This window comes from Crotalus tigris, unplaced genomic scaffold (assembly GCF_016545835.1).
Source record: "Crotalus tigris isolate CLP2741 ecotype Arizona unplaced genomic scaffold, ASM1654583v1 scf7180000024315.672297, whole genome shotgun sequence".
Taxonomy (NCBI): Eukaryota; Metazoa; Chordata; class Lepidosauria; order Squamata; family Viperidae; genus Crotalus; species Crotalus tigris.
The window spans coordinates 104,555-248,733 of record NW_024100487.1 but is presented as its reverse complement, the minus strand read 5'-3'; the positions used below and the strand labels follow the sequence as shown (position 1 = coordinate 248,733).

The window sequence follows — 144,179 nt, the reverse complement described above, 5'->3', positions numbered from 1 at the left end:
GGAGTTTGAAAGGATCTTGGAGGGTTTTTAGTCTAAACCCCCTACTCAAGTAGGAGATCTTATTCCAGGGGTCTTCAAACTTGGTCCTTTTATGACTTGTGGACTTCAGCTCCCAGAATTCAACTCCCAGAATTCCTCAGCCAGCCATGCCTGGCTGAGGAATTCTGGGAGTTGAAGTCCACAAGTCATAAAAGGGCCAAGTTGGAAGACCCCCTGCCCTATACCGCTCCAGACAAGTAACTGTCCAGTCTCTTCTTAAAAGCCTCCAGTGATGGAGCACCCACAACTTCTGAAGGCAAGCCGTTCCAAGATTACCTCTGAAGGCAAAGGAGAGATCACTTATACAGCTTGAATGCAGGATCCTTAGTGCTCTCCGAGCTTGGTTGCTTTCTTGCAAAAGCTTCATTCCCAACTAGATAACAACAGTCCTGCACTGATGATGTTACCTAGTTGGATGATGAAAAGTCTGCAAGAAAATGGCCACATTCGGAGAGCACCAGGACCCAGAGTTCAACCCTGAGCTATAAATTGTTCTATCCCAGCCTATGGCCGTCCTTGTGAAAGGCACAAGGACCAAACCCCTGTTGATAAAATAGGCTGGAGACTTTAAAACAAAACAAACCCCTTTTAATATGGGTGACAAACCTGCCAAATAGTCCAAAACACAAACAGCAAAACTCAATCCAAATGAAGGAAATAGTCCACAGGATACACGATGCAAACAGAAGGGTGGTCACAAGCAAGATGAACAAACCAGGATCCCAAGAAGTACTTTGCAAACGGTTGCCTTCAGCAACCAGCACCACCCACACCTCCTCTTTTTATACAGCAGTCCCAAGGCGTTGCCTCTCAGTGCCTTCTCCTTTTACCCTGGAGTTGCCGTATTGACTGCTGCTGATTTACTCTCGCTAATTGACGACGTGTGCAAGCATCAATTAGCATGTCCATCAGGTGTGAGTCGGAGTCTGACTCATTCTCCTCACACAGCTGAGCTTCATCAGGAACACGACTGGAGGGCCCAGTCTCTGCATCAAATCGTGAGTCCTGTAATTCATCAGAGTCTCCCTCTGCCCCTAATGGCCCTTCAAATGCCTCCTCCACCTCCTCCTCAGATTCCTCAGACTCAGCTGTTGGGAGCACAGGATGGCACGGAATCACAACATAAATATCTTCTTCCATTGGCAAAGAAATATTGGCGTGGAATTCATATATTAATGCAGAAAATTCTTAAAGCGAACATAAAGAATAAGCCAGAAACTTTCCTTCTGGGTCTAATGGAAAGAGAACTGGGGAAAAAAAAATTGGAACTCTGATTCTATATATGGTGCACAAAAGTGGAAGGATGCCTCGATTCCCACCACAGGTTACATGGTTACAAAAGCTGATGGAATTAGCAGAGATGGCCACATTGACTGTGCTGATCAAAGAAAAGAATATAAGTATGTTTGTTTCTACTCGGAAACCGCTTCTGGACTTTGTGCTTGAGATGAAAAAAAAACCGATATCCTTTATTTGAGGTTTTACCAATCAGGCTGACTTGCCGATACAGAAATGGCTAGTGCCTACTACTATAGACATGTAAAAAGTTGAGATTTGATTTTAATGTCTGGTTTTACTGCAATGGAGAAGAGTTGGAAGTTAATGCCTTTTGTTTCTTCCCCGCCCTTTTTTCACACCTTTTTTGTTTTCCCTTCTTCTACTGCTGTCCCCTACTATTTGCTTCTGTATTTTCACATTTTATGTTCCAAAGTAGTGGCCAGAATTGTGGAAACCTTTTGGGAAAAGTGTACAGTAGAAATGCTACCTTTGGGTAAGTTTTCACCCATTTTTCTTCTCATTTCTTTATAACTGTAGCCTTGTTCACTTAATAATACTATTTTACATCATTTTCTGGGCGACCAGTCAACTCTTTGCACCATGACTTTAATTTTATTACGTTTTATAAGCTCACTAAATGACAGAACAGAAAAAAAAAACCAACCAACCTGATAGCAATCACATAACACATTGACAAATGTCCTCCTCTCAGCTTAAATACATGACCTCAATAACTGAATCCTACTGTGACCTGATTGGCTCATGACCAAAACAAGATGACACCTGATTGGCTTTCTAAACACTCACACTCATTGGCTACAATCAGGTGAAGGAAAGCTACCTGAGATCAACCTAAGCAAGTTGTACTTCCTTTTTCTGGTTATTTGGCTATTTATTTATTTATTTATGAGACTTATATACCGCTTTAAGTGCAAGCACTCTCTATATATATTTACATTGCCCCCAACAATCTGGGTCCTCATTTTACCTACCCCGGAAGGATGGAAGGCTGAGTCAACCTTGAGCCGGTGAGATTTGAACCGCTGACCTGTTGAACACAGTCAGCTAAAGTGCCCTGCAGTACTGCACTCTAACTGCTGCGCCACCTCGGCTATAACTTGTCATAGAATACAGTATAGATAATTGAACAAACTTTGTTGCATTACATTCTTGATTAAATTATCTTTCCATTGATATATAATTTGATGGTACTACTCCCAAACAAAGTGGTGTTATTAGCCATCAAACGTCAAAAATACACTTTTCCCAAAAGGTTTCCACAATTTTGGCCACTACTGTAAATGAATAAAACTAATGAAAAAAAAAATCCTCTTCCACTGACACCCCAAATTATGAGACAACCCGTATAAGTCTCCTGATCACATCCTCTGAAGTTTGCCACCATCTGAGATCCAGTTGTCACCACTTTTTTTGTCACTGGGTTGGCAAAATGCCTTCTGGGTGATGCGTGTCAGACAATGTACTGATGTTTGTATCTTTCATGATTGGGTCTGTTTATTCCACGGGAAATTATGTCAATCGTTCAGGATAACCCTGCATCCCCAAAGCCAGTGGTGATATTCTCCAGAGAGCTTGTCAAAGATGTTCGTCTTACTTGTACAACTTTCTCAGGCCAAAATCTTGTGGTACAAGCCAGGAAAATCCTATGTATTTATTTTCAAAAGAACTTGGAAAAACTCATTATGATGCACATATTTCCTCGCCCTGGGATAGGTGATTATTGCATTGTGTTCCACTTCGGGATGAAAACAAGAAGCAAGATTGGCTTGGGACTTATTGGCACTGCAGCAACAGGAAAACTATTGCTCCTGCCCAAATTAAAAACATCCCACCCAAGAAATTTAAAAGTAAAAGGGGAAAAAAAAAACCCTAGCACATAACTAAGAGGCTGTGGCACCACTTTATTGTTCATTTGACTTGAAATAAGCCGTTGGTTTATTTTATTTTATTTTATTTATGAGACTTATATACCGCTTTACGTGCAAGCACTCTCTAAGCGGTGTACACCAGTAAGCAATGTATATATATATTTACATTGCCCCCAACAATCTGGGTCCTCATTTTACCTGCCTCGGAAGGATGGAAGGCTGAGTCAACCTTGAGCCGGTGAGATTTGAACCGTTGACCTGCTGAACACAGTCAGCTAAAGTGGCCTGCAGTACTGCACTCTAACTGCTGCGCCACCTCGGCTCATGGTTAACTTAGAAATAAGCAAAGCCACACGCCCGCCAAAATTAGGTGAAAATCCTCAGTTCGTTTCTCCCCACTGACCTAAGATCCCAACGTAAACCACATTTAAGCCTTCGATTAGGGCAACGGTATCTAGTGATTCTCTAGGCATAGCGGCCAGAATTCAGGAAATATTGCCTAATGCAAAATTTCGTAGCCTCAGCATCTCTCAGATGTCTGGATATCAACTCCCAGAATTGCTCAGCCGGCATGGGAATGGGAGTCCACACAACTTAAGAGTTGCTGAGTTGAGAAACATCAACCCCTCTGGATTTTGTGCTTGTGGTGAAAAAAAAATATAGATATGAAACTTTGACTTTGGTTTTGCTGATTAGATAGATTTGTCATTATAGACATGGGTAGCTATGTGCTAATGTGTCAAAGTAAAACGTTGGACACTTAGAACAATTAACCAGTTGAACAACTTGCCTTCAGAAGTTGTGAATGCTCCAAACACTGGAAGTTTTAAAGAAGAGATTGGACAGCCATTTGTCTGAAATGGTGTAGGGTTAAATGGTATAGCCTGAGCAGGGAGTTGGACTAGAAGACCTTCAAGGTCCCTTCCAACTCTTCTCTTCTCTTCTCTTCTCTTCTCTTCTCTTCTCTTCTCTTCTCTTCTCTTCTCTTCTCTTCTCTTCTCTTCTCTTCTATAGTCCATAGTCCATAGTCCATAGTCTATATTCCTATTCTATTCTATTCTATTCTATTCTATTCTATTCTATTCTATTCTATTCTATTCTATTCTATTCTATTCTATTCTATTCTATTCTATTCTATTCTATTCTATTCTATTTTATTCTATATTTTCTATTCTATTCTTTTCTTTTCTATTCTATTCTATTCTATTCCATATTTTCTATTCTATTCTGTTCTATTCTATTCCATATTTTCTATTCTATTCTATTCTATTCTATTCTATTCTATTCTATTCTATTCTATTCTATTCTATTCTATTCTATTAATGTTGTTATCTTATATTGTGCTAAAAAGATTCAGAAGTCAACATTTTTTTCTTTCTTCCCTTCTACCTCATATTTTCTTCCTCCCCTTTTTTTCTTCCCTTAATCTCCTATGTTGATTTTTCTTTGTATTTTATACATCGATCAAACAATAAATGGCAAAACATCAACCTAACCAGTGCTTTGAATCCATGCATGGTATTGTATAAAATGCTAAATATTTTTAGGTTTTTAGTTAACTTTTGATCAGGGAAGATAGGTGAGCTCCATCGTACAATTGGATGAATAGTTCTGAAAATTAAAGAGTCTTAAATTGCCCTCTGGACATTTTTTTAAAATTTTATTTCAAACATAGTTATACAGACAATGAAAAGAGAACGTTGAAGGCAAGTTTGAACGCATTGCTACAGAAAATGAAATCTCAATTTCAATAAAGCAATTGAAAAAAAATCTACTTAATAGGAAAGCCAACTTGAAGTGGTGAAGGCACCAGGTTTAAAACTGGAAGATCATGAGTTCTTGTCTCACTCTAGATCCAAAGTCAGTTTGGGAGCTTTGAGCCAGTGACTCTCCCTCAGCCCTAGGAAGCGAGCAAGGGCAAACCACTTTTGAAAAACTTTGCCAGAAACCTGTAGGGAGTAATCCAGTTAGTTTCCCACACTCAACACTAATTCAAACACACAGAGAGACAGACAGGACCATGATTTTCCCAGTTGCAATGTATGGCTGTGAAAGCTGGACCATAAGAAAGGCTGAGCGCCAAAGAATGGAGGCCTTTGAACTATGGTGCTGGAGAAGACTCCTGTGAGTCCCAGGACTGCAAGGCGATCAAACCAGTCAGTCCTGCAGGAGATCAACCCTGACTGCTCTTTAGAAGGCCAGATCCTGAAGTTGAAACTCAAGTCCTTTGGCCACCTAATGAGAAGGAAGGACTCACTGGAGAAGAGCCTAATGCTGGGAAAGATGGAGGGCAAGAGAAGAAGAGGACGACAGAGAATAAGGTGGCTGGATGGAGTCCCTGAAGCAGTAGGCGTGAGCTTCAATGGAGCCCAGAAGATGGTAGAGGACAGGAAGGCCTGGAGGAACATTGTCCATGGGGTCGCGAGGGGTCAGACATGCCTTCGCAACTAACAACAACAACAAATACTCTAAAAAAGAACAAATTAGGTGGGCCTTAAACATCAGCAATATTTGCACAATGTCTCTCCACCTACAGTATTCTTCTATAATTTGATAGGTTCATTTAAGGAAACATTGCTACAGCTGCTGATTGCTGGTAGAAATTAGCCAGAAAAGAAATGAGGAAATAGCAAATATTGGGTCATGATGGGTCAGACATGACTTCGCAACTAACAACAACAACAACAACAACAACATTGGATTTAGCATTAACATTTAGCACTTGTTACACCGAATGCTAAAGAAAGATTAAAACGATTCCCTTTGCACATCAATGAATTTCAAATGGAAATCTACGGAAACCAGGGATAGAACACCTCCACTAGTTCAACTTAATAGAGAACGTGGGAGAATTTATTGTTGTCCTCAAATTAATCAGAACTTGGTTTGTATACTGGTGAGAATAGTTTTCCTTCAGGCTTTGGAGTGGACTGTTAAGTGGGCTTACCAGAACATGCATATTATACCCAAAATCTGGCTGACCCCTTTAATGGCAGGAAAGAAGTACAAAGAGAGGTTTGGGGTTTTTTTATAGATTTTTTGGCAGCCAAGAAAATAGAGTTAGCAATACATTGAGAAAACAGAAGGAAAAAAGTACTTAATAGCTCCTCCCTTCAACTTTGGCCAAGTTGATTTTGTTCTGTTTTTAAAATGCTAGTCACATCCAGGATATTATATCCAGGATATCAACACTCAAGCCGGCTTGTTATCTGAATAATAAAACAATAACAAATCTTTATTATGGCTTTTAGAGCAGAAAACAATACCTAGACATGCTTACCTGGCAGGAGAGATACCTAGATCACCGAATTTGGGGTCAACCAAGGCTGAAACAACTATTTCTTATTTGTCTTATTTTCTTATTTCTAGCTTCTCTGTCAAGCCTTGTCTGAAAACTTCTCGCAGTTTATTTCAATCAGATTTATTGAGAATAAATGGAATACAGTTACAAAAATCTCAGCCACACGGCAATCTTCACTTAAGAACTCAAACCAATCTTTTAACTTGTTGAGATGGAGACTTTGGCTTATCCATCTTCATAAAAGGTCTGTGTGTTGCGAAGCAAAGAAAGAGAACAGAGGGATAGAACCAAGATCACGTGAAGTATTAATACCACTTTACAAGGCCTTGGTAAGGCCACACTTACTGCATCCAGTTTTGGTCACCATGATGTAAAAAAGATGTTGAGGCTCTAGAAAGAGTACAGAGAAGAACAACAAAGATGATCAGGAGACTGGAGGCTAAAACATGTAAGGAATGGTTGTTGGAATTGGGTATCTCTAGTTTAATGACGAGAAGGATGAGGGGGGACATGATAGCAGTGTTCCAATATCTCAGGGGCTGCTACAAAGAAGAGGGGGTCAAGCTATTCTCCAAAGCACTTGAAGGCAGGATAAGAAGGAATGGATGGACACTAATCAAGGAGAGAAGCAACCTAGAACTAAGGAGAAACTTCCTGACAGTTAGAACAATTAACCAGTGGAACAACTTGCCTCCAGAAGCTGTGAATGCTCCAACACTGGAAGTTTTTAAGAAGAGACTGGACAGCCATTTGTCTGAAATGGTATAGGATTTCCTGCCTGAGCAGGGGGTTGGACTAGATGACCTCCAGGGTCCCTTCCAACCTTATTATTATTATTATGGATCATCGCACAGTCAGCCAGATGTTCAGACTGGATTTGGCATTTTTTCTACCTATCGAGTCCTTACCCAGGACCTGGGATAGGCAGATGTGGATGTTTGATGGTATTACAGATATCGTCGCAGGATGGAAGCAGTTCCTAATAAGGCCGCCTTTTGCAATTGACTAATAGCGAATTTGTCAATGCCAATGGTGTTCAAGTGGTGCTCCAGTTGTTTTGGGATTGCACCCAAGGCGCCTATGACTATTGGTACTACCCTTGCTTGCTTTTGCCACAGTCTTTCTATTTCTATTTGTAGGTCTTTGTATTTTGTTATCTTCTCCAGTTCTTTCTCTTCTATTCTGCTGTCTCCAGGCACTGCCACGTCCACTATCCAGACTTTTTTGTCTTTCTTATCGACAATTGTTAAGTCTGGGGTGTTATGTTGCAGGTGCTTGTCTGTTTGAATTCTGAAGTCCCAGAGCAGTTTAATTTTATCATTTTCTATGACTTTCTCTATTTTATGATCCCACCAGTTTTTGCTTACAGGCAAATGATATTTTTTGCAGATCTTCCAATGCACCATTGTTGCTACTTTGTCATCATCGTTGTCATCATCATCATCATCATTATTATTAACCTCAGCTCAGTTGTAAGTGTGAAAAGTTAATTGTTTTAATAAGCAGGATTTGAGGTCATATTTGATTCATTTGTTCACCTATGCTAGCTATTGACCGTAAGGAATATGCAGAGTTTCCAGTAGAATCTTTCAATTCATCTCCCACTTTAAGAGCAGATACTAACAATAGAATCTGGGTCCTTATTTGTGCAAACCATCTATTATTAGCACTGCAAATATACTGTGTTAAAGGGTTCGGGAACAAAGGGATTTTTTTTTTAATCTAACCGTTGCTTTCTTGCTTTTTGTAATCAGCTTTTTCACCAGAGAAATTTCATGCAAGTGTGGGAAACATGTACATGGATGGGATATATTGAAGGAGGGAATAAGGGAGTGTACATGAGTGATTGATGTCTTTCTTATGATGTAATGGCTCTGTTGTCTGATTGTCATTGGCTAACAAAGTTTATAAAGCAATGCTACCAACTTTCTAAGGTCTGGCACTTCTGGATGTAACTCTGCCAGTGTTTCAGATTATTGGCCACCCAGCTGCTTAATTTGATCAAATAAAGTGCAGATTGATGTGGTATCTCAAGTTTAAGTAAGGAACTGGGACCTTACACTGTGTTACTAAGATATCATCCCACTTAGGCCTCCGAGATGCATTTAAACTTTCTCCTGAGACTCAGCTATGAAACGTGTCCAGGAAATAAGAAACTGGGTATTCTAAAAGAGGTCCCGAACATCAAAGTAATGTAGTAAACACATACATCTTGACACAACTGGTCTTTTGTGAGATAACAAGTAGATTTTTTCCAGTCACTGCCTAGTTGCTATGCGTAGACCTCATGCAAGCAACCAACCCAAAATGTTTCCGATAGACCTTATGTTTTTTCTCCAAGCTGCTGTACACTTCTAGGCACGTTTCTAAGAAATATGTCCCATTGAATTCTGCAGGAAATGTTTTTTTTGAACAGGAACAAAAAGCTTCCATTAGACACATACAGACACACACACACACACAGAGAGAGAGAGAGAGAGAGAGAGAGAGAGAGAGAGAGAGAGAGAGAGAGAGAGAGAGAGAGAGAGAGAGGGAGACCAGCTCAGGAACCAGATGTTAAGACTAGGAAGCTTATTTCGTGATTTCCCATCGTTATTTCCATCCTTGTGATGTTTCTATAGAGTTGGCTTCCATTAGTGCTTTTTCTTAATTCAAATTTCCAGCAGCCTCTCATAGGTAAACATTACACTGTAAAGGCCACCTGGGGAAGTAAATAGAGAGAATTTGAGAGCGGGTTCCCAGCATTCCCTGGTGTCTGGATGTTTATATATGTATTTATCCTATTATTATGACTGCCCACCTCACATGATGTGATTCTGGGTGGCGTGCAAAGAAACCATAAAAAAGAAATTAAAAAAACCCCCAACCCATCCTGGAAATACAAGAATTGATGTTATTATGATGAAAGGCTAAGAGAGAGCATCAGATTATAAACAATGACACCACCAGAACTGGAGGAGCTTCTTTGACGAGAAGCAAAATATCTTCAAGAAAAAAAACACAGACGGTCCAGTTGTCTCTTGAACAAGCACCTTTGGGGCACCACCTCATCAGATCACCATTCCCTTGTCATCTTCAGGGTGACACTACCCAGTTTTAAAGGACTTCTGGAAAGTTGGCAAAGATGGAGGCCATCTCACCTTGGCGTGGGGGAAAGATGCTCCACAGGGCAGGTGCCACAGGCAGAAAATATTCATTGTTCTACAAAGATGACACACACACACATTGCCTCCAGATTGTGGAAATAGTAGGAAAGCAATGACTGGAAAAGAGTTAGGGGCTTGGTTGGGGGTACTATTAGGAAGAATGAGGTAGTCCTCTCAAGTGGCATATGCTGGGAGATGATAGCTGGAAGAGAATATAAACTATGATATCCCTGTTAAGTGATCACTGCAGTTGTTAACTTAGTATGTCTAGTTTAATGAGGAGGACGGGGAGTGACATGATAGTATGTTTCAATATCTCAGGGGCTGCCAGAAAGAAGAGGGAGTTAAGCTCTTCTCCAAAGTGCTTGAAGGCATAACAAGAAGCAATGGATGGAAACTAATAAAGGAGAAAAGCAGTGTAGAATTAAGGAGAAATTTCCTGACAGTGAGAACAATTAACCAGTGAAACAACTTGCCTCTAGAAGCGGTGAATGCTCCAACACTGGAGGTTTTTAAGAAGAGATTGGACAGCCATTTGTCTGAAATGGTATAGGGTTTTCTGCCTACGTAGGGGGCTGGACTAGAAGACCTCCAAGGTCCCTTCCAACTCTGTTATTCTGTTCTGCTCTGTTCTGCTCTGCTCTGCTCTGCTCTGCTCTGCTCTATTCTATTCTATTCTATTCTATTCTATTCTATTCTATTCTATTCTATTCTATTCTATTCTATTCTATTCTATTCCATATATTCTATTCTATTCTATTCTATTCTATTCTATTCTATTCTATTCTATTCTATTCTATATTCCAATATCTATTCTATTCTATTCTATTCTATTCTATTCTATTCTATTCTATTCTATTCTATTCTATTCTATTCTATTCTATTCTATTCCATTCCATTCCATTCCATTCCATTCCATTCCATTCTATTCTATTCTATTCTATTCTATTCTATTCATCTTTCTATTCCATTCCATTCCGTTCTGTTCCATTCTGTTCCGTTTTGTTCCGTTCCGTTCCGTACCGCTCCATTCCATTCCATTCCATTCCATATTCTGTTCTAATCTCCTCTCCTCTCCTCTCCTCTCCTCTCCTCTCCTCTCCTCTCCTCTCCTCTCCTCTCCTCTCCTCTCTTCTCTTCTCTTCTCTTCTCTTCTCTTCTCTTCTCTTCTCTTCTCTCTTCCATTCCATTCCATTCCATTCTATTCGTAGCACAGTTGTTAATGAATCCGGCTTCCCCATTGACTTTCCTTGTCAGGAGGTCACATAAGGGGATCACATGACCCCAGGACACTGCGACCATCACAAATAGGGGTCAGTTGCCATATGTCTGAATTTTGATCCTATGACCATCGGATGCTGCAACAGTTGTTAAGTGTGAAAAACCGTCATAAGTCACTTTTTTCTGTGCAGTTCTAACTTTGAAAGGTTACTAAACGAACTGTTGTAAATCAAGGACTAATCTGTATTTCTATAATAAGCAAGATTTGCTCTCCATGCAGGGCAAATTTCACTCCATAAAGAATGATCCTTATCTCCAAGAAAACCACACAACTAGCTGTTTACTGGAGGAATCTTCCTTTTCTGTCTTTTTTTTTTTTAAAAAAAAATCTTGTTGAAAGGAGTTAGATGTAACCTGTAGTAGAAAAGCTTTTACGTCCTGGTTGAGTACTCTTCAAGAGAGGGATGTGTCACTGGTGCCAGAACATGTTCCTGCAATATTCTGAAGTCGGGATGTCCAAGGAAGAAGTAATTACATTAATGGCACTTTGAGACGGAGCTTAATATTTGCAGATGTCCGTAGTCATTTGAAGCAGATGCCCAGAACATGGAAACTGATTACTGGATAATGGTTTTCCTCCACCCCATTGTATGGTTAAGAGATTTCCCCTTTCAAGTGGAAAGCCAGATTGATAGCCCTAATGACTTAGTGGTGAAAGAGCTAGTACAATTTGTGACTTATGAATGAGTTTCTTAAAAACGAATGCTACATATAATATTATATGTGTAGGTGTAGGTCTGTGCATGTTGATGTGCATGTACACCCACACCCACTCACGCCGATATAGCTATAGCTATAGATGATATATAGTAGACAGCTATAGCAATAGATAAATATACTGTAGATAGATAGTTTGATAGATAGATAGATAGATAGATAGATAGATAGATAGATAGATAGATAGATAGATAGATAGATAGATAGATATAGATAGAAGACAGAGAGATTGATGGATAGATGGATGGTGGATGGATAAAGGTATAGATAATATAATATAGGTCTTCCTTTCCTTTCCCTTCCCTTCCCATCCCTTCCTTTCCTTTCCTTTCCTTTCCTTTCCTTTCCTTTCCTTTGTCTATCTCCCTTCCCTTCCTTTCCTTTCCTTTCCTTTCCTTTCCTTTGTCTATCTCCCTTCCCTTCCTTTCCTTTCCTTTCCTTTCCTTTCCTTTGTCTATCTCCCTTCCCTTCCCATCCTTTCCTTTCGTCTATCTCCCTTCCCTTCTTCTATCTTCCTTTCCTTTCCTTTCCTTTCCTTTCCTTTCCTTTCCTTTGTCTATCTCCCTTCCCTTCCCTTCCCATCCCTTCCCTTCCCTTCCCTTCCTTTCCTTTCCTTTCCTTTCCTTTCCTTTCCTTTCCTTTCCTTTCCTTTCCTTTCCTTTCCTTTCCTTTCCTTTCCTTTCCTTTCCTTTGTCTATCTCCCTTCCCTTCCCATCCTTTCCTTTCGTCTATCTCCCTTCCCTTCTTCTATCTTCCTTTCCTTTCCTTTCTTTTCCTTTGTCTATCTCCCTTCCCTTCCCTTCTTCTATCTCCCTTCCCTTCCCTTCCTTTTCCATCCTTTCCTCAGAGAGCACCAAGGACTCCACCAATGTTATTTGCATTTATAGTACTGTTAGTAATATTTATTGAATTCTTTTCATATAATAAGTGCTTCAAGGTCGACGAACAATCTGAAACTTCAGAAAGGGGTCGATAATCTAAAGATAATCTGGAGATCTGGATTAGACCCTAGTCACATCCAACAAAGTTTTTGATCTGAAATAATCTATACTGAAAAATGATCTACACCTAAAACCTTTACAATCCTGAGTTAATACACCTTATAATTTAAAATATATTGGTAGATTTGGGTACCAATAAAGAACCCCCATTTTCAACATTATTATTATCATAGGTGGAAGAGGAGGGTGGTGGCTTGAACTATTGAAGTTTACATTGTCCAACATATTAAGACTTCGTAGCTACTGTCTAGCTTATAAATAGCGAAGAAAAAAAAAAGGATGTTATTAAAAACTAAGGTTGCAAGGCTATGTGACACAGGATATAAGTGTGTCCATTATGAAACAGAAAACAAGCTACAAGTATAACAGGAAAAAATGAGAAATGGGTGTCAGCCATTCTCCATTCCTAATGAACTGCAAAACAATACCCCCAAAATATTATTTAAAAAAAATAATGTTAATCTTGACTGTGTATTAATAAATACATGTACTGATGGAATTAGAAAATTATGAAATAGAAAATCATAAATAATACAGATAGTCCTTGACTTACGACCACAATTGAAGTATTAATATCACTTTACAATGGTAAGGCCACACTTGGAGTACTGCATCCAGTTTTGATCACCACGATGTAAAAAAGAGGTTGAGACTCTAGAAAGAGTGCAGAGAAGAGCAACCAGATGATTAGGGGACTGGAGGCTAAAACATATAAGGAACGGTTGCTGGAATTGTGTATGTCTAATCTAATGAAGAGAAGGATGAGGGGTGACATGATAGCAGTGTTCCAGTATCTCAGGGGCTGCCACAAAGAAGACGGAGTCAAGCTGTTCTCCAAAGCACCTGAAGGCAGGACAAGAAGCAATGGATGGAAACTGACCTAAGAGAGAAGCAACCTAGAACTAAAGAGAAATTTCCTGACAGTTAGAACAATTAACCAGTGGAACAACCTGTCTCCAGAAGTGGTGAATGCTCCAACACTGAAAAGGTATAGGGTGTCCTGCTTGAGCAGGGGGTTGGACTAGAGGACCTCCAAGGTCCATTCCATCTCTGTTATTCTATTCTATTCTATTCTATTCTATTCTATTCTATTCTATTCTATTCTATTCTATTCTATTCTATTCTATTCTATTCAACATTTTCTATTCTATTCTATTCTACATTTTCTATTCTATTCTATTTTATTCTATTCTATTTTATTTTATTCTATTCTATTCTATTTAACATTTTCTATTCTATTCTATTCTATTCTATTCTATTCTATTCAACATTTTCTGTTCTATTCTATTCTATTCTATTCTATTCAACATTTTCTATTCTATTCAACATTTTCTATTCTGTTCTGTTCTATTCTATTCTATTCAACATTTTCTATTCTATTCTATTCAACATTTTCTATTCTGTTCTGTTCTATTCTATTCTATTCTATTCTATTCTATTCTATTCTATTCTATTCTATTCTATTCAACATTTTCTATTCTATTCTATTCTATTCTATTCTATTCTATTCTATTCTATTCTATTCTATTCTATTCCATTCCATTCCATTCCATTCCATTCAACATTTTCTATTCTATTCTATCCTATTCTATTCTATTCTATTCTATTCTATTCTATTCTATTCTATTCTATTCTATTCTATTCTCAGACAAAAATGGTTGTCCAATCTCTTTTTCTATTCAACATTTTCTATTCTATTCAACATTTTCTATTCTATTCTATTCTATTCCATTCAACATTTTCTATTCTATTCTATTCTATTCTATTCTATTCTATTCTATTCTATTCAATTCCATTCCATTCCATTCCATTCCATTCATTCCATTCTATTCTATTCTATTCTATTCTATTCTATTTATTCCATTCCATTCCATTCCATTCCATTCCATTCCAATTCTATTCTATTCTATTCTATTCTATTCTATATTCTATTCTATTCCATTCCATTCCATTTCATTCTATTATTCTATTCTATTCTATTCTATTCTATTCTATTCTATTCTATTCTATTCTATTCTATTCCATTCCATTCAACATTTTCTATTCTATTCTATTCTATTCTATTCTATTCTATTCTATTCTATTCTATTCTATTCTATTCTATTCTATTCTATTCTCAGACAAAAATGGTTGTCCAATCTCTTTTTAAAAACTTCCTGTGATGGAGCCCCCAGAACTTCTGAAGGCAAGGTGATCCACTGATTAATCATTGTGACTGTCAGGAAATTTTTTCCCTTAGTTCTAGGTTGCTTTTCTCCTTGATTAGTTCCCATCCATGGCTTCTTATCCTACTTCATGTTCTTTGGAGAATAGCCTGACCCCCCTCTTCTTCATGGCAGCACCTCAAACATTGAAACACTGCTATCATGTCACCTCTAGTTCTTCTTTTCACTGAACTAGAAAAGCTATGAAAAATAAGCACAGGTCCAAGGAGATTCTTTGTGGTTATCAGGTCTTAAGATGTAACCTGTCCACCTCCCAGGAAAATTGTACGTATTCCTCGGCTTACAACAGTTAGCTTACTGATTGTTCGGAGCACTGAAAAAAAGTGAGTTATGACCATTTTTCACACTTATGCCCCTTGCAGCATCCCCAGAGTCACATGATCAAAATTCAGAGGCTTGGCAACTGACTCATATTTATGACGGTTGCAGTGTCCCCAGGTCACGTGATTCCCCCTTTGGCGCCCTTCTGACAAGCCAAGTCAATGGGGGAAGCCCGATTCACTTAGCAACCGTGGGACTAACTTCACACAACTGCAGCGATTCACTTAACAACCGGAGCAAGAAAGGTTGCAAAATGGAGCCGACCTCATTGAACAACTGTCTCACTCAGCGACAGAAACTTTGGGTTGAGCTGCGTCCGGGAGTTGAAGACTGCGTGCCCTAGTCAATCTTGATCAGGCTCACCTAGGACGAAACTCAAGGACAAATCTTAGACCCTACCTAAAACTCTTGGTGTTTGCCCTTTCAGCCACCAGAACTGCCATTTTCTAAAACTCTCACGACATCGGAGGACTATTTTTTTATATAAATATTTTTAAGATGTCTTTCCCAGAAGGCCTGAACCTTCATACACTTCCATGGGCGAGAAAGCCTTTGTTCTCTGAAACAGAAGGACCACTTCCTTGTCACTTCTGCATTTCCAATACACACAAAAATAGCACGGCCATGAAAGTGGAGCTAATGACTTCCCTGAATACAACCTCGCCCCCCCCTCCCAAGGCAGGCAGCTAATTGACCAAGCAGGAACTCTAAAAATGTGGGTGGTTCCTGAGTAGACAATGTGTTGATGAGACCCTTGTGATGTAGCAATGCATTGACCGTTGTACTACATAACCCAAATCCTTCTTCTTCCTGATGTGAACTTTCTTCTGGTGCAGGGCATTTATTTCTAATGGGTAGTCTAGTGAAAAGAAGGATGATGGGAGATAGAATAGAACAGTATAGTATAGTATAGTATAGTATAGTATGGTATGGTATGGTATGGTATGGTATGGCATGGCATGGCATGGCATGGCATGGCATGGCATGGCATAGAATAGAATAGAATAGAATAGAATAGAATAGAATAGAATAAAAAATGTGGAATGGAATGGAATGGAATGGAATAGGATAGGATAGGAGAGGAGAGGAGAGGAAAGGAATAATAGGAATAGAGTAGAATAGAGTAGAGTAGAGTAGAATAGAATAGAATAGAATAGAATAGAATAGAAAATGTTGAATAGAATAGAATAGAATAGGAAATAATAGGAGTAGAATAGAATAGAATAGAATAGAATAGAATAGAATAGAATAGAATAGAATAGAATAGAAATAGGAATAGGAATAGGAATAGGAAATAATAGGAGTAGAATAGAATAGAATAGAATAGAATAGAATAGAATAGAATAGAATAAAAATGTGGAATGGGATGGAATGGAATAGGATAGGATAGGAGAGGAGAGGAGAGGATAGGAATAATAGGAATAGAGTAGAATAGAGTAGAGTAGAGTAGAATAGAATAGAATAGAATAGAATAGAATAGAATAGAATAGAAAATGTTGAATAGAATAGAATAGAATAGGAAATAATAAGAGTAGAATAGAATAGAATAGAATAGAATAGAATAGAATAGAATAGAATAGAATAGAAAATAATAGGAATAGAACAGAACAGAACGGAATAGAATAGAATAGAATAGAATAGAATAGAATAGAATAGAATAGAATAGAATAGAATAGAATAGAAAATGTTGAATAGAATAGAATATTTTTAAGATGTCTTTCCCAGAAGGCCTGAACCTTAATACACTTCCATGGGTGAGAAAGCCTTTGTTCTCTGAAACAGAAGGACCACTTCCTTGTCACTTCTGCATTTCCAATACACACAAAAATAGCACGGCCATGAAAGTGGAGCTAATGACTTCCCTGAATACAACCTCGCCCCCCCTCCCAAGGCAGGCAGCTAATTGACCAAGCAGGAACTCTAAAAATGTGGGTGGTTCCTGAGTAGACAATGTGTTGATGAGACCCTCATGATGTTGCAACGCATTGACCGTTGTACTACATAACCCAAATCCTTCTTCCTGATGTGAACTTTCTTCTGGTGCAGGGCATTTATTTCTAATGGGTAGTCTAGTGAAAAGAAGGATGATGGGAGATAGAATAGAACAGTATAGTATAGTATAGTATAGTATAGTATAGCATAGTATAGTATAGTATAGAATAGAATAGAATAGAATAGAATAGAATAGAAAATGTGGAATAGAATAGAATAGAATAGAACAGAAAATGTGGAATGGAATGGAATAGAATAGAGTAGAGTAGAGTACAGAAGAGTAGAGTAGAGTAGGGTAGGATAGGGTAGCGTACGATAGGGTAGGGTAGGGTAGGGTAGGGTAGGAATAGAATAGAATAGAATAGAAAATGTTGAATGGAATGGAATGGAATGGAATGGAATAGAATAGAATAGAATAGGAAATAATAGGAATAGAATAGAATAGAATAGAATAGAATAGAATAGAATAGAATAGAATAGAATAGAATAGAATAGAATAGAATAGAAAATGTGGAATGGAATGGAATGGAATAGAATAGAGTAGAGTAGAGTAGAGTAGGGTAGGGTAGGATAGGGTAGTGTACGGTAGGGTAGGGTAGGGTAGGAATAGAATAGAATAGAAAATGTTGAATGGAATGGAATGGAATGGAATAGAATAGAATAGAATTAAGAATGAATAGAATAGAATAGAATAGAATTAAGAATGAATAGAATAGAATAGAATAGAATAGAATAGAATTAAGAATGAATAGAATAGAATAGAATAGAATAGAATAGAATTAAGAATGAATAGAATAGAATAGAATAGAATAGAATAGAATAGAATAGAATAGAATAGAAAATGTGGAATGGAATGGAATAGAATAGAGTAGAGTAGAGTAGAGAAGAGTAGAGTAGAGTAGGGTAGGATAGGGTAGCGTACGGTAGGGTAGGGTAGGGTAGGGTAGGAATAGAATAGAATAGAAAATGTTGAATGGAATGGAATAGAATAGAATAGAATAGGAAATAATAGGAATAGAATAGAATAGAATAGAATAGAATAGAATAGAATAGAATAGAATAGAATAGAATAGAATAGAATAGAAAATGTGGAATGGAATGGAATGGAATGGAATAGAATAGAGTAGAGTAGAGTAGAGTAGGGTAGGATAGGGTAGCGTACGGTAGGGTAGGGTAGGGTAGGAATAGAATAGAATAGAAAATGTTGAATGGAATGGAATGGAATAGAATAGAATAGAATAGAATAGAATAGAATAGAATAGAATAGAATAGAATAGAATAGAATAAACAGAGTTGGAAGGGACCTTGGAGGTCTTCTAGTCCAACCCCCTGCTCAGGAAACTCTCTACCATTTCAGACAAATGGCCACCCAATCTCTTCATTTCCAACAACTGTTCATTTCTTTGTTTTTTTTTAAAGAAAAGTTAAAGATTGTTTTCTTACAAAAATAAAGATATTAAATTAAACAAATAGAAAAAAAAACGGATAGTGAGACAAATGGCATATAAATTTAATAAATAACATTATGGAAGGTGCGGGAAGAGTAAGCAATAGAAGCAAAGAAATTTGAGGAAGGGGTTAAAAGGAAAAGAAAACAAATCGAGTGTGCCCTATTTAACCCACCTTTCTATACTTTTTTTTCCCCTTCCACAACCCATCCTCATTCCCACAACATCCATACCCCGATCCACTCATTTCCCTTTGATCCTGTTCCAGATGTTTGCTTCTGCACAAGAACATCATATGTAGGACAACCACAAAAATGAGAAACCAGCAGGGCTGAGAGAGACGGGGGTGATTTCATGAATGTCCACCCTAATTGACACGTTGATAGGATCTCTCTGTAAGCAGGTGTTCTGAAAATTACTCAGGTGAGCAAGCTTTGCCTGTCATTAAATTGACCACAATGAAGCTACTAGGAGAGTGGGTGTGTTGCAGCTGATGCCACCATTGAGAAAAGCTTTGGTTTTCAACCTAGAGAAAGATGTCAGGAAAATCGTGGGAGGAGATGCACCTTCAGGTAAGCTGATCTTAGCCCCTTTTGGATGCTACAGGTGAGCGACTGAAATAATCTGCAGCCAAATGTCTGTGGAGCTTCTCAGTCACCCAGGTCATGGTTGTCCCAAAGGTGCTTTTCCAAAAGAGATGTTAGGGTCACCAATGCTTTGACATCTCTTTGGCCGCAGAGGTCCCAAAGTTGCTTTTTTTAAAGAGGCAACTGGACTTTGTTTTTTTTTTTCCTTGAAGACATTTGGCTTCCTATCCAGGAAGCTTCTTCAGTTCTGGGTTGACTGAAGTCAACTGAAGAACTGAAGAAGCTTCTTGGATGAGAAGTGAAATGTCCAAGGAAAATCAAAGACAGTACAATTGTCTCTTGACAAGGGTAACCAAAGAGATGTCAAAGGATGGGTGACACTAACATCTTAGCCCTCTGGTTGTGCTACTTTGAACTAATGAGAACTTTCAGGCTGTCCTCAAAAGCAGGGCTTTCCCACCTTTTCACCCATTGTACCACTTTTAGGATATGGCAACATCCAAGGACCACCAGTCGCCTAGCAAGGTGTCAAAAACTTGATGATCAAAAAAAAAAAAAAAGGAAAAAAGTGATAAAGTACAGGTAGTCCTCGACTTACAACAGTTTGCTTAGTGACTGTTCAAAGTTACAATGGCACTGAAAAAAGTGTCCCCCAAGCCACAGCCGAGCAAGACACCTGCCTGCCCACCCAGTGGTGCTCTTCCTCCTGTCCGAGGTTTTCATTGTTGTGAGCATTTCTGTTCAGGATTGGCAGCGAAGGTGGGATGGGGGGGTGTTTGGTTTTTATTCCCCCCCCCGTCTGCTGGGTGGTTGCAGCAGGTTTTGGTCACTTCACATGACCCTGGGACACTGTGACCGTCATAAATATGAATCAGTTGCCAAGCATCTAAATGTAAATCACAAGACCCTGGAGAGGCTGCAACATTCCAGCTGATCGACGCTTCTTCTGGGCTCAGTAGAAGCTCCAGGATCAGTGCCAAGCTCCAGCTGGAGCCTGGCACTGATCCTGGCGCTTTCGCTGAGCCCTGACAGCCCCGAAGCGCCAATCAGCTGGAAAGCGGCACTGATCCTGGCGCTTCCGCTGAGCGCTGACAGCCCTGCAGCTCCAGCCATCTCTCGCTCAGGCTTGTGCGGTGCTGCCACTGGTTCAGCTCATTCCCCTCCCCTGCTACCACTTTTCTAGGATGGTCGCGTACCACCTGCCAGGTGCCAATGTACCACAGGTGGCACCCGTACCACTGGTTGAAAAGCCCTGCTCAAAAGGACAGGGTGAGTAATCCAGCTCAGAAGCTGCCAGATTGTGAAGAACTATGACAAACTATGTTTGAGTTAACTTGTGCCAATAGTAGAGAATATCTGTAGCTCAGGATTGAATTGTGGGGTCCTTGGTGTTCTCTGAGCTTGGTGATTCCCATGCAAACGTTTCATTACCAAATGATGGCTCTGATGCTGCTACCTAGTTTGGTAATGAAACGTCTCCAAGAAAACCACCAAGCTCAGAGAGCACCAATAGTTTAATCCTGATCTACAAATATTCTCTTCCAAAATTGTCTCTGATAGATCAGGAGAAGGCGCTCTGTAGCAAACAGTTCTTCACTTCGGCTTGTGATAGGAATCTTAATAATATCCATCTGGAGAACCAGTTTGGTGTAGGCATTAAGACACCAGGCTGGAAACCAGAAGATTGTGAGATCTAGTCCTGCCTTAGAAACAAAACGTGGTGAGTGAACTTAGGCCAGGCATTCTACCTCAGCTCCAGGAAGAAGGCAATGGCAAGCCACTTCTGAAATCTGGCCAAGAAAATTGCAAGGAGCTATCCAGGCAGTGATCCAGGAGTCAAGACTGACTTGAAGCCTCAACCTCCCACAGTTTTATAGCTTTATTATTAAGTTTGTAATTGAACAGAAGGAGATACTTGAATACTTGAAAATATTATGTAAGTATTAATGCTTTCAGTGCACCAGTTTCTAGGAGTTGCTTCCCAAAACATTGATCCAAAGACAAGATAAACCTTTATTAAATGTGTCTGCTCAGCTTTTTAGGCTTAGATGGAATCTGCCTTTAAACAGTTTTAAAATCCTGGTTGGATTAAAAAGGCAAAGAGGCTACTCCTAGAAACTTATGTGAGATAAAAGAGGAGGGGGGAAACAAATAAGGAAAGACAAAACAGAGGTATCTAGGAATTGGTTTCAGCCAAACAAAAACAGCAAATCTTCTCTGGGGAAAAAAAGATACTGTTTGGCAACAGCCCAATATATATATATATATATATATATATATATATATATATATATATATATATATATAATCAAGAAATTCCAGAGTGGCTTCAAATTCCTGCGATGGGAAGCAGGAAGTGAAGACGATAAGAAAAACTAAAGAAAGAAGATGGGCCTAAAAGCAAACAGCCTGATTTGATTTTGTTTAGCAAGGCCCAGGAGAAACACCCAAAGCTTCTGCTACCTGACCATTTTTGAAATTCCAGAGGAGAATTCCAAGGGTGGTCCTGTCTTTCCTCTCTAGAAGAATGCTGCTGTTCTGGAGGCCAACACTTCTTTGGAAGAACACTGTTTTTCTAAGCCACCCTTCCTTACTTAGCTTCCGTCTTCCATATCCCCCCCAAAAGTAATTATTTTCATTTTTAATTATCCTGGCAGACAGTCCTGGAACCAGCTCAATAGACAACTTGTATCCAAGAATCTACAGGTCATTGTAGAAAAGCCAAGTAGCAATTATGAGGGAGAGGCTGGTCTGTATCTACCACAATTCCTTTTATAGTGAAAATCCATGTTCCAATTCTCCTCTTATTTAAGCCGTGCAATGAATTTGTGGGGGGGGGGCAGTTTCCATCAACCCCTTATCACAGTAATGAGCAAATTTTGAGATCTGACTGTTCTCCTTTCCAAGCAACCATGGAAACCTGGACACAGAACCAGAAGGTGAGTTGTGAAGGATGATACCTGCAGATGACCTCATACAGTTTGTGAATGGACAAATGATAGACTAGAGCAGGCTTTAGGGAGGTTGGTGAGAGCAGAAGACAGCGGTAAAAACAGATGGAAGGGATTAAAGAAGCACTGTATCTGGAATGTTCTCAGTAGAACTATGGATTATCAGCAGAGATTAAAATGGTGAGCATTCACCCATGCAATCAATTCAGAATTCAGAATAGAGCTGGAAGGGATCTTGGAGGTCTTCTAGACCAACCCCCTGCTCAAGCAGGAGACCCTATACCATTTCAGACAAGTGGCTGTCCAGTGTCTTCTTAAAAACTTCCAGTGATGGAGCACCCACAACTTTTGAAGGCAAACTGTTCTACTGGTTAATTGTCCTCCCTGTTAGGAAGTTTCTCCTTAATTCCAGGTTGCTTCTCTCCTTGATTAGTTCCCATCCATTACTTCTTGTCCTGCCTTCAGGGGCTTTGGAAAATAGCTTGACTCCCTCTTCTTTGTGGCAACCTCTCAAATACTGGAATATGCTATCCTGTCACCTCTAGTCCTTCTTTTCTTTAGACTAGCCATACCCAATTCTTGCAACCGTTCTTGAGATGCTTTAGCCTCCAGGCCTTTAATCATCTTAGTTGCTCTTCTCTGCACTTTTTCCAAAAACTCAACATATTTTTTTGTAATGTGGTGACCAAAACTGGATGCAATATTCAAAGAGTCGGTCTTACTAAAGGTTTATAAAATGGTGCTAATACTGCATGTGATTTTGATTCTATACCTCTGTTTATACAACCAAGGATTGTGTTAGCTTTTTGGGCTGCGGCTGCACACAGCTGGCTCATGTTTAAGTGATCATCCACTATGACTCCAAGATCCCTTTCACCATGACTGTTTTTGAGCCAGGTTTTGCCTAATCTGTACTTGTACCTGTGGTTTTTCCTGCCTAAGTGTAAAACTTTGATCACCAGAAATTAAATCTGATCTGATGGCATCTAGCTAACTAGGAATAGATCTATACCACTGCCAGAGAGAGGCAAGGCAGAGAGACAACAAAAGAGTTTATGACACAATAAGGGGCCAATCTGGACCCGAATTTCCTGTGTTCAGATGATACGCATACCCATGATAAACCATGGCTTGTTGAAATGTGCCAATTTCATCTGATCCAAAATCTATGCTAACACAATCTCCAACCAGCCTAATCTGTGATTAACTGTGTCTTGTAAATGGAGCTTTTTGGTAGCCTCATCCATAAGGTGACCAACCGTCCTCCTTTAGGGAGGACAGTCCTCCTTTTGTGACTTCTGTCCTCCCTCGAAAAGTGTCCTCCTACATGTCCTCCTTTTCAATATTTGAAGACTAATCTGCAGGGCTTTTTTTTCTCATAGAAGGCTCAAAATGGCATTCTGGCACCTTTTTGATGGTTTTTTTTTCAACTTTTGCATGAGCTGTGCTACTCCCGCTATTGGCTTTTGAAAGCCAATAGCAATTGCTGCTGAGTGCGCCAAAACACCGGGCCGGCAAAATTTGCACATGTAAGTTGTCTCCAGTAAAGGCGAATTGGCAGGAACTTTGCACCCCTCCCTGCTACCCAACTACACCATCTCCTAGTTAGTCCCGAAGATACCTGGAGGAGACTGGAGCAGTGATGCCACAGTAACTTTCTCTTGATCTTTGGCCCTGCTAGGGGAATAATGGCTGCGGGCACAAGAGGCAGGGGCAGCAGGGCTGCTGCGGGTGGGGGTGTAAGGGGCGGCTGGCTGCCTCCCGTTCTGTGAGAGCTGCGGGGCCTGCTCTACAAGGGGCTGTGCATGGTGGGTGGTGTGCTGGTGGGTTGGCTGCAGGCGGGGTGTGTCGATGGTGGGCTGGCCCCCCAGGGCCGGAGCCGGCGCAGCTAGTGCTTTGGGAGCTGCGGGGCCCGCTCTACATGGTGGGGCAGCAGTGCTGGCGAGGCGGTTGCAGGCGAGGACGTGGCATGTAAGCATAATTACAATATAAAATGTTATTGTTACAAATGTTTTTTATTATGCATTTATCATATTATAGTGCAGTGGTTCTCAACCTGTGGGTTGGGACCCCATTTGGGGTCGAATGACCATTTCATGGGGGTTGCCAAACAACGCAGTCTGCCATTTTTTCCCCCTTTTTCTTAGCTGTGCTACTCCCTTTTATTCTATTGAATAAAACTATTCAAGACTCTCTTGAACAGAGTCTAATTCTATTGGCTTTCAAAAGCCAATAGGAATTGTCCAGGCTGTCTCTGCCCTGCTGAGCCCGCCAAAAGTCCCATTCTGCAAACGGTGCTGCACCAGTTGAGTAGTCCTCGACTTACGACTGGTTGGGGGTCGCAGCATTAAAAAGGTTGAGAACCACTGTTATAGTGTATTCTGTATTGTTGCAATGAATAAAATGTTTCTTTTATTTACGATATTTTTTCCCTTCAATTTATTTGTGTCCTCCTTTTCATTGTAAAAATGTTGGTCACCTTCATGGTATCATATTACGGCTTAGTGTCTCAAACATAGATAATTACTTAGTACAATAATCCAGTGATTCTTACAGCTCAAAACAAAACAGATCTCTGAGTCAATGTAGATCAGGGTTTCCCAATCTTGGCAACTTTAAGACGTATGGATTTCAACAGCCATACATGGCTGGGCTGGGGAATTTTGGAAGTTGAAGTCCATACCTCTTAAAATTGCCAAGACTGATATAATCTGCCATAGATAAAATCTAGTCTCTTGTCAAGTTGCTGTTGCTAAGTTATTTCAGAGTTAGATCTAAGGTGAATTAATACGTTACCAAACTGGAAGAGATTAGGTACATAATACATTGAATCAGAGGATTAGTGTGGTTAAACTGTGTGAAGTGCTCACTTGAGGAAAAGGTAGGTTTATAACAAGCATACTGTAGATATAGATCATAGCCGTGATAACATTTGTTGGGAGATGTAAATATAATTAGAGTCACAATATTTTTGTTAGTGAGTTTTCTTCACAGCTTATGAATGCCTCTCCTTTTTTGGTGTATCAGAATAAAAAAAAATAGTAAAAAAAATAAGTAGTATATTATTTTCTTATTCTTTTCTCTCTTTTTTTCTCTTTTTGGAGTTTTTTTTTGTCTTTCTTTTTACTTTTTAAGAAATATAAAAGTGTTTAAATACTTAAATGTAATTAACCTTGAGAAAATTCTAACCAGTAAGAATGTTTTGAACATTGTAGGGAAAACAAATTTAAATAATAGTAAAAAATTTAGTTTCTTGACAAAACTTGTACTTTCTGTGGCAATTGGTTGGATCTGAACAAGTTCCTAATTTATGGTTTATTTAGCTAAGCTAACTCTCTCGGTTTATCCATAACCACTGCTCTAAAATATATGATGTGTTTGTATAACAAGAGTCTTCATACTTGCCCCTTTTATGACTTGTGGACTTTAACTTCCAGAATTCCTCAGCCAGGCATGCTGGCTGAGGAATTCTGGAAGTTGAAGTCCACAAGTCATAAAAGGGCCAAGTTTGGAGACCCCTGTTGTGTTGTTGTTGTTGTTTGTTAATTGCGAAGTCATGTCTGACCCATCACGACCCCATGGGCAACGTTCCTCCAGGCCTTCCTGTCCTCTACCATCTTCTGGAGTCCATTTAAGCTCACGCCTGCTGCTTCAGTGTTATACAACCCCTGTTGTATAACAATCTAAACATAGCAGCCATGTATTAAGCAAGTTGCATTAAGCAAACTCGGTCATCTGCTAAAGAATTTTAGGATTTTCCAGATTATTTAGAACTAATTGCTGGTAATAACTTTATAGTAGTATTATAAGCATGTTTTTTTTCTATTTTGGGTTTTTTTTTCAAGGGGGGGGAGATGATAGACTTACTCTTAGAAATAGTTTCTAAAAAGGTATCTGGGGGTCTCAATATTCTAGGATGTGTTTGTATGATACACTAAACCACAAAGGGGGCAAAACCAATAACATCTAGCATGTTGCATGAACTCTGTGAATTTTCAAAAGGGAGTTGTTGTTAGTTGTGAAATCGTGTCTGACTCATCGCGACCCCATGGACAACATTCCTCCAGGCCTTCCTGTCCTCTACCATCTTCTGGAGTCCATTTAAGCTCACACCTACTGCTTCCGTGACTCCATCCAGCCACCTCATTCTCTGTCGTCCCCTTCTTCTCTTGCCCTCCATCTTTCCCAGCATCAGGCTCTTCTCCAGTGAGTCCTTCCTTCTCATTAGATGGCCAAAGGACTTGAGTTTCAACTTCAGGATCTGGCCTTCTAAAGAGCAGTCAGGGTTGATCTCCAGGACTGATGGGTTTGATCACCTTGCAGTCCAGGGGAATCACAGGAGTCTTCTCCAGCACCAGAGTTCAAGGCCTCAATTCTTTGGCGCTCAGCCTTTCTTATGGTCCAACTTTCACAGCCATACATTGCAACTGGGAAGACCATGGCCTGGACTATACGCACTTTTGTTGGCAGAGTGATGTCTCTGCTTTTTAGTATGCTGTCTAGATTTGCCATAACTCTATAGGAGTCAGAAATTCATTCCAACAGCATACAACGAAATATGATATCCAATCCTAGGAAGGTATTTGACAAATGTTGAAAAACCTGGGAATTATACTTCTTTTTATTCCGGTTGAAACTTCTCCAACTGCTTTCAGTTCTCATCCTAAGCTGCCATTCCTTTTAGAACGGGGTACAGTGAACTGTATTATAGGATAATGTTTAGTGCAAATATGTTGTGACTTCTTCCATTTGAGGGAAAGTATTTTGTGGAAAAAAAGCTGGCTGTTCTTGTGGAGTGGGGTGTGGATGCGATCTCCTTGTTAGATATGTTTCTTTTTTTATATAGTGTATTGTTTGGTTTTGATGCTGATTTTGTTTACTTATATTGCATTCTGGATTTTTTTTTTTTTAAAAAAAAACGTTACTTTCTTCCTATTGTGAGCCATTCAGATCCATGCATTGTTTAGCAGTTTTTCCAAAGGTAATTGAAATACCTTTGTATTATACATATTCTCATTACAGGCCCAGAACAATAGTAAAGGGAAAGACAGGCTGAGTTTGCCTAACAATAGGGGTTTTTACAATGTGATATTAAAATACTTTTATTTGGGGCTGTTGGTTAATTATTGCCATTTATACGCTCAGTTTGTACCTCAAGTCATGGTTCATGCTACCATATCTTCAAGGCATGAAGACAAGTTAGAGCAGGGGTCTTCAAACTTGGCCCTTTTATGACTTGTGGACTTCAACTCCCAGAATTCCTCAGCCAGGCACGCTGAGGGGAAAGGGAGAGGTTTCCAAGCTGAGCCATGCTGGCTCAGGAATTCTGGGAGTTGAAGTCCACGAGTCATAAAAGGGCCAAGTTTGAAGACCCCTGACCTAAAGCAATGTTTCCAAAACTTGGCCACTTTAAGACTTGTGGACTTCAACACCCAGAATTCCTTTGCCTGGCACGCTGGCTGAGGAATTCTGGGAGTTGAAGTCCATAAGACATAAAAGGGTCAAGTTTGAAGACCCCTGAGTTAGAGGAAAGCTATTGGAAGGGTAATTCCACTGTTGGTTTAATTTCCATGCTCTTATTTGCTCCACCTAAATAAATACAGAGAACCAACTGTTGTTAAAACATGGAAAGTGGGTAATCATGGGTTTGAGTCCTGCCTTCGACACAGAAAGCAGCTCAATAGTTCTGGGTCATGCTCTTGTTTTTCCTTGACATGTTTTTTCTTTTTTTAAATGCTCGGCATTCAATAAAATGTTCTGTTTAGGATGCACCGTAATTGAATGCAACTAACAACAATGAGAAGGGATGGAGATAGTTTTGCCTTCCTAATTGTAGTGCAACATCCATGGAGACCTGGATGCCTTGTTTAAAATAGAGAGCAAACCAAGCATGGTGTCAATTAAGAATGGTTGATAGTTTATTTCAAATCCATCTATTGTGCATCTCTCTGAGTTTTTTTTCCAAAACAGGCTGATCATTTTGCATACGGTAATAAATTCCATTTGCTAAAAAAATTATAATTCTGGGCCAAATGTCTATGGCAGGGGTCTTCAAACTTGGCCCTTTGATGACTTGTGGACAACTTCCAGAATTCCTCAACCAGTGTGACTTCTTCTTCTTCTCCTCCTCCTCTTTCCGCCTTCTCCTTCTCCCTTCTTCTTCTTCTTCTTCTTCTTCTTCTTCTTCTTCTTCTTCTTCTTCTTCTTCTTCTTCTTCTTCTTCTTCTTCTTCTTCTTCTTCTTCTTCTTCTTCTTCTTCTTCTTCTTCTTCTTCTTTTCTTCTTCTTCTTCTTCTTCTTCTTCTTCTTCTTCTTCTTCTTCTTCTTCTTCTTCTTCTTCTTCTTCTTCTTCTTCTTCTTCTTCTTCTTCTTCTTCTTCTTCTTCTTCTTCTTCTTCTTCTTCTTCTTCTTCTCCTCCTCCTCCTCCTCCTCCTCCTCCTCCTCCTCTTCCTTCTTCTTCTTCTTCCTTTTCCTCTTCCTCTTCCTCTTCCCTCCTCCTCCCAAAAAAAAACCACCCCTGAATTTTATTCTCAGATCTTCTTGAATGAAACCAGGTATTTCCTTTGATAAAACACCAAATTTTCTCTCTATTTGAATGAGACCAGATACTTCTTTTAATAAATCAAGAAAGAAGTATCCAAATCTGCAGATAATTCAATTACTTTCTTTTCATAGGCAGATTTTCTCTGACAAAATTCTGTGGCTGTGGCTGGTAGAATTAGCCAGTGCATTTGAAAATGATGATAATTGATCTAGAACAAGGGTAGGCAACCTTGGCTCTTTTATGACTTGTGGACTTCCTCAGCTGACTCAGGAATTCTGGGAGTTGAAGTCCACGAGTCATAAAAGAGCCAAGATTGCCTACCCCTGATCTAGAACTAAAACTACACTCAATTGATGCTTATCTTAACCTTCTGTGGTCAGAGAATTAAGTTTCCCTTGCTAAGGAGTGACTCTGTGTTATGTAAGTTGCAGATTCCACACTGATAGCAAAACATGCTTGGACAGACATTGAGTAGTAACTGAGTTGCAGAAAAAAAATCCCGTACCAATGAAACAAGAGCTTGCATTCAAACCCAAGCTGTCAGTCATGGATACCACCCCTAAGTAGTGATAGGATTCAAATATGCGAACAACCAGTTCTCTGTATGGATGCCACTTCTGGAAGTCCATTCTGGGTCTGGGCAACAAAAAATTAGCTACCGGTTCTGCCGAAGTGGTGCGAACCAGCTGAATCCCACCACTGCCCCTAGGCCAGGGGTAGGCAACTTTGGCTCTTTTATGATTCGTGGACTTCAACTCTCAGAATTCCTCAGCCAGCCATGCTGAGGGGAAAGAGAGAGGTATCCAAGCTGAGCCATGCTGGCTCAGGAATTCTGGGAGTTGAAGTCCACGAGTCATAAAAGAACCAAGGTTGCCTACCTCTGCCCTATATCAGGGGTCTTCAAACGTGGCCCTTTTATGACTGGTGGACTTCAACTCCCAGAATTTCTGAGCCAGCATGGAGGAACTATAGCCCCCTCATGGCTTGTAGACTTCAACTCCCAGAATTCCTGAGCCAGCATGGCTCAGCTTGGAAACCTCTCCCTTTCCCCTCAGCGTGGCTGGCTCAGGAATTCTGGGAATCGAAGTCCATGAGTCATAAAAGAGCCAAGGTTGCCTACCCCTGTCCTAAGTATTCAATTCAAAGAGATCATTGACTCTACCAGGGTAGGAAAGGAAAAGACTTGGATTATATAATATCCCCAAAGCATCTTTGGGCAGTGTACAGCTAATACTTGACTTACGACCATCATTAAGCCCAAAATTACTGTTGTTAAGTGAGACGGTTCTTAAGTGAGCTTTGCTTCAGCTTTCTTGCCATGATTCTTAAGCAGATCACTGCAATTGTTCAGTTAGTACCCCTCTGGGACACTGTGGCTGTCATATATACGAGTCAGTTGCCAAGCTGACTCGTATATATGAGCATCCTGGGGATGCTGCGATGGCCATAAGTGTGAAAAACCATCCTAAGTCACTTTTTTCAGTGCCATTGTGACTTTGAATGGTCACTAAACAAACTATTGTAAGTTGAGGACTCCCTGTATTTAAGCTGGGATCTTGATATGAGAATATGCTGATAGAACTTAACATTTGAAACTCAATGAAACACATTCGGTTCAAGTTTGTCACAGACAAAGAGTAGAGACCGTAACAAATAAAAACACTCAATGAATATCCACTTAAAATTCTAGAGTAAAATAGCAAATAGTATATATATATATATATATATATATATATATATATATATATATATATATATATATATATATATATATATATATATTATGAGGTTTTCACAGGTGTTTGTATGTAGGTCTTTGGTTATTCGGGTTTTCTCCTGCGTCAAAATGGAAGTGTCTTGGCGACGTTTCGACCAAGTCTCATTCGTCATCTTCAGGCTGGTGTTTTCAGCTTCGTGCTTCTAGCAATTTGCTCCTAGAAGCACTAAGCTGAAAACACCAGCCTGAAGATGACGAATGGGACTTCGTCGAAACGTCGCCAAGACACTTCCAATTTTATGCGGGAGAAAACCCGAATAACCAAAGACCTACACACACACACACACATATATATAAGCTAAAAATTTATCGATGAATGTAATAAATATGTTCTTATTTAGCGATAATAAAAAAAATTACTAATTTAAAGTTTAAATATGAGGTAGTAGATATTAAGAGAAGAAGAGAGGAAGTATTAAATGTTGAAATAAGAGAAACTTTGGTTACTAAATTTAAGATATTTGGAAATTACCAGAAAACAAGCATATTATATTGTATTATTAATTGGTTGATGTAAGGGGGTGAGAATTCAAATAGATAAGACGTGTATCCTGAACATTAGATTTTGAGATAAATTGTGATAAAGGGAATTGGGGTTATTTAAAACTTGGAAATTATAAATATTAAACTTTAAATTTAAATATTAATGAGAAACTAAAAATTGGGAAAAATAATCAGGACATTGATTGTCTAAAAAGATTGAATGTTAAAACAACTAGGATATGTGTAAATAAAAATTATTGATAAAAGTTGGAAAGTTATTTTTATTTAATTGATATAATAAGAATTGTATTAATTTAAATATGAGACAATAAATTCCAAGGGGAAAAGAGAGGAATTATTTATGTAATAGTTTGAAATCTGTACTAAAGATATTTGTGTGTTATTGAATAGTTGACTAACTCAGCCGCCACATTGCTTTTCAAGTATTTAAATGTGAATTAGAAAATCAATAATTTTTTTTTGCAAAAAAACTCAAAATAAAATCTATATTAAAATCACCATTTGGCATCCAGTCTGTTGGTTACACGTGGCCTAACTAAACTATAATATCAATCCTTAAACTATGGGGCCCATAGTCATTGAATACTAAAATGCAAAAAAAATAATAATAAATAAAAAAAAATAGTAATGCCAAAGAGTTTGCTTCATTAGTTGTGTAAAATTGCAATGGTGGATATTGACACATATTGTAATTTTGGTAAATTTATGTTATCCCTGTATACAATCTGCCCCTATCTGCATGCATAAACATATGCCTATGAAGTAAGATTTCTTTTCAGCCAAGACAAATTTTCTGATACTATTCCAAGGCTACAGAACTGGTATATTCAACTCCTTTATAATTTGCGGATTTACACAAACAATCTGACAGCCTTGAATTGGCATCTTGGCTATTGCATATGAGGACTTTCTGCCCGGGGGCAAAACTGATCATTTCAATCCATGCTTTGGATAAGGTTACCAAATGTTTGTGCAAGGATTTTCTGCAATTCTGACCTCCTTTGTTTAATCTCCTTTCACACCTAGAGAAAAAACAAAAACAAAAGGTATTTCAATCTTTTACAATTTCTTCCATTTTGTGAGTCTTGCTGGGCTAAGGTGGACGTGGTGCTCTAGTACTAGAAAAAGAAGTAGAAGGCATATTGACCACTCAAAAGAGAATAAAATACATCAGATGATAGTGTTGTAAGGGCAGGAATTGAGAATGAAGGATCCCAGGCAGATGGCATATATAGGACACCCTCTGGCCCATCAAATCAGCACTACTCAAAACCTGGTCTGCTTCTTCTAGATCAGGGCTTTTCAACCAGTGGTACGGGTACCACCTGTGGTACATTGGCACCTTCCAGGTGGTACGTAACCATCCTATAAAAGTAGTAGCGGGGGAGTGGAATGAGCTGGACCGGTGGCAGCACCACACAAGCCTGAGCGAGAGATGGCTGGAACTGCAGGGCTGTCAGGGCTCAGCGGAAGCGCCAGGATCAGTGCCGCTTTCCAGCTGATTGGCGCTTCTTCGGGGCTGTCAGGGTTCATTGCAAGCGCCAGGATCAGCACCAGGCTCCAGCTGGAGCTCAGCGCTGATCCTGGTGCTTCTGCTGAGCCCTGAAGCAGCACCAATCAGCTGGAATGTTGCAGCATCTCCAGGGTCTTGTGATTTACATTCAGATGCTTGGCAACTGATTCATATTTATGACGGTCACAGTGTCCCAGGGTCACATGAAGTGACCAAAACCTGCTGCAACCACCCAGCAGACGGGGGGGGGGGGGAATAAAAACCAAACACCCCCACCCCACCCCTCAGCCAATCCTCAACAGAAATGCTCACAACAATGAAAACCTCGGACAGGAGGAAGAGCGTCGCTGGGTGGGCAGGCAGGTGTCTGGCTTGGTTGTGGCTTGGGGGACACTTTTTTCAGTGCCATTGTAACTTTGAACAGTCATTGAGCAAACTGTTGTAAGTCGAGGACTATCTGTACTTTATCACTTTTTTCCTTTTTTTGGGGGGTCATCAAGTTTTTGACACCTTGCTAGGCGACTGGTGGTCCTCGGATGTTGCCATCTCCTAAAAGTGGTACAGTGGGTGAAAAGGTTGAAAAGCCCTGTTCTAGGTCTAGGGCCATACTACCCTGAACACGCCCAATCTTGTCTAATCTCGGAAGCTAAGCAGGGTCTGGCCTGCTTAGTACTTTGATGGGAGACCGCCTGGGAATGGCAGGTGCTATAGACTGTTTAATGAAAAGAAGGAGTAGGAATGACATGATAGCAGTGTTCCAATATCTCAGGGGCTACCACAAAGAAGAAGGAGTCAAGCTATTCCCAAGGCAGGACAAGAAGCAAGGGATGGAAACTAACCAAGGAGAGAAGCAACCTAGAACTAAGGAGAGATTTTCTGATAGCTAGAACAATTAATCAGTGGAACAACCTGCCTCCAGAAGCTATGAATGCTCCAACCCTGGAAGTTTTTAAGAAGAGACTGGACAGCTATTTGTCTGAAATGGTATAGGGCAGTGGTTCTCAATCTTTTTAATGCCACGACCCCCAACCGGTCATAAGTCGAGGACTACTCAACCGGTCATAAGTCGAGGACTACTCAACTGGTGCAGCACCGTTTGCAGAATGGGACTTTTGGCGGGCTCAGCAGGGCAGAGACAGCCTGGACAATTCCTCTTGGCTTTGGAAAGCCAACAGAATTAGACTCTATTCAAGAGAGTCTATTCTATTGGTTTCAAAAGCCAATAGAATAAAAGGGAGTAGCACAGCTAAGGAAAAGGGGGGGAAAATGGCGGACTGCGTTGTTTGTCGACCCCCATGAAATGGTCATTCGACCCCAAATGGGGTCCCGACCCACAGGTTGAGAACCACTGGTATAGGGTTTTCTGCCTGAGCAGGGGGTTGGACTAGATGACCCCCCGACTCTGTTGTTATTCTGTTGTTCTGTTATTATGAACAAAGGTATGAAGGAAAATGCTTAAGTAAAACCTAGACATGCAAGCTTATTTGCAGTAGTCAATATGTGATGATGAAATTGAAAACAAGGTCTGGGAATTAAGTCTTTGGCAAATAATGCCTTCCATAGAAATTAACTCCCACATTTCTTTATGTAACTAGCCATGGCAGTAATATGTCATATTAGTAAGACACGGTGATTTTTCCTTTACAGAAGTTTCTCCTTAGTTCTAGGATGGTTCTCTCCTTGATTAGTTTCCACCCTTCCACTATTCTCCAGAGCACCAGAGGGCAGGACAAGAAACATGGTTGAAAACTGACCAAAGAGAGAAACAACCTGGAATTAAGGAGAACATTCCTAAAAGAGGGAGCAATCAACCAGTGGAACAGCTTGCCTCCAGACAGTTAGAATAATTGTGGAATGTCTTGTCTTCAGAAGTTGTAGGTGCTCCATCACTGGAAGGTATCAAAAAGAGACTGGACAACAATTTGTCTGAAATGATATAGGGTCATCTGCTCAAGGGGGGGTGGACTAGAAGACCTCCAAGATCCCTTCCAACTCTTTTATTTTATGTTCTTTGTGACATGATAGCAGTATTCCAGTATTTGAGGGGCTGCCACAAAGAAGAGGGCATCAAACTATTCTCCAAAGCACCAGAGGGCAGGACAAGAAACAGTGGTTGGAAAATGACAAAAGAGAGAAGCAATCTGGAATTAATGAGGAATTTCCTAACAGTGAGGACAATTAACCAGTGGAGCAGCTTTGCCTTCAGAAATCTGGAGGCTTTTAAGAAAAGACTGGACAGTCACTTGTCTGAGATGGTATAGGTTCTCCTGCTTGAGCGGGGGGGCTGGACTATAAGACCTCTCAGGTCCCTTCCAGATTTTATTCTGTTCTGTTCCATTCTGTTCCATTCCATGGTGGAACACTGCTATTATGTCACTCCGGTCCTTCTTTTTACTAGCCTTGACAAATCCAATTCCTGCAGGAATTAAAAAGGATTTGATTCAATTCAAGCAATTGAATCAATTGAATCAATTTAGGGAATTTAGGGAAATGAAAAGGAAAGTAGGAACAGATACCAGATGAGGCAGAGAAAACGTGCATTGTGAAAAAAAACAAGAGTCAAGGCATTCTGTTGGCACATTAAAAAAAATAATGATTAAGAAATTTTGTCCAAAGGTCTATGAGGCAACAGGGAAATATTTGCTATTTCCTCTTTTCTTTTCTGGCTAAGTCCTACCAGCAATCAGCAGCTGTAGCAATGTTTCCTTAAATGAACCTATCAAATTATAGAAGAATACTGTAGGAGGAGAAACATTGTGCAAATACTGCTGATGTTTAAGGCCCACCTAATTTGTTCTTTTTTTTAGAATATTTGTTGTTGTTAGTTGTGAAGTCGTGTCTGACCCTTCGTGACCCCATGGACAACGTTCCTCCAGGCCTTCCTGTCCTCTACCATCTTCTGGAGTCCATTGAAGCCCACGCCTACTGCTTTGGGGACTCCATCCAGCCACCTCATTCTCTGTCGTCCCCTTCTTCTCTTGCCCTCCATCTTTCCCAGCATTAGGCTCTTCTCCAGTGAATCCTTCCTTCTCATTAGGTGGCCAAAGTCCTTGAGTTTCAACTTCAGGATCTGGCCTTCTAAAGAGCAGTCGGGGTTGATCTCCTCTAGGACTGACCGGTTTGATCACCTTGCAGTCCAGGGGACTCGCAGGAGTCTTCTCCAGCACCAGAGTTCAAAGGCCTCCTTAGAGATTTTGGCTAAAGCTTGAAATGGACTAAACTACCCTCATATAACAATAAAAAATGAACTCTCAAATGTCTGTAAAAGTTGCCAGAGTTAGCAGAGATGGCTAAACTGCCTGCTTTGATTAAAGAAAAGAACGCAATTAAGTTTGTTTCTAGTTGGACAAGGCTTATGGACCTGTTGGCTGAGGTAGGGGGGGGAAAAATGAAACATTAATTTTGCTGATTAGATAGGTTCGTTGTTATAGAAAGAGCTAGTACTGTATATATTATTTACATACTATGTAAAAGTAAAAGGTTGAGGTTGTGTGTTATTAAATACTTACTCTACTGTGTCAAAAGGAGGCGGAAATCAATGCTTCTCTTTCTGTTTCTCTCTTTCCCCTACATTTTTTCTCTCTTCCCCTTTCCCTCTATCTTCCCATTATTTTCATTTACCCTTGTATTTCTCTATTTTATAGTTTGATAAATTGATAAAAATAGGAGCCCAAAAAATGAACTCCGAAATACCTCTGTGCTAAACATATTCTCTTGGATATAACTGACTGGCTTCTTACAGTGATAATTCAGAAATTGTTGTATCGTATACTATAAACTAATAAAATTTTATACAAAAGAGAGAGAGAGAGAGAGAGAGAGAGAGAGAGAGAAGGAGAGAGAGAGAGAGAGAGAGAGAGAGAGAGAGAGAGAGAGAGAGAAGGAGAGAGAGAGAGAGAGAGAGAGAGAGAGAGACGGCTGATGAGAGTGGCAGGAATTAAGCCGACGCTACCAACTTTAAAACTTTCATCCTGTATCTTTTCACTTCGGTAATCTGGGTAATTTACTTTTAAGGTTCAATTTTAGAGTGATTCCCCTGCAGGAAAGGAACTTAAAAGCAACCAGTTTTAACAACCTGTAAGCTTCTAGTTTAATAAATTAAAATTAATCTACGAGCGGGAGGGAGTCCTTATGACCACAATTGAGCCCAAAATTTCTGTCACTAAGCGAAACAGTTGTTAAGTGACTTTTGCCCCATTTTTTTTGACCTTCCTTGCCACAGTTGTTAAGTTAGTATCAGGGTTGTTAAGTGAATCTGGCTTCCCCATTGATTTTGCTTGTCAGATGCTGCAACAGTCATAAATCCATGCCAGTTGCTAAGCCTCTGAATGTTGATCACGTGACCCTGGGAATGGCTGGGACGGTCTTAAGTGGGAAAAAAACAGACATAAGTCCCCTTTTTCGGTGCTGTTGTAACTTTGAACAGTCAGTAAATGAACTGTTGTAACTGTAAGTTGTATTGTACTGTAGCACGTATGGTAAATGGAACTCTGAATTTAGACCTTACCTGGAGAACCCAAAGGCGTTTTAAAACCCTGAATGATGGTTGCGGAATTCTGGTGAGCAATAAAAGTGAAAGATTGACTGCTTACTTAAAAAAGTTCCTTCGGGTTTGATTTATTAGGTCTGCACACCTCGCCCTTGTTTTCTGCAACACTAAATTCCTTCTTTTATTCCCACAAGAGCAACTTTGTGGGATGGGTTGAGCTGAGATTCCCAAGGATGGCTTCCAGTCTAACAGAACTTGCATTCTCCCTGATATTAACGCACCGTTTGAATCCCTACACTCAATGACTCACTTTGTATTTTGGATGCTTGCTTGTTTTTACGAGCAACAATTTCCATGTCAGTTTTCTTCGGAGCAGCCGGGACTCACATCCGTAAAGTAAAACTTCACATCAGTAAATTTGCTGGCTGCAACAAATCCAGACGGCAAATACACACTTCAAGGAGCAATAGATTAGATATCCAAATAATGATAAAACTCTCAGGAGTCCTGGCGCTTTCCATTTAGGGAATCTCATCGTGGCATTGGGTGCCTTACGAAAGATTCCTTGGCATACCTAGCCAGAAAGAGTTATGAAAGCCAGCAAGATACCTTTTCATACAGGCAGTCTTTGCCTTACAACCACAATTCAGCTGAAAATTTATGTTGTTAAGTGAGACATTGGTTAAGTGGAACGTAACGGAACAGAATAGAATCTGGAAGGGACTTTGGAGATCTTCCGGTCCAGCTCCTGCTCAAGCAGGAGAACCTATACCATCTCAGACAAGTGACTGTCTGGAGGCAAGCTGTTCCACTGGTTAATTGTCCTCACTGTCAGGAAATTTCTCCTTAATTCCAGGTTGCTTCTTTCTTTGATCAGTTTCCAACCATTGCTTCTCATCCTGCCCTCTGGTGCTTTGGAGAATAGTTTGACACCCTCTTCTTTGGGGCAGTCCCTCAAATACTGGAATGTTGCTATCATGTCTCCCCTATTTCTTCTTTTTTTTAAGACTAGCCAAACCCAAGTCCTGCAGCCGTTCTACGTATGTTTTAGTCTCCAGGCCTTGGCTCATCTTAGATGCTCTTCTCTGAATTTTTTTCCAAACTCTCAAACATCTTTTCTGTGATATGGTGACCAAAATTGGCTGCAGTATTCCAAGTGTGGCCTTACTAGGGTTTTATAAAGCGGTACTAATACTTCGCGTGATCTTGATTCTATGCCTCTGTTTATACAACTCAGGATTGTATTAGCCTTTTTGGCTGCTGCTGCACACTGCTGGCTCATAGTCAAGTGATCGTCCACTAGGACTCCAAGGTCCCTCTCACAGTTATTGTTTTTAAGCCAACTCTCGCCCAATCTGTACTTGTACCTTTGTTTTTTTCCTGCCTAAATGTATGAGCTGAGGTGGCGCAGCAGTTAGAGTGCAGTACTGCAGGCCACTTTAGCTGACTGTGCTCAGCAGGTCAGCGGTTCAAATCTCACCGGCTCAAGGTTGACTCAGCCTTCCATCCTTCCGGGGTAGGTAAAATGAGGACCCAGATTGTTGGGGGCAATGTAAATATATATATATATATATATACACTGCTTACTGGTGTACACCGCTTAGAGAGTGCTTGCACTTAAAGCGGTATATAAGTCTCATAAATAAATAAATAAATAAAGCTTTGCTTTTCTCCACATTGAAACTCATTTTGTTGGATAGGGCCCATTGTTCAAGTTTGTCAAGATCTTTTTGTCTTCTGGGGTGTTGAATACTCCTGCCAGTTTAGTGTCATCTGCAAATTTGATGAGTTCCCCTTCAATTCCCTCATCTAAGTCATTTATGAAGACAGTGAAGAGTACTGGGCCTAAGGCAGAACTACTTTTTCAAAAAGTGAGCGTTCAAAGTGAGAAGGATGTCAGCTGGGGACTAAGAAATGTATGACAGCATTCTGGGTCCATAATGATAAGAAGCTGGTGAATATGTGTTTCTTCTGTCAGTACACAGAGCCTAGTTTGCAGAATCAATATATGAGTTGTATGGGAGGAGGTGGTAGAAGATAAGCTGGATGCTTGGGGGCAAAAAATGGGTTCATTGCAGAAAAAAAAATCTCTACCAAATATTATGAACACGTAAACCAGTGGTTCTCAACCTTTTTAATGCCGTAACCCCCAACCGGTCGTACATCGAGGACTACTTAACTGGTCATAAGTCGAGGACTACTCAACTGGTGCAGCACTGTTTGCAGAATGGGACTTTTGGCGGGCTCAGCAGGGCAGAGACAGCCTGGACAATTCCTATTGGCTTTTGAAAGCCAATAGAATGAGACTCTATTCAAGAGAGTCTGTTCTATTGGCTTTCAAAAGCCAATAGAATAAAAGGGAGTAGCACAGCTAAGGAAAAGGGGAAAAAAATGGCGGACTGCGTTGTTTGGCGACCCCCGTGAAATGGTCGTTCGACCCCAAATGGGGTCCCGACCCACAGGTTGAGAACCACTGACGTAGACAATTGTGAGCATTGGCTCAAGGGTTTGAAAAGAACGTTAAAAACTACGATGTGCAGTAAACATAAGGAAAAAAGACAAAAGGGATCAAAATGTCAACAGAACTCCTTCAAAACTGAAGAAGCTTCTTGGATGAGAAGAGAAATGTCTTCAAGGAAAAACAAAAAACAAAAAAAGTCCAGTAGCTTTTTTAAAAAGCACATTTGGTTCCTGGGTTGTACAATAGATGCTGGGTCTCCCCACTTTTAAGCACATAATAATCTTGCAGCAATCATCATCAGTAAACAAAATTCCATTATGTTTTTCAGTAAAACAAAATTCCATTATGTTTTCCAACTTTTTGTCCTTCAGTCCCAAAAGGAGAATCTGACTTTTAGAGGAGGAGGAGGAGGAGGAGGAGGAGGAGGAGGAGGAGGAGGAGAAGGAGAAGAAGAAGAAGAAGAAGAAGAAGAAGAAGAAGAAGAAGAAGAAGAAGAAGAAGAAGAAGAAGAAGAAGAAGAAGAAGAAGAAGAAGACGAAGAAGAAGAAGAAGAAGAAGAAGAAGAAGAAGAAGAAGAAGAAGAAGAAGAAGAAGAAGAAGAAGAAACAATTCCAGTTGCTTAAACTCCAATTGATAATGATTAATTTGAGGGAGTGGATGTTTGTGCAAAAAAAAAACAAGGTGGTTGAACTGTTGCTTGATTTTATTTTATTGTTTTGGTCAGAAGAATGGAATGAAATTCTGGGATTATGGCTAATGATGGATCCCAAAGCATGCATGAGCCTATCCTATAACATGTTCAGATTTGGCCCAGAGTCTTACTTTTTAAAACTTAAATTGCATAAAACTTTCAGCGATGTTGGTGCATTTCCAGTTGCAAAATGGCCTACAGAATGAATTTGCAAACGCGGAACTGGCGAGGATGACTGCGTAACCTCTTTCAGGCCGTACATATTGGGTGCAAAACTACAAAAAACACCTATGCCTGTGGTCACGTGATCAACATTCAGACCCTTGGCCACTGGCTTGGACTTATGACTGTTGCAGTATCCCGGGGGGGGGAGTGTCACACGATCCCCTTTGGCGACCTTCTGATGAGCAAAATCAATGGGAGAGCCAGCTTCACTTAACAACAGGGGGTTGGACTAGAGCAGTGGTTCTCAACCTTTTTAATGCCACGACCCCCAACTGGTCATAAGTCAAGGACTACTCAACCGGTCGTAAGTCGAGGACTACTCAACTGGTGCAGCACCGTTTGCAGAAAGGGACTTTTGGTGGGCTCAGCAGGGCAGAGACAGCCTGGACAATTCCTATTGGCTTTTGAAAGTCAATAGAATTAGACTCTATTCAAGAGAGTCTATTCTATTGGCTTTCAAAAGCCAATAGAATAAAAAGGAGTAGCACAGCTAAGGAAAAGGGGAAAAAAAATGGCGGACTGCGTTGTTTGGCGACCCCCGTGAAATGGTCGTTCGACCCCAAATGGGGTCCCCACCCACAGGTTGAGAACCACTGACGTAGACAATTGTGAGCGTTGGCTCAAGGGTTTGAAAAGAACGTTAAAAACTACGATGTGCAGTAAACATAAGGAAAAAAGACAAAAGGGATCAAAATGTCAACAGAACTCCTTCAAAACTGAAGAAGCTTCTTGGATGAGAAGAGAAATGTCTTCAAGGAAAAACAAAAAACAAAAAAAGTCCAGTAGCTTTTTTAAAAAGCACATTTGGTTCCTGGGTTGTACAACAGATGCTGGGTCTCCCCACTTTTAAGCACATAATAATCTTGCAGCAATCATCATCAGTAGAACAAAATTCCATGATGTTTTCCAACTGTTTGTCCTTCAGTCCCAAAAGGAGAATCTGACATTTAAAGGAGGAGGAGGAGGAGGAGGAGGAGGAGAAGGAGAAGGAGAAGGAGAAGGAGAAGAAGAGAAGGAAGAAGAAGAAGAAGAAGAAGAAGAAGAAGAAGAAGAAGAAGAAGAAGAAGAAGAAGAAGAAGAAGAAGAAGAAGAAGAAGAAGAAGAGAAGAAGAAAGAAGAAGAAGAAGAAGAAGAAGAAGAAGAAGAAGAAGAAGAAGAAGAAGAAGAAGAAGAAGAAGAAGAAGAAGAAGAAGAAGAAGAAACAATTCCAGTTGCTTAAACTCCAATTGATAATGATTAATTTGAGGGAGTGGATGTTTGTGCAAAAAAAAAACAAGGTGGTTGAACTGTTGCTTGATTTTATTTTATTGTTTTGGTCAGAAGAATGGAATGAAATTCTGGGATTATGGCTAATGATGGATCCCAAAGCATGCATGAGCCTATCCTATAACATGTTCAGATTTGGCCCAGAGTCTTACTTTTTAAAACTTAAATTGCATAAAACTTTCAGCGATGTTGGTGCATTTCCAGTTGCAAAATGGCCTACAGAATGAATTTGCAAACGCGGAACTGGCGAGGATGACTGCGTAACCTCTTTCAGGCCGTACATATTGGGTGCAAAACTACAAAAAACACCTATGCCTGTGGTCACGTGATCAACATTCAGACCCTTGGCCACTGGCTTGGACTTATGACTGTTGCAGTATCCCGGGGGGGGGAGTGTCACACGATCCCCTTTGGCGACCTTCTGATGAGCAAAATCAATGGGAGAGCCAGCTTCACTTAACAACAGGGGGTTGGACTAGAGCAGTGGTTCTCAACCTTTTTAATGCCACGACCCCCAACTGGTCATAAGTCAAGGACTACTCAACCGGTCGTAAGTCGAGGACTACTCAACTGGTGCAGCACCGTTTGCAGAAAGGGACTTTTGGTGGGCTCAGCAGGGCAGAGACAGCCTGGACAATTCCTATTGGCTTTTGAAAGTCAATAGAATTAGACTCTATTCAAGAGAGTCTATTCTATTGGCTTTCAAAAGCCAATAGAATAAAAAGGGAGTAGCACAGCTAAGGAAAAGGGGAAAAAAAATGGCGGACTGCGTTGTTTGGCGACCCCCGTGAAATGGTCGTTCGACCCCAAATGGGGTCCCCACCCACAGGTTGAGAACCACTGACGTAGACAATTGTGAGCGTTGGCTCAAGGGTTTGAAAAGAACGTTAAAAACTACGATGTGCAGTAAACATAAGGAAAAAAGACAAAAGGGATCAAAATGTCAACAGAACTCCTTCAAAACTGAAGAAGCTTCTTGGATGAGAAGAGAAATGTCTTCAAGGAAAAACAAAAAACAAAAAAAGTCCAGTAGCTTTTTTAAAAAGCACATTTGGTTCCTGGGTTGTACAACAGATGCTGGGTCTCCCCACTTTTAAGCACATAATAATCTTGCAGCAATCATCATCAGTAGAACAAAATTCCATGATGTTTTCCAACTGTTTGTCCTTCAGTCCCAAAAGGAGAATCTGACATTTAAAGGAGGAGGAGGAGGAGGAGGAGGAGGAGGAGAAGGAGAAGGAGAAGGAGAAGGAGAAGGAGAAGAAGAAGAAGAAGAAGAAGAAGAAGAAGAAGAAGAAGAAGAAGAAGAAGAAGAAGAAGAAGAAGAAGAAGAAGAAGAAGAAGAAGAAGAAGGAAGAAGAAGAAGAAGAAGAAGAAGAAGAAGAAGAAGAAGAAGAAGAAGAAGAAGAAGAAGAAGAAGAAGAAGAAGAAGAAACAATTCCAGTTGCTTAAACTCCAATTGATAATGATTAATTTGAGGGAGTGGATGTTTGTGCAAAAAACCAAGGTGGTTGAACTGTTGCTTGATTTTATTTTATTGTTTTGGTCAGAAGAATGGAATGAAATTCTGGGAATATGGCTAATGATGGATCCCAAAGCATGCATGAGCCTATCCTATAACATGTTCAGATTTGGCCCAGAGTCTTACTTTTTAAAACTTAAACTGCATAAATCTTTCAGCGATGTTGGTGCATTTCCAGTTGCAAAACAGCCTACAGAATGAATTTGCAAACATGGAACTGGCGAGGATGACTGCGTAACCTCTTTCAGGCCGTACATATTGGGTGCAAAACTACAAAAAACACCTATGCCTGTGGTCACGTGATCAACATTCAGACCCTTGGCCACTGGTTTGGACTTATGACTGTTGCAGTATCCCGGGGGGGGGGGTCACACGATCCCCTTTGGCGACCTTCTGATAAGCAAAATCAATGGGAGAGCCAGCTTCACTTAACAACAGGGGGTTGGACTAGATGATCTCCAAGGTCCCTTCCATTATTATTATTATTATTATTATTATTATTATTATTAACCCTGATACTAACTTAACAACTGCAGTGATTGACTTGACAATGGTGGCAAGAAGCGTCATAAAATGGGGCAAAATTCACTTAGCAAGTGTTTCACTTAGTAACAGAATTTTTGGGCTCAATTGTGGTCATAAGTCAAGGACCACAACTGGATGCAGTATTCCAAGTGTGGCCTTACCAGGGCATTGTAAAGTGGTATTAACACTTAACGTGATCTTGATTCTATCTCTCTGTTAATACAGCCCAGCCCGGTGTTGGCTTTTTTGGCAGCTGCAGCACACGGCTGGCTCGTATCTAAGTGATTGTCCACTAGGACTCTGAGGTCCCTCTCACAGTTACTACTATTGAGCAAGGTACCCCCTATACTATACCTGTGCATTTGTTTTTTCTTGAAGAAATAAAGGACATTCATATAGATAGCTGTTGTCATTAGCTCCTTAAAGCAGCTGATTCTTTTCTGAGGATCACGCCATGCAGTTCAACCCCCCAAAATATGCCTTGGATCTAAGAAGTTGTACATAGAAACCTCTGCATTTGCCAAACTATTGTTTTTTTTCCCCTGGGAATCTGGAGTTTTGAAAAGCTGCACGGCATAATTTATCGAATCGGTAAATAATAATCTGTGGTTTTATATAGTTCCAAACTGTTGCTTCTGCTGAATGTTTAAAGGCATCAACGTTCATGAGAATTCACCATCGTCAAGTTTTCTGCCTATAAAACAGGGGAATATATTGAACCTTGATCTGAGGTTCAGTGTGCCCCTTTTGGTATTCTAATGGTGCTTTGGAGAATAGCTTGACTCCCTCTACTTTGGGCAACCCCTGAGATATTGGAATGGTGGTTTACAATTGTGGTAGCTATGCAAGAGGAAAAGAAACAGATTGGAGACATGCCATCAATAAATATTGGGCACTGAATATTTATTTTTACTTAATTATCATAAACTTTTCCAGGTAACAGCTCAGTTGCACAACAGTCTAATTGGATTGAGATCCAATCAGGTCACTTTCTTCAAATATCTGCCAGTTTCATTTTACATCATTGTAAACCCTTGAAAAGAACTCTTTTATAGAGGCATGGTGAAACCTGAATTGTCCAGTGTTTGTTCACAATAATAAATAGGCAATATTAAGTAATACAGGGGCATCAGATGCTTAAGTGTTCATAACGTAAATCTTCAGGCAAACGTCAATCTGAAGTTGCATCTCTTGCAGAGATTTCATCCTGCCGCCATGTTGGTGGAACGCTCTGCCGATTACGGTCAAACCTGGCAAGTGTACAGATATTTTGCCCAAAATTGTGTGGCTTCTTTCCCCGACATTCCTTCAAAACCAGCCGAAGCGGTTGGGGATCTTGTCTGTGACTCCAAATATTCAGATATCGAACCATCAACTAAGGGGAGGTGCGTTGATTATTGGACTTCAGTGATTTTGATTCTCCATGCAATTACAAAAGTCATGATGTACAGATCTAGTCAAGCTTCCTTGAAGTCAGAAAGCTGCCAGACACTTTTTTACGGTTCATTCTGTGGTTAAGGATTAGTAATCATCATCATCATCATCATCATCATCATCATCATCATCATCATCATCATCATCAAAATAGCAACAATGGTGCAATGGAAGATCTGCAAGAAATATCATTTGCCTGTAAGCAAGAACTGGTGGCCCCATCCTTCTAGCCTGCAGAGACTGACCGATGCTGCGGCTTCTTTGCTTCCCTTCCTTGTAATTCCAGAGTTTATTTATGAAGTGTCTGAAATCGCCATAGGATATGTGAATCAGACAGCAACCTTTGCAAAGCAAGCCAGCTGCAGGAATCCGATGGTAGCTACGGGGCTGCCTTTGCAGTCATGCAAATGTGCAGTTAACGTACTTGCCCTCATTTTGCAGGATTGAAATCATGCAAACGAGGCCTTCTTCTTCCCTTTGTGTGGGATGATGTTACTGAGGCCTCACCCCCCCCCTCTACACTCACTAACACAAACGGGGGGGGGGCAGCTAGTTCTTTGAAGCTAAATAAATAAACAAACCAGGGGGTTTCCTAGTTCCTAACTGGGAAATACTGTAGATTAGTGCTTTTTGCAAGAGCTTTAATATCTTGTAATATCTTGTGGGTTGGTTTCTCTTGGCAGGGCTTTGCTTGCTATCCGTAGGAAGAGCAATTAATAGCATGGCACATGGACCTAGTGCTAACAGTTAGGATTAAAAGACAAAGTGGAACGGCACCTTAACGTTATGGTAAATTTAAACTGCTTGTGTCTGATTCTGGGTCTTGAATCCGGTAACTCTGCCCACTGCCAGCAGTTCGATCCTCACTAGCTCATGGTTGACTCAGCTTCCATCCTTCCGAGGTCAGTAAAATGAGGACCCAGATTGTTGGGGTCAATATTTATTTTATTTTATTTATGAGACGTATATACCGCTTTAAGTGCAAGCACTCTCTAAGCGGTATACACCAGTAAGCAATGTATATATATATTTACATTGCCCCCAACAATCTGGGTCCTCATTTTACCTACCCCGGAAGGATGGAAGGCTGAGTCAACCTTGAGCCGGTGAGATTTGAACCGCTGACCTGCTGAACACAGTCAGCTAAAGTGGCCTGCAGTACTGCACTCTGACTGCTGCGCCACCATATACTGACTCCCTAAACTGCTTAGAGAGGGCTGTAAAGCACCATGAAGCGGTATATACATCTAAGTGCTATTGCCTCCGTCCCTTCCTTCCTTCCTTCCTTCCTTCCTTCCTTCCTTCCTTCCTTCCTTCCTTCCTTCCTTCCTTCTTCTCTTATTCCCTTTCTCATTCCCCTTCCTGGTGGGACAGTGGTTAAAAGGAAGCATTGCAGGCTAATTCTGCCCACTGTCAGCAGTTCGATCCTGACCAGCTCACGGTTGACTCAGCTTTCCATCCTTCTGAGGTTGGTAAAACAAGGACCCAGATTGTTGGGGCCCATATGCTGACATTGTAAACTGCCCAGAGAGTCCTATAAAGCAGGGGTCTCCAACCCCCGGGCCACGGATCGGCACTGGTCCACGCAAACAAGCGAAGCTGCATCCACAGGATGTAGGCAGCACATGAAACCATGTTCCCTCCAGTCCATGAAAAAACTCTCTCCACGGAAACCGGTTCCTGGTGCCCAAAAAGTTGGGGACTGTTGTTATAAAGCACTATGGAGTGGTATATACTGTAAGTCTAAGTGCTGTTGCTAGCTTTGAGCAATTTAACAATCTGAAACTGTTAAAAATAAATGTTGGTGGATGGCTTCATTCCAAGGTTAAATGAAGTGAAAAAAAAACCCTGAGAAAGTCAAACGAACATGGCTTATGGTGCATACTGGAATTCTCAAGTGAACGAGCATCTGTACTGCTCATCAAACTGCCTGCTTATTTCTAGTCGTAAAAACTTTGGGGGATAAGCGAGGTCAATGGCAGCCTGTCCACTTACACCGTTTCTTCTCTTCTGGATTGTAAGGCTTAAACTTTTTAGTGGGCTGTAAACTGCACATGGGGGGGAGGGGCAAAGCTTCTGCTGATTGCAAAGTATAACAACTGTTAGTGCAATTGTTGCGGGATTTATGCATCCACCCTGAACAGTTACTAGACAAAATGGCAATTAATGAGCATCCTGTCATACAGTATCACAGTCTGGTTTGGAAGCATCCCTGCTTCAGACAGGAAGGCGGTGCAGAGAGTGGTGAGGACGGCAGAAAAGATCATTGGCAGTTCCCTCCCTCCCATCCAGGATACAGCACAAAAGCATTGCTTGAGCAGGGTCTGTAAGATTGTCTGGGACACTACACATCCTCTTCACAATCTGTTTTCCTTGTTACCCTCTGGGGGGGGGGGCTCCGTGGTATCCGAAGCAGAACATCCAGATTCAGCCATAGTTTCATTCCATACAGCATTAACCTTGTGAACTCTCAAGCTTCCTCCTTCCTTTATATATTCAAGATGGACAGCATTTAATATTTATTTGTTACGTATATGTAGGGGTGTGGGTCTATACATATGTTGTATATAGTATGTTTAGGTGTGTGTCATGTATGTGTTTCACTTTGAGAGCGGGCAACTAAATTTCATTTTTGATGGGTGCCGTTGTGCCCACAGTAAAAATGACAATAAAGGTTATCTTATCTTAATGAAAGAGGAGAAATATAGAAGGACCGATGAGTGTGTGTGTGTGTGTGTGTGTGTGTGTGAAGGTTCATTCTCTGAACTTGTGGGTTGGTTTCTGAACGTTTTGTTTCCAGGGTAGGTAAAATCTTCAGCAGAGTTTAGGGGTGTGTGTGTTAGTGTCAGTGTTCTGTGTGGGTGTATCAAGGGTCTTGTGACGAGTCGTGCGATGGGTCAGGTGTGAGTCATCCATGAGTTCTGTGATGGGTCTTGTGATGGGGAGGTTATACCAGGTCAGGTTCATTGGGAGATGAACTAATGCAGGGGTAGTTCATTGGGAGATGAACTAATGCTTGGCTCTTTTATGACTTGTGGAATTCAACTCCCAGAATTCCTGAGCCAGCATGGCTCAGCTTGGAAACCTCTCCCTTTCCCCTCAGCATGGCTGGCTCAGGAATTCTGGGAGTTGAAGTCCACGAGTCATAAAACAGCCAAGGTTGCCTACCCCTGCTCTAAACTAATAAAGTCTACATTAATTAACATTAATTATGCTTTCATATGTTCCTCTAGGTCAGGGGTAGGCAACCTTGGCTCTTTTATGACTCGTCGACTTCAACTCCCAGAATTCCTGAGCCAGCCTGGCTCAGCTTGAAAACCTCTCCCTTTCCCCTCAGCGTGGCTGGCTCGGGAATTCTGGGAATTGAAGTTCACGAGGCAGAAAAGAGCCAAGGTTGCCTGCCCCTGAACCAGTGGAACTAGTTGGTTGTGGGTCAGTGTTGTGTCTGGTTGGCTGTGCGGTTGATTTGGGTTCTGAGGGGTTCATAGGCTGATTGCAGGTTAATGTGTCTGCTGATGGAACTGCTTGTGCTGTGTCTCAGATGAAAGGAAGAAAAAGTGGGCAAGGGAAAAAACAGCTACATTCCAAGTCCAGGAAATATTCTATAATCTATTTAAACACTGGGACAAACCTTGCATTTTTATTTCTTTGCGTTAAGGTAGTAAGTGGTACTTGACATTTTTCAGTTCAATCCCTCATTGATACCATTTTACTTAATCCTTTGTAATGAGAGAAAACACACACACTGGGCTCACTTGAGGCTACTTTTAACCTGATTTGACCTTCGGAAGCAACCAGCCTAGAGAATACAGAATGCAGAATAACAGAGTTGGAAGGAAACTCAGAGATCTTCTAGTCCAACCCCTGCCCAAACAGGAGACCCCATGCCAGGGGTAGGCAACCTTGGCTCTTTTATGACTCATGGACTTCAACTCCCAGAATTCCTGAGCCAGTATGGCTCAGCTTGAAAACTCTCCCTTTCCCCTCAGCGTGGCTGGCTCAGGAATTCTGGGAGTTGAAGTCCATGAGTCATAAGAGAGCCAAGGTTGCCTACCCCTGCAATACACCATTCCACACAAATGGCTGTCCAGTCTCTTCCTAAAAACATCTAGGGCAAATGCACTGAAGAATGAACCACAAAGCAAAAATCAGTTTAAGCCAAGACAGAACGCGAGGAAGGCTTCTTATTCAAATTATTCTTGGAAAGCTAATTTATATCCTTCTCGTACAAAATGTTCAGAATTTTTTCACCATGCATATCATACCAATACTGATTGAATGCACATATGTGGCTTCTCCAGATGTTTCCAAATATGTCAATGAACTTTGTTGTTTCCTGTGAAGAGAAAGAGAGAGAGGTTGTGACTTTCAAAGTTGTCATTCCACTGAATCTTTTATTGATTCCATCCACATTTCAGAAGGGATATTTAATAATAATAATAATAGTAATAACAATAAAGTTGGAAGGGACCTTGGAGGTCTTCTAGTCCAACCCCCTGCTCAGGCAGGAAACCCTATACCATTTCAGACAAATTGGTTGTCCAGTCTCTTCTTTAAAACGTCCAGTGTTGGAGCATTCACAACTTTTGACCAAAAGGGTCATCTAACTTTAGTTTGTGAATATATTTTATGAGAACTAGTCCACTCTCCACTTCCCCAATCAGGATGTCTACGGAGATTCTCTGTCATCCAGGTTATGATTATCCCAAAGATGCTTTTTCAAAAGGCAATTGGACTTTCTTATTTTTTTTTCTTTTTGAAGACGTTTCGCTTCTCATCCAAGAAGCTTCTTCAGTTCTCTCTGGTGGGGAATGGAAGGATAATATTTGTTTGCAAATCTGGCCATTAGCACTCTCTCTGAGAGCCATTGAGGCTGCTTGGAAGTTTATCTGTGCTTTCTCAGAAAGAGTGCTTATGACTAGATGACTGCAAGGATAATAATAATAATAATAATAATAATAATAATAATAATAATAATAAACAACTGGAGCACCACTTGAACACCATTGGCATTGACAAATTTGCCATTAGTCAATTGCAAAAGGCAGTCTTACTAAGAACTGCTTCCATCCTGCGACGATATCTGTAATACCATCAAACATCCACATCTGCCTATCCCAGGTCCTGGGTAAGGACTTGATAGGTAGACAAAATGCCAAATCCAGTCTGAACATCTGGCTGACTGTGTGATGGTCCATAATAATGATGATAATGATGATGATGATAATAACAATAACAACAACAACAACAATAATAAAGTTGGAAGGGACCTTAGAGGTCATCAAGTCCAACTCCCTGCTCAGGCAGATAACCCTATACCATTTTGGACAAATGGCTGTCCATTCTCTTCTTAAAAACTTCCAGTGTTGGAGCATTCACCGCTTCTGGAGGCAGGTTGTTCCACTGGTTAATTGTTCTAACTGTCAGGAAGTTTCTCCTTAGTTCTAGGTTGCTTCTCTCCTTGATTAGTTTCCATCCATTGCTTCTTGTCCTGCCTTCAGATGCTTTGGAGAATAGCTTGACTCCCTCTTCTTTATGGCAGCCCCTGAGATATTGGAACACTGCTATCATGTCCCCCCTTGTCCTTCTCTTCGTTAAACTATATGTACCCAATTCCAGCAACTGTTCCTTAATATAAATCCTTCCATTCTCCACCATTCCATCAGAACTAAAAGAAGCTTCTCATCTCCAAAGAGAAACAAAAGAAGTCCATTTGCTTCTGAAAAAGCACCTCTGGGAGGGCCAATCAGGATGGAGTACTTCTCTAAGCTTTTGGTGAGATATCTGGAACAGGGTGAAGAGGCTTAATGATGCCAAACTAGAAGTTTGAGGGACTAATTTCCACAACCTGAAGAGCTAAGCATGAGATACACCCCATCCAGAGTATATTGGTCTCCACCTACCTTTCTGGAAATCAGTTGTTGCTTAATTTTGATAATATCAAGGGAAGGGGTACAATTATCTTATATCTGGTTGAGAAATCTCTGTATCAATACTTCCTCCAGTTGCTTCTATTCTCTACACCCCACCCTACCCCATCACCTGGGGCTTTTTGGCATGTGTACAAAATAAAGATATATATATATATATATATATATATATATATATATATATATATATATATATATATATATATATGTATGTATATATATATATATATTAATAGCCACCCCATATATAACTTGGCTTGAAATATAAGATTTCCACAGAGTTAATTGAATGCAACTTGAATCGTGGCCCAAACCCAAATAGCATTCTTGGCGGAGAGTTCAAGACAAGTAACAGTTTGATTTGGGTTGTTTGCGATAACTCTAATGAAGTACTTGCATACTCCGGAGCCATACCCTAAACACACCCAAGAGATGTTTATTGGTGGATAATCATATCCATCAAACTTTCAGCAAGGTGGGGAAAAGTACCCTGCTGTACCTCTTCTTCTTACTTAAATAATGATTGATAACTTTGGCCTGAAACACCATCGTGTGATGGCGGAAGGGCTCCCTGAAAATAGCAAGGAACTCATAAAGTCCTAAAAAAAATAGCAATAGTAATAGCAATAACACTTAGGGGGGGAGAGAGGGGGAGAGAGGGAAAGAGAGGGAAGAGGGAAAGAGGCAGAGGGAGAGGGGGTGAGAGGGAGGGAGGGGGAGAGGGAGGGAGAAGGAAAGAGGGAGAGAGAGGCAGAGGGGATGAGGTGAGAGGGAGGGAGGGGGAGAGAGGGAGAGAAAGGGAAAGAGAGGGAAGAGGGAGAGAGGCAGAGGGAGAGGAGGTGAGAGGGAGAGAGAGAGGGAGAGGGAAAGAGAGGGAGAGGGTGAGGGAGGGAGGAGAGGGAGAGAGAGGCAGAGGGAGGAGGTGAGAGGGAGGGAGAGGGAGAGAGGGAGAGGGAAAGAGAGGGAGAGAGAAGCAGAGGGTGAGAGGGAGGGAGAGGGAGAGGTGGAGAGGGAAAGAGAGGGAGAGAAGAGAGAGGCAGAGGGAAAGAGAGGGAGAGAGGAGATAGAGGCAGAGGGGGAGGAGGTGAGGGAGGGAGGGGGAAGAGGGGGAGAGAGGGAAAGAGGAAGAGAGGCAGAGGGAGAGGAGGTGAGAGGGAGGGAGAGGGAGGGAGAGGGAAAGAGGGAGAGAGGGAGAGAGAGGCAGAGGGGGAGAAGGTGAGAGGGAGGGAGCAGGAGAGTAGGAGGGAGAGGGAAAGAGAGGGAGAGAGAGGGAGAGGGAGAGGAGGTGAGAGGGAGGGAGAAGGCGAGAGGGAGGGAGAGGGAGAGAGAGGCAAGAGGGAGAGAGAGGCAGAGGGAGAGAGAGAGGGAGAGAGGCGGGAGGGAGGGAGAGAGAAGGAGGGAAAGTGTAAGAGAAAGAGCACAGCTAGGGAACGATCTTGGTTTTGAAAGACAATTGTAGTTGGCTTATGCAAGTGCAGAAATTCTGAGAAGCTAACACAGCTGAGAATCAGGCCATGAAGACATCACACTGCTTGAAAAAGCTGGGAGGACTCTCTATTCCTGGAAGTGAATGTTTGCCTTTGTCTGTTTCCTCAGTCCTTCTTGGAAATAAAAGTACCTCCCATCAGTTAGCGTGCTTTTATCTCTCACAAGATAGGAAGCGGGATCTCTTCCCACAGTTTTTGCCAATGTGCGGCAGTGGAAAGTTTAGCAACCTTTAGGGGAACATTTGCCAAGTGTATTGGTTTTCATTTAGTAGAAGCCTGACAGTGGAGTAACGGACTACATATCATTCTAAAGCAGTGGTTCTCAACCTTTTTAATGCCTCGACCCCCAACCAGTCGTAAGTCAAGGACTACTCAACTGGTGCAGCACCATTTGCAGAATGAGACTTTTGGCGGGCTCAGCAGGGCAGAGGCAGCCTGGACAATTCCTATTGGCTTTTGAAAGCCAATAGAATTAGACTCTATTCAAGAGACTCTATTCTATTGGCTTTCAAAAGCCAATAGAATAAAAGGGAGTAGCACAGCTAAGGAAAAGGGGGGGAAAATAGCAGACTGCGTTGTTTGGCGACCCCCGTGAAATGGTCATTTGACCCCAAATGGGGTCCCGACCCACAGGTTGAGAACCACTGTTCTAAAGAGAGGAGATGTGATTCGGACCCCACTGCGGTGGGAAAGGATTGTCTTCCTGGCCCTCTAAAATCAATTTCTACCCTTGAGAGTTGCTGCTTGATAGGATGTCATCTCTGTCGTTCCCATAGAGTAGATAGTCAGGAGAATTGCAATGTAGATGAAGTTATTTTCAATTCATCAAGACCACCAGTTACTACTACATTACTCTCTTTCCCTCTGGGATGCCAACATGGAAAGGTTGGGGCCCTCTGCCCTTTACCAAGGGTAGGCAACCTTGGCTCTTTTATGACTCGTGGACTTCAACTCCCAGAATTCCTGAGCCAGCATGGCTCAGCTTGGAAACCTCTCCCTTTCCCCTCAGTGTGGCTGGCTCAGGAATTCTGGGAGTTGAAGTCCATGAGTCATAAATGAGCCAAGGTTGCCTACCTCTGGCCTAGGCCTAGGCCGCTTTATGACTCTTGGACTTCAACTCCCAGAATTCCTGAGCCAGCATGGGGGAACTGTGGCCCCTTCATGATTTGTGGACTTCAACTCCCAGAATTCCTGAGCCAGCACGGCTCAGCTTGGAAACCTCTCCTTTCCCCTCAGTGTGGCTGGCTCAGGAATTCTGGGAGTTGAAGTCCATGAGTCATAAAAGAGCCAAGGTTGCCTACCCCTGGCCTACACCATTCCAGATGGATGGCTGTCCAATCTCTTTTTAAAGAAACCTCCAATGATGGAGCACCCATAACTTCTGGAGGCAAACTGTTACACTGGTTAATTGTTCTCACTGGCAAGAAATTTCTCCTTAGTTCTAGGTTGCTTCTCTCCTTGATTAGTTTCCCTCTGTCACTTCTTGTCCTGCCTTCAGGTGCTTTGGAGAATAGCTTGATTCCCTCTTCTTTGTGGCAGCCCCTGAGATATTGGAACTGCTATCATGTCCCCCTCAGCTCTTCTTTTTATTAGACTAGTCCAGGGGTAGGCAACCTTGCCTCATAAGTCCATGACTCGTGGACTTCAACTCCCAGAATTCCTGAGCCAGCCACGCTGAGGGGAAAGAGAGAGGTTTCCATGCTCAGCCATGCTGGCTCAGTAATTCTGGGAGTTGAAGTCCACGAGTCATAAAAGAGCCAAGCTTGCCTACCCCTGGACTAGGCATAATCAATTCTTGTAACCATCTATCATACAGTTTAGCCTCTAGCTTCCTGATCATTTTTGTTGCTTTCCTCTGCATTCTTTCCAGAATCTCAACATTTTCTTGTTGTGACCAACAGAATACCTTCTGTTTGTGCATTGCAGTGAACAAATTGAAATTAAAGACCCTCGTTATGTGTACGTCATGATACCCAAGGATTTAGAAATTTAATACCAGAATATTGGTTCCCTGCTCAAACCTCATAATTTAAGGATTACATGAAAGAAAAATAGGTAAAACTCTCATCTGTCCCCCCCACACACAAACACTTGTGTAGGAAATAATATCAGCATCATTAACGTAATATTAAGATCTCAAACACTAATATTTAATTTGTTTTAACTTGCTTGGGGCAACTAAGAATGGGTGGCCAATGTAACACCAGACTGATTTGTTTTCTGCATTAATAGGTCAGGATTCAGATCTGTTATTTTTAAGGCATTTACAAAAGGTTTCTATGCATTTATATTTGCAACTCCCGCTAGAATCCAGTGCTTCTAACCTAACTATTGTTGGGTTCGTATTTCGTATTTCCATAGTGTAAAAGATTTTTCACGCGATTGTCTTATTTTATGGGCAGCAGTCAGAAACGTAAACTTGCCTATTATTCACTGGGAAAACCTAGGGGAAAGATGGATGTAAACCATGGTTTTATTCCAGTTTTGGCAGAGCACATATTTCAGTTGCCACGGAAATCTATGGATTGTCAGTCTGGTGGTTCTTTATCTTACTCCCTTAATTCCAATACAGGTAGATCTTGACTTCATTTAGTAACCATTCACTAAAGTTACAACACTGCTGAAAAAAGTGACTTATTGTGACAGTTTTTCACACTTATTGCATTCTTTGACCTAGTGACAAAATTAGTGGATCAGAGGAATGCTGTGGATATAATTTACTTGGACTTCAGTAAGGCATTTGACAAAGTAGATCACAACCTACTACTTGATAAGATAGAAAAATGTGGGTTAGACAGCATCACCACCAGATGGATCTGTAGCTGGCTGACCAGCCGTACTCAGCATGTGGTCCTCAATGGAACCGCATCTACATGGAGGAAAGAGTATAGTGGGGTACCCCAGGGCTCTGTTCTGGGCCCAATGCTCTTCAACATCTTCATCAACGATCTGGATGAGGGGATAGATGGGGAAATCATCAAATTTGCAGATGACACCAAGCTGGCAGGAATAGCCAAACTCCAGAAGACAGGCTTAGGATACAGGAGGATCTGGACAGACTTGAACACTGGGCATTATCTAACAAAATGAAATTCAATGGTGAAAAAAGGAAGGTTCTACATTTAGGCAAGAAAAAACAAATGCACAGGTATAATGTAGGTGGCACCTCACTCAATAGTAGCAACTGGGAGAGGGATCTCAGAGTCCTAGTGGACAATCACTTAAATAAGAGCCAGCCGTGTGCTGCAGCTGCCAAAAAAGGCAATACAGTGTTAGGCTGCGTTAACAGAGAGATAGATTCAAGATCACGTGAAGTATTAATACCACTTTACAATGCCTTGGTAAGGCCACTATTGGAATACTGCATCCAGTTTTGGTCACCACGATGTAAAAAAGATGTTGAGACTCTAGAAAGAGTGCAGAGAAGAGCAACAAAGAGGATCAGGGGACTGGAGGCTAAAGCATATAAGGAACGGCTGCTTGAATTGGGTATGTCTAGTTTAACGAAGAGACGGACGAGGGGGGACATGATAGCAGTCTTCCAATATCTCAGGGGTTGCCACAAAGAAGAGGGAGTCAAGCTATTCTCCAAAGCCACTGAAGGCAGGATGAGAAGCAACGGATGGAAACTCATCAAGGAGAGAAGCAACCTAGAACTAAGGAGGAATTTCCTGACAGTCAGAACAATTAACCATTGGAACAACCTGCCTCCAGAAGTGGTGAATGCTCCAACACTGGAAGTTTTTAAGAAGAGACTGGACAGCCATTTGTCTGAAATGGGACAGATAGATAGATAGATAGATAGATAGATAGATAGATAGATAGATAGATAGATAGATAGATAGATAGATATTCAGAACCTGAGAGACACAGAAAGTTAGAAAGATGGAGAGATTCAGAAATTAAGAGAATGAGAGATTCAGAGACAGACAGATACAAAGATGGAGTGATGGAGAGATTGAGAGACTGAAAGATGGAGAGATTGTGAAATTCAAAGACTGAGAGACTGAGAGACAGAGAGATAGAAAGATGGAGTCATTGGGAGATTGAGAGAATGAGAGAAAGAGAGACAGAGTGATGGAGAGACTGATTACACAACTAATAAACTTTAATAATGTACCAAAGCTTGAAGGCCTAATTGTTCTCCATGCTGACGTGTCAGATCTCCATTGTTGCAGTAGAGAATCCCCCCCCCTTTCAGAGTCAATATTTATCTCTCTTTTGAGATTTAAAAGTGAATTATAAGAGCTTTTCAATGCTCACCAGAATGTTGACATATGAATTAATTTTTGTTTGCGTAACACTTGATGACACTCATGAGACTGCAGACAAAAATGCTAGAATCACATGAGTTTTATAACTGGGGATCTTTTTTTAAATATAACATGTTTCTTTACTTTTAATTTAACACTGATTTGGGCAATTTGCTCTACGGATTGGCTTTATGCTTGCCGATTGCAGAATTGGAATGGATCTCCTGATCGGTGCAGAATCCAACTGGCAGTGTCCATTCCAGCTGAGCATGTCTAATAGAATCCAGAGGTTTTCCGGGTAACTGGTTTCGGTACTGAGTAAAACCCAAAGATGCTTCCCCCCCTCATCTTTGGGACAACTTTGGGACAACTATGACCTGGATGACTGAGAATCTCCATAGACATATTGGGTGAAACCTGGGTCAATATCAGTAACTGTGAGAGGGATCTTGGAGTCCTAATGGACAAACACTTAAACATTCTGTATTCTAGAAAGAGTACAGAGAAGAGCAACAAAGATGATCAGGGGACTGGAGGCTAAAACATATAAGGAACGGTTGCTGGAATTGGACATGTCTAGTTTAATGAAGAGAAGGACGAGGGGGGATAAGATAGCAGTGTTCCAATATCTCAGGGGCTGCCCCAAAGAAGAGGGAGTCAAGCTGTTCTCCAAAGTACCTGAAGGCAGGGCAAGAAGCAACGGATGGAAACTAACCAAGGAGAGAAGCAACCTAGAACTAAGGAGAAACTTCCTGACAGTTAGAACAATTAACCAGTGGAACAACCTGCCTCCAGAAGTTGTGGGTGCACCAATGGAACAATGGAAGTTTTTAAGAAGAGATTGGGCAGCCACTTGTCTGGAATGGTAGGGGGAGTTGGACTAGAAGACCTCCAAGGTGCCTTCCAAGTATGTTATTCCGTTTCTCTCGGGCTATTTATTGGGCAGGTATTGACAAAAAAAGTTTGGCATTTGACTTAGAGCAGTGGTTCTCAACCTGTGGTTCGCGACCCCATTTGGGGTCGAATGACCATTTCACGGGGGTCGCCAAACAACGCAGTCTGCCATTTTTTCCCCCTTTTCTTTAGTTGTACTACTCCCTTTTATTCTATTGGCTTTTGAAAGCCAATAGAATAGACTCTCTTGAATAGAGTCTAATTCTATTGGCTTTCAAAAGCCAATAGGAATGGTCCAGGCTGTCTCTGCCCTGCTGAGCCCGCCAAAAGTCCCAGTCTGCAAACGGTGCTGCACCAGTTGAGTAGTCCTTGACTTACGACCGGTTGAGTAGTCCTCGACTTATGACCGGTTGGGGGGTCGCAGCATTAAAAAGGTTGAGAACCACTGACTTAGAGGATATCTAATCCAATTCCACATGTGATGAAGGGGATATCAACAGCTTCTTTAATCCACTTATGAAGCAGCTCCAAACAAGCAGCTCCAACTTCAGAAGCAGCTTATTGCAGAATAAGGGCAAGTATTTCTTCCACCCACCCTTTGAACCCAATTGACTATAGTCACAACTTCAAATGATAGCAGGATCGCTTCTGAAGTCCGCACTACTCTAAATTTGGAACAGTGACTTACCGCCTTCGTGTCCACCGCGTTGAAAACTGCATACAAGAAATAAGGATATTCAAGGAAAGGACTGGTCCCTTTTCCCCCAAAGTTTGAAAAGGCACATATTAGAAGAATAACAGGCTCACGGATTGAGAGGGACCTTGGAGGTCATCTAGTCCAACCCCTTGCTCAAGCAGGAAAGCCTATACCCATTCAGACAAATAGCTCATCTCCCTTTTGGTGCCTCCTTCAGAATGGGACAATCTCTCTCTCTGATTGTAAATATTCTATGAAGGAAGAGTATCTGACTGATACAAATCTCCCCCGTTAGCAAAAGAAAATATTTGGTAGCCTAAAACCTGCATGTTAGACTGGTGTTTGCGAGATTATTTCAGGGTCCGTCTGCCTTTTTAAAAAAACCTGTATTTATTGTTTATTTAATCCATTTGTACAGCCGCCAGTCTGACACCAAACTCTGGCTGGCTGCCAATCAAGAATTAAGACAACATAAACACCACATTTGAAACTACGAAAACCATAAACATTCAAAATTAGCATTTAGAATTAGACCTATTAGGGTTATTGGGAAGCCAAATAGCCTGGAAGGATGAAATAATTTGTTTTTGTTAATTAGCAAGTGGATGTAAACTATCCAACTGAAACTTCAAAGATGCTGTCAAGGGCACGCCCTGCTCTCTCTCTCCCCCCCCGTTTTTTTCAAGAAGTGTGACTGGTGTCTACACATTTGCCTTGAGGGATTTGGTGTTCCTGTTGTTACTTTTTCCCCTTCCTTCCTTCCTTCCTTCCTTCCTTCCTTCCTTCCTTCCTTCCTCCCTCCCTTCCTCCCTCCTCTCTCTTTCCCTCTCCTTCCCTCTCTCTCCTTCCCTCCCTCTCCCTCTCCCTTTCCTTCCCTTTCTCATTCTCCTCCCTCCCTCCCTCTCTCCCTCTCCTTCCCCATTCTCCTTCCTCCCTCTCCCCATCTGTTCCTCATTCTCCTTCCTTCGCCCTCCCCTCCCCTCCCCTCCTCTTCTCTTCCCTTCCCTTCCCTACCCTTCTCTTCTCTTCCCTCTTCTCTTCTCTTCTCTCTCTTCCCTTCCCTCTTCTCTTCTCTTCTCTTCTCTTCTCTCTTCTCTTCTCATGTTATCCATCTCATCTCATCTCTTCCCTCTCCTCTCCTCTTCTCTTCTCTTCTCTTCTCTTCTCTTCCCTCTTCTCTTCTCTTCTCTTTTCTTCCCTCTTCTCTTCTCTTCCCTCTTCTCTTCTCTTCTCTTCTCTTCTTCTCTTCTCATGTTATCCCATCCCATCTCATCTCTTCCCTCTCCTCTCCTCTTCTCTTCTCTTCTCTTCTCTTCCCTCTTCTCTTCTCTTCTCTTTTCTTCCCTCTTCTCTTCTCTTCCCTCTTCTCTTCTCTTCTCTTCTCTTCTCATGTTATCCCATCTCATCTCATCTCATCTCTTCCCTCTTCTCTTCTCTTCTCTTCTCTTCTCTTCCCTTCCCTCTTCTCTTCTCTTCTCTTCTCTTCTTCTCTTCTCATGTTATCCCATCCCTCTCATCTCTTCCCTCTTCTCTTCTCTTCTCTTCTCTTCTCTTCCCCTTCTCTTCTCTTCTCTTCTCTTCTCTTCTCATGTTATCCCATCTCATCTCATCTCATCTCTTCCCTCTTCCTTCTTCTCTTCTCTTCTCTTCTCTTCCCTTCCCTCTTCTCTTCTCTTCTCTTCTCTTCTTCTCTTCTCATGTTATCACATCCCATCTCATCTCTTCCCTCTTCTCTTCTCTTCTCTTCTCTTCTCTTCTCTTCTCTTCTCTTCTCTTCTCTTCCCTCTTCTCTTCTCTTCTCTTCTCTTCTCATGTTATCCCATCTCATCTCATCTCATCTCTTCCCTCTTCTCTTCTCTTCTCTTCTCTTCTCTTCCCTTCCCTCTTCTCTTCTCTTCTCTTCTCTTCTTCTCTTCTCATGTTATCCCATCCCATCTCATCTCTTCCCTCTTCTCTTCTCTTCTCTTCTCTTCTCTTCTCTTCTCTTCCCTCTTCTCTTCTCTTCTCTTCTCTTCTCATGTTATCCCATCTCATCTCATCTCTTCTCTTCCCTCCTCCCTCCCTCCCTCCCTCCCTTCCTCCCTCCTCTCTCTTTCCCTCTCCTTCCCTCTCTCTCCTTCCCTCCCTCTCCCTCTCCCTTTCCTTCCCTTTCTCATTCTCCTCCCTCCCTCCCTCTCTCCCTCTCCTTCCCCATTCTCCTTCCTCCCTCTCCCCATCTGTTCCTCATTCTCCTTCCTTCGCCCTCCCCTCCCCTCCCCTCCCCTCCCATCCTCTTCTCTTCCCTTCCCTTCCCTACCCTTCTCTTCTCTTCCCTCTTCTCTTCTCTTCTCTTCTCTTCTCTTCTCTTCTCTTCCCTTCCCTCTTCTCTTCTCTTCTCTTCTTCTCATGTTATCCCATCTCATCTCATCTCTTCCCTCTTCTCTCCTCTTCTCTTCTCTTCTCTTCCCTCTTCTCTTCTCTTCTCTTCTCTTCTCTTCTCTTCCCTTCCCTCTTCTCTTCTCTTCTCTTCTCTTCTTCTCTTCTCATGTTATCCCATCCCATCTCATCTCTTCCCTCTTCTCTTCTCTTCTCTTCTCTTCTCTTCCCTCTTCTCTTCTCTTCTCTTCTCTTCTCTTCTCATGTTATCCCATCTCATCTCATCTCATCTCTTCCCTCTTCTCTTCTCTTCTCTTCTCTTCCCTTCCCTCTTCTCTTCTCTTCTCTTCTCTTCTCTTCTTCTCTTCTCATGTTATCCCATCCCATCTCATCTCTTCCCTCTTCTCTTCTCTTCTCTTCTCTTCTCTTCTCTTCCCTCTTCTCTTCTCTTCTCTTCTCTTCTCATGTTATCCCATCTCATCTCATCTCTTCTCTTCCCTCTTCTCTTCTCTTCTCTTCTCTTCTCTTCTCTTTTCATGTTATCCCATCTCATCTCATCTCATCTCTTCTCTTCCTCTTCCTCTTCTCTTCTCTTCTCATGTTATCCCATCTCATCTCATCTCTTCTCTTCCCTCTTCTCTTCTCTTCTCTTCTCTTTTCATGTTATCCCATCTCATCTCATCTCTTCTCTTCTCTTCTCTTCCTCTTCCTCTTCCTCTTCCTCTTCTCTTCTCTTCTCTTCTCTTCTCTTCTCTTCTCTTCTCTTCTCTTCTCTTCTCTTCTCATGTTATCCCATCTCATCTCTTCCCTTCCCTTCCGAACAGGAGGCACTCAATCCTAACAAGGTGAAAAGAAAGTTTACTGAACAAGGAATTATCAGATTTGACTGGAAAAACCTTCCTCTTATTCTTAAGCTCCAGAGCTACCGCCAGCTGGCTTTTTTTCTGCGGAGTGACTTGTGTTCTTTACCCTTCCGCCTTCCTATCAGTAGGTAATCACCTCCGCTGCTTTATATTCTGTGTCACCTGCCAAGGGCCTTTACTTTTGCCTAGCCTCCCACATATGGGGGAAATTGCAAGGTCTGCTCAACAACGCTTGCAAAGAGGAGCTTAATTAGACCGGATTGGCTAACTTCTTCCTGCATTCAAACCTGTTTCCCTGCAATCCCCGATATATACTAGAGAGAGAGAGAGAGAGCGTGCTTCTGTGCCAAATCATAAGATCTGGTAACTAACTCCTAAGTTCGGAGCAACATTTACATGCAGCCTCTTACTTTGAAGATTAAGGGAGAAGATTTGATCGTCCTGGATTGTTCTTTGGGCTTTTTTTTTTCTTTTCTTCCTGATCTCCAGAGACAGTTTACTATAGCCACTGAGACGCTATTATTATTATTATTATTATTATTTTTAAATCTCTACTGAGGCTGATGAAAGATCAACGGACTCTTGAACCACTGGGCAGTCCTATGCTGCCCTGAGCTTTTCCAGAGTTGCTACGGCAACCTCTGTTCTCTGTGAGTAAGGATTGAGCATTGCTGATTTGGCTTTAACCACTCTACGAGAGTCCTGTTGGCAGAGTTATTGGGTTCCTCCATTGCTCCAGGTTGGTTTGCTTCTTCTGACCGTAGTTGGTGCAGGGCCTGTGAAAACTGCTTAGGTTTGGGGGTTAACTCCTAAATAGCAGTAGGATGAGGGATTAGGAAAGAGCTTCTAAAACTAATCCTGCTTGTATACAAACCTATTTTCAACATACCTGCTGGTACCTGGGGTTGCAGTCTTGCATCAAAACAAGAATACTGTAGAATATGAACAGCTCTAAAGCTGAAGGTATTCATTATAAAGGCAAGAGATGTCTGTATTATATATAACCAAGGAAAGAACCAGTTAGAACTAAGGAGAAAATTCCTAACCCTGAGAACAATTAACCAGTGGAACAACTTGCCTCAAGGAGTTGTGGGTGTTCCATCACTGGAGGCTTTTAAGAAGAGACTGGACAGCCACTTGTCTGAAATGGTATAGGCAGGTCTCCTGCAAGAACAGGGGGTTGGACTAGATGACCTCCAAGGTCTCTTCCAACACTGTTACTGTTACTTTCATCTATTTACTGTATTTTGGGTCTGCGTTCAACTTCTAAAATGCACGTAGAACAGGGGACGCGGCCCTCAGCTTGGTAAAAATGGAAAACAAAGGATGCGTAATAGAATTAGGATGATTGCTTCCAGGCCTCCTTTAAGTTGCAGTGCACAGAATCCATGACAGGCCTTAGGATTTGCAGAAGTCTGTGCACCCCCTTTTTCTAAATATAGGATGGGATTTCTCCAGGCTAGGAGACCGTTCTTGATTTTTTCATACTTGAGATGCAGTAAATAAAAACAGAATGAATCAGCCCTGGAGGATGTGAACACATGCAGATGGAACAGATAGCTGAAGTAGGCTATCTTGAATTTACCTCTTGAATTTACATTTATTGAATTTTCTGCTTTGTTTGGATAAAGTAAAAGTGTCTGTCTGTCTGTCTGTCTGTCTGTCTGTCTGTCTGTCTGTCTCTCTCTCTCTCTCTGTGTGTGTGTGTGTGTGTGTGAGAGAGAGAGAGAGAGAGAGAGAGAGACAATAAGATTTTTAGTAATAGTAATAGTAGTAAAGTTGGAAGGGACCTTGGAGGTCATCTAGTCCAGCCCCCTGCTCAGGCAGGAAACCCTACACCATTTCGGACAAATGGCTGTCCAGTCTCTTCTTAAAAACTTCCAGTGTTGGAGCATTCACCGCTTCTGGAGGCAGGTTGTTCCACTGGTTAATTGTTCTAGAAGTGAACACATTTCTCTTTAGTTCTAGGTTGCGTCTGTCCTTAATTAGCTTCCCTCCATTGTTTCCTGTCCTGCTTTCAGGTGCTTTGGAATATAGTTTGACTCCCTCTTCTTTGGGGCAGCCCCTGAGATATTGGAACACTGCTATCCTGTCCCCCCTTGTCCTTCTCTTCGTTAAACTAGACATACCCAATTCTAGCAACTGTTCCTTATATGTTTATCAAAGTGTTTTGAGAAATGAGACAATGCAATGCACCACAGAAATTATTTTTGGCAGGGCTATAATAATAAAGACAATCTTAAAAAAATATACTAATTTCTGCTTTTGATGCATATTAAGCCACTCTGCATTGTGCAAGTTTAAGGACTTTCTGGTAAGCCAAAGCCAGTAAGGAGAAGCATATATATATATATGTATTCATATTGTGGTTACACTATCAGTTCTTCTGTAAGGGAGAAGTACATTTTTGAAAAAACAGATTGTAAAGCATTGAAGGCTGAGCTGGGAAAGGGAACTTGAATCTGAGGCGTTTGCGCTAAGCTGTAGCACGAACTAAAATATTTACCTCAGTTTATATGTCTTGGGGAAGGGGGGAAATAGCGGCTTTGTGAACGGTTGCTGCAGCTGTGAAAAGCCAAAGCAGTTACTGTCTTTGAAAAAGGAAAATATTCTGAGCCTGCTTGCCTTTCTTCTTCTTCTTCTTCTTCTTCTTCTTCTTCTTCTTCTTCTTCTTCTTCTTCTTCTTCTTCTTCTTCTTCTTCTTCTTCTTCTTCTTCTTCTTCTTCTTCTTCTCCTCCTTCTTCTTCTTCTTCTCCTTCTTCTTTTTCTTCTTCTCCTCCTCCTGCTCCTCCTTCTCCTTCTCCTTCTCCTTCTCCTTCTCCTCCTCCTCCTCCTCCTCCTCCTCCTCCTCCTCCTCCTCCTCCTCCTTCTTCTTCTTCTCCTCCTCCTCCTCCTCCTTCTCCTTCTTCCTCTTCCTCCTCCTCCTCTTCTTCTTCTTCTTCTTCTTCTTTTTCTTCTTCTTCCTCCTCCTCCTCCTCCTCTATATTTTATTAATTTTCTAGTTTTACGTTCTTTGCTCTTCTTGATCTCTTCCAGCGACAATTGTCTATTTTCCCTTTATTTCAAATGCCACCTTCCCACAATCCTAATCTAATCATCCTAATTCTGCTAATACAGGAAGTCCTTGGTTTACAAGACTTCCTTCAGGGACCGTTACCACGGCCCTTGAAAAAAGTGACTTATCACCGTTTTTCACCCTTAACGATCGTTGTGGCATCCCCATGGTTACATGATCGAAACTGAGACGCTTGGCAACTGATTCATATTTATGACGGTCGTAGTGTCCCAGGGTCACTTGATCCTCTTTTGCGACCTCCTGACGAGCAAAATCAATGGGATTCACTTAACAACCGGGTTACTCATTTAACAACTGCAGCAGTTCACTTCACAAATGTGGCCAGAAAAAAGTCATAAAATGGGATGAAACTCCCTTCACAAATTTCCCCCTTAGCCTCCGTTGTATCTGTAATCTCCTCCAGGTTACATTTTCTTCATACCAGCGCGGCCTAAATTATACCTGTTAATTAATCTTAACCACTCTTACTTCCTTAACTTAAGAGAGGGGCAACTATCTTCAGGAAAACCTTGCAAACTCAGATTCCCTTCTTGGACCAAGAACAGGTAATCCTCAACATACAACAATTCATTTAGTGACCGTTCAACGTGACCAAGTCACTGAAAAAAAAGGTGATTTATGGCTGTTTTTCCACACTTATGACTCTTGTAACATCCCCACGGTCACGTGATCAAAATCCGGACGCTTGGCAACTGACTCGTACTTACAACGGTCGCACTGTCCCGGGGTCACGTGATTCCCCTTTTGGGGAACCTTCTGACAATGGGGAAGCCAGATTCACTTCAGAACTGTGGCCAGACAGGTCGTAAAATGGGGCAAAACCCAACTGTCTCGCTTAGGGACTGAAATTTGGGGCTCCGCCGTAAGTCGAGGACTACCTGTAAAGGCACCTTACACGTAAATTGTTCATCGATCAAGATTTTAGCTGAATCCATTCTTCCCTTTCCTGAATGAAATCTCATCTTGGTTCATTGGATGAAAGCCTGCCTTTTTTTTTCTTTTTCTTTTGAAAGAGCTGTTTTCCCTTTTTTGACAACTTTCCAGCTTTGATTATCTTTGAATGGTGAGCAAAGCAAACATTGAGATGCCTAGGGCAGGACCCAAACAGTGTCCTTGCTTGGCTGCTTATCAGCTATGTGTAAACAGCTTTTTGGGAAAGTTGAAAGGACCACTGATAATAACTTCCCTTTTAGCTGTGACGGCCCTTGACACAGTTGTAACGCCACCTCTTCCCCTCCCCTTCCCAAAAGCAATTGTGCATTAGAAGGGGAGGGTATGTGTCTGTGTGTGTGTGTGTGTGTGTGTGTGTGTGGGAGGCAGAAGGTTATAAATTGTTATAAATAGCTACCCAATATATGTTCAACACATGCTCTGGAAACCAACTAGGAAGTTAAATGGAAGAAGTTACCCACCCATCTCATGACTTTGGGATTTATTAGGTCAGGAGGATACACAATTCATTTGCAGAAGGAAACCCTGGATCAGAGTGACAAGTAATCTTGTTTTTAAGACCGGCAGAGATCTGTTTTCAGAGGCAAAAGGTAAGGCTGTTAAGATCTGTTTTTGTATTTAGAAGTAATCCAGAAAGAGTCACTGGGAGATGAACATTCAGTTATGTGAAATTAAAACCATCTTTTTCTCTCTCTCTTTCTCTCTTATATTCTAAACAAACTTTGTGACTTAGATAGCTTACGGAGAATTTCTTTTTCTTTTAATTTTTTTTTTTTTTTTTTTAAAGAATTCTGGCAATTGGAAAAAGACAACATGTTGCTTTGTGCATTTTGCTTTATTGGCCAAATAAAGATTTTGCAAAAATGCCCGATTTCATGATATTGGGATCTGTACTGAATAGTTGATATATATATGTATATATATATGTATATATATACACACTATGTGGTATAAATCCATATACTGTTCAGTACAGGTATATTATACAGTATATATATCCATCAACTATGAAGAATGGTTGCAGGAACTGGGTGTGGCTAGTCTAGTGAAAAGAAGGGCTAGGAGTGACATGATAGCAGTGTTCCAATATTTCAGGGGTTGCCACAAAGGAGAGGGAGTCAAGCTATTTTTCAAAGCACCTGAAGGCAGGACAAGAATCAATGGATGGAAACTAACCAAGGAGAGAAGCAACCTAGAATTAAGGAGAAACTTCCTAACACAGAGAACAATTAACCAGTGGAACAGCTTGCCTCCAGATGTTTTGGGTGCTCCATCACTGGAGGTTTTTAAGAAGACACTGGACAGCCATTTGTCTGAAATGGGTTAGACTAGAAGATCTTCATGGTCCCTTCCAGTCTATTCTGATTAAACTATTTAGTACAAATATAGTTTATAATATATATCCATATACTATTCAGTACAGATATATTATATATTACATATTCATATACTCTGCAGTACAGATATATATATGTCTTTGATTATTCGGGTTTTCTCCCGCGTAAAATTGGAAGTGTCTTGACGACGTTTCGACGAAGTCCCATTCGTCATCTTCAGGCTGGTGTTTTCAGCTTCGTGCTGAAGCTGAAAACACCAGCCTGAAGCTGAAGCTGAAAACACCAGCCTGAAGATGATGCATGGGACTTCGTCGAAACGTCGCCAAGACACTTCCAATTTTACACGGGAGAAAACCCGAATAATCAAAGACCTACATACATTTACCCGCAAAAACCTCAGAAAACAAATATATATGTGTATACACATACACAAATATATATGTGTATAGACATACACACACACACACATACTATTCAGCACAGACATACTATATATAGTATACATCCATATACTATTCAGCACAGATCTCAGTATCATGAAATACTACCAGATCAAGAATTTTTGCAAAATCTTTATTTTGTGCAGTATATCGTCTGTCTGGCTACTAGGTGCTCCGAAATCTAACTCTTCCAAATTTGGAGTCTAACACTTCATTCAAAATGTGATGACATAATTAGATTGCTCTTTGCAACTGTCTTCTTCATTATGAATGGGGTTGCTTCTAAAATGCCTTAACTCTCCATAAAAGAACTCCAGAAGGCATGGTTGCCTTCCTCTTCTGAGGAATGCAGGTGAATTTTTGTGCTACAGTGAAGGACAAGGTACGTGCACCAAGTGCCAAAGAATTTGAAGTTAGCATTCCCGGATCACGCGGAGGTTCACTATGTCCAACATTATTTTCCCGTGGTGTGCAGATGGATATCAAAGGAATATCCTGCACATGTTTTTCCAATCTGAGGCTGCCTTTGGTGCTGGAGGTAATATATAGCTCTCTTGATCAGGAGCTATTGATAGCTTTATCCTGTGTGACTTTGTCATCTTCTTCTACATTCTACAACCTTTAGAATAGTGATTAATTAGGATCTATTAGGGCTTTCCTTTAGGAAAGACCTTTGAGAATTCCCCAAGTGTGTATTTATTTACTTCTTTGAGCAGGATACATTTATAATTTGTTTTTGCTTGTCTCCGAGTCAGTAATTTTCAGTCATTCTCAAAAGTGGAACGGTGAGTCTTGATTTCCCAATCTTCCCAAGTCTTTATCAACAGCTTTGTGGTCAAACGTCGTTGATTGATGAACAGTTTTGTAACTTGATTTGGTAATTTGAGGATAGGTCTAGACAGGCTTTAAAAAACAAAACAAAACAGTGGGAGTTGTAATAACTGGCCTGCCTTATTGGAAGCAAAGTATCCTTCAACTATCCTCTTGAACTGGCTTGATGATATAATAGTTAAAAAGCTTTAGAAAATTCATTCCAGAAATTGGCTGGCTTATTTAGAGTGGGACTTGAAAAGCAGATGTTCTACTTTACAGGTGTGTCCCCCCCCCCCCAAAAAAAAATTTTCTGGGATCATATTTTGAAGAAGACCCATGAAACTGAAAAACTCTGTTGGAACATCAAAGCAAGTTTTCAACCATGTCTCTAGAAAAATAAAATGTCGTTCAGGAAGAAGAACAGTGTTAGTCTAGAACCAGGATTATTTCAAGCAAGTCAAACATAGATTCACAGTCTTATGCAATTGTAGACTTATTCAGGCCCATACTCTTGAAACCAAGTTAATAATAATAATAGTAATAATAATAATAATAATAATAATAATAATAATAATAATAATAATAATAATAATAATAATAAAGATGCACTGAAATTAGTATATCAGGAAGGCTTACTGACTACTGAAGAGACCAAACTGGCCTACAAGAAAGACCAAATGAAGAACAGAATAGAGGCATGGGAAGACAAAGCACTACATGGCCAATACATTAAAAAAAAAGCTGGGAAAGCAGATAATAACAAGACCTGGCAATGGCTAAGAGCAGGAAAATTGAAGAAAGAGACCGAGGGACTAATTCTGGCTGCACAAGACCAAGCCTTAAGGACAAATGCAGATAAAGTCAAAATTGAGAAGACAGCAATAGACAGTAAGTGCCGCCTATGCAAAGAAGCTGAAGAAACAGTGGACCACCTCGTAAGCTGTTGCAAGAAGATCGCACAGACTGACTACAAGCAGCGGCATGACAAAGTAGCAACAATGGTGCATTGGAAGATCTGCAAAAAATATCATTTGCCTGTAAGCAAAAACTGGTGGGATCATAAAATAGAGGAAGTCATAGAAAATGATAACATTAAACTGCTCTGGGACTTCAGAATTCAAACAGACAAGCACCTGCAACATAACATCCCAGACTTAACAATTGTCGATAAGAAAGACAAAAAAGTCTGGATAGTGGACGTGGCAGTGCCTGGAGATAGCAGAATAGAAGAGAAAGAACTGGAGAAGATAACAAAATACAAAGACCTACAAATAGAAATAGAAAGACTGTGTCAAAAGCAAGCAAGTGTAGTACCAATAGTCATAGGCGCCTTGGGTGCAATCCCAAAACAACTGGAGCACCACTTGAACACCATTGGCATTGACAAATTCACTATTAATCAATTGCAAAAGGTGGCCTTACTAGGAACTGCTTCCATCCTGAGACAATATTTTTAATACCATCAAACATCCACATCTGCCTATCCCAGGTCCTGGGTAAGGACTCGATAGGTAGACCAAATGCCAAATCCAGTCTGAACATCTGGCTGACTGTGCGATAATCCATAATAATAATAATAATAATAAAGTTGGAGGGGACCTTGGAGGTCATCAAGTCCAACCCCCTGCTCAGGCAGGTAACCCTGTACCATTTCAGACAAATGGCTGTCCAGTCTCTTCTTAGAAACCTCCAGTATTGGAGCATTCACCGCTTCTGGAGGCAGGTTGTTCCACTGGTTAATTGTTCTCAGGAAGTTTCTCCTTAGTTCTAGGTTGCTTCTCTCCTTGATTAGTTTCCATCCATTGCTTCTTGTCCTTATATAATTATTGTTATATAATAAAAGCTCAGTATCCCCAAGGGAGCATAGGCAGAGATGACACAACAGTTGTATCCCACAGCATTCAATATTCTCTTCCATCTCCGGATCGATAAAGGATCTGGCCTTGAAACTGATTCAGCAGAATTTAATGCAGTTCTCCACGAAATGGTCCATTTCTCAATTTCAGTCATCTAAGTGAGGGTAATTCCTTCATCTACGTCGCTGGGATTCCATTTATTTAATCATGTATTTATAGGAAGGCAATGTGAAAAAACGAAGTAGAGGGAAGAGGTAAAAATATCTACTCTCCTTTGTAGGGGCATTTTTTTTAAAAAAATGTGTGAATAGATCAGCTGGAAACACAGGCGTCCTGTGGTGTTCTAATGTTCTTCTCATTATTCCTGACAAATGTCAAGAATAGAAGACTGGAGCTACTAGGAATGGCAATCTAAAAACAGCAGAAGAGCCACATTTTTTTTTCCAGCACGGTCTTAAATCTTCTGCAACAAGAAAGGAAGCTATAGAAGGGGGGAAAAAAAACAAAACAATAACCCTTCCCAAGAAAAGATTGCTCAACAGCGTTATTCAACTTCAGGGTATATAACCACCACCATTGTGGCTCATTCTGAGCTTTCTGCACGAGATTGGTAGTTACCTGTGTTGATGCAAATCTCAAATCTCGCTTCGCTTTGTTCTTGCTTTCAGAGCTATTTGCTCCGGTGTGATCATCCCAAGAAAATAAAAGCAATTAAAATGCAGCAGGGTGGACTGGAAAGAACTAATTGTAGAAATGAAACAGCTTGGCTAAAACAAAGCCAGGGAGAGGTGGAGAGACTTAGAAATTGGAATCCAAGGAGGAAGGATTTTTAATTGAGGTTTGGGAAGCGGCCAAGTTAGTTCTTGTCAGCATCTTCTTATGCATCCCTAAGTGGGAAGTGAGGGATGATATTGCTCCTAAAATTTTCTATCTGGTGCTTTTCCTTTATTTGGGGACTCCGGTGACCGTAACTGCAGGAGAAACGCTAGATGATTAGTAGAGATGAAATGTTTTGGGAGCTGCGGTTTCAAACTACGAAGGTTCAGTGGAAAAGCGGTTCAGAGTCGCTGGAATTGATCCAGGGGAGTTGTGATCTGATCATAAAATTATCCCAGCATTTTGATAAGGAGTGTGAAGTCCTTCATTCCATGAATGCGTTAGTTCTTATTGGGTGGAGCCTTTTGGGAAGGATTCTGGCTTTCCTACCCGTTTCCAGTTTGGAATGCAATCGGATAATAATGCAAATTCAACGCAGATTGCAGAATGCTCGGTGCAGAAAGTTCAGCTTTTCTTGGCTTTGCAGACCGGCCCAGTTTGCAAACGGGAAGAAACGGATTACGACATTACTTTTTCATTCCTGCAGTTCACTGCGGAAGGTTGCTAAACAAGACAGGTGCTTAAAGAGGAGCGCCTGTGCTGGCTGTTCTACAGTGGGGGAACAGGGAAATCAAGTCTCATAACTGGAAACAATACGTGTGTAGACGTTTGTCTTGAGGGTTTAAGACGAAGAGGCCTTCCTGCTAAAAAAGAACTGGAGGAAGGTGGGATTTGAGGGGAAAATTGACAAAACCAGGGAAAAGTTAACAATGGACTAGATGGGGAAGGACAAAGGGGAAGGGAAGGGGAAAGGGCAAAAGGTGAAGGGAAGGGGAAGGGGAAAGGGAAGAGGAAGAGGAAGGGAGAGAGAAAGGAGAAGGGGAAGAGGAAGAGGAAGGTGCAGGGAAAGAAGGGAAAGAAGGGAAAGGAAAGGAAGATAGAAGAAGGGAAGGGAGATAGACGAAAGGAAAGGAAAGGAAAGGAAAGGAAGATAGAAGAAGGGAAGGGAGATAGACGAAAGGAAAGGAAAGGAAAGGAAAAGAAGGGAAAGGAAAGGAAAGGAAGATAGAAGAAGGGAAGAGAGATAAATGAAAAGAAAGGATAGGAAAGGAAAGGAAAGGAAGATAGAAGAAGGGAAGGGAGATAGACGAAAGGAAAGGAAAGGAAAGGAAGATAGAAGAAGGGAAGGGAGATAGACGAAAGGAAAGGAAAGGATAGGAAAGGAAAGGAAAGGAAGATAGAAGAAGGGAAGGGAGATAGACGAAAGGAAAGGAAAGGATAGGAAAGGAAAGGAAAGGAAGATAGAAGAAGGGAAGGGAGATAGATGAAAGGAAAGGATAGGAAAGGAAAGGAAAGGAAGATAGAAGAAGGGAAGGGAGATAGATGAAAGGAAAGGAAAGGAAAGGAAGATAGAAGAAGGGAAGGGAGATAGACGAAAGGAAAGGAAAGGAAAGGAAGATAGAAGAAGGGAAGGGAGATAGACGAAAGGAAAGGATAGGAAAGGAAAGGAAAGGAAGATAGAAGAAGGGAAGGGAGATAGATGAAAGGAAAGGATAGGAAAGGAAAGGAAAGGAAGATAGAAGAAGGGAAGGGAGATAGATGAAAGGAAAGGAAAGGAAAGGAAGAAGGGAAGGGAGATAGATGAAAGGAAAGGAAAGGAAAGGAAGATAGAAGAAGGGAAGGGAGATAGACGAAAGGAAAGGAAAGGATAGGAAAGGAAGATAGAAGAAGGGAAGGGAGATAGACGAAAGGAAAGGAAAGGATAGGAAAGGAAAGGAAAGGAAGATAGAAGAAGGGAAGGGAGATAGACGAAAGGAAAGGAAAGGAAAGGAAGATAGAAGAAGGGAAGGGAGATAGACGAAAGGAAAGGAAAGGATAGGAAAGGAAAGGAAAGGAAGATAGAAGAAGGGAAGGGAGATAGACGAAAGGAAAGGAAAGGAAAGGAAGATAGAAGAAGGGAAGGGAGATAGACGAAAGGAAAGGAAAGGAAAGGAAGATAGAAGAAGGGAAGGGAGATAGACGAAAGGAAAGGATAGGAAAGGAAAGGAAAGGAAGAGAGAAGAAGGGAAGGGAGATAGATGAAAGGAAAGGAAAGGAAAGGAAAGGAAAGGAAAGGAAGAGAGAAGAAGGGAAGAGAGATAGACGAAAGGAAAGGAAAGGAAAGGGGAGGAATGGGGAAGAGGAAGGGGAAGAGGAAGGGGAGGAATGGGAAAGAGAAAGGGGAAGAGGAAAAGGAAGGGGAAGAGGAAGGTGCAGGGAAAGGAGAAGGGAAAGGAAGGGAAGGGAATGGACACCAAGTTGGACCTTAACAGAATAACAGAGCTGGAAGGGACCTTGAAGGTCTTCTAATACAAGCTTGACACCTCATGAAGTCTTTGGCTTTCCTCTAGGATCATTCCCCCCACCCCAAAAAAAACATTTCAGACTAACCTAAGGGCCCAAGGACTGCTTAGCATTTTCCTATTCCAGAAGTCCTCAGGGCTGACCTTGCTTAGCCTTTGAACACCAGCCAGATGAATCACCGGCCTGCTATGTGCTGAGACATCCAGTCCAGGAGAGCAGTGGAGACACATTCTTGTGGATGAGAAGCTTCCCACCAGGCAAAGTTGAAGATGCCACACTCCATTGTTTTAAGAATGGACGGGAGCCCGTCTCCCCAAACAAACGAGGAGCTGTCACCTGCCTTTTGGGTGTGGAGCAAATGAGAAGGCTATATAGCCCTGCCCCATCCCTTGTCTCTTCAAAGAGTCCCAAAGACAGTCTTGAAATAGTTTAGCTGCTTGAATGTTGCTGGGCTTTTTTTTTTCTTTTCTTCCCCTCCCCATCCCCTTAAAATAATGTTTCTAATTCTCTGGCAGTCACGCTGACACCCCTATCGTTCTGTTTCGTGAGTGGACTTTTCCCAGGCTGCCTCAAGCAACGCAATGATTTTAATTCTTTCTGCAGCTTAGAAAAGAGCAGTTAGCTAGACACCCCTCTGAGCGGTATTTGGAGTTCTGTCACCTTTTACTTCTACTATTGCTGCTCTTCTAGCATGTTGCATGTAAGTATATGCACACCAGTGTCTGTCAGGGCTGGTTGGTCTTGGAACTTGGTGGGATCTAGGATTGTCCTATCACGGGAATACGAAGGGTGGAGGAGAAACCCTAAATCAGGGGTCTTCAAACTTGGCCCTTTGATGATTTGTGGACTTCAACACTCCCAGAATTCCTCAGCCAGGCACGCTGGCTGAGAAATTCTGGGAGTTGAAGTCCACAACTCATAAAAAGGTCAAGTTTGAAGACCCCTCCCAGAATTCCTCAGCCAGGCACGCAGGCTGAGGAATTCTGGGAGTTGAAGTCCACAAGTCATAAAAGGGTCAAGTTTGAAGACCCCTCCCAGAATTCCTCAGCCAGGCACGCTGGCTGAGGAATTCTGGGAGTTGAAGTCTACAAGTCATAAAAGGGCCAAGGTTGAAGACCCCTGTCTTAAATCTAACAAACAAAATGAAGACTGGCTGAGGAATTCTGGGAGTTGAAGTCCACAAGTCATAAAAGGGCCAGGTTTGAAGACCCCTGTCTTAAATCTAACAAACAAAATGGAGGCTGGCTGAGGAATTCTGGGAATTGAAGTCCACAGGTCATAAAAGAGCCAAGGTTGAAGACCCCTGCCCTAAATGTTCAGGTTCCAGAAGTGCTTTTCAAAAGGCAACTGGACTTTCTTGGGTTTCCCCCCCCCTTGAAAACGTTTCACTTCTCATCCAAGAAGCTTCTTCAGTTCTGAAGAAAACATTTGAAACATTTGAAGAAAACGTTTCCTTGAACACATTTCACTTCTCATCTAAGAAGCTTGTTCAGTTCTGAAGCTTCTTGGGTGAGAAGTGGGATGTTTTCAAGGAAAAAAAGAAAGTCCGGTTGCCTTTTGAAAAAGCACCCTTGGGTCAACCATGACCTGTATGACTGAGAATCTCCATGGACACCTAGATGTTCATCTGCAGCAATGACCTTGCCTGTGACTTTCGTTGGTTACTGAACTACTGACGATACCAAGCATTTTCAATTCTCACCAATTAATGTGCCAGATTTCTTGCTTTGGGCTTTCTAGATTTGTTTTTGAAGCCATCATGCACAGATTCTGAAGTGATGGCAGTCAAAGCTCCAGCCCTATGTATCATGTCCACAGCTCATCCTTCATCATTGAGCAGTGGCTTGCCTGGAAGATGATTATCTGGAGTTGATGCCCTAGCAAATGCTTCCCTGTTTTCTACCATGCTCTTCAATATGGCTAGATAGATAGATAGATAGATAGATAGATAGATAGATAGATAGATAGATAGATAGGTGGGTGGGTGGGTGGGTGGGTGGGTGGGTGGGTGGGTGGGTGGGTGGGAGGGTGGATAGGTAGATGGATTAATGGATTGATAAGTAGGTAGCTTGATTGATAGGTAGGTAGGTAGCTTGATAGATAGGTGGGTAGCTTGATTGATAGGTGGGTAGTTTCATTGATAGGTAGTTTGATAGATTTGATAGGTTTTGTTGTTAGTTGCGAAGTCGTGTCCAACCCATTGTGACCCCATGGACAATGTTCCTCCAGGCCTTCCTGTCCTCTACCATTTTCTGGAGTCCATTTAAGCTCATGCCTACTGCTTCCGGAACTCCATCCAGCCACCTCATTCTTTGTAGCTTGATAGATTGATAGAGGGATGATAAATGTCTCTCTCTCTCTCTCTCTCCCTCTCTCTGTGTGTGTGTGTGTGTGTGAGAGAGAGAGAGAGAGAGAGAGAGAGAGAGAGAGAGAGAGATTTAAATTTCTATGCTAGCCATCTCCTCTACAGAGTGATTCTGTATGGCTTACAAATCATATTACAGAAGTTACTTTCCTATGTGCAAACCACCTCTTTATTTTTCAGTGATGTTATCTCTCCCAATATAACTGTGTGTTTTGTTTTGTTTTTGTCATATCTTTTTGCACAGACTATCTCAAAATCAGAAAGCCAGTTTTGTGCAGTGGTGAAGGCAGCAGGCTGGACACCAGGAGACTGTGATATGCCTTAGGCATGCAGCCAACTGGGTGACTTTAGCTAGTATTGGCTGTAGGAAGGAGCCAAGAAAAAACCACGCCCCAAAAGCTGGCCAAGAAAACTACAGGATTAATCCAGGCAGTAGCCAGGAGTTGACACTGATCCAGAGGAAAAATACAGTTCAGCTATTTTATATCTTTCCTGTATAGATTTTCACGTACATATTAAACAGTATATTTCTTAATTAGATCCTGAATGATGTCTTGATGTTGTCTTATGTTTAAGCAGCATCTTTAAAAAGCAACCATCTATATACAAGCTTTCCTATAGTACCCACCAAAACATAAGGTGGGGACGGAATGATCTGTGTTAGGACAATAAATTGCTTCACTTGGAGTTCTCTCTTAACAATGAACGTTGGAGCGTAGAATCAATAATGGAAATTTTTGAAGGCATGACTTTGGACACAGTAACATCTAAAGGATGGAATTGTGCATTGTGATATCGTGATGCAAGCTGCTCAAGTAAGTCGGGATGGAGTTTGCATTGTTAGTTTATATTGTACATTTTCTATCCCCACTCCTTGCTATGGACACCTCTGGAAAGGCAAGTTAGGAAAAGAAGCAACAGTCTTGTGCCTCTTCTAAGGAGAACAACCTAGCGACAATGTGATTTAAGTGGGAATTGTTGGAAGCTGTGTGGTTGAGAATTCTTGAGAGCTAGAATATGAACTGAGCTGGGACTAATGAAGAGTATGTCTACAGTAGTGGCCAAAATTGTGGAAACTTTTTGGGAAAAGTGTACAGTAGAAATGCCAACTTTGGTTAAGTTTCCACCCATTTTTCTTCTAATTTCTTTATAACTGTAGCCTTGTTCACTTAATAATACTATTTTACATCGCTTTTGGGGTGACCAGTCAACTCTTTGCACCATTACTTTAATTTGTTTATGTTTTACAAGTTCACTAAATGAAAGAACACAAAAAAACCCAACCAACTTGATAGCAATCACATAACATACTGACAAATGTCCTCCTCTCAGCTTCAATACATGACATCAATATCTGAATTCTACTGTGATCTGATTGGCTCATTGCCAAAACAAGATGACACCTGATTGGCTCTCTAAACACTCAATGCTCATTGGCTACAGTCAGATGAAGGAAAGCTACCCGATATCAACCTAAGCAAATTGTGCTTCCTTTTTCTGGTTATTTGGCTACAACCTTTCATAGAATACAGATAATTGAACAAACTTTGTTGCGTTACATTCTTGATTAAATCATCTTTCCATCGATATATAATTTTATGGTACTACTCCCAAAAAAGTGGTGTTATTAGCCCTCAAACCTCAAAAATACACTTTTCCCAAAAGGTTTCCACAATTTTGGCCACTACTGTATTTATTGGGGGGAGGGCATGGTGGGCTAGAGGTTAAGACACTGTGCTTGTTAAGTGGAAGGTTGGCAGTTCGAGACCCAAGTACTGTATGATGGGGTGAGCTCCCGTTCCTTGCTCCAGCTCCTGTCCACCTGGCAGTTCGAAAGCATGCAAATGCGAGTAGATCAAGGTAACAGTGTTCTCTGAACCTCAGTGTATAGTCATGCCAACCACATTCCATGGAAATGTATTCGGACAATGCTGGCTCCCTCGGCGAGTAGGAAATGGAGATGAACACTGCCCCTTAGAGTTGGACATGAATGGACATGTTTTTCATGTCTGTATATATGAGCTCCCAGATCACCACAGACGGGGACTGCAGTCAAGAAATTAAAAGATGGTTGCTCCTGGGGAAAAAAGCTATGGCAAATCTAGACAGCATACTAGAAAGCAGAGACATCACCCTGCCAACAAAAGTGTGTTTAGTCAAGGCCATGGTTTTCCCAGTTGCAATGAATGACTGTGAAAGTTGGACCATAAGAAAGGCTGAGTGCCAAAGAATGGAGGCCTTTGAACTCTGGTGCTGGAGAAGACTCCTGCGAGTCCCCTGGACCGCAAGGCGTTCAAACCGGTCAGTCCTAGAGGAGATCAACCCCAACCGCTCCTTAGAAGGCCAGATCCTGAAGTTGAAACTCAAGCACTTTGGTTACCTAATGAGAAGGAAGGACTCACTGGAGAAGAGCCTGATGCTGGGAAAGACGGAGGGCAAGAGAAGAAGGGGACGACAGAGAATGAGGTGGCTGGATGGAGTCCCTGAAGCAGCAGGCGTGAGCTTCAATGGACTCCAGAAGATGGTAGAGGACCGGAAGGCCTGGAGGAACATTGTCCATGGGGTCGCGAGGGGTCAGACACGACTTCGCAACTAACAACAACAACAAGCCAAGTACAATATTCTAGTTACAAATCCTATCCTTCCAGTTATAATAATACTTTTATTTCTAACAGTTATCTATTTTCTTAGCCATATTCAAACCTCTGTTTAGTAGTATAACATCCCATCTAATGGGCACTGAAAAAAGTGGTTTATGACCGTTTTTCACACTTGCGACCATTGCCGCATCCCTGGGGTCACGTGATCAAAATTCAGATGCTTGGCAACTGGCTTACATCTATGATGGTTGCAGCATCCTGGGGGGGGGGTCACCTGATCCCCTTTTGTGACCGTATGACATGCAAAGTCAACGGGGGAAGACCAGATTCCGTTAAACAACCATGCCACTCACTTAAAAACTGGAGTGATTCACTTAACAATTGTGGCAACAGAGATCGTAAAACGGGGCAAAACTCCACCGTCTCGCTTAGGGACAGAAATTTGAGGCTCAACTTGTGGTTGTAAGTTGAGGACTGCCTGCATTCGTGTTCCCACACATTCACCTTATAGGAATCAGCAAATCCGAACACCAAGAATATACTCTTTGGAATAATAGATCTTCCTTCTTTTCTCTTTCTTCCTCTTGGTCTGTTTCTGTCTTTTTTTTTTACTATTTTTTCTATTTTCTTATTTTTTTATTATTATTATTAGGCATGATAATTAATTTGTGGAGGTATAGTGAGAAAAATATTGTAATAATGGAAGAGATGAAATTAACAAATGAAGAATTACTGAATAAGAAAGAGAATATACTGTAGTTAAGAAATGTAAGAATGTAATGATGGAAATAATATGTATAAATTAGAGAAGTTAGGGACATCCAAATGGTAAATAATATGTCTGTCTAAGGCAGGGGTAGGCAACCTTGGCTCTTTTATGACTCATGGACTTCAACTCCCAGAATTCCTGAGCCAGCATGGGGGAACTATGGCCCCTTCATGACTCGTGGACTTCAACTCCCAGAATTCCTAAGCCAGCATGGCTCAGTTTGGAAACCTCCCCCTTTCCCCTCAGTGTGGCTGGCTCAGGAATTCTGGGAGTTGAAGTCCACGAGTCATAAAAGAGCCAAGGTTGCCTACCCCTGGTCTAAGGCTAAGTTGGATATGGTATTTGGAAATTAATAATAGCTGAAAACAGGATTTTGATTTATATAGGTAATGGGTTGCTGATAACTTCTATTGATTAATGGAATTTTTATTTGGGAATGTATTAACGAATGAATTTTATTTAGAAATGTATTGATTTGACTATATTATGTTAACTGATAGAGAGGGAAATTTTAAGGAGTATTATTTGAGCCGTATATTTATGATGTTATTATATTCAACTGATTACCCTATTTCCACATTGGCTTTTAAGTTTCTTGGTGCAAAAATGGAAAAACCAATAAAATTGTTTGAAGAAAAAAAAGAATCCGAACACGTAGGAAAATGTATCCTAGCAAGGGAAGAGTGAAAGAACATCTGTTTTCAGTATGCGGGGTGGAAAAATGCAAAACAAAATGGACTCTGATTAGCAATTTCCCAGCAGATTGTAGATTGGGTGGAGCATCATCGGGCAGATCATATCAGCAAAATGCAGGTCGGGACATGACGGTCTATGTAGATAAGATTGCTCTTAGTTCAGAATCGAGAACGGTCTGGAGAACAAGCCAATGACTGCTTGTGCCTTTTTAAAAGAATCTGAGCACAATCTTGTCTCCCTCCCTTAACATTTAACTCGTGATAAGCAAAAGATAGCCGTGATTGTTCTAGATGGCCGTGGCAATGTTTCCTGCTCCAGGTGAGGGGAGGAATGACCTTCATTTTCTGACCTGCCATCTGAACTGAAGGCTGAAGGAGACCTTGACAGAAGGCATTGTTGTCTTATCTCAAAGGAACACAAGCAAGCCTACAAGCTTACGATGGTGGATAACAGTGCAATGCAACTGCGACCATCCCAAGCTAAAAATGAATGTGAATGTAGAATAACATGGTGAATAGATCAAAATATATTGTACCTCATAGTGAAGTAGCTGAGGTCTCAATAGATCCGTCCGTCCATCCATCCATCCATCCATCCATCCATCCATCCATCCATCCACACACATACACACTCACACACTCACAATCTGTCTGTCTGTCTGTCTGTCTAGCTATCTAGCTATCTAGCTATCCAACCACATATACACACACATACATCCATCATCCATCTATCTATCTATCTATCTATCTATCTATCTATCTATCTATCTATCTATCTATCTTTTTCCATCTTCTATCCTCTGTCTTCTATTTTCTATCGATCTTCTAATCTTCTGCCTTCTAATAATAATAATAATAATAATAACAATAATAATAATAATAATAAAGTTGGAAGGGACCTTGGAGGTCATCTAGTCCAACCCCCTCCTCAGGCAGGAAACCCTGCACCATTTCGCACAAATGGCTGTCCAGTCTCTTCTTAAAAACATCTTAAATCTTCTGTCAGTATTAGTAAGATAATAGTATTCCAGTGCAGTAATACTCAAACAATGCAGGTACATGTTTCTTCTAATGAAGAACGAAGTAACAGCTAATGAAAAGCATTTGTAAACATGCATTTGAAACCAGGGAAAAAGACTTTTGTTCAATCTTTGCTCTTTAGAGGAGTGGGAGGTTCGTGTGTTTGGCTGGAAACCAAATTTAGAAGGGGTCAAACAAAGAATGTAATCAAGCCTTTCTAGCTAATAGTTGCAATTAATTTCCTCCCCTCTGATACTTCTTGACCAAAATGTGGATGTATTTCATGAAGAAAAAGACCATTCAGCCAGAAATTATTGCTGACTTTTGAATACACACATGGAGAGAGAGAGAGAGAGAGAGAGAGAGAGAGAGAGAGAGAGAGAGAGAGAGAGAGAGAGAGAGAAATTGAGTTCATTTTGGTATTCCTTGGCTTATGAGCATTTTTAACAACCATTCAAAGTTACAACAATGCTGAAAAAATGTTATTTATGCCTATTTCTCACATTTATGGCTGATACAGCATCCCCAGGGTCACGTGATCACAATTTGGATGCTTGATAGCCCACATGGATTTGCAATGATTGCAGTTTCCCAGGGTCACATGGCTGTGGCCTTGCCAGGGAGCTTCTGACAAACCAAGTCAATGGGGGGGGGGGAAGCTGGATTCAGTTAATGACCCTGTGATTCCCTTGACCACAATGATTTGCTGAATGTATGTGGCAAAAAAAAAATAAGTTTGCAAAATCAAGCATGACTCCCTGAAGCAGTGTTTCTCAACCTTGACCATTTTAAGGCGTGTGGACTTCAACTCCCAGAATTCTGGGAGTTAAAGTCCACATGCCTTAAAATGGTCAAGGTTGAGAAATACTGCCCTGAAGGACCATTTTGCTCTACAATGAAAGTTCTGCTCCCAGTTGTGTTTGTAAGTCAAGCACTGTCTACAAACCGAAATTGTTCTTATCTGTTTAGCCAAGCTTCAGTTGCGTTGACTCTGCATGTTTGCTATTATCTCTTTTGAAAGTCTGCTTAGGTCTCCGGGATCCATATTTTGAGGGAACTTCAGAATAAGAGAACTGTAAGAGGTCAAAGGAGCAGAGAGAAGCAGCTGTAACACCCGGCGAAGGTGTGAGGAAGCATGTGGTGTAATCAAAGTTGTGCCTTCCTGACAGTGGCAACCGTCGGAGCACTGCTCGCCATCCTCGGAGGAGTTTTGATCCCAGTTGGAAATAACATTATGGAGAAGAAAGTTAAAAAGGTAAGAGTCATCCATCATTCCTTTTATTTCTGCATCGTTTCTCCCACTTTCTTCTCAACACTGAATTGAACTGAATTATGAAGGTCCTTTCCACTTCTGCTATTCTGTTATTCTGTTATTGTTTGCAAAGCCACACACCACCTTGAGCTACAAAAGAGAGGCAGACATAAATTACCCAGGAGGTTTTTGTGGCAGATGGGGGCACCTCATTCTACCATCATTTCACCCTGACTATCTTCCAATTCTCTTGCAAATATGACAAACATCCTTACAGTATTTCTTCTTAGATCTCACCAAGCTAGAACATTAAACAGTGTTCAAAGAACAATCTCTGTGAACATAATTTAAAATTACACATCAAAGTCGTATATCCAGTTAAACAGCCTCTTGGAAAAATTTAGCTCGCGAAATCACCAAACACTTGTTTATGGTTGACCAGGTGTAACTTGGTTTCTGTTCTCTTGTTTAGCAATTACTCCAGTTCTCCTTTTGAACCAAGCACTTAAGGGATAATTAAGACATAATGGCTGAATCTGCATATTTTTCTGCAGCCACGCGTGGTTGTTTTGCTTGTAAGCTTAGTCATTGAGAAGTCATGATCTCGTGCTTCAACTTTTCCAATCTTGAAGGCAACAATCTTGGAAGAAAACAACAATTATGAAGTAGGATTAGAACAAAAGGAATTTGCATTGTAAAGTGGTATTAACACTTCATGTGATCTTAATGATCATCATCATCATCATATCAATAAGGGGGGGGGAGTAGGAAAGATAATAAGAGGGGTAAATAATAACAATACTACAGCCATGCTACATGGCAAATACACATAGACATTAGACAGTCCTGTGTGAGAATTATATGATCAGCAGAGTGATGGCATGGGGGAATAGTAATAGCAATAGCACTTAGACTTATATACCACTTCATAGTGCTTTTACAGCCGTCTCTAAGTGGTTCACAGAGGCAGCCTATTGACCCCAACAATCTGGGTCCTCATTTTACCGACCTCGGAAGGATGGAAGGCTGAGTCAACCTTGAGCCAGTAAGAATGGAACTGCCAAATTGCTGGCAGCTGGGAGTCAGCTGAAGTAGCCTACAGCACTGCATTCTAACCACTGCACCTCCATGGGATAAGAAAGATAACAATAATACTACAACTGTACAATATGGGTAAATACACGTAGACATAAGACAGTCCTGTGAGAATTAGGTGATCAGCAGAGTGATGGCATGGGGGATAAGAAGGATAATAATAATACTACAGTCGTACAATATGGGTAAATATAAATTTTAAGCATTTTTCTTTATTTTAGAACGCAACTGAGGATACTGTAGGACAGTGTTTCCCAAACTTGACAATTTTAAGGCATGTGGACTTCAACTCCCAGAATTCCACAGCCAGCATTGCTGGCTGTGGAATTCTGGGAGCTGAAGTCCACATGCCTTAAAATTGTCAAGTTTGGGAAACACTGCTGTAGGATCTATCCTACAGTATAATCCAGTTCCAAATAACACAGTAACTTTAGCTGTTGATAATCTTTTCAAATCTAATGTTTTATGGTGAGCTCTAAGCAATGATGCTGATCAGGTGCTTTGTCTCAAAGGAAATTAAAGTAAATGTCTGGTTTTTATTTCTTCTCTCTTCTGCCTCATCTGAGTTAGACCACTTGAATGTTGCATTTCCATGCATGCATTCTGCTTGCGTGGCAAACACTGTTGACGTGTGCTTCTTCTCCAAGAGGCTTCCAATTCCCCAAAGATCTTTGTTACTACCACAATTTCCTCTTGAGCACTTTCAAGCAGCTTTCCAAATTTCCAAGAGCTTCAAAGATCAGATAGGAGCTTAGACCTTTTCTGAACATTTCTTGCAACTGCCGTCGATAGGCAATGTGATCTTGTAATCAGATTCATTATTATTTAAACAGTAGCTTTCAGAGTCTGGCACAACCTCAGCCAAGCAGCCAGAGGGGTTTTCTGAAATGTAGGAAGGCCTCCCTCCCTAGATTAAAATATTCTTTATTCTTAATATGAAAAAGAGGCAGACTATTATATTTCCCCAAAGGGAAAATGGGGAAAAAAATCTTAACAAAGGCAGAAAGCAGCCCCAGTCTTTCTTAACAGCTTCAAGCAGAAGCCTCAAGTCTTTAGAGATGGATATTTGTACCTATTCAGAAAGACTGGGCCAATCTATTCATAAACAAAATGCCTTCAGCCCTCACAGCTGATGAGATTAAGAATTTACAATCCCCCACACAAATTCTAAGGACAGGGCATGTCCTTTAAGACATAATAGGATTAACCCACCCCCATTGACACAAGGCTCACTACATTGCACAAGACCCTGGAGCATCTCAATCAGAAGGTATAAAAATCCACCCACTCTCAACTCCATTTTGTCAGATGTCCCAGAACTGCATGCTGTTGCTGGTTCTGCTCATCAATAAACAGACCTTCTTTCCAAAGCAGCCTCCATTTTATTCCTGACTTGGAGCTGGACCTGATTTTTCTTTCAACATTGTCATTAAAGGAAACCTGTAGAATCTCAGGAAATGCTTCTCTTTCCCCTGTTTTCTTTGGTCAGCTCAACTGCTAAGTGCTCACATTTTTATAAGGTCTTCAGATAATCCGTGAGCTCCAAGGTCCCTTCCACTTCTGCTATTCTGTTATGTTATTGTCAACGCTGCAAATATTGTACATTCTTGCTTTTGACAATATGCAGAATTGTCTGGTAAATGTGGGGTTAATAAAGAGCAGAAGGGGCGTTGGGGGCAAAGCCCGGGAAAGAAAGAGGAAGAAAACATTTGACCTTCACACTAATTGGATAGTGTGAGATATGATGGCTAATTTAGGGAGGGAACATGCTGATAATTTAACTGCTCAGAGGAAGAGAACTTAGATCCTAGCATCCCTCCATTGTGCCTATGCCGACATTTTGTAACAATAAAAGACTTTTAGGAAAATAAATGCCTGGAAGTTCTTTGGAATGTTTCATTAGCCGGAACCACAACAGTTATTCTGTTATTGTTTGCAAGCCACACACTACTTTGAGCTACAAAAGAGAGGCAGATATAAATTACCCAGGAAGTTTTTGTGGCAGATGGGGGCACCCCATTCTACCATCATTTCACCCTGACAAGATCCTTACAGTATTTCTTCTTAGATCTCACCAAGCTAGAACATTAAACAGCATTCATAGAACAATCTCTGTGAACATAATTTAAAATTACACGTCAAAATTGTATATCCAGTAAAACAACCTCTCACAAAAATTTAGCTTGCCAAACCACCAAACACTTGTTTGTGGTTGACCAGGTCTAACTTAGCTTCTGTTCTCTCGTTTAGCAATTACTCCAGTTCTCCTTTTGAACCAAGCGCTTAAGGGATAATTAAGACATAATGGCTGAGTCTGCACATTTTTCTACAGCCACACGTGGTTGTTTTGCTTGTAAACTCAGTCAGTGAGAAATCACAATCTCCTGCTTCAACTTTTCCAATCTTGGAGGCAACAAGGCAACAATCTTGGAAAAAAAAAAACAAGCTAGCAATTTCCTTCCTTTCTCAGCAAGGAAGTAGTTAAAAAAAAACCCTGTTAAAACTGTTTTAAACTGTTAAAAAAATCAAGTTTGACCTTGGTTAGAACAAATAAAATGAATGTAAGCTCTTCTGAATTCAGGAAGTGTGCAAACAATAAGAGCTCTTCGGTCAGGTTAAAAAAAAAGTCAACAGTTGACATAGCCTTGACATGACTGTTGCCATGGTCATTTCATATCTATTGTAAAATACAAATATATTTGCCGCCTGTCATAAATAGCCCACACAGCTGATTCCAGATTAAGGAAATGCCTGCATGGTAGAAAAATTATGGCGCATTCTTAAGTTCGACTTTTGCTAAGATTCATTTTAGTGCAGTTGTCTAGGCTTATCATTTCTATATGCCTACATTCGAATAATCAATTTGTTGCAGGCTGGGCTGGAGGATAACAGAGTAGAACACAACATAGAATAAGAGAATGAGGCCTTGGAGGTCTTCCAGTCCAACCCCCTGCTCAAGCAGGAGATCTTATATTATTACAGATAAATGGCTGTCCAGTCTCTTTTTGAAAGCCTTCAGTGATGGAGCACCCACAATATCTGGAGGCAAGCTGTTCCACTGGTTGATTACTTTCACCATTAGGAAATTTCTCTTGTTCTAGATTGGATCTCTCCTTGGTTAGTTTCCATCCATTCTTTCTTATCTTGCCTTTTGGAGCTCTGGAAAATAATTTGAGCCCCTCGTCTTTTTAGGAGTCCCTCAGATACTGGAACATTGCCATCATGTCTCCCCTAGTCCTTCTTTTCATGCTGAATGAAAGATAATTTTCATGCTGAAAATTATCTTTGGTTTTCTTTTTTTAAATCAAAGGCTAGAAATTTGACCCGGAGAGAGGATGAAGGTTGTTTCTACTAGACCCACTGAGTTTTAGTTATCTCCTTTTCATGCTCCTTTCTAATCTCTGGATTAATCAGAGAGTTATTCCATCCACCCCAATTATACAGGGCATATTTGTGTACATGTGGTCTCCAGGTCTGTTGCACTACAAAGCTAATTATCTCCCACCGCTTGTTCCACAAAACAGCTTGTTCTGGAGTAGGAGTTGATGATGTAGGCAAGCAAAAAGGCTAACCAAGTCCAGACTAAGTGAACCAACGATTCTGACACTGCTAAAATAGTTGCGTAACATCCAGGTAAACAGACAGTAAGAGAGGCACACCTCAGCCCACCTCAGCCCATTTCATGTCCCAGAGGACAGCAGAGATGCTTGTTTTGATCACCAGAGCAGGTGATGGCCACTGGGCCTGATTATCATTGAGAAGGAGGACAATAGAAAATTTCAAAATGGTAAACTTCAATTGGCTGCAGCATCTTGGAATAAAAAAAAAGGCAATGACAAATCACTTACTGAATATACATAGAATATCGGAAGGGACCTTGGACGTCATCTAATCAAACCCCCTTCTCAGACCGGAAACACTATACCATTTCAGACAAATGGGTGTCCAATTTCTTCTTAAAAACTTCCGGACTTGGAGCATTCACAACTTCTGGAGGCAAGTCGTTCCACTGATTAATTGTCCTCATTGTCATGAAATGTCTTCTTAATTCTTATCTCTCTTTGTTAAGCTTCCATCCCTGTTACTTCTTATTCTGCCCTCAGGTGCTTTGGAGATTTGTGAGATCCCTTCAAATATTGGAACGCTGCTACTATGTCAGTTCCTTATATGGCAATCTACAGCAGCGGCCAAAATTGTGGAAACCATTTGGGAAAAGTGTACAGTAGAAATGCCACCTTTGGTTAAGTTTCCACCCATTTTTCTTCTAATTTCTTTATAACTGTAGCCTTGTTCACTTAATAATACTATTTTACATCGCTTTCTGGGCAACCAGTCAACTCTTTGCACTGTGACTTTAAATTTTTTATGTTTTACAAGTTCACTAAATGAAAGAACACACACAAAAAAACCCCAACCAACTTGATAGCAATCACATAACACACTGACCAATGTCCTCCTCTCAAGTTCAATACAGGACATCAATCACTGAATCCTACTGTGATCTGATGGGCTCATGGCCAAAACAAGATGACACCTGATTGGCTCTCTAAACACCCACGCTCATTGGCTACAATCAGATGAAGGAAAGCTACCTGAGATCCACCTAAGCATGTTGTGCTTCCTTTTTCTGGTTATTTGGCTATATCTTTTCATAGAACACAGTACAGATAATTGAACAAACTTTGTTGCATTACATTCTTGATTAAATGATGGAGGTGGAGTGGGGGCGGGACCAGGTTTTGGGCACTTGGTCTCTAAAAGGTTCGCCATCACTGCAGTAGGACATGGGACCATCAGCACACCCACACACAAAAGAAGAAACATGCCCCTCCAGTAATGGAGCTACGGCAGAGCAAGTTCTTCTATAAGCCTTTAGCTAATCCTCTTTTAAAGCCATGCAGATTGTTTAACAAAGCACACCAAGGTGTGATTGCACCGGTTGCCTCCTGTGCATTCCATAGATTAGCAAAACTTTGTTTTGATTGTCTTGACTGTGCGTTTATTCTTTTCATTCTGCAGGAGTATATAGTCATGCCAGGCCCTCCCTCGCTCAACTCCCTGTCCAGCGCTTCTTACCACTGCAACAAGGGATGAAAATTAAGAAATCCCACCTTAGCAAACACCCCATGCTCTGTAATCTCTAAAGAGTAAGACAACCAGGTCACTGTGACATTGTGAATTCAATCAAATATTTGTACCAGCTTTTTAAAGATTTTTTTTCCCCCAGTCACTGCTAATCTGAAGCTTCATAAATCAGAGTGTTGCTTTTTAAGCAAACTCAGACAATCATAAAATGCCTAACTGGAAAAAGCCTGCATGCCCAAGAAAGTTGAAAATAGCAGAACCACTCTTGTTGACTTGTACACCAGCCTTGCTTGGGAAAATCAACAAAATATGTGATACATTATCAGTTATAACAGTGGTGGAGTACCTATGGCACGCATGCCAGAGGTGGCACTCTGAGCCCTCTCTATGGGCATGCGCGCCATTGCCCCAGCCTCGCCTCTCCCCACAGCCCCCTCCTCACCAGCAGCCCCTGGAGGAGAGTCACCCCTGGGCGTGGCCCACACGTAGTAGTGCAGCCAAGGACATGGCAGTTGGGTAACGGGGACAAGACTCTGCCCTTGTGCCCCATTGCATGCAGATGATGCTGTGGGGCGCAAGTGGAGGGCGTGGCTGCCATGGCACTGCAGGGCTGCCTGTGTGATCTGCGATAGTCCATGGAGGCAGTAGGTGGCCCTGTGGGCTGGCAGGGTAGGGGGAGGCAGAGCAGGGCAGGCAGGGTGGGCAGGAGCAGGGGCAGGGCAGTTTTTGGGCACTCGGTATCTAAAAGGTTCGCCATCACCGAGTTATACTGTAGGAGAAGGGCAGGCATAGCCTGGGGGGATGGAGTCAAGAGAGGAATCAGCCTAGAATCATGATGTTCAAATTTTTATCTAGCAGTAATTTAATGAGGGGTCCTCTGAGCTTGATTGTTTTCTTGCAGACGTTTCATGACACAAACTAGGTAACAACATCACTGCTGGAGGAGGAGGAGGAGGAGGAAGGGGGGGTTGTGGGGTCCTTGGTGCTTTCTGAGCTTCGTAGTTTTCTTGCAGACGTTTTATTACTGAAATAGGCAACATCATCAGTGCTAGTAAGGAGTGCAGTTTGCTGTCAGTTTATATTCTGGTGGCTTGCCCTGTCCTTCTTGGTGGGGTTGATTTTAGAGATTCTTTGATTGGGCTGTTTGCTGTAAACTTCTCTGGCAGTCTCTTTTGATTGGAGTATTGTTTACTTGATTGTTGTTTGGATGTTTAACTTGGAGTTAATCTATGCTGATCTGGGCGCTGATTGCTAGTGGATCTTCAGGGTCACCTGAGTAGTGTAAATGTGTGTAGAGTCTTCTTGGCTGCAGGACACAGGTAAACCTCCAGGTGGCTTCAATGACTCTCTAAAACAGGGGTGTCAAACTGCTGGCCTGTGGGCCGGTTGCGTCATACAGATGCTGTGCCCACCCCAGCTCTGGCAATGCAACCGTAACAGCAACCCCGTAATCACATGTTTAAACTTCAGACACTTGGCAACTGGCTCATATTTATGACGGTCGCAGTGTCTCACTTAACAAATGTTTCACTTAGCAACCAACATTTTAGGCTCATTTGTGATCATGAGCCAAGGACTAGCTGTGTTGGCATTAACGACCCAATCAAACTGCATTCAACTCAGGAGCAAGTAGATATAGGCTTAAAGTGCCTGAAATGCCGTTCGCAAACTGTGGCTTAATTTTTTTTTTTTTTAGCCTACCGATTCATTATTAAAAACAAAGTGAGCTTGTGCACACTCTGCTGTTCAGAACTCAGAATTCACAATTGCAGGATTTTTGCATTTGTGGACTTAGTTTGACTATAAGCCGGGAAACAACAATGCAACCAGACCAGCTGATACTAAAGAAGCGGATAGAAATTACCGTTTCCCCCCCAAAATAAGATCCAACTGGAAAATAAGCCCTAGCATAGGTTAGGCAACCTTGCCCCTTTTATGACTCATGGACTTCAATTCCCAGAATTCCTGAGCCAGCATGGCTCAGCTTGGAAACCTCTCCTTTTCCCCTCAGCATGGCTGGCTCAGGAATTCTGGGAGTTGAAGTCCACGAGCCATAAAAGAGCCAAGGTTCCACACCCTTGCCCTAGCATGATTTTTCAGTGTGCTCGTAATATAAGCCCCACCCTAAAAATAAGCCCCAGTTAAGATCATCAGGCAGACAGATGCATATACCTGTATTTCCCTGAAAATAAGACTGGGTCTTATTTATTTATTTATTTATTTATTTATTTATTTATTTATTTATTTTTGCCTCCAAAAGAGGCACCAGATCTTATTTTTGAGGTAGGCCTTACCTCACTTCCGGCACCAACAGCCTCACCCAGCCGGTCCACTTCTTCTGGGGCCAAAGTTCTGCAGCTGCATTCGGGCCTGAATTTTGCAGTCAGGCCTTTCCAGGAGGCCAAACCAGCCAAGTATCGAGCTATGGATTCAATCCATAGCTCAGCCCTTGGCTGCAGTGGCCTTCCAGAAAGGCCTGTGACTGAGAAATAAATGCAGGCCTGGATGCAGAAGATGCTACAGAAGAAGTGGGCTAGCAAGGAGGAGCCTGGCTGCAAGTGGGTGTGGGGCATATGGGGTAGCGCCACACCCCACTCCCACTCTAGCTTGATTTTTAGGTGTGCTCCTCGCCCCAAAACTAGGGCTTATTTTTGGGATAAGGCTTATATTAGGCCCACTCCCCCAAATTATGCTAGGGCTTATTGTTAGTGTAGGCCTTACTTTCTGGAAAAAACCGGGAGGACCGCTTTCCCCAAATATAAGCCCTAACCGGAATATAAGCCTTAAGGCGTCTTTTGGAGCAAAAATTAATATAAGACCCGGTCTTATTTTGGGGGAAACACGAGGAGTTGTGGTTGATTATTTCTATAGATGCCTGTTTTTAGTTTTTTGGGAAAACTTCTCCCCATCCTGCGCCTAAATATCTCTTTGAAATAAAGGCAATTATTATATTACAATTCCACCATAACAACTAAGGTGTTTTTCCAGGAAACATCATAGATAGGCCTCGACTTACAACAGTTCATTTAGTGACCGTTCAAAGTTACAACGGCCCTGAAAAAAGTGACCTAGGACGGTATTTCACACTTACGACCGTTACAACATCCATCCATAGTCACGTGATCAAAATTCAGACACTTGACAACTGACAAGTACTTATGACGGTTGCAATGTCCTGGGGTCCTGTGGACCCCCCCCTTTGTGAACCTATGACAAGCAAAGTCATTGGGGGAAGCCAGATTCACTTAACAACAGTGTGACTGGTTTAACAGATGCAGGGATTCCCTTAACAACTGTGGCAGGAAAGGTCGTAAAATGGGGCAAAGGTCCCTTGACAAATGTCTCACTTAGCAACAAAAATGTTGGGCTTGATTATAGTCATAAGTCGAGGACTACCTGTATCTAGGCCATTCTTTCTTCCAGCCAGCAATGTTCGTAAAAATGTCTATTCTGACGGATGTAGGAAAACCAAAACATATTAAAATGTTGCTGTTAATATTCCTTTACAGGAATCTGTCATTGAAAAGGGTACAACTGCCTATCAGAACTGGGTGGTTCCAGGGAGTCCCATCTACCGACAGTTTTGGTTATTCGATGTACAGAACCCAGAGGACGTTATGGCAAATGGTTCCGCTCCAATACTTCAGCAGAAAGGTCCTTACACTTACAGGTAAGTCAAGACCTGAGGAACAGAATCTCCTGGGGACTTGGAAGCGGGATTAGAGAATCTTGTCTCTAACCCTATGTTGTTGTTAGTTATGAAGTCGTATCTGTCCCATCATGACCCCCTGAACAACATTCCTCCAGGCCTTCCTGTCCTCTGCCATCTTCTGGAGTCCATTTAAGCTCACGCCTACTGCTTCAGGGACTCCAGCCAGCCACCTCATTCTCTGTCGTCACCTTCTTCTATTGCTCTCCATCTTTCCCAGCATTAGGCTCTTCTCCAGTGAGTCCTTCCTTCTCATTAGGTGGCCAAAGGACTTGAGTTTCAACTTCAGGATCTGGCCTTCTAAAGAGCAATCAGGGTTGATCTCCTCCAGGACTGACCAGTTTGATCGCCTTGCAGTCCAGGGGACTTGCAGGAGTCTTCTCCAGCACCATAGTCCAAAGGCCTCAATTCTTTGGCGCTCAGCCTTTTTCATGGTCCATTTTTTTGACAGCCATCTCTAACCCCTAACCGCCCCCCAAAAGTAAATAATATTAGCTGTTCAGACATGCTTTGTACAGGTGGGATTTTTGGGAAATGCTGTAGTTAGAAAATGAGAGGAAATATATCCCTTGCTTTGAAATGACATTAGAAGGGAACACAAATTGATAACTTCGTCATGAGGCACTAAACCCCAGGACGCCTACTTACGGACAGGGGAATTATGGGAAATGTAGTTCCATCCCCAACATTTAGAAAAGGAAGTTTTGGAAGTTTTTGGATTGCATGCCAAAACCGCCACATGCAAGTCATGTTTTGAATGCTTTGTTATTGTCCATGAACACAATTCTCTAGAGCAGGTTGACCAGTGGGATTTTTTTCACCAAGCTGCACACCAACTTTATTTTGCCTTGATCTCCGTGGGGATATTATATAAGAGTCTGGCTAGCTTGGTCGCAATGGGTAGGACATGACTTCGCAACTAACAACAACAAGCTTGGCCCAAGGTATTTTGCCCTGGGTTGAATTGTGTCCTTGGGCTAACAACAACAGAAAGGTTTTTTCAAGTGTGTGCGTTTGTGTGCAGTTTGCTCTTCCTGTTGACCATCTGAACAGCCATCCAAATGAAACAAAATATGAATCATCCAATTTTGGCTGGGACAAAGGGATTATGGCTTTTCATCGTGATTCACAGGCTAATGTAAAACATATTGAAAGAGGTTTCAAAGATGCATATTTGCGTGTCATGTTATGTTGTGTAAAGTAAAGTAAAGTGAGGTGAGGTGAGGTGAAGTGAAGTGAAGTGCAGTGAAGTGAAGTGAGGTGAGGTGAGGTGAGGTGAGGTGAGATGAGGTGTAAGGTGAGGGGAGGTGAGGTGAGGTGAAGTGAAGTGAAGTGAAGTAAGGTGAGGTGAGGTGAAAAATGAAGTGAAGTGAAGTAAGGTGAGGTGAGGTGAAAAATGAAGTGAAGTGAAGTAAGGTGAGGTGAGGTGAAAAGTGAAGTGAAGTGAAGTGAAGTGAAGTAAAGTAAAGTAAAGTAAAATAAAGTAAGGTATTTGATGGTCAAATATCCATTGGTCAGCTTTAGAACATAGAATAATAGGGTAGGAAGGGACCTTGGAGGTCTCCTAGTCCAACCCCCTGGTCAGGTAGGAAACCCTATACCAGTAGTGGTGAACCTATGGCACGCGGCCCCCTCCTCACTAGCAGCCCCCGTGGAGGAGAGTCGCCCCTGAGTATGGCCTGCACGGAGCAGTGCAACCAAGGACATGGCAGCTGGGCAGCAGGGACAAGACTCCGCCCTCATTCCCTGTCGTGTGCAGTTGATGCTGTGGGACGCGGGTGGAGGGTGTGGCTGCCACAGTGCCTCTAGGCCATCTGGGTGATCTGCGGCGAGCCGTGGAAATGGCGGGTGGCCCTGTGGGCGTGAGGTAGAGTGGAGCGGGCAGGCAGAGCAGAGTGGGTAGGGGCAGGGCCGTTCTTTGGGCACTCGGTCTCTAAAAGGTTCGCTATCATTGCCCTTTACCATTTCAGACAAATCTCTTCTTGAAAACCTCCAGTGATGGAGCACCCACAACTTCTGAAGGAAGCCATTCCACCGATTCAATTGTTCAGCCCTTAACACGTGGTATCTCTTTTTCCCTCAAGGATGCGCTATATGCCCAAAGAAAACATCACTGAACGTGACAACAATATCCTGTCATATTTTCAGCCAAATATTATCCGTTTTGAACCCGATATGTCAGTGGGGCCGGAAAATGACACTGTCACGACTGTCAACCTTGCGGTTGTGGTAAGCAAGCCCATCCTTAAGATTTCTGTCATCTCGATATTAAATTGTAATAATCAGTCAACAAAAGAATGGCTTGGGGTATTCTCAGGCCTGTGCAGTGAGGTTCTCTTTTAGTCACTCCTTCAGCATTGTGGATGAATAAAATGGACTTTTCGGGTGACCCAATCTACTAAATTGGTCCATTTGACTCCAGTGGGCTTCCTTCCTCTCTTCCACAAACATGTTGTGCTTCTTCCTCTCTTCCACAAACATGTTGTAGTTGTGTTACCCTATTCTTTAGCTTCAGCATTTTTTCCATTGAAATCTTTGGAGACTGAGAAAGCGTCTCAAATCCCTCGTCTGTTCTATACTTGGCTACTTTGATGAGATGACTAACAAAAATGCCAATTACTACTGCGTAGTAGTATCTCCAGAGGCATCAAGACCTCTAGAGATTGTGAGAGCTCAGTAAAACATATTGTCCCAATCCCTGGGGACTGTGTGCGCAGAACGATTTAGCCTTTGTTTGTATCCAATTTTCGAAACAATGCTTCTTAAATACACACCTGCATCTATATGTATAAACTATCTCAGAAGATCTATCTCAGGTATCAAGCTTAGTCTAGCGAAGACTACGTTTTAGTCTATGTTTTAAATGTTGGCGTTGTTACATCGAACAACTCTGCCACTGGACAATGTGTTACAGCTAAAATCCTAATCTTGAGTTGATTCTCCTCCTGATGTCCCAGCTGATTTTGACCTTTTAGCCCAGTGGTTCACAACCTGTGGGTCGGGACCCCATTTGGGGTCAAACGACCATTTCACGGGGGTCGCCAAACAAGGCTGTCTGCCATTTTTTTCCCCTTTTCTTTGGCCACGCCCCTGGCACCCGGTGATGTATAAGTGGTTGGGGGTCACCACAACATGGGGAACTGTATTATGGGGTTGCGGCATTAGAAAGGTTGAGAACCACTGTTTTAGCCAATACTGAGGGATGCTGGGAACTGTAGTTTGGCAAAGTCCAGAAATCTATGCATTTGCAGTTTTTATGGTATTGTTTCCTCTATCTTAATTCTTGCTCAAAAATGAGACAATACCTACCAGCCAATCAAGGTTGATTCAGCCTTCCATCCTTCCAAGGTCGGTAAAATGCAGACCCAGATTGTTGGGAGCAGTAGGCTGACTCTGTAAACCACTTAGAGAGGGCTTTGTAAAGCACTACGAAGCGGTATATACATCTAAGTGCTATTGCTATGCCTTTGTCCCTTCCTTCCTTCCTTCCTTCCTTCCTTCCTTCCTTCCTTCCTTCCTTCCTTCCTTCATTCATTCATTCCTCTCTTATTCCCTTTCTCATTCTCCTTCCTGGTGGGACAGGTTAAAAGGAAGTATTGCAGGCTAATTCTGCCCACTGCCAGCAGTTCGATCCTGACTGGCTCAAGGTTGACTCAGCAGCCTTCCATTCTTCCGAGGTCGGTAAAATGAGGACCCAGATTGTTGGGGGCGACATGTTGACTCTGTAAACCACTTAGAGAGGGCTTTGTAAAGCATTACGAAGTAGTATATACATCTAAAATGCTATTGCTATTGCTGTATACTAGTCCTTCTTTGTTACTGCTGTTCTTGTCTCCACCTTCTGATTTTTGATCTGAAACTATTATTTTATGCCCAGAGGGTTATAAAACTAATTTAATCTTCTGTATCCACATAGAAAGATTGGACAGGAACATGGGTCTGCTATGATAGTGAAGGTACACACCCACTGCCAACATATTTATTATTTATACAGGTAGTATAAATGCATGTCTCATTATACAGGTAGTCCTTGATGTACAACAGTCCATTTAGTGACTGTTCAAAGTTACAACGCTACTGAAAAATGTGACTTATGATCCGTTTTCACTCTGATGACCGTTGCAGCCATCCCCGCGGTCACGTGATCAAAATGTGATCGTAAGTCAAGGGTTACCTGTATTGGTATTAATGAAGTCATTCAGCATGTGCTTAAGTTCAAAACTTTTAAGATATTCTGTGGTTTGATCACGTGTAAGACTTACAGGAGTGGCCAAAATCTTTTTTTGGAGTAGTACCATAAAACTATATATCAGTGGAAAGATAATTTAATCAAGAATGTAATGCAACAAAGTTTGTTCAATTATCTGTACTGTATTCTATGAAAAGTGATAGCCAAATAACCAGAAAAAGGAAGCACAACATGCTTAGGTGGATCTCAGGTAGCTTTCCTTCATCTGATTGTAGCCAATGAGCGTGAGTGTTTAGAGAGCCAATCAGGTGTCATCTTGTTTTGGCGATGAGCCAATCAGATCACAGTGGGATTCAGTTATGTCATGTATTGAAGCTGAGAAGAGGACATTTGTCAGTGTGTTATGTGATGGCTATCAAGTTGGTTGTGTTTTTTTGTGTTATTTCCTTTAGTGAGCTTGTAAAACGTAATAAAATTAAAGTAATGGTGCAAAGAGTTGACTGGTTGCCCAGAAAGCAATGTAAAGTAGTATTATTAAGGGAAGAAGGCTACATTTATAAAGAAATTAGAATAAAAATGGGTGGAAACTTAACCAAAGGTGGCATTTCTACAGTACACTTTTCCCAAACGGTTTCCACAATTTTGGCCACCACTGTAGTTCAAGCTTGTTTGTGTTGATTTGCACCCCAGTGTCAAAAATTTAAGTCCTAGGCATATTGCTATTTGATACAGGCTGCACCGGTTTTGTTTAAAATTGGACTTTTTCAATCCTTGATGGATATCTGGATGAGGTCTTCAAAATCAAGATTCCTCCAAACTCGAACTGTGAAAGAATTACTTTGGGGCTATGACGATCCTTTCTTGAAATCCGTCCCGAGAAAAATTAAAACATTTGTTGGAGTATTCTACCCTGTAAGTATGAACTCAAAGGGAACATTAATTATTTGCGATGGGATTCTAAGGAAAGCATTTGTGCCGATATAATAAACGCTCACTTAAAATTCAGAAAGTTCAGAATGTTTAAATTAGAATAATAAATTTATGTTAGCATGGCTTATCCAAAGTCAACAGGTTTTTACTCTAAATACAAAGGCATTGCTGGGATCAATCCACTGCATCGGATGTAAGAAATAAAGTGCACAGCAACAAATGGGATTTGGATAACGGTATAAAGTCATTTTCTTATCTTGTTCCTTGTCATTGAATGATAGCACCAATTTGACCCTCGCTGATCTGGAAAGCTAAGCATGTTCAATCCTGGATCATGATTGGATGGGGGAAACAAATGTGAAAATGTAGATTTTGCCACTTTTTTCCTTTGGGGACTTGGATATGAGAATTAGCTCTCATTGTTTCATAGGATCGGCTTTTCAATTTTTCCATTTTCCTTGCAACTGATTACTTTCATCTTTTGTGTATAATGTATCTCAGTCTATTAGTAATTGTTGTTCATCCATCGATTTTGATGAAGACCTTGACATCTTGTGGGTTATGGGCCATCAACGATGTGTCCATAGGTGGCTAATAAGACCAATGTTAGCACGGAATGTTCTGCCACTTACTAAACAAAGAAATGTAGACACTGTTATTTCAGCATTTACAGCTCTGGTTTTGCGGAGTGCTCACTTTTCTTGTGCCAAGATTGTCCTTCTGTGTTCGTATGTCTGGCAACCCTGGTACACCAAGGTGCACCATGTCGGTCGATCATGCGCCAGAAGTTCCCAAGAGATGGTGTTAATATCCAGGGACTTAAGAGAGGCTTTCAACGTGTCTTTGTATCGCTTCTTTTGTCCCCCGTGCGATCGCTTTCCTTGAGACAGCTCACCATAGAAGAGCTGTTTAGGGATGCAATGATCTGGCATCCTTACAACATGGCCTGCCCAGCGCATCTGGGCTTTCATCAACAGAGTGTAAACTGATGATAGGTCTGCTCTGGAGAGAAGATCTGTGTCTGGTATCTTATCCTGCCACCGGATCCTCAGAATTCTACGAAAGCAAGTCATGTGGAAGTAGTTCAGTTGCCTAACGTGCCTCCTGTACACTGTCCAGGTCTCACTAGCATACAATAGGGTAGTTAGCACTGCTGCCTGGTAAACGTTAAGCTTGGTAGCAAGACTTATTCCACGGCGGTCCCACATGTTAGTCCGCAAGCTGCCAAATGCAGAACTTGCCTTGGCAATTCTACAGTTGACCTCGATGTCAATTGTCACTGCACGGGAGAGGGTACTACCAAGATCATTAGTAATTATGTCAACGGCTGTCTTGTAAATGCATCAATAGTTTTACGGCTGTGATTGCAAAATCGTTTTCACATTATTTTTGATGCTGTGAATGAAAAATGGGAGGTTGGATAAGAATTGAAAGCAGTGGAAGTTTTAGATGATCAAGATTCAGAATGCAACCTTAGCAATTCTAATTCATCAAAAAAATAAAATAAAATGTGACATTGATAATTCAAAGGCAGGAGGAAAGAAAATGGAATAATTATCAAAGAGGTGTCCCAAAGATGCTTTTTTCAAGAGACAACTGGACTTTGTTGTTTTTTTCTTTGAAGACGTTTCACTTCTCACCCAAGAAGCTTCTTCAGCTCTGACTGGATGGTGGGGAATTGAAGGATTTATACTCCTTGCAGACCGCTGGTCATTTGCCTTCTTTTAGAGAGTCGTTGAGGCCACTTGAATGTTTACCTGCTCCCTTGAGGTCACCTGAGTGATGCAAATGTTTGTGGAGCCTTCCAGGCTGCAGGATGTTTTCTGCCCTGTGTCCCTTCACTGTGGAAGGTGCAGGCTGTTGGGTATGAGTCTATGTGGTCTTCATCTCAAACTGAAGCCCAAATGGTTCCTGTAATCTGCAATGTTTTCTGGAAATCCATTCATACTCCCTCACCTTTCGAAGGGAGTACATAGCTAAATGTCTATGGAGATTCTCAGTCATCCAGCTCATGGTTGTCCCAAAGGTGCTTTATGAAATCCTTCCACTCCTCACCATCCAGTCAGAGCTGAAGAAGCTTCTTGGATGAGAAGCGAAACGTCTTCAAAGAAAAACAAGAAAGTCCAGTTGCCTTCTGAAAAAGCACCTTTGGGACAGCCATGATCTGGATGATGGAGAATCTCCATAGATTTCAAGGAGGTGGAAATATTGCCATCAATATGTATACGCTACTTGCATCTTTGTCATACAAGGCAGGTTAAAATATTAGCCAATTCCATACCACCCGGTTGAGGTTCCTGGGAGTTTATCTGATATTGGGTTGGGTTATTTTTAAAAGAAAGCAGAGACATCACCCTGTCAACAAAAGTGCATATAGTCAAGGCTTTGGTTTTCCCAGTTGCAATGTATGGCTGTGAAAGTTGGACCATAAGAAAGGCCGAGCGACAAAGAATGGAGGCCTTTGAACTATGGTGCTGGAGAAGACTCCTGCGAGTCCTCTGGACTGCAAGGCGATCAAACTGGTCAGTCCTAGAAGAGATCAACCCTGACTGCTCTTTAGAAGGCCAAATCCTGAAGTTGAAACTCAAATACTTTGGCCACCTAATGAGAAGGAAGGACTCACTGGAGAAGAACCTAATTCTGGGAAAGATTGAGGACAAGAGAAGAAGGGGACGACAGAGAATGAGGTGGCTGGATGGAGTCACTGAAGCAGTAGGCGTGAGCTTAAATGGACTCCAGAAGATTGTAGAGGACAGGAAGACCTGGAAGAACATTGTCCATGGGGTTGCGATGGGTCAGACACAACTTCGCAATTAACAACAACAACAACATTTTTAGAACACATGAATGCTTTGTTTAAAGTTGACTTCAGGGCATCTTCAGTTATATTTTGTTTCCTGAACTCACAGTTTCCTTGTTTGAAATTTTAGCCAAACTATACTTCATAACTGAAGATCTTCATATCCTAGGTACACGGGGGGAAAAAACCGCCAGTGTCTATTAAAAACAGAAAATGAAGAATGTTGGACATATCTTAGATTTTGTAGAGCTGATTTTTAAATACTAGGCAATTTATCTTGATGATCAAGCCTGTTTGTATCAAAAAATAACTTTCTGTTCTCTCTCTTTCTCTTGTTCAAGTACAACGAAACATTTGATGGCCCTTTCCAAATTTACAGTGGGAAAGATGATTTAAGCAAGAAAGGAACCATCTTCAGTTATAATAATAGCAGGTACAATATATTTCGGGAAATATAGCTTTTTTTTTTTCCAAAATGTACAGCTCTTTGGTTTAGTTATCCGTTCTGTTTTGTGACTTAACTATTTGCCCAGAATGGTATAGATACTAAAAAACCTTGAGAACAGATTGTCTACTTCTGAATTTGTTGAATTCCCACGCTTTCTTCAGATTCAGAAGGCAATTGTTTAGTTAAGAAAATGTCATGGCATCATCTGAGCTGTATGTTATTTTTCTTTTTTTCTATTTTTTAAAGGACCATTAAATACTGGCAAAGTTACTGCGGTATGGTGAACGGCACGGGTAAGTGTCTCAATGGAATAGTATTGTTCATTTCTGTATAGAACACGCAAATATACATTCGGGCCTGCACTAAGGTAGGTCAAGGACAAAACTGAAGTCTAGGTGCAAAGCTCCTAAAGATCTTACTTCAACACATAAAATAAAATGATACAGATAAAATAAAACAGTGGCCCTGCTTTTGTTCTTTGCCCTATCAAAATTAAGGTGGGAAGAAACTGTGAAGTTTGTGAAAACAGAAAGATGGATAGATTTCAAGGACAAGTTCCCAAGGTTAGACAATAAAGGTCCATTTGCTAGAACCAAATAAAGTTGGTTGCACTTGCTACACTAAATGTGGAGGGCTAAGCTTGAAAACAAAAGACAGAAAAACTAATTTAAGCGTCCGTTTTCAACGCATTCCCCCAAGCTTGCCATGTGTGAGAGCACGAGTTGTTAGAATAGAATTCTTTATAGAATATTATTCTTTATTGGCCAAGTGTGATTGGACACACAAGGAATTTGTCTTGGGTGCATAAGCTTTCATTGTATGACAAACAACAAGTGATAAGTCATAGATCATTTTGCCTTTTAACACACACACGCGCACACACATACACACACTTTTTTTTGGGGGGGGGGGTGATTTTGGCTTAATCACACTCTCACTCAGTTCCAGAAAACCATGCTGACAAACCACTTCCAAAATGTTGGAAAACTGCATGGATTTCTCTGTGTAACCACGAAGAATCAGGATATTCTCAAGCGACCGTAACAATAATTGACAGTTCGCTATCCCACCTCTCAGATATTTGAAGGAGCTTTGCAAGATCTTTATAGAGACGGCATCAGGATTTATTTATTTTTTTGCCAAATTCTCAATAAATAGGGTGCTTTATTTAAATGGTAAGTCTATCTCCTAAATAGCTGATCCCCTTAAATCACCTGGAATCCATCATCTTGGGCACCTACTGTTTGAGAAGTGGTTCGCCAGGTTTAAATTATTTGTTAAATCCAAATTTACTTTGAGGTCCTCAGTCTGTCGACTCCAGAAAAATGTGGATCTGCCTGTTATAAGCAGGAGAAGATACTGTTTAGTTTTGGAAGGTCTTTCTTGGCCTCTGATAACCCAACAGATAGAACGGAATAGCTGAGTCAGATGAACAGGGAACCAGACAGAGCCAGACTCAATTGGAAAGCCGTGCTTTGAATTCAAATGCAGGATTTGTGTATGAGCTGCGAGGCTGGCCATTCACAAGTTGTTCTGATTGTAATTCACAGACGCAGCTTCCTTCCACCCTTTTATCGACAAGAGTGAAGTGCTCCAATTCTTTTCCTCAGATATTTGCAGGTAAATACAAGTAGACCTCAACGTAGGACCACCACCGGGAATTTCTGGTGCAAAGCGAGCTCGCTGTGAAGTGAGCCCAATTTTATGACTTTTTTTTTTTTCATGGTGGATGGGTGACTGACTGCAATTGTTAAGTCAGTCATGCAGTTGGTTCAGAATGCAGCCGCGAGAGCGATTGTGGGTGCACCAAGGTACACCCACGTGTCACCTATCCTCCGCGAGCTGCACTGGCTTCCTGTGGGTCTCCGGATGCAATTCAAGGTGCTGGTTGTCACCTTTAAAGCCCTTCATGGCTTAGGACCAGGTTACTTACAGGACCGCATACTGCCACATAGTTCCCAGAGACCGGTGAGGTCCCACAGATTGGGCCTCCTTCAGGTCCTGTCGGCCAGACAATGTTGGCTGGCAGGGCCTCGGGGAAGGGCCTTTTCTGTGGTGGCTCCGATGTGGTGGAATCAACTTCCCCCCGAGATTCGAACTACTCCCACCTTGCCAGCCTTCAAGAAAGCCATTAAAACTCTCCTGTTCCGGCAGGCCTGGGGTTGATGTCGCCGGGGGGGGCCGGGATACGATTGGGACATGCTGTATGAATGCACTTATTTTTATGGTTATATTTATTGTTTTAATTTTGTACGCCGCCCTGAGTCCCTAGGGATTGGGCGGCACATAAATTTTATTAATAAATAAATAAATATCATTAATCTAATTGATTTTGCTTCCCATATTGATTTTGCTTTTTGGAAGCTGTCTGAGTAGACTGCCAACGGTGATCGCTCCTACCATCATAAATACATGACAGTGGGAATCCTGTGATGGTCAGAAGTAGAACGATGGATCATAAATCTCCTTTTTTTCAGGATCCTTGTAACTTTGACTGCTTGCTAAATGAATGGTGGTAACTCAAGGACTATCTGGAACGGAATTTTGAAATTCAGCCACGTTCATCCAGAGGGACTTCTGATCTGGTCTGCTTAATTTCACCATAAGCAGCTTCTCTATTAAAATTGTAACTCAAAATTCAGTTTCCCCCAAACTGGCAGAGACCTTAACCGTTTCATGATCAGCCCCATTATTTTAGAAACCAATGGTGGTTCTTTGCAAAACTCTAGATTTCAAGGCTTCCTGCGAAGATGCAGTTGATTGCTTTGTTTTTATATGGTCTTTTAGAACTTCTGCCTCCCAAAATAATGATGGACTCAGTTTCTGCCTTGCTGAGAGGCCAATCACTCCTGCCTGACCCAAGTGCCATGGTGGAGAGCAATCTGATTGAAGACTGCTTCAATCATTTTGATCAAGGATTGAGATCCAAGATGTTAGATGAGAGGTCCCCAACCTTGGCAACTTGAAGACCTGTGGACTTCAACTCCCAGAATTCCTCATATCTTTGAAGATATTTCACTTCTCACCCAAGATGTCTTTTTAGTTCTGGAGCTCTGCAGAACTGAAGAAGCTTCTTGGATGAGAAACAAAATGTCTTCAAGGAAGAACAAAGTCCATTTGCCTTTTGAAAAAGCACCTTTTGGGACAACCATGACCTGGATGACTGAGAATTTCCATCGACGAGATTGGTGGGTCTTTGTTTATCATGGTGTATGATCCTTCATAACATTGCTTCATGTTATTTTTACAATAAAGGTCAATCTTTGCAAGTTTTGAAAGCGAGCAGACCGTGAAAGGCATCCCAATTTATCGCTTTGTTATCCCTCCATCGGCTTTTGCATCACCTGCTTCCAATCCTGATAATGTCTGCTTCTGCACCGATAAGAGTATAAGTCGGAACTGTACATTAAGTGGAATTATGGATATCAGTCCCTGCAAAGCAGGTAACAGAGTTAAAATAGAGAACACTTTTTTTTTTACCTCGACCAAAACATATAGGTTGCCTTCTTAATAATAGGGATGGCTAGAATGTTCCTCACCCCATCAGTAATTGTGTTAAAGCAGGGGTCTTCAAACTTTTGTTTGGAGTAGTACCATAAAATTATATATCAATGGAAAGATGATTTAATCAAGAACGTAATGCAACAAAGTTTGTTCAATTATCTGTATTGTATTCTATGAAAAGTTATAGCCAAATAACCAGAAAAAGGAAGCACAATTTGCTCAGGTTGATCTCAGGTAGCTTTCCTCCATCTGATTGTAGCCAATGAGCATGAGTGTTTAGAGAGCCAATCAGGTGTCATCTTGTTTCGGCCATGAGCCAATCAGATCACAGTAGGATTCAGTGATTGATGTCATGTGTTGAAGCTGAGAGGAGGACATTGGTCAGTGTGTTATGTGATCGCTATCAAGTTGGTTGGGGTTTTTTTTGGTGTGTGTGTTCTTTCATTTAGTGAGCTTGCAAAACGTAATAAAATTAAAGTCATGGTGCAAAGAGTTGACTGGTCGCCCAGAAAGCAATGTAAAATAGTATTCTTAAGTGAACAAGGCTACAGTTATAAAGAAATGAGAAGAAAAATGGGTGGAAACTTAACCAAAGGTAGCATTTCTACTGTACACTTCCCAAATGGTTTCCACAATTTTGGCCACGACTGTAGATTGCCATATAAGGAACTGACATGGTAACAGCGTTTCAATATTTGAGGGGATCTCACAAATCTCCAAAGCATCTGAGGGCAGAATAAGAAGTCAGGGATGGAAGCTTACCAAAGAAATATCTCCATTCTTCCATTCAGTTTTATGAGTAGATACCTTACGATACAGCTTGCATATGGCCTTCATTTCCCTTTTATTTCTACAGGTAAACCAGTCTACATCACATTACCCCATTTCCTGCATGCAAGTAAGGAATTTTTTCAGTATGTTGAGGGACTGAAGCCAGATGTGGACGAACACAAGACCTTTCTGGATGTAGAACCGGTAAGTCACTGCCAATTTAATCCATATTATGCTTTATGTTTCGGTTTGTTTGCTGAAACATTTTCTCCTAGTTCATTTCAGCCACAGCTGGGATGTAGATTTTCAAGGGCCCATCAGCCTGCATTTCAAGGAGGGTTCTGAGTTGTTGTTGTTGTTTTTTTGCTGCTTATTCTAAGCCCATTTAAATAATGAAACACACCAACTTTAAAAGCAAACATCAAGCTCAAAATCCAGTTTAAAATAATTGCAATCGCATCCCTGTAACAAGTACGGTAGCTATGACTTCCTGGCTATTGAGAATCAACTTTGTCCAGTGCTGGGGAAATTTCTCCAAATTCAGCATCTATTTAATGCTGCTAATGTTTGAATATTCCCCACCACCCCCAAAGTTCACTGTATTTATTTTGGTTTAGATCACCGGATTTACCTTGCATTTTGCCAAAAGGATGCAGATTAATCTATTGGTGAGACCGAATTTAAAAATCACGTAAGTCTCGGCTGTTACTCTTTTCTATTGAAGAAAAGTGAACTGTTTGTTCTGCATGTACAGTATTGGCCAAAATGGTGGAAACTTTTTGGGGAAAGTGTAGAGGGAAAGTGGTTAGGTTTCCACCCATTTTTCTTCTAATTTCTTTATAACTGTAGCCTTGTTCACTTAATAATACTATTTTACATCGCTTTCTGGGCGACCAGTCAACTCTTTGCACCATGACTTTAATTTTATTACATTTCACAAGCTCACTAAATGAAAGAACGCACAAAAAAACCAACCAACTTGATAGCCATCACATAACACACTGACCAATGTCCTCCTCTCAGCTTCAATACATGACATCGATATCTGAATCCTACTGTGATCTGATTGGCTCATTGCCAAAACAAGATGACGCCTGATTGGCTCTCTAAACACTCGTGCTCATTGGCTACAATCAGATGAAGGAAAGCTACCTGAGATCAACCTAAGCAAGTTGTGCTTCCTTTTTCTGGTTATTTGGCTGTAACTTTTCATAGAATACAGTACAGATAATTGAGCAAACTACGTTGCATTACATTCTTGATTAAATTATCTTTCCATTGATATATAGGTTTATGGTACTACTCCAAAAATGTGGTGTTATTAGCCATCAAACCTCAAAAATACCCTTTCCCCAAAAGGTTTCCACAAATCTGGCCACTACTGTATGCTTATCAGAAGAACTGGTTTATGGGCAATAGCGCCTTCGAGAAGGGGTTAAAATGTGCAAGATGGCAGGCATGACATTCTCACTGATGCTCTGCCCCCTTTATGTGTGCAGGCTGTAGAGGTCAACTGTGGCCTTCAAGTCTCCTTAAAGCCTCTTCTGAGAAAAATGTGATAGGACAGATGGACAACAATTTTGTGTTGACTTTAAAATCCATAATAAAAACAAAAAACAAATCCATCAATCTCCTTCCCCTGAGACATTCCTCTCTACATTACAGAAAAGGCTTTGTTGACTTCTTCCCTCCTTCCCAAAATATATGTGGTTGGCCACAAAAGAGAGAGAGAGCTCTCCTTTCTGTATTTTGCTTATTTTGAAAATGCCTTTAGTCTTTGGCTCAAAGGTAACAATCTAAACCAATGTGGGCATTTCTAACCAGGTTAAAGTTGGAGGAAAAAAACCAAAGTAAAACAGGCATTTCTCTGCAAGGCAATGTCAATCGGCCTCCAAGAAAAATAGTATAGAACAGTGATGGTGAACCTATGGCACACGTGCCAGAGGCGGCACTCGGAGCCCTCTCTGTGGGCACACGTGCCGTTGCCCCAGCCTCGCCTCCTCCCATGACCCCCTCCTCTCCAGCAGTCCCCCTGGAGGAGAGTCGCCCCTGAGCATGGCCCACGCGGAGCAGCGCAGCCAAGGACATGGCAGCTAGGCAGCATAGACAAGACTCTGCCCTCACACCCCATCGTGCACAGTTGATGCTGCGGGGTGCGGGCAGAGGGCGTGGCCGCCATAGCGCTGCTGGGCTGCCTGGGCGATCTGCGGCGGGCCCTGGAGGTGGTGAGTGGCCCTGCAGGCAGGTGGGGCAGGGGATGGGGGGACAGAGCAGGGGTGGGGCAGGGGGTGGAGCAGTTTGGGGCACTCGGTCTCTAAAAGGTTTGCCATCACTGGTATAGAACCTCAAATAATGTGGTAGTCATCTCTTGTGTTCTCAGAAGACAGCTGACCCAAACTGTGTTGTTTTAATGTTGCTGCTTTTTTTTGTTCTTATTTTTATTTTCTGCAGAGCCCTAAAAAAGATTAAGCATGAGTTTATCTTTCCTATTTTGTGGCTGAACGAGGTCAGTGTATATCTTTTTCAGTTGCTGTAATCTTTCCTTTTAGTTTGACTCTTTGGCCAGTCTGGGATCACTGTTGATTGAACCAACAACAACAACAACAAAATCCCCCCAAATATCTGCTTCTATACAATCATCTACCCATCATGGAAAGACTAAGCACTTGTCTCAATTCTCTGACCTGGGAGAAGATCCAGAGATTCCTGTCCTTAACTGGTCCTGGTTTCCTCTGAAATGAAACGAGTAGAAACCTACTTCCCATATCACCCATTCTCTCCTTTCCCAGTTTCACTGCTTCTCTCTATGTAAACCTCCCAATCTTGATATACAGAAGGAAGCAGGAAAATTCAAAAGTCATCTTGACTATCAGGATATGTTCTTCTTGCCTTTGTGCTACAGTATTTTTTTTTTCCTTTTAATATTTTTTTATTTTTCCAAACTCTCCCCCATACATATACCGTGATATTTATCAGATGTTAACATACATTCTTTTTACATTCATATATAAGATATTTTTAATAAAATGAAATAAATACATACACACGACTTTTGGTGTTGCTCGCCCATTTCTCCTTTCACTGTATCCACACTCCTTCTTCTCTCCCTTCTTTCTCCCTTTCTTCTCTTCCCTACTTCCCTCTTCTTCCTCTCCTCTTCTCTTTCCTTCACCACTCTCCTCCCCTTTCCCCCCACTTCTCTTCTTCTCCTCCAACCTTCCTACTTCTTTCTCCCCTCCTTTACTCTTTTCTCTCTCCTCTCCTTTCTTCCCTCTCATCCCTCTCATCCCAATTCAGGGGTAATGTCTGAGCAATTCCTCTCTCCAAATTTCCCTATCTTCCCTTTACAAGCTCCCTAAAGGAAAGAACACAAAACAACCCAACCAACTTGATAGCAATCACATAACACACTGACCAATGTCCTCCTCTCAGCTTCAATACAAGACATCAATAAGTGAATCCTACTGTGATCTGATTGGCTCATTGCCAAAACAAGATGACACCCGATTGGCTCTCTAAACACTCATGCGCATTGGCTACAATCGGATGAAGGAAAGCTACCTGAGATCAACCTGAGCAAGTTGTGCTTCCTTTTTCTGGTTATTTGGCTGTAACTTTTCATAGAACACAGTACAGATAATTGAACAAACTTTGTTGCCTTACATTCTTGATTAAATTATCTTTCCATTGATATATAATTTTATGGTACTACTGGCCCCAAAAAAGTGATGTTATTAGCCATCAAACCTCAGAAATACATTTTTCCCAAAAGGTTTCCACAATTTTGGCCACTCCTATATTTGAGAAGAGCATTACTGTTGCTGAGTATTCACATTGTATTCTTCTGCTGGAAGGATGCTGAAAAATGCTTTCCCCCCTCCCTTTCTTTCTCTAGACAGCTATTATTGGTGATGAGAAAGCAGAAGCTTTCCGATCAAGAGTGAGCAACAAGATCAAATTGCTGCACTACCTTGAATTGACGCTAATTATCACCGGTTCTGTGATGTTCCTGGGATTCCTAATTGCTTTCTTTGTATGCAGAGGGAAGAGTGCTAAATAAGTAAGTCAGGTTTGGAATTAAGATCTTTTGGAATACATGATTCACGTACTTGTACAATGACTAAAGCAGTATATTCTTCAACCAGTAGATGGCAGAGTTTATCAGTTCGTAGTTGCATCTATGGCATTGGTTCTCAACCTTTCTAATGCCGCGACCCCATTATACAGTTCCCCATGTTGTGGTGACCCCCAACCACTTATACATCACTGGGTGCCAGGGGCGTGGCCAAAGAAAAGGGGAAAAAATGGCGGACAGCCTTGTTTGGCGACCCCCGTGAAATGGTCGTTCGACCCCAAATGGGGTCCCGACCCACAGGTTGAGAACCACTGATCTGTGGTATATATTCTATGTCTTTTCCTTGAATAAAGTTTCCTGCTTCCTTCTCGCAGTTAAGCAGAAAAGCACAGGTGGACAGTGCACTGTTTGTTCTGTAGGGCTATATACAGACTTCCTAACAAGATGTGTAATTAATTAATTAATTTGGAAGGACTCTAGGCTCCATTACAGGTGGCCTAAGACATTAAAAACAGTGGGTAGCAACAAAAGAAGAAAAAGGGAAAAAAAACCAATGTTCAGGCAACTGTTCCAACTAATAGATAATATTCTATGGGATCTTAACAACCAGCACTTGGGGAACCGGCCAGATTTTCAATCCTTGGGAATGAAACAGATCATTGGACAGTTGCTGTTATGCAGCGCCATGTCATAGGTTGCCGTCTCTTAGCAAATTTGTTTTTAACAGCATACTCAAAAGAGTCCATGGTCAATCTGTTCCTTTCCTTGAAACATCGCTGGCCCCTTCTCAATTGCCTGTGATGTAGGCACAAGATACAGAAGCATCTTGACAGACTTGAACATTGGGCCCTATCTAACAAGATGTAGAGAAAAGTAAGGTTTTTTACACGTAGGCAAGAAAAACCAAATGCACAAGTATAGAATAAATGGTACCTGGATCAATAGTAGTAATTGCGAGAGGGATCTTAAAGTCCTAGTGGACTATCACTTAAACATGAGCCAACCGTGTGCTGCAGCTGCCAAAAAGGCCAACACAGTGCTAGGCTGCATTAACAGAGGGATAGAATCAAGATCACGTGAAGTGTTAATACCACTTTACAATGCCTTGGTAAGGCCACACTTGAAATACTGCAGCCAGTTTTGATCGCAACTACGTTAAAAAAGATGTTGAGACTCTGGAAAGAGTGCAGAGAAAAGCAACAAAGATGATCAGGGGACTAAAAGTTAAAATATACAGAGAACAGTTGCAGGAAGTGGGTTTGTCTAGTTTAATGAAAAGAAGGACTAGGGGACATGATAGCAGTCTTCCAATATCTGAGGGGCTGCCACAAAGAAGAGGCGGTCAACGTATTCTCCAAAGCACTGGAAGGCAAGACAAGAAGAGGTGGATGGAAACTAATTAAGGAGAGAAGCAACCTAGAAATAAGGAGAAATTTCCTGACACAACAATTAATCAGTGGAACAACCTGCCTCCAGAAGTTGTGAATGCTCCAACACAGGAGGTTTTTAAAAAGAGATTGGACAACAATTTGTCTGAAATGATATAGGGTCTCCTGCTTCAGCGGGGGGTTGGACTAGAAGACCTCCAAGGTCCCTTCTGTTATTCTGTTATATAGGGCTTTTAGATATTGATCCTTACTGGCAACAGAGAGATACAGTGATGGATGCTGATATATTTTAACTAAGGCTATGGACCCGTAGCTTGAGGAAGAGACAGGCAAATAGAGATAAAATAATAATATGGATCTTAGTAACTTAGCTCCAAGATGCATTCAAATAGAAATTAAGTCCCGGTCAATCCTCCACCAATTCTGGATTTATCTGACTCATTTGTGTTCTTCTTTTCTTTTGTCATCCTGCAGGACGCTGCTGGTGAAAGCATCCGTTTCTTCCAATTTCAAGCAGAGGGTAGACCTGCCTTCCTGGTGTTGTTGTTGGTTGTGGTCTGTGAATGTAAATATCCTGCGGAAGGCGTCTGCAAAACAGCGGGTGACAGATACGTCATTTTTCCAATCAGAAATCCACAGACATTCAGATGACCTGTTTTCACACCACCAGGAAGACTGGCATGAAACCTGAACTTCTGGGGCTCGCCCCCCTTCGAAATGAAACTCCAATTTGCATCTGACTTTGTTCTGCCATTTTTGCAGCTCAGATTGCCATTTCCTCTGCATCCTCCAGTGTTGAAGAATGGGAATGGCTGGGCTGGAAAAGAATTATTTCCTTGGCTTCCCACTCCGGAAAGAAAAGAACCCCTGTTGTGTCTAAATTCAAAAGCTGTGACTTTTTTATTATTATTATTTTGAAGGGAAGGAAGAAAGACCAACAACTGTAGACTATTAATTGCTAGTAAAAGACTTTCCAAAAAGCCCTGTTTGATTATGTGGGTTTCTGTCCACCCCACCTCAAGCTCCTCTAAACTTCCCTCTCTGCTGCAGATTTGCAAAGTAGTTTCCTGATGCACTATGTTGGGAAGATCTTGGGGATAATGTAACGATAAGCATCTTAAATAGACACCTTTCATATTTTTGGCAGGCCCACAAACCTCCTTGAAGAGGCAGTCTTAATAGTTTTGGCTCGAACAAAATTAGGTGAGGTTCTGTGTAAGGTCCTACATTTAGGCAAGAAAAACCAAATGTACAGATATAGTATAGGGCGTACCTTGCTCAATAGTAGTAACTCTGAGAGGGACCTCAGAGTCCTAGTGGACAATCCCTTAAACAGGAGCCAGCAGTGTGCTGCAGCTGCCAAAAAAGCCAACACAGTGCTAGGCTGCACTTGGAATACTGCATCCAGTTTTGGTCACCACAATGTAAAAAAGATGTTGAGACTCTTTCTAGAGTACAGAGAAGAGCAACAAAGATGATTAGGGGATTGGAGGCTAAAACATATGAGGAATGGTTGCTGGAATTGGGTATGTCTAGTTTAATGAAGAGAAAGATGAGGGGGGACATGAGAGTATCCAGTATCTCAGGAGCTGCCCCAAAGAAGAGGGAGTCAAGCTATTTTCCAAAGTGCCTGAAGGCAGGACAAGAAGCAACGGATGGAAACTAATCAAGGAGAGAAGCAACCTAGAACTAAGGAGAAACTTCCTGACAGTTAGAACAATTAACCAGTGGAACAACCTGCCTCCAGAAGCGGTGAATGTTCCAACACTGGAAGTTTTTAAGATGAGACTGGACAGCCATCTGTCCGAAATGATGTAGGGTTTCCTGCCTGAGCATGGGGTTGGACTCGATGACCTCCAAGGTCCCTTCCAACTTTATTAACCGGAATGGGACTATTTGCCACCACCAAATCACCATGGCCAACTCAACCATGGTCAACTCGCCGTGGCCAATTCACCATGGCCAACTCTATTATTCTGTTCTGTTAAAACCTAGTACCACTTTATAAAGCCCTATTAAGACCACTCCTCGATTACTGCAGCCAGTTTTGGTCACCATACCACAAAAAAGATGTTCAGAGTCTGGAAAAAATTCAGAGAAGAGCAACTAAGATGATCAAAGGCCTGGAGACCAAAATGTACGAAGAACGGCTGCAGGAATTGGGTTTGGCCAGTCTAAAGAAAAGAAGAACTAGGGGAGAGATGATAACAGTATTCCGGTATCTGAAGGGCTGCCACAAGAAGAGGGGGTCACATTATTCTCCAAGGCACCAGAGGGCAGGAGAAGAAACAATGGTTGGAAACTGGTCAAGGAGAGACATAACCTTGAATTAAGGAGAAACTTCCTGACAGTGAGGACAAGCAACCAGTGGAACAGCTTACCTATAGAAATCGTGGGCGCTCCATCCCTGGAAGTTTTTAAAAAGAGACTGGACAATCACCTGTCTGAGATGGTATAGGTTCTCCTGCTTGAGCAGGGGGCTGGACTAGAGGACCTCCAAGGTCCCTTCCAGCTTCTACTCTACTCTACTCTACTCTACTCTACTCTACTCTACTCTACTCTACTCTACTCTATTCTCTGCTTGATTATGTCCATATGATAGAGGCATTGTAGAATCTATTGTCCACATTTTACTCTACTGTTGTTGTCATACAGATATGAAAAGTCCCTTTGTTTCTCCTCACCTGATATCATAGCCAAGATAGTCTGATATTTTCTACATACAAATTATGCTTTCCAATCCAAGAGAGTCTACGTCTCTGGACGTGGCCAGATTCTGTTATGTTGCTATTTAGATGCTTGAGGCGAGATGGGGACGAAAGAAAAAAGAAAAGAAAAGAGGGAATGGAATGGAAGGGAAGGGAAGAGAAGAGAAGAGAAACAAGGGAGGGAGGGAGGAAGGAAGGAAGGAAGGAAGGAAGGAAGGAAGGAAGGAAGGAAGGAAGGAAGGAAGGAAAGAAAGTTTCAAGCCATTTACAGCAATTCCCAACCCTCAATATAATATAAATATGGCTAACATTTGAACAGCTAGATATAAATAGATAGATACATGTCATTTTATTTATTTCATATTTTATTTTAAGCTACCTCTAGCTCTCAGTCCTATTTTCAGACAAATAATCAGTGGTAGAGACATAACGTGGTATAGTGATCATCATATTCTGCCTTATTCCTTTAGCTTATGTTTTACAGTTGCCCACCCCTCTTTTACTTTTGCTTTTAAAGAGTTTGTTAATGGTTTAATGCTATACAAGACTTTGATCGAAATAAATTCTGACGGACTGAGTTAAATAACGGGTGTCCTCTATGCGCATGTGGGAAAAATGTAAAAGGAAGTGATTGTTCTTTTTTAACTATTATTATTTTATTTTATTTTTAACCAACAAAACAAAAGAAAGCAAAACATAACACACATACACACACAGTATATACTCCTCCCCCCCTTTTTAACAGCGATTACATAATGGTAATCTTCTATTATTTACATTTCTCCCCCCCCCTTATTCTTCTTTAGAATATTTTTCATTATTGCCCCATTGTTTCTTATTTACATTTTTCTTCCTTCATATTCTACTTCTTACTAAGAATAATTCATATTAATATTATTATACATTATTATACACGTATTTTCACTTTTGACCTTCCCACATTTATTCTCCTCTATTATTTCTAGTCTCCAACCAGTCATACCACTCGTTCCATGTTCGATAGTATTCTGTGTCTTCCTTTTCTTTTATCTCTTTTGTTAATTTGTCCATCTCAGCACAGTCCAGGATTTTTCTTATCAGGAAGTGATTGTTAATGAGAAACTTTTTCCAGATAAAGAGAGACACTGCTAGATAAAGACTGAACAGAATACAGTCTTAAAGCCCTATCTGTACTTTTTTTTTTTCATTTTGTGGAGAGCCAGGCAAGACATATTGTTGTGTCAATGATTTCCTTTCTCATAAAAAAAAATATATATATATCCTGGGATTTCCTTTCTGATAAAAATGTATGACAGCTGAAGTTCACTAAGGAGCATTTATTCATATGGCTTTGATAAAGTGTTTTGCAAATGATTTTTTTAAAAAAAGCTATTTTTGATCCCGGTAACACCTGCTGTCTATGGAGAGAGTGGCTAGGTAATAAATGTAAAAGTGGTACCAGAGAAACAAGAAGAGCACTTAGACCAGTGGTTCTCAACCTTTTTAATGCCGTGACCCCCAACTGGTCGTAAGTCAAGGACTACTCAACCGGTCGTAAGTCGAGGACTACTCAACTGGTGCAGCACCGTTTGCAGAATGGGATTTTTGGTGAGCTCAGCAGCGCAGAGACAGCCTGGACAATTCCTATTGGCTTTTGAAAGCCAATAGAATTAGACTCTATTCAAGAGAGTCTATTCTATTGGCTTTCAAAAGCCAATAGAATAAAAGGGAGTAGCACAGCTAAGGAAAAGGGGGAAAAAATGGCAGACTGCATTGTATGGTGACCCCAGTGAAATGGTCGTTCGACCCCAAATGGGGTCCCGACCCACAGGTTGAGAACCACTATCTTAGACTTATATATCACTTCACACTGCTTTACAGCCCTCTCTAAGCGGTTTACAGAGTCAGCGTATTGCCCCCCAACAATCTGGGTCCTCATTTTACCGACCTCGGAAGGAAGGAAGGCTGAGTCAACCTGGAGCCAGTGAAAATCGAACTGCTGGCAACTGGCAGTTAGCAGAAGTAGCCTGCAGTACTGCATTCTCACCACTGTGCCTCCAGAAGGAAAATGAGAAAGGGAATAAGAGAGGAAAGGAAGGGAGGGAGGGAGGAATAACAATAGCACTTTGACTTATATACCACCCCATAGTGCTTTGCAGCCCTCTCTAAGCAGTTTACAGAGTCAGCCTATTTCCCTCAAAAATCTGGGTCCTCATTTTACTGATCTTGGAAAGATGGAAGGCTGAGTCCACCTTGAGCTGGGCAAGATCGAACTGCTGGCAGTGGGCAGAGTCAGCCTGCAATGCTGCATTCTAACCACTGAAACACCAGGGCTCCTATGAAAAAAAAAAAAGGAAAGGAATTCTGGAAATGATCTGGATAGTTTAACAGCCCTCCCCCAAATTGCCATTTTTGCAAGCCAACAAAGCAATGTCAGTGTGGAATAGCATGGAGAATAGGCCCAATTCTGACAGAAGAGAATATATGTAGATATGGAGATGGTGTAGACTTCCAGAGGAAAAGAGAGGAACCTGACCCACTTTCCATCGAAGGGGACTGTGTGGAAAAGGTTTTCTCCTTCAAATTCCTGGGGGTCTACCTCTGTGAAGATCTTACCTGGAAAATTAAGATAGGCCAGGTGGCCAAAAAGGACCAACAGAGACTCCACTTCCTCAGGGTCTTGTGGAAGAACAGGATAGAATGACGACTCATGACCTTCTTCTACCAGTCTACTATTGAAAGCGTCCTCACATGGGAGACCCAGGCAACACAGTATTGAATAACTGGAGATTATATAAATATTTATAGATGTATATACTGAGAAGGTTAGATAGATAGAAGTATTAATGTAAGAGAAAATTAATCTTATTGTATATAATACAGATAAGGAAATTTGGAGAGAGGAGTTGCTCGGACATTACCCCTGAATCGTATCTGAAGAGGGATGAGAGGGAAGAAAGGAGAGGAGAGAGAAAAGAGTAAAGGAGGGGAGAAGGAAGTAGGAAGGTTGGAGGAGAAGAGGAGAAGTGGGGAGAAAGGGGAGGAGAGTGGTGAAGGAAAGAGAAGAGGAGAGGAAGAAGAGGGAAGTAGGGAAGAAAGAGAAGAAAGGGAGAAAGAAAGTAGAGAAGAAGGAGTGTGAATACAGTGAAAGAGGAAATGGGCGAGCAACACCAAAAGTCATGTGTATGTATTTATTTCATTTTATCAAAAGTATCTTATATATGAATGTAAAAAGAATGTATGTTAACATCTGATAAATATCACGGTATATGTATGGGGGAGAGTTTGAAAAAAAAAAGCATCTTCACATACTGTATGGTGGTTTGGTATGCTGGCTTGACAGCCGCGGACAGGAAGATATACGAGAGAGTGGTGAGCACCACACAAAACATCGTGGGCTGTTCCCTGACACCACAGGATGACATCGCCAGGGCCCGTTGCCTTGGTAGAGTGAGGAAAATTCTCAGGGATGACTCACACCCTGGTTAGTACCGTATATGCCGGCGTATTAGGCGACCCGGCATATAAGATGACCCCTGTCTTTATAGCCGGGCCACATTCCTAGAACGTCGTCTTATATGCCGGAAACTACCAGTATTTCCGGTGTATAAGACGACTCGGCGTATAAGACGACCCCCGTCTTTGGCGCCGATTTCAGCTCTCGCGGAAGTCGTCTTATACGCCGGCATTTACGGTACCTCTTTATTCTCCTACCATTGGGAGAATAAAGGAGATCTAGAAACATAGCCAGCCATACCAACGGGCTGAAGAACAGCTTCTATCCATGGGCTGTCCAACTCTTGAACGGGACATAATTTTATGCATGATAGACTCGTGAAGCCGGCGTGCCGTGCAATTAGCTCACAGGGTGTAATAAGTTGGTGGGTTTGTAGTCACTGTGAGTTGTGATGGGGGGGGGGGAACGGAGGGAAGCTCAGCCAATCTCACTGTGTACATGTTATACTTTGATAATAAAGGTTCATTTATTTCATTCAGGGCTGAACTTTGGGGTCCTTGGTGCTCTCTGAACTTGGTGGTTTTCATGCTGACGTTTTGTTGACCTGGACTTAGGGGACAGTATCAGTTGTGAATACGTGCAGATGGCCCCCGCTATCTCTGGCCACTTGCAGAACCATGAATGCCAGGTCATAAAAGGACAACAAAGGAAACACCCAATATCCTAACATATGGTGACTTTGGGAAATAACCCAAAGGGACCATTTTTAGCTACTTCCTTCTTATCTACAACGCGCCGGCCTTAAAGGGCGAAGTCTTCATCTTATGTGCGTCAGCTTTGCTGGGTGAATTGCTTATGTAATCAAAGAAGGTATAGAAAATAAGGCTTTTCTGATATTTGGAGCTTTTTCTCTCTCTTTTTTTTTTAGAGACGCCTGTCTTTGTTCAGCTGAATAAAAATGTAAAGCTTGAAGGCAAGTTCTGGTTTCCTCTATTTTTTATCAAGCAAAACTTCAGCACCTGCATAGCAGTTTCATGACCCATCTAGGCAACATCATCAGTGCTAGAAGGGAGTGGGGCTTGTAGAAGGAAGGAAGAGGGCTATGGAGGTTTTCTTGCAGATGTTTCATGACCCAACTAGGCAACATCATCAGTGCTAGGCCCAACTCTAATGATATCTCACAGTGGAGTAGCTCAATAGCTTCTTCTATTTATGTATATACTATATAAAACATCTTCTAAGATTCCAGCTACGGGTCCATTGATTTGAAGACAATGATGCAGCGTTGAAGAAAATGCACAAAAAAAAATGTTTCCTTGGCTTCTGTCATTAGAAGCTAAGAATTAATATTTGGGTGCAAATCTTTGAACTGGCAATGGGGATGCAACCTTCAAACTGCTATCTTTGGAAGCAATCTTTTCAGGAGACTATTGCAAATATATATTTTTTTCCAGGGTGAATTTGAAATATGCAGCTGTGGCAGCCACTGAAAGCCCAGATGAAGAAGTAGGGTAGGAAGGACTTTTAAATGGAGGTTTTCAAGAAGAGAATGGTCACCCATTTGTCCGAAATGGTATAGAATCTTCTACCATGGGCAGTGGGTTGGACTAGAATAGCCATAGCTATTAGACTTATGTACCACTTCACAGTGCTTTACAGCCCTCTCTAAGCAGTTTGCAGAGTCAGCGTCTTGCCCCCAACAATCTGGGTCCTCATTTTATCAACCTTGGAAGGATGAAAAGCTGAGTCAACCTTGAGCTGGTCAGGATCGAACTGCCGAACCATTGGCAGCAAGGATTCAGCAGAAGTAGCCTGCAGTGCGGCATTCTAGCCACTTCAGCAGCAGGACTCTTGGAGATCTGTAGAAGACCTCCAAGGTCCCTTCCAATCCTATTATTATATGTTCTGTGTTCTGAACCCCAGCTGAGTCTTAGTAGCACCATGGACCAGTCCTTGAAGTTTCCAAGGCAGCAAATTCCCCAAAATGTACCTCTTGAAATCTCTCTATTTCTGCTATTTGTGAGATGCAAGCATTCTAGTGTAATCGTACTCAAATAATACAAGTGTCAGCTTAATAATAATAATAATAATAATAATAATAATAATAATAATAATAATAATAATAATAAAGTTGGAAGGGACCTTGCAGGTCATCTAGTCTAACCCCTGCTCAGGCAGGAAACCCTACACCCTTTTGGACAAATGGCTGTCCAGTCTCTTCTTAAAAACTTCCAGTGTTGGAGCATTCACCGCTTCTGGAGGCAGGTTGTTCCACTGGTTAATTGTTCTAACTGTCAGGAAGTTTCTCCTTAGTTCTAGGTTGCTTCTCTCCTTGATTAGTTTCCATCTGTTGCTTCTTGTTCTGCTTTCAGGCGCTTTGGAGAATAGCTTGACTCCCTCTTCTTTGGGGCAGCCCCTGAGATACTGGAACACTGCTATCATGTCCCCCCTAGTCCTTCTCTTCATTAAATTAGACATACCCAATTCCAGCAACCATTCCTTATATGTTTTAGCCTCCAATCCTCTAATCATTTTGTTGCTCTTCTCGTACTCTTTCTAGAGTCTCAACATCTTTTTTACATTGTGGTGACCAAAACTGGATGCAGGATTCCAAGTGTGGCCTTACTTAATCTATTTAATCTTAATCTAAGGAAGGAAAGAAAGAAAGAAAGAAAGAAAGAAAGAAAGAAAGAAAGAAAGAAAGAGAGAGTTCACTTTGGTGAACTCAAATTATATGAAGAACTGTTGCTGGAATTGGGTATGTCTAGTTTAATGAAGAGAAGGACAGGGGGGGGACAGGATAGCAGTGTTCCAATATCTCAGGGGCTGCCCCAAAGCTGAGGGAGTCAAGATATTCTCCAAAGCACCTGTAGGCTGGGCAAGAAGCAACAGATGGAAACTAATCAAAGAGAGAAGCAACCTAGAACTAAGGAGAAATTTGCTCACAGTTAATCAGTGGAACAACCTGCCTCCAGAAATTGTGGGTGCTCCAACAGTGGAGGTTTTCAAGAAGAGACTGGACAGCCATTTCTCTGAAATAGTATAGGTCTCTTGCAAGAGCTGCAAGTTGGACTACATGATCTCCAAGGTCCCTTCCAAGTCTGTTACTGTTACTGCTACTAGCTTACAAGCATTTATTTAATGATCATTCAAAATTATGATGGCACTGAAATATTTAAAAAAATGACTTAGGACTCCTTCTCACATGACTCTCACAGCTTCTGGATCAAAATGTGGACTGATTTTAAAAAAGGGGGGACAATCCAGTCCAAAATGATTACTTACTGATCGTTACTTCTCAATCTACTAAAAAGAAAAAGGAAATTTCACTCTGCTATTAAACCAAAAGTGCTTTGTCATTCTCAATTTAGCCAGGCTTCAATTATGTGGACTCTTCATGTTTGATATTCCAAGTTGTAATTGTTCCCCTTCCCCCATGGCGTGTTTCTCAGTGAACTTCCACTGAGCAGTTTATGCCGAACTTTGCACTTTAACTTCTTTTTCAAAGCTGCCTTAGAGATCCCCGAGATATATTTTGAGGAAAAACCTGTAAGACGTCAAAGAAACAGAAGGAGCTGCTGCAGCGATCTGCAGTTGTGTGAAGAAGCACGATGGGGTGCAATCAAAACTGTGGTTTGCTAACAGGAACAATCATTGGGGCTGCGTTAGCCATCCTGGGAGGAATTTTAATCCCAGTTGGAAATAACCTCGTTGAGGACACAGTAAAAAAGGTGAGAGACACCTCTAACTCCTGCCTTTTTGCAGTTCTTTCCCTCCCTTTCTTCTCAACTTTTACTTACAGTGTAAACAAGGGGTGCCACCAGCATCCTTGGGCTGTTTCTCCTCATATCTGCTACTAGCTGGCTTCTGTGACATTAGGAATGGGACCCACATCTGCTGATTTTCCTGGATGATTGGTTCTCCAAATGGAATTCTTTTGGTGTGTGTGGAGGGGGTGGTGGTGGTGGATGAAAAGTAAAGAAATAAGTGAGATATTCAGATGTTCCTTTGACCGACCATTTGTAGACAGGGAGGGCAGAATTAGGAATTATGCCTTGTGTGATGAAAAGAAGCACTGGGGCGACCTGATTGCAGTCTTCCAGTATTTGAGGGACTGCTACAGAGAAGAGGGGGTCAACTTATTTCTCAAAGCACCCTAAAGCAGGACAAGAAACAAGAGATGAAAACTAATCAAGGAGAGAAGCAACCTGGAACTAAGGAGGAATTTCCAGACAGCGAGAACAATTAACTTGCCTCCAGAAGTTATGGCTGATCCATCACTGGAGGCTTTTAAGAAGAGATTGGACAATGTTTTGACTGGAATGGTATACGGCAGTGGTTCTCAACCTTTTTAATGCCACGACCCCCAACCGGTCGTAAGTCGAGGACTACTCAACCGGTCGTAAGTCAAAGACTATTCAACTGGTGCAGCACTGTTTGCAGAATGGGACTTTTGGTGGGCTCAGCAGGGCAGAGACAGCCTGGACAATTCCTATTGGCTTTGGAAAGCCAATAGAATTAGACTCTATTCAAGAGAGTCTATTCTATTGGCTTTCAAAAGCCAATAGAATAAAAGGGAGTAGCACAGCTAAGGAAAAGGGGGAAAAAATGGCGGACTGCGTTGTTTGGAGACCCCCGTGAAATGGTCGTTCGACCCCAAATGGGGTCCCGACTCACAGGTTGAGAACCACTGGTATACGGTTTCCCTGCTTGAACAGGGGGTTGGACTAGATGACCTCCAAGGTCCCTTCTAACCATGTTATTCTATGTTCTAAGCAACCAATTGAAACTGATCACCACATTCAGCATAACGTAGAAAGAAACGTGGCAACTTCATCCAAAACTTGAGGACAATGAAGAGTTTAAATGTTTAGCTTTCAAAGAGTTGATTTAGGCTTGGAAGATGGTTGTACATTTCTAAGAACGATGTGATGTCTATGCCTTCGCAGCCTTAAAATTCTAAAACTTTTTAAATGTTTTTTTTAAAAGATACAGCTGAAAATGCTACAGGCTCTTCCTTGTTCTATTCGTCACAATCCAGGACCAAATAACGCAATCATTTTAGCTTACATCTCTTTGGATGTAATATTTCACGGGGAGCTCCAGCACTGATGCTGGATCAGGAGCTTCACCTAAAACAGTGTTTCTCAACCTTGACAATTTTAAGGCATGTGGACTCTGGTGCTGGAGAAGACTCCTGCGAGTCCCCTGGACTGCAAGGCGATCCAACCGGTCAGTCCTAAAGGAGATCAACCCCGACTGCTCTTTAGAAGGCCAGATCCTGAAGTTGAAACTCAAGTACTTTGGCCACCTAACGAGAAGGAAGGACTCACTGGAGAAGAGCCTGATGCTGAGAAAGATGGAGGGCAAGAGAAGAAGGGGACGACAGAGAATGAGATGGCTGGATGGAGTCACTGAAGCAGTAGGTGTGAGTTTAAATGGACTCCAGAAGATGGTAGAGGACAGGAAGGCCTGGAGGAACATTGTCCATGGGGTTGTGATGGGTCGGACATGACTTCGCAACTAACAACAACATGGAGTGTGATCCTAGCCAACTATTACACAAGGTATGGGTAAAAAACCCTCTGGTTCTTGTTTGTTATGAAAAAACATTAAAGTATTATTGGCTTGCTGATTTCTGAATAATAATTAAAGTCACCTTCATTTTTGGGTAATGAGAATACCTGCTTTTGAAATCTCTTGCTGACTATTTGGCAAAATCAGCCTAGTTTATAAACCACCTTCTAAAATGATTTCCTTTGGATTATGATAGCCTTGAAGATAATCACCTCCAACTATCTATCTTATAAAGACTGAAGTTCAACTCTCATAACTGCTGATAAAACAACAGATGGAAGGTCACTAACTCTGATTTAAGAATATTTAATGTTGCAAGATTAGATTAGAGAGATAATAATATCTAGGGCTATGATGTTGTAAGAAGGAAAGAGAATGATGATATTCAGCATTGATGAGGGATTGATTACACTATGTGCCATCAAGTCATTGTTGAATTTTAGCAAGTACTTAGATAGCTTTTCTCAATAACGATGAGCGTATTTTAATTTTAATACTAAAGTTGCAAAAGCTATGGACCATGGCCAAAACTCATGACTGGGTTGTTTGTTAAGTGAATCAATGCAGTTGTCATGGTTCCAACAGATGAAACTCTTCAAGGAACTTGGAGGCATTGTTTACCTTAAAGGATCTTTATTCGAGTAGCAGAATATCGGCACTTACATAATTGAAGCCAAAAATTGAATTCCCCTCTCCTGAGCACATAGTATCAAAGCACGATTCCTTCCTCCAATTTACAGACATAAATCACATTCCCCAATTAGCTTGAAGCACGGACTTCCTCTCCAGCTCTCCAGCCCTCCAATTCTTTATCAGCTCTGATTTCAACAACCTTGATTCTCACACTAGGTTCAGTGTTGTTATGTCTAGCTGGGCTCTCATTCACATCCCCACCTCCCCAGCATCATCTAACTCTAAAAGCGAAAGGAAGAAAATGGCTACATTTCCATCTATTGTCAATGCAAAAATGTCCGACATTAGCAGCGTTGACAGCAGTTGTTAAATTAGTAGCACAGTCATTAAGTTACCAGCAACAAATTCCTGGGTGTGCAGCTAACGAATAGGCTGGCTTGATTGCTCAACAGTGAGAAACTGGTGAAGTGGGCTCAGCAGTGCCTGCATTTTCGGCGTCGCATGAGAAAAGCACATCTTCCTTCCCCTGTCCTGACCACTTTCTACAGGGGGATGATTGAGAGCATCCTGTCATATAGCATCACAGTCTGGTTTGGAGGCATCATTGCTTCAGACAGGAAGGCGGTGCAGAGAGTGGTGAGGACGGCAGAAAAGATCATTGGCAGTTCCCTCCCTCCCATCCAGGACATAGCACAGAGGAGTTGCTTGAGCAGGGTCTGTAAGATTATCTGGGACACTACACACCCTCTTCATGATCTATTTTCCTTGTTGCCTTCTGGGACAAGGGGGCTTCATGGTATCCGTAGCAGAACATCCAGATTCAACCACAGTTTCATTCCATACAGCATTAACCTTGTGAACTCTCAATCTTCCTCCTTCCATTATATATTCAAGATGGACAGTATTTAATATTTATTTGTTATGTATATGTAGGGGTGTGGGTCTATACATATGTTGTTCATAGTATGTTTAGGTGTGTGTCATGTATGTGTTTCACTTTGAGAGTGGGCAACTAAATTTCATTTTTGATGTGTGCCGTTGTGCCCACAGTAAGAAAAAAGTGACAATAAAAGTTATCTTATCTTATCTAAGTGAACCTGGCTTCCCCATTGACTTTGCCTGTCAGAAAATGAGATCCCCTGACTCCAGGATGCTGGAATCGTCCTAAATATGAATCAGTTGGGTCTTGAATTTTGATCACATGACTACGGAGATGCTTGCAATGGTTGTAAGCCTGAAAACTGGCCATAGGTTTTGCAGTGCCATTGTAATTTAGGTCACTAAATGAACTGTTAAGTTGAGACTACCTGTATTGCTGTGAAATAAGAACCATTATCAGTTGAAATTTCACCCATCCAGGAAATATTATCTAGGCCACTCTCTCTTCGAGCAAACGATGTCTGAAAAGAGTTATATTGTGATGGACTTAGGACGAACAAAACATATTCAGTGTTGTTGTTATTCTCCTTTACAGGAAACTGTCATTGAAAAGGGTACAACTGCCTACGAGAACTTTTTGGTTCCAGGGAGTCCCATCTACCGACAGTTTTGGTTGTTCGATGTACAGAACCCAGAGGACGTGATGGCGAACGGTTCCACTCCAATTCTTCAGCAGAAAGGTCCTTACACTTACCGGTAGGTGAAGACATGGAAGAGGGATTAAAGAGCTGAGATGGAACAGGACTCCCCAAGATGCTTTTTCAAGAGGCAACTGGAGTTTCTTGGGATTTTTTTTTTTGAAGACGTTTTGCTTCTCACCCAAGGAGCTTCTTTAGCTTTGATTGGATAGTGGGGAATGGAAAGATTTATACTCCTTGCAGACAGTTGGTCATTTGCATTGTTTTAGTGAGTCGTTAGTGCTACCTGGAGGAGAGGAGAGGAGAGGAGAGGAGAGGGGAAGGGAAGGGAAGGGAAGGGAGAGGAGAGGAGAGGAGAGGAAAGGAGAGGAGAAGGGAAGAGAGGAGGGCAGGGGAGAGGAAGAGAGAGGGGATGGGAGGAGAGGAGAGGATGGGAGGCGAGGGGAGGGGAAGGGAAGGGAAAGGAGGAGAAGGGAGAGGAGAGGAGATGAGGGGAAAGGGAGGGGGAGGGGAAGAGAGGAGAAGAGAGGAGAGGAAAAGAGAGAAAAGGAAAGGAGAGGAGAGGAGAGGAGAGGAAAGGGAGGGGAGGGGAAGAGAGGATAGGGAGAGAAGAGAGGAGAGGAGAGGAGAAGGGAGGAAAGGAGAGGAGAGCAGAGCAGAGGAGAGGAAAGGGAGAGGAGGAGAGGAGAGGAAAGAGAGGAGGGGAAGAGAGAAGAGAGAAGAGAGGAGAGGAGAGGAGAGGAGAGGAAAGGGAGAGGAAAGGAGGAGGAAAGGGAGGAGAGGGGAAGAGAGGAGAAGAGAGGAGAGCAGAGGAGGAGAGGAGAGGAGAGGAAGGAAAGGAAAGGAAAGTCAAATATCCATTTCTCTGCCAGCAAAGAGAGCTGTACTTATTTCTGATTTGTGTCAGCATTTAACAACCAACATGGAATCTCTTTTCCCTCAAGGATGCGATATATGCCCAAGGAAAACATCATTGAACATGAAGACGGCACCCTGTCTTACTTCCTGCGAAACATTTTTCTTTTTGAACCTGATATGTCCGTTGGGACAGAAAATGACACTGTTACCACTGTCAACCTTGCTGTTGTGGTAAGCGAAACCCTCCCATCAGATTCCTGTCCTCTTGAGTTCAGGTAGTCCTCGTCGTACAACAAGTTCATTTAGTGACCGTTCAAAATTACAACGCCACTGGAAAAAAAAACGACTTACTACCGTTTTTCAGTCACGACCATTGCAGGCATCCCCAGGGTCACATGATCAGAATTCAGAGGCTTGGCCACTGACTCGTATTTACGATGGCCGCGGTGTCCCAGGGTCACATGATCCCCTGTTGTGACCTTCGGACAAGCCAATGGGGGAAGCCAGGTTGACTTAACACCTGTGGCCAGAAAAGTTGTAAACCGGGACAACACTCACTTAAGAAATTTCTCACTTAGCAACGTAAACTCTGGGCTTAATTGTGATCGTACGTCGAGGACTACCTGTATTTCAATAATAAATCAATAAGCAGATGGACTTGGATGTTCTCAGTATTCTGCAAGGATCTTCTCCTTTAACCATTTCTTTGATGTTGGGGATGAATGAATTGGGCTATCCAGAAATTTGGCATTACTACATGTTGGTATGAGAAGGAAGGACTCACTGGAGAAGGGCCTAATGCTGGGAAAGATGGAGGGCAAGAGAAGAAGGGGACGACAGAGAATGAAATGGCTGGATGGAGTCACTGAAGCAGTAGGTGTGAACTTAAATGGACTCCAGAAGATGGTAGAGGACAGGAAGACCTGGAGGAACGTTGTCCATGGGGTCGCGATGGGTCGGACACGACTTCGCAATTAACAACAACAACACATGTTGGTAATTTGTTAATCGTAAAGGGGAACTAGGATAAGCAGCTCAGCAAAACTTGGAAATCCATATATTTCTCATTCTTATGGCATCATTTCCATCTCTTAGCTTTTCATCAAAATGAGGCATCCTCAACCACTCAGTTTGATCTTGGGCTTTTGTTCTTACTGGTCTTCTCTTCCTGCCCTTCTGATTTCATAGCAGAAGTATTATTTTATTCCAAGAAGCTTTAAAAATAATTTTGTCTTCTATGTCAGGGGTCCCCAACCACTGTTCTGTGGACTGGTACCGGGGTGTGGCATGCCAGCAACCGGTCTGCACAAACAAGCAAAGTCCCATCCATGGAATGTAGGCAGCACACAAAACCACACTCCCTCTGGTCCGTGGAAAAATCTTTCTCCACAGAACTGGTCCTTGATGCCCAAAAGATTGGGGACCTCTGTTCTATGTCCTATGCAAGTATCAATCAGAATAATAGTGGAGATATACACCCATTTATAAGCACAATTCAATCAGTCAGAATAGAGCTGGAAGGTAACAACAACAACAATAATAATAATGTTGGGAGAGACCTTTGAGGTCATCTAGTCCAACCCCCTGCTCAGACAGGAAACCCTATACCATTTCAGACAAATGGCTGTCCAGTCTCTTCTTAAAAACTTCCAGTGTTGGAGTATTCACCGCTTCTGGAGGCAGGTTGTTCCACTGGTTAATTGTTCTAACTGTCAGGAAGTTTCTCCTTAGTTCTAGGTTGCTTCTCTCTTTGGTTAGTTTCCATCTGTTGCTTCTCATCCTGCCTTCAGGCACTTTGGAGAATAGCTTCTCCCTCTTCTTTGGGGCAGCCCCTGACATATTGGAAGACTGCTATCATGTCCCCCCTCGTCCTTCTCTTCGTTAAACTAGACATACCCAATTCCAGCAACCGTTCCATATATGCTTTAGCCTCCAGTCCCCTGATCATCTTTGTTGCTCTTCTCTCCACTCTTTCTAGAGTCTCAACGTCTTCTAGTCCAGCCCCTGGCTCAAGCAGGAAACCCTATACTATTTCAGACAAGTGACTACCCAATGTCTTTTTAAAATCCCCCAGTCAAGGAGCACAGACAACTTCCGAAGTTGTGCCACTGGTTAATTGTTCTCACTGTTAAGAAATTTCTCCTTAGTTCCAGGTTGCTTCTCTCCTTGATTAGTTTCCATCCCTTGTTTCTTGTCTTGCCTTCTGGTGCTTTGCAGAATATGTTATTGTATTCATTTATTTTAAACTATTATTTAGCTGTGATGCTCGTCTCATGGTATTGACATTAATCAAATTCCTTAGTACATATTAAGTATGGAAACTGTAAACCATTCTGTGATTTGATCAGATTTATAAGATTTAATTCAATCCTGTTATGAAAAGTTTCCTTCTGTTTCCATCCCAGTATCAAAAGTTTATTAATGTATTTGCGTTTCCTGCAGGCTGCACCCGTTTTGTATCCGAATACAGTTCAGTTACTGAATATGTTTATACAACAATCAAAATCAAAATTTCTCCAAACTAGAACCGTGAAAGAAATACTTTGGGGCTATGAAGATCCATTCCTGAAATTAATTCCAATACAAAGCATTGATAAAGTTGTTGGAGTATTCTATCCTGTAAGTATAAACTCAAAGGTGATGAAATTGGTGGGAAGTCAGCGCCCCCCCCCCACAGAAACAAATATTAAAAGGGCAGAAAAATATATTTCCTCAAAGGATCTTAAAGAGGCAGAAAAGCATGCCTAGTTTTCTTAATAGCCCCACATCTCCCTCCCCCAAGCAGAAACCAGCTCTGTAGAAATGCAGATGTAAATAATCCATTCAGGAAGGTTGGAGGCCTCCATCTTCTCATCTTTCCTACTATCTTTTCCTATTGGTTTCTTATGATTTATTAATGATTGTTTGTAACTTATCATTAATGATTCTAACTATGATTATCATCTATGACTTATCGCCTTGTTGTTTGTATGTATACTGAGAGCTTATGCGCCAGAGACAAATTCCTTATGTGTCCAATCACACTTGGCCAATAAAGAATTCTATTCTATTCTATTCTATTCTATTCTATTCTATTCTATTCTATTCTATTCTATTCTATTCTATTCTATTCTATTCTACTCTACTCTACTCTATTCCATTCCATTCAATTCCATTCTACTATTCCATATTTTCTACTCTATTCTATTCCATATTTTCTACTCTACTCTACTCTACTCTACTCTACTCTACTCTACTCTACTCTACTCTACTCCACTCCACTCCACTCCACTTCACTCCACTCCACTCCACTCCATTCCATTCCATTCTATTCTACTCTACTATTCCATATTTTCTACTATTCTATTCCATATTTTCTATTCTATTCTACTCTACTCTACTCTACTCTACTCTACTCTACTCTACTCTACTCTATTCCATATTTTCTATTGTATTCTATTGTATTCTATTGTATTCTATTGTATTGTATTGTATTCTATTCTATTCTATTCTCAAGTTATTTTTGGTCTGCAAAAAGTGTCTTTTGTGGGTGTTTGAATTTTTTTTTTCAATCCCTCCTCCCCGGGAACTTGAACATCTAATTAACTAGCATTATTTCAGAAGTGAAAGGATTAGGTAGAAAAATATTCCATTTTTCTGCAACTGATTTCAGGGCTATTTTGCATGCATTTTGAATTTATCCTGATCCATCATTTTATATACATGTCGATATCTTGATAGTTTTATGGCTGTGATTGCCTCATAATTTCAACCTTGTTTTTGATAATGTGAAAACCGGAAAAATGGGAGGGTGGATAGGAAGTGAAAACCTTGGCAATTTTTTCATGATCAACATTCAGAACATGGCAATTAGAAATTCTAATTATTGCAAAAGTGACAATGCTAATTCAAAGGCAGGAGGAAAAAAATGGATTAATTATTAAGGAGGTAGAACTATCAATGCCCATACACTACTTTCATCTTTGTCATACAAGGCAATATTAAAATATTGATCAATTCCATATCACCATATTGAGGTTCCTGGGAGTTTAGTGAATTGGGTTATTTTTAAAAGATGCGAATGCTTTGTCTAAAAGTTGACTCAGGCATCTTCAGAAAGTTTTTGTTTCTTGAACTGTGACCAAAAAAATTCCTTGTTTGAATTTTTAGCCGAACCCTACTTCAGAAATGATGGTCCCCATCTCCTAGGTACAGGAAAAAAAAAAAAGGCTGCTAAAATCAGAAAACTAAGAATGTTAGACATAATTTAGATTTTGGACAGTAGATTTTTAAATACTAAATACTAAAAAAATCATCTTAATAATCAAGATGAAAAATAAGATTTCCTGTTCTGTCTCTTTTCTCTTGTTCAAGTTGAATGACACATCTGATGGCCCTTACCGAATTTACAGTGGGAAAAACAATATAAGCCGGACGGGAATTATACACAGTTATAAAAACAACAGGTATACAATATTTCAGAAGAAGCAGCTATATTTATTTATTTTCAAAATTTACAATGGCTTAGTTTAGCAATTACGTTCTGTTTTGTGAACTCTTGCAGGATCTGTCTTTTTTTTTATATATGTCAGATTTCCCTGGGGCTGAACTGCCCCATTCACTCACACACACATAACTATGATGAAATCAGTTTATTAATATTTCCCCATCAATTCCCTTTAGCAAGACTCAGAATTGTCCCAAAGAAGTCCAGTCACAAGCAAGCCAAGATTAGTCCATGAAACAAATGAAAGTTGCTCAAACCAAATACAATAGTGGCCAAAATTGTGGAACCCTTTTGGGAAAAGTCTACAGTAGAAATGGCACCTTTGGTTAAGTTTCCACCCATTTTTATTCTAATTTCTTTTTAACTGTAGCCTTGTTCACTTAATAATACTATTTTACATCGCTTTCTGGGCGACCAGTCAACTCTTTGCACCATTGCTTTAATTTTATGACGTTTTACAAGCTCACTAAATGAAAGAACACACACAAAAAAAACCCAACCAACTTGATAGCGATCACTTAACACACTAACAAATGTCCTCCTCTCAGCTTCAATACAGGACATCAATAACTGAATCCTACTGTGATCTGATTGGCTCATGGCTAAAACAAGATGACACCCGATTGGCTCTCTAAACACTCGCGCTCATTGGCTACAATCAGATGAAGGAAAGCTACCTGAGATCAACCTAAGCAAGTTGTGTTTCCTTTTTCTGGTTATTTGGCTATAACTTTTCATAGAATACAGTACAGATAATCGAACAAACTATGTTGCATGACATTCTTGATTAAATTATCTTCCCATTGATATATAATTTTATGCTATTACTCCAAAGAAAAGTGGTGTTATTAGCCATCCAACCTCAAAAATACACTTTTCCCAAAAGGTTTCCACAATTTTGGCCACTACTGCAGTCAATCAGATTTATGTTTGCTATACAAATACTATCCTAGTCTTGCTTTTTCAGGAGGCTGTTTATTATTTTACACATACATTCCTCCTATCTTAACATAAATGATTATTTTTTTTCAAAGGGATGGGATTATAAAAAACCTTGAGAACAGAAAATGTACTCTGACCTGGAATTCCCAGACTTCCCTTAGCTTCAGAAAACAAATATTTAGCTGGGAAAACTGCATGGCAAGCAACTGAGTTGCATATTCTTTTTCTCTCTCTTTTTTTTTAGGACCGTTGAATACTGGCAAAGTTATTGTGCTATGGTGAATGGCACCGGTAAGTCTGTCAATGGAACAATATCGAACATGTATTTCTGAGTAGAACACCCAACACACATTTTGGCATGCATTAAAACAGAGTTTTTTGTTTGATAATATGGATGTTATTGGGTATGATAATTAATTGGATGAAATTAGAATTTTGTCTAATGGACTTACCGTAAATGCCGGCGTACAAGGCGACCCGGCGTATAAGACGACCCCCGTCTTTATAGCCGGGCCACATTCCTAGAACGTCGTCTTATACGCCGGAAACTACCAGTATTTCTGGCGTATAAGACGACTCGGCGTATAAGACGACCCCCGTCTTTGGCGCCGATTTCAGCGCTCGCGGAAGTCGTCTTATACGCCGGCATTTACGGTAAATGATTTAAGGTTGATATTACTTTGTCAGCTTAAAGAAATTGATTGGGAGATGAACCGCTGGTGGAAGGGGGCCTTGTGAAGGATGGTTGAGGGTTGGTGCCATCGCTGGCTGGCTGTGTGGTTGATTTGAATTCTAAGGGGTTCATAAGCTGATTGTATGTCCATGTGTCTGTTGATGGAATTGCTTGTGGAGTGCCAGGCTTCTAAGAACTCACGATTGTGGTGGGTGGTAGTGTGGTTGATGATTTTAGTGTTGCTCTACCCACACCGACAACAAACAACCCCAGTGTGATTGGAGCTGGTTAGGGAACCAACCCACAAGCTTGGAGAACGAACGTTCCCCCACACCCTACCCCATAGCTACAGATATTTGCCACTATTGCAAAGAACACTGTTTTGGAACGTTGCTCCATCAATGTTCATTGTTAAGGTTAAAAGAAACTTCACAATCCTGACTAAGGCTCTAGAAATAGATTTCCAGCTTGAAGCTCTTTACGAGTCCAAATTTGCCTTCAGGTCCTAGGTGTGTAAACTCCAGAAAAAGAAAATGTTAACCTGCCTTTGTAAGAAGGAGAAGATGCTCTTTATTTCTTTAGTTCTCGAAGGCTTGCCTTGGCCTCTGATCATCCAACCGTTAGAACTGAAGAGCTGAGTTGGATGAACCGGGAATCAGTCAGACCCAACCTTAGTTGTAAAGCCGTGCTTTGAATTCAGATGCAGCAATTTTGTACGAGCTGCGAGGCTCACCATTCACAACATGTTCTGATTGTAACTCAACAGATGCAGCGTCGTTCCACCCGTTTGTCGACAAGAGTGAAGTGCTGTATTTCTTTTCCGCAGATATTTGCAGGTAAAGGATTTTGAGCAAATGAGGCCATTCCTTTCATTCCAAAATATAGGTAGTTCTTGATATATGATCACAACGTGGGGAGGCAGGGTTGATGACCCATAATAATAGTAAAGTTGGAAGGGACCTTGGAGGTCATCTAGTCCAACCCCCTGCTCAGGCAGGAAACCCTATACCATTTCAGACAAATGGCTGTCCAGTCTCTTCTTAAAAACTTCCAATGTTGGAGCATTCACTGCTTCTGGAGGCAGGCTGTTCCACTGGTTAATTGTTCTAACTGTCAGGAAGTTTCTCCTTAGTTCTAGGTTGCTTCTCTACTTGATTAGTTTCCATCCGTTTCTTCTTGTCCAGGTGCCTTGGAGAATAGCTTGACTCCCTCTTCTTTGTGGCAGCCCCTGAGATATTGGAAGCCTGCTATCCCCCTCGTCCTTCTCTTCATTAAACTAGACATACCCAATTCCAGCAAATGTTCCTTATATGTTTTAGCCTCATAAAGAGAATGTGTCTTCCCCCATCGACTTTGCTTGTTGGAAGCCAGCTTGGAAGGACCCAAAGAGCAATCATCCAATCCCAGGTTGCCTCATCCATCATAAATACATGACCAAATTTAATCACGTGACTATGGGGATAAAGAAATGGTCATAAGTGCGAGGACCAATCCTAGATCACTTTTTTTTTCAGGGCACTTGTAACTTTTTGACGGCTTGCTAAATGAATGGTTGTAACTCAAGGACTACCTGGGATAAAATTTTTTAAAAAATCAGCAACATTCAACGGCAGGACATCTGAGTTAATTAAGCTGGGCTGTCTAATTGAACAAGAGGGATTGGCAGCTTCTCTATTAAAATTGTAACTCAAAATCCAGTTTACCCTCAAACTGTTAGCATTCATAGACCTTAACCGCTTCGTTACCATCTCCATTCTTTCGGGAACCAATTGGGGTTCTTTGCAAAGTTCTAGATTTCAAGGCCATCTGAGAAGACACTTTGTTTTTATATGGCTATTTAGAACTTCTGCCTCCCCGAAGAATGGTGCCAATTCTGGTTCTGCCTTGGTGAGATGCCAGTCGCTCCTACCTCACCCAGGTGGAGAGTGATCTGATCGAAGATCCCCTCATTTTGATCAAGGGATGAGATCCAAGAGGTTAGATCAGAGGTCCCCAACCTTGCCAACATGAAGACCTGTGGACTTCAAATCCCAGCTGGCTGAGGAATTCTGGGAGTTGAAGTCCATAAGTTGGAGTGCCCTGTGTTAGACGATCAACCGATTCTTGGAAAAATGTGATTGGTGGCTACAAGATTGGTGGATGTCCCAAAGGCTTTTCCAAAAGGCAACGTGGACTTTGTTTTTCTCTGAAGATGTTTCACTTCTCACGCAAGAAGCCTTTTCAATTCTGGAGTTCTGCAGAGCTGAAGAAGTTTCTTGGATGAGAGACAAAATGTCTTCAAGGAAGAACGAAGTCCAGTTGCCTTTTGGAAAAAACATAGTTTGGGACAACCATGACCTGGATGACTGAGAATCTCCATCGACAAGATTGGTGGGTCTTTTTTTTTTTTTAATCATGGCGTATGATCCTTCATAGCGCTACTTCATATATTTTTTTTTGCAGGTCTATGTCCGCAACATTTGATACTGAGAAGACAGTGAAAGAGATCCTTCTTTATCGGTTCCCTATTTCACCAATGGCTTTTGCCTCAGTAGATATCAACCCTGATAATATATGCTTCTGCAACGAAATGGAGCTGAGTCGGAACTGCTCAATACGGGGAATTCTGGATGTCAGCTCCTGCAAAGGAGGTAACAGAGGAAAAAGAGGAGGGATTGAGTAGGATTAATTGAAATGGAAATTGTATAAAAAGCTGGAATCTTGACTGTATCACGTGTGACTTTTCGTAGCATCCAAATCAGGACTCGGCATTTTTTGATTGCATGCTCAGCCAGTGGTCTTTTGAAATCTTCTGTTGATATCCACACCCAACAGGGCCACATGTTGAATCTCAGAGATGATACAAAGGAGAAAAATGTACTTAGCAGGAACCTTTTATCTCTGTTAGCCAAGGTTATCTTCTGCTCCATGGTGGTCCAAGAATCAGAATGCTTGGCCCTTCTATTTGTGTAGCCTGGTCCTTGTTAATCCATGCTCAGCGCACAACTTTTATTCCTTATAATTTTTGTGACATGGCTGTAGTCAGAGGAAAGTCCATTGCAAACATTTCCTCCTCCTCCTCCTCCTCCTCCTCCTCCTCCTCCTTCTTCTTTTCCTTCTTCCTTCTGAAGTTTTGATTTGGATCATGTCCAATCTGCCAAGCTTACTAGGGTTGTAGTTGGTGAATAAGTTCACCAAGTGGTTTGCTGCTATCCCAAAGGTAGAAAGATCTCCATTCTTCCATTCAGTTTCGGTAGTAGAATGGAACATTATGATCCAGACTTGTTAACCATCTTCATTTCCTTTTTATTTCTGCAGGTAAACCAGTCTACATCACATTGCCCCATTTCCTACAAGTGAGTGAGGAATTTTTTCAATATGTTGAGGGACTGAAGCCAAATATGGAAGAACACAGGACTTTTCTGGATGTGGAACCAGTAAGTGACTGCTAATTAAATCTGTATCCATGCCTCCTCTGTCTTAGAGTGAGACCCTTGGAGTTAATTTTCAGGTTTGTGCACCAAAGTGAAAAGTTTTCTCCTAGTCCACAGTTTGCATGAAGACTGAGGAGTCCTTGGTGCTCTCTGAGCTTGCTTGTTTTCTTGCAGATGTTGCATTACCCTAACTAGGCAACATCATCAGAGCTAGTAAGGAGGGCTGTTTGCTTACTAGCACTGATGATGTTACCTAGTTTGGATGATGAAACGTCTGCAAGGAAAGAACCAAGCTTAGAGAGCAAGGATCCAACCCTCCTCCTCCTCCTCCTCCTCCTCCTCCTCCTCCTCCTCCTCCTCCTCCTCCTCCTCCTCCTCCCAGCACTGGTGATGTTACCTAGTTGGGTAATGAAATGTCTGCAAGGAAACAACCAAGCTCAGACAGCATCAAGGATTCCACAGCCCCCCCCCCTCCTCCTCCTCCTCCTCCTCCTCCTCCTCCTCCTCCTCCTCCTCCTCTTCTTCTTCTTCTTCTTCTTCTTCTTCTTCTTCTTCTTCTTCTTCTCCTCCTCCTCCTCCTCCTCCTCCTCCTCCTCCTCCTCCTCCTCCTCCTCTCCTCCTCCTCCTCCTCCTCCTCCTCCCCCCTTCTAGCACTGATGCCTCATTTCAACCCTGAGCTACAAATATTCTCCTTCATTGCATGAAGATTTTTCAAGGGCCCATCAGCCTGTACTTCAAGGAGGCTTCTGGGTTTTTTTTTTTTTTTTTGCTGCTTATTCTAAGCACATTTAAAAAGCAAAGCACACCAACCTTAAAAACAAACATCCATCTCAGAATGGATGAATATCCAGTTCCAATTAATTGCAATCACATCCCTGAAACAAGTGAGATACTGCAGCTATGGTTTCCTGGCTAATTGGGAGTCAACCTTCTCCAGTGCTGGGGAAACGCTTCTAAACTCAGCATTTGAGTCATCTGTATGCATTATTTTCCTATTCAATGCTGCTAATCTTTGAATATTCCCACCCATGAAGTTCTCTGTATTTGTTCTGTTTTAGATCACAGGGCTTACCATGCACTTTGCCAAAAGGCTGCAGTTAAATTTAATGGTGCAACCGAATTCAAAAATCACGTAAGTCTTGACTATTATTGGGAAAACGTCGGCCAATGGATTGTTCTACATCAATGTTTCTCAACCTTGACAATTTTAAGGCATGTGGACTTCAACTTCCAGAATTCCACAGCCAGCAATGCTGGCTGTGGAATTCTGGGAGTTGAAGTCCACATGCCTTAAAATTGTCAAGGTTGAGAAACACTGTTCTACATATATGCTTATTAGGAGAATGGGCTTATGCACAGCAGCATCTTGAAGTCAACCTCTACAAAATGGCAGGCATGACATTCTTACTCAAGCTCCGCCCCCTTTCAGAATGGGATCTTTAGGCTCTCACCATTGGCCATGCCCACTTTGCCCCCAACCATCCGCCTCAGCCTGTTCACAGCCAGCTTTCCCCCTCTGCTGGCTTTCCCTAGGCCAAGGGTAGGCAACCCCAGCTCTTTTATGACTCGTGGACTCCAACTCCCAGAATTCCTGAGCCAGCCATGCTGAGGGGAAAGGGAGAGGTTTCCAAGCTAATATCCACCAATCTCATTCATCTGAGACAGTTCCATCCACCTTATAGATAAGGGCTTATCTGCTTTGTTGACCTTGTCCGTACTTCTGAGAAAGGTTTGTGCTTGGCTACCAAAATGAGACCTTTCCTTGTTGTGTTTTGCATATTTTGAAAATGCCATTAGCTTTTTACTCAAAGGCAATAATTTAAATAAATGTGGACATTTCAAATCGGGTTAGAATTGGAGGAGGGACCAAGTAGAAGCAGGCATTTTTCTCCACAAGGCAATTTCAATCAGGGTCCAAGAAAAATAGTATAGAATTCAAATTAATGTAGCTATTTCTTGCATTTTCACAAGACAGCCGGCCCAAAGTGAGCTGTTCCAATATTGCATTTTTAATATATATTTTTGTTTCCTGCAGAGTCCTAAAAAACATCAAGCATCGCTTTCTCTTTCCTATTTTATGGCTGAATGAGGTCAGTGGGTGTCTTTTTCAATTGCTGTAATCCTTCCTTTTAGTCTGATTCTTTGAGCAATCTGGGATCACTGTTGATTGAACCAACTACACTAGTGGCCAAAATGGTGGAAACCTTTTGGGAAAAGTGTCCAGTAGAAATGCCATCTTTGGTTAAGTTTCCACCCATTTTTCTTCTAATTTCTTTATAACTGTAGCCTTGTTCACTTAATAATACTATTTTACATCGCTTTCTGGGCAACCAGCCAACTCTTTGCACCATTATTTTAATTTTATGTTGTACAAGCTCACTAAATGAAAGAACACACACAAAAAAACCCCAGCCAACGTGATAGCCATCACATAACACACTGACCAATGTCCTCCTCTCAGCTTCAATACAGGACATCAATCACTGGATCCTACTGTGATCTGATTGGCTCATTGCCAAAACAAGAGGACACCCGATTGGCTCTCTAAATGCTTCTGCTCATTGGCTACAATCAGATGAAGGAAAGCTACCTGAGATCAACCTAAGCAAGTTGTGCTTCCTTTTTCTGGTTATCTGGCTTTACCTTTTCATAGAACACAGTACAGATAATTGAACAAACTATGTTGCATTACATTCTCGATTAAATGATCTTTCCATTGATATATCATTTTATGGTACTACTCCCCCCCCCAAAAAAAAGTGGTGTTATTAGCCATCAAACCTCAAAAATACACTTTCCCCAAAAGGTTTCCACAATTTTGGCCACTATTGTATCTGTGCCCTCAAGGTCATCTGAATCAGAGTGCAAATGGTTGTGGAATCTTCTTGGAAATGCAGAAAGGACTGTGTGATAGACACACTGTGTGGCAGCAGCCAAACAAGCTAAAACAATCCTTGGTTGCATAAACAGAGGCACAGAGTCAAAATCACGTCAAGTATTAGTACCGCTTTATAAAGCCTTAGTAAGGCCACACCTGGAACACTGCTATCCTGTCCCCCCTCATCCTTCTCTTCATTAAACTAGACATACCCAATTCCAGCAACCGTTCATTATATGTTTTAGCCTCCAGTCCCCTGATCATCTTTGTTGCAAGATAGCTCTTCTTTGGGGTTGGAGTGTTGAGTATTGAGCCAGTGTTCTTCTGATGCTAAATATTTTTCTGCCCTTCCTCTAGACGGCTGTGATCAGTGATGAGAAAGCAGAACTTTTCCGATCAAAAGTGACCGACAAGATCAAGTTGCTGAACATCATTCAAATAGTGCTCATCACTCTTGGTTCTGTGATGTTCCTGGGATTCCTCATTGCCTTTTTCGCTTGCAAAAGAAAGAGTCCCAAATAAGTAATCTAAAATAGGACTGGGAATTTAGATAAATTAATTCAGCTCCACCAGATTCTGGGTGGCATTGGACATTAAAAAAAAAAAATAGCGAGAAGCAAGAAAAACAGCAAGAAAAGAACAATGGATCTCCAGGCCAACTTTCCAACTAGAAGATCAAATTCTTGAACTGCCCAGGTTTTAGGCAATATCCTAAACATTAAACATCTCCAGAGGGTGCCATTGCAGCTGACAGGTGCTTTGACAGCACTACAGATAGACCTTGACTGACGGGCCACAAATGAGCCCAAAATTTATGTTGTTAAGCCAGACATTTGTTAACTTGAGTTTTGCCCCATTTCACCACTTTGCTTGCCACATTTGTTAAGTGTATGACTGCAGTTGTTAAATGAGCAACACAGTCAGTGGTGGGATTCAGCCGGTTCGCACCACTTCGGCAGAAGCAGTAGCTAAATTTTATGGAGTTCAGAGAACTGGCTGAATGCACACCACTTCCGGATGTCTGTTCTAGGCCTCAGAGGCCTGGAGGAGGCCTTCCAGGCCTAGAATGGCCTGCTGGAAGTGCGTGGGTGTCACTTCCGGAAGTCCATTCTAGGCCTTGGAGGCCCAGGCCTACATCCACCGGTTGTTCAGTATTTGAATCCCACCGCTGAACACAGTTGTTAAGTAAATCCGGCTTCCCCATTGACTTTGCTTGTCAGAAGGTCATAAAAGGGGATCACATGACCCCAGGGGGACATTGCGACTGTCATAAATGCCAAGTGTCTGAATTTTGAACATGTGAACAACACTGGGTTGTTGCTACGGCCGGCCATGTGAAAATCAATCATAAGTCACTTTTTTTCCCCCAGTGCTGTTGCAACTTCAAACGGTCACTAAGCAAATTGTTGTAAGACGAGGGTAACCTGTGACCCATTAATCAGAAATTTTGTTTTTAACCAAGTGACTTTTTTATTTTTATACTCTTGACGTTTTCACTTCATACATTTGAAGAACAGAGAGTGGAAAACCTTAAAAGGATTCTCTAGTTGAACATCAAATGCAATTCACTTCTGGGCTTCATCCATGGAAAGTATATCCTTCAACTGCAAATAGGCAATTTGGATTTTTTTTTTTTTTGTTTGAAAGGAAAACAGATGTATTCCTGTATTTTGTTTAGCTATGGGACTGGCCAGTGGCAAGACTGTGCAGTTCAAGTATTTGCCAGCTGGGGGCAATGCTGCATTTCCATGAAAATGGATTTTTTTTTTTTTATCAGAAAGCAAAAGTCAAAATTATAATAGCCCTTAGGTGCAACAACATAACTTTACTAGCAAGTAATTTATCTCAAGATCAAAATTATTATTGTCAAACGAATAAAAAGATGGATATTCTTCTTTTGCTTTTCACTCATTGTATTTCATTTTGAAGACCAGTTGAATAATTGCGATGCTTGCAACGTGAACATTTGAAACTGTAATTAATGCTGATAGATGGTCTTACATGTTTTTCTTTTATCGGCATTTGATACTCCAATGCACTTATCTGATGCAATATTAAAAATCTAAGCATATTTTATAAACACACATTGAAATAACCCCGTGTACTAAAAATGAGAAGATAGAGCAATGGATGGCTTCTATGGCTAGATTTAATAGTATTTTAAAGGACTAAGTATTTCTGTATTAACATATCACTTATGTTAATATCACTCACTTATTCATTCTACTTTTTTTTCTGATTTTGGTACAATTGCTGTGCATTGGGTTGTACTTTATCGCTTCTTCTGGTTGAGGTACACAGAAAGAGAGAGAGAGAGAGAGAGGGAGGGAGGGAGGGAGGGAGGGAGGGAGGGAGAGAGAGAGAGAGAGAGGTGTAAATTATATTTGCTCTCTATTAAAATCAGCTTGGGACATTTGAAAAGAAGCCACATCAGTATGCAGCTTTAAGATTTTTGGTTAGTCTTTCAGAACTGAGACAAGGGTCCTTCACCATCCAACTGGTCCGAGATCTTTGAAAAAGATGATTCCATGGTTCCAAGATCACATCTGCCAGCTCCTTCAGAATACTTGAGAAGAGCAGATTTTCATTCTGCTTTATCTAGCAGTGGTCTAGATCAAAGGCCCTCAACCTTTTGAGTACCAGGGACCAGTTACACCAGTGGTTCTCAACCTTTTTAATGCCACGACCCCCCAACCGGTCGTAAGTCGAGGACTACTCAACCGGTCGTAAGTCGAGGACTACTCAACTGGTGCAGCACCGTTTGCAGAATGGGACTTTTGGCGGGCTCAGCAGGGCAGAGGCAGCCTGGACAATTCCTATTGGCTTTTGAAAGCCAATAGAATTAGACTCTATTCAAGAGAGTCTATTCTATTGGCTTTCCAAAGCCAATAGAATAAAAGGGAGTAGCACAGCTAAGGAAAAGGGGGGAAAAATGGCAGACTGCGTTGTTTGGCAACCCCCATGAAATGGTCGTTCGACCCCAAATGGGGTCCCGACCCACAGGTTGAGAACCACTGAGTAACACGGAGAGAGATTTTTCCGTGGACCGGAGGATGCGTGGTTTTGTGTGCTGCCTGCATCCTGTGGATGGGGCTTTGCTTGTTTGTGCAGCCTGGTTGCTGGCATGCCGCGGCCCGGTACCGGTCCATGGACCGGGGGTTGGCGACCTCTGGTCTAGGTCAGTGGTTCTCAACCTGTAGTCCATGGACCTCTAGGGGTTGTGATATTGTCACAGGGGTTCCAGGAAGGCTTGAACAAATATTATAATTTAAATCTTGAGTTAAGTCTTGGTGGTCCGTGGCCACAAAAGGTATTTAAAGGAGGTCCATGTTGAAGAAAAGGTTGAGAACCACTGGTCTAGATAAGAAGCTTCAAACTTTTTAGACCATTAATCTTGTTAAGTCAAAACAAAACAGCTTCTAGATTGAACCTCGACCAAGAGGCAAAACTCTAGGGGCGGGAAGTCAACTATGTCTGAACAATTTTGCCTGTAGTTTCTCCTGGAACCCCGTCCAGTGTAACCCAGTTTGAAAAATCTTAGTCGAGATGTCTAGATCGTGCTCGATGTCTAGATGTCTTGGTCTAGATATCTAGAATGTCCAGGAGATCCTTCAATGTCACTTGTTGACATTTGCTAAGATTCCAACAACTCTCTGATAGAAAAATGTCTCTCTTTAGAGAAGAGTCGTATATTTTTGTCTACTCAGGAACGTGTTAAATGCCAGCTTTTTGCATCTGGAATTGTAGGGGTCCAAAATCAATTGCACGCTTGGTATGTTGCTTTAGTCCCGGTGGGGTCATTTGATTCCTGAGGCGTGAACCCATTTGCATGGCAGCGGATAATTTGAACCCCCTAAGAACTGCTCTCCAGCAACAGCAGCTGTTGAATGGGTTAAGCCAACTAAACCAAGGGCGGAGGCAACAGGAAGGGGGGGGGAGCCACTGTGTTCACAGCTGCATTAGCACATCGTTGCAAAAAAAAAAAAGAATCTTTTCAAGTCAGTCCGAAACTTCTTGACTTGGACTTATTTCAATCTCAGAACTTCGCTAACAAAATTTGCAATAAAAGCTTCACACAAATGTGAATCTTCTTGGGACTTCACTATTGCCAATTCTGTACTACTTTATCTTGCCTAACGTCTGAACAGGGCAGCTGGTGGATTATGACTGAGTCTGGAATGTGTCAGCTAGGTTTGGAAATTCATGACATTTTCATGGACCTAGGAATGGAATGGAATGGAATGGAATGGAATAGAATAGAATAGAATAGAATAGAATAGAATAGAATAGAATAGAATAGAATAGAATATGGAATGGAATGGAATGGAATAGAATAGAATAGAATAGAATAGAATAGAATAGAATAGAATAGAACAGAATAGAATAGGTATTGGAATATAGAATAGAATAGATATTGGAATATAGAATAGAATATAGAATAGAATAGAATAGAATAGAATAGAATAGAATAGAATAGATATTGGAATATAGAATAGAATAGAATACAGAATGGAATAGAATAGAATAGAATAGAATGGAATGGAATGGAATGGAATGGAATGGAATGGAATGGAATAGAATGGAATAGAATAGAATAGAATAGAATAGAATAGAATAGAATAGAATAGAATAGGAATGGAATGGAATGGAATAGAATAGAATAGAATAGAATAGAATAGAATAGATATTGGAATATAGAATAGAATAGAATAGAATAGAATAGATATTGGAATATAGAATAGAATAGAATATAGAATAGAATAGAATATAGAATGGAATAGAATAGAATAGAATAGGAATGGAATGGAATGGAATAGAATATAATAGATATTGGAATATAGAATAGAATAGAATAGAATAGAATAGAATAGAATAGAATAGAATAGAATAGAATAGATATTGGAATATAGAATAGAATAGATATTGGAATGTAGAATAGAATAGAAGAATAGAATAGAATAGAATAGAATAGAATAGAATAGAATAGAATAGAATAGATGGAACAGAACAGAACTAGAATAGAATAGAATAGAATAGAATAGAATAGAATATAGAATAGAATAGAATAAATGGAATAGAATAGAATAGAATAGAATAGAATAGAATAGAATAGAATAGAATAGAATAGAATAGAATAGAATAGAATAGAATAGAATAGAATAGAATAGAATAGAATAGAATAGAAGAATAGAATAATAGAATAGATAGAATAGAATAGAATAGAATAGAATAGAATAGAATAGAATAGAATAGAATAGAATAGAATATAGAATAGAATAGAATACAGAATGAATAGAATAGAATAGAATAGAATAGAAGAATAGAATGGAATGGAATGGAAGAATAGAATATAGAATAGAATAGAATAGAATAGAATAGAATAGGAATGGGATGGAATGGAATGGAATAGAATAGAATAGAATAGATATTGGAATATAGAATAGAATAGAATAGAATAGAATAGATATTGGAATATAGAATAGAATAGAATAGAATAGAATAGAATAGGAATGGAATGGAATGGAATAGAATATAATAGATATTGGAATATAGAATAGAATAGAATAGAATAGAATAGAATAGAATAGAATAGAATAGAATAGAATAGAATAGATATTGGAATATAGAATAGAATAGAATAGAATAGAATAGAATAGAATAGAATAGAATAGAATAGAATAGAATAGAATAGAATATAGAGCTGGAAGGGACTTTGGAAGTCTTCTAATCCAACCCCCGATCAAGTAGGAGACCCAATACCATTCCAGACAAGTGGATGTCCAGTCTCTTCTTAAAAACCTCCAGTGATGAAGCATCCACAGCTTCTAAAGGCAAGCTGTTCTACTGCTTAATTGTCCTCGCTGTTAGGAAGTTTCTCCTTAATTCCAGATTGCTCCTCTCCTTGATTAGTTCCCATCCATTGTTTCTTATCTTGTCTTGTCTTGTCTTCTGGTGCTGTGGAAAATAAGTTGACCCCCTCCTCTTTGGGACAGCCCCTCAAGTATTGGAACATTGCTCACATGTCACCCCTAGTCCTTCTTTTCTCTAGAGTTGAAGGACTCTAGACTAACCATACCAAATTCCCTCAACCTTTCTTTATATATTTAATCTCTAGGCCCTTAATAATCTTAGTTGCTCTTCTTTGCATTTTTTTCCAAAGTCTGAACATCTGTTTTGTCATGTGGTGACCAAAACTGAAGGCACTATTCCAGGTGTGGTATTACTAAGGCATTATACAACGGTACTAATAGTTCATGTGATTTTGATTCTATGCCTCTATTTATAAAACCAAGGATTGTATTAGCTTTTTCTGGCTGCGGCCATACACAGCTGGCTTATATTTAAGCAATTGTCCACCCAGACTCCAAAGACCCTCTTTTATCCAGAATTCTGGCATTGTCAGTTGATGGATGCTTTGCTGTCTAAGAGGGGAACATTTTTTGCCTGCTGCTCATAGATCAATATATTAGTATTTTTCTCTGTAGAAATTGTTCTCCTCTAAGGACAACTCTGCATATCATCTGGAAAGAAAAATGTGATTCTGCTGTGCTGTGTCTAACATCTGGAACTTTTGAGTTGTCTCTGCTTTCCATAAGAAAAAAACAGAAAAGCCTGGTTAGAAGCAGATAGCAGTAACAGAAAGCAGATCAGGGAATCCTCCTGTAGCAAATCTTACAAAAAGAAAGAAAGAAAAAAAGAAAGAAAGAAAGAAAGAAAGAAAGAAAGAAAGAAAGAAAGAAAGAGAAAGAGAGGGAGGAAGGAAGGAAGAAAGGAAGGAAGGAAGGAAGGAAGGAAGGAAGAAAGAAAGAAAGAAAGAAAGAAAGAAAGAAAGAAAGAAAGAAAGAAAGAAAGAAAGAAAGAAAGAAAAGCATTATTGCATACACGTATGGTGGGGATAAATAGATTTCACTTTGAAATGATGCGAGAGAGATTCACAGCACTGATCTTGTCAGGATCTTAGTAACCCAAATGTTAAAATTCCAAGAGGCGCAAGTGAGTTTTACACTTTCACAGGAAGGTGTGGCAGGAGAAGCAAACTTTACTCATCTCAGCTGTCTAAACATAT

The 144,179-nt window shown here is 41.4% G+C and overlaps 2 protein-coding genes and 1 pseudogene across 4 annotated transcripts; all 3 read left to right on the top strand.

The window, feature by feature from the left end:
• The first annotated feature begins 33,108 nt into the window (after positions 1-33,108).
• On the top strand, positions 33,109-33,227 carry LOC120299805 (annotated as a pseudogene).
• A 28,719-nt stretch (positions 33,228-61,946) lies between these two features.
• On the top strand, positions 61,947-110,914 carry LOC120299802 (platelet glycoprotein 4-like). Of its 2 annotated transcripts, none has more exons than XM_039325013.1 (14): positions 61,947-62,344; positions 81,708-81,941; positions 91,628-91,788; positions 93,912-94,056; positions 96,749-96,928; positions 100,088-100,179; positions 100,441-100,487; positions 101,745-101,814; positions 103,450-103,637; positions 104,555-104,673; positions 105,087-105,160; positions 106,921-106,975; positions 108,365-108,529; positions 110,407-110,914. In XM_039325013.1, the coding sequence occupies exons 2-13, from the start codon at positions 81,822-81,824 to the stop codon at positions 108,527-108,529; spliced, it is 1,416 nt and encodes a 471-aa protein (XP_039180947.1). In that variant the 5' UTR covers positions 61,947-62,344; positions 81,708-81,821; the 3' UTR covers positions 110,407-110,914. The 2 variants fall into 2 exon arrangements, with proteins under 2 accessions (XP_039180947.1, XP_039180946.1); XM_039325012.1 differs by lacking the exon at positions 61,947-62,344 and adding an exon at positions 66,043-66,222.
• Positions 110,915-119,661: 8,747 nt separating this feature from the next.
• LOC120299801 (platelet glycoprotein 4-like) lies at positions 119,662-138,006 on the top strand. 2 transcript variants are annotated; one of them, XM_039325010.1, is made up of 12 exons: positions 119,662-119,807; positions 123,761-123,921; positions 124,808-124,952; positions 127,164-127,340; positions 129,075-129,166; positions 130,394-130,440; positions 131,589-131,658; positions 133,265-133,452; positions 134,120-134,238; positions 135,294-135,367; positions 136,271-136,325; positions 137,471-138,006. In XM_039325010.1, exons 1-12 carry the CDS (start codon positions 119,688-119,690, stop codon positions 137,633-137,635), a joined length of 1,413 nt encoding a protein of 470 aa, XP_039180944.1. In that variant the 5' UTR covers positions 119,662-119,687; the 3' UTR covers positions 137,636-138,006. The 2 variants fall into 2 exon arrangements, with proteins under 2 accessions (XP_039180944.1, XP_039180945.1); XM_039325011.1 differs by lacking the exon at positions 119,662-119,807 and adding an exon at positions 121,540-121,643.
• Positions 138,007-144,179: the final 6,173 nt, after the last annotated feature.

Bases quoted from the DNA above. Each gene is read 5' to 3' on its own strand.
- LOC120299802 (XM_039325013.1), top strand. From the start codon at position 81,822: ATGTGGTGTAATCAAAGTTGTGCCTTCCTGACAGTGGCAACCGTCGGA. The intron at 94,057-96,748 runs GTAAGCAAGCCC...TATTTGATACAG, and splicing joins CTGTCAACCTTGCGGTTGTG to GCTGCACCGGTTTTGTTTAA. The intron at 103,638-104,554 runs GTAACAGAGTTA...TTATTTCTACAG, and splicing joins TATCAGTCCCTGCAAAGCAG to GTAAACCAGTCTACATCACA.
- LOC120299801 (XM_039325010.1), top strand. From the start codon at position 119,688: ATGGGGTGCAATCAAAACTGTGGTTTGCTAACAGGAACAATCATTGGG. The intron at 129,167-130,393 runs GTATACAATATT...CTTTTTTTTTAG, and splicing joins CACAGTTATAAAAACAACAG to GACCGTTGAATACTGGCAAA. The intron at 131,659-133,264 runs GTAAAGGATTTT...TTTTTTTTGCAG, and splicing joins TTTTCCGCAGATATTTGCAG to GTCTATGTCCGCAACATTTG.